Raw genomic sequence first — 144,179 nt, forward strand, 5'->3', positions numbered from 1 at the left:
CTGACTGACACCGTCCACTGCCCTACTGACACCGTCCACTGCTCTACTGACACCATCCCCTGCCCTACTGACACCATCCCCTGCCCTACTGACACCATCCACTGCTCTACTGACACCATCCACTGCTCTACTGACACCATCCACTGCTCTACTGACACCATCCACTGCTCTACTGACATCGTCCACTGTTCTACTGACACCGTCCACTGCTCTACTGACACCTTCCTCTACTGACACCTTCCTCTACTGACACCTTCCTCTACTGACACCGTCCACTGCTTTATTGACACCATCCACTGCTCTACTGACACCGATCACTGCTCTACTGACACCGATAACTGCTCTACTGACACCATTGCGGCTTCCCTGCCCGGTTCCCTACGGCGCATGCGCGAGTCGCGCTGCGCCGTGCTGACTTGCCGCCGCTGTGTTCTGGGAGCCGTGTTTTTCCCAGAACACAACGGGGGGGACGGGGGACTGATGTTTTGGCCACAGTCTACCCGCAGACTGTATTAGACAGGTATCTGCACCCCCCCTCCCCTGAAAGGTGCCAAATGTGACACCGGAGGGGGGAAGCGGAAGTTTACTTTTTGCTAAAACTTGAAGCAATTTTCCAGAACAGGTGGGACCCCCCCGCAGCTACGGCCAGGAAATTACAATGCGGCCTTCAGAAGAATCCCGTCCTCCCGGCGATTATCGGCTCATTGGCTTTGCTGTGTCTCTTTTTCTCACGTTGAGTGCGATTTACTATACGTTCTCCGAGAGGACGCCTCTGCTTCCGGCTGGCGCTTCGCCTGGACCCCACGCTGGAATCTCACCATCGCTTCCGAAAGGAACGGGAATATTTTATTTACTTTGGGCCGATGTATGGAGAAGATGAAGCGGTCACAGCGGGGGGCTCATTCACAGGATGGGGAACAAAGGGCAGGATGCAGGATGGGGGGGGCGGGTGTCTCTCACATGCAGGCCGGAAACGCACAATGGCGTCCGCTACGGGGGAAACGGGAGCTGAGAAAGGTGGAGCGATAGGAAGACGCTTCACAAGGAAATCATGTCTTCTTCTTGCTATTTCCTCAACATTCCTATCCTGTTACATTGTATCTATTTCTTCCAGAGTGTTTCCTCTGTGTCTTTAAGGACTCGATCACACCTGAGCGATCGATGCGACTTTCCAGAAGTGACACCCGACATTTACATTTCCATCTTATCCTGTGGTGATCAATATTTAGAAAAAGTCAGTGGCGGCTGGTGCTCAAAGTTTTTGGGGGGGCGCAAACGGAAAAAATAAAAAAAATTGCAGCCTCACTGTGCCCATCAAATGCAGCCACTGTGCCATCAATTGTCACCACTGTGCCATCAAATGCAGTCACTGTGCCAGGCCATCAAACGCAGCCACTGTTCCATGCCATCAAACGCAGCCACTGTGCCATGCCATCAAATGCAGTCGCTGTGCCAGGCCATCAAACACAGCCACTGTGCCATGCCATCAAACGCAGTCGCTGTGCCAGGCCATCAAACACAGCCACTGTGCCATGCCATCAAACGCAGCCACTGTGCCATCAATTGTCACCACTGTTCCATGCCATCAAACGCAATCACCGTGCCAGGCCAAACGCAGCCACTGTGCCATGCCATCAAACGCAGCCACTGTGCCATGCCATCAAATGCAGTCGCTGTGCCATGCCATCAAATGCAGTCACTGTGCCAGGCCATCAAACACAGCCACTGTGCCATGCCATCAAACGCAGCCACTGTGCCATCAATTGTCACCACTGTTCCATGCCATCAAATGCAGTCACTGTGCCAGGCCATCAAACGCAGCCACTGTGCCATGCCATCAAACGCAGCCACTGTGCCATGCCATCAAATGCAGTCGCTGTGCCATGCCATCAAATGCAGTCACTGTGCCAGGTCATCAAACACAGCCACTGTGCCATGCCATCAAACGCAGCCACTGTGCCATCAATTGTCACCACTGTTCCATGCCATCAAACGCAGCCACTATGCCATGCCATCAAACGCAGCCACTGTGCCATCAATTGTCACCACTGTTCCATGCCATCAAATGCAGCCACTGTGCCATCAATTGTCACCACTGTTCCATGCCATCAAATGCAGTCACTATGCCATGCCATCAAACACAGCCACTGTGCCATCAATTCGCACCACTGTGCCATGCCATCAAACGCAGCCACTGTGCCATCAATTGTCACCACTGTGCCATGCCATCAAACGCAGCCACTGTGCCCATCAATTGTCGCCACTGTGCCAATTGTCACCACTGTGCGCTTTAATTGTCGACACTGTGCCCATTGATGTCACTGTGCCCTTTAATTGCCGCCACTGTGCCCAATGTCACCTGTAAAATGCCCCTCCCGGCACTTACCTTTCTGGAAGTCAGCCATCCTCCTAGTCCTTCCATGTCCCTCGATGTCTTCTCCCGCCCACGATGACGCTTCAGCCAATCAGGTTACCGATAACCAGAACCGGTAAACCTGATTAGCTGAGACGCATGTCAGTCTTATCCAAGGAACGCACCCCCCGTACATTCCCTGGATAAGCATCCGGAAGGCTGAGGGGCTTTACCCTCAGTGGCGGTGCGGAGCCAGAGGGGGCGGCGCTCCAGCGCCCTCTATAGACGAACCGCCACTGGAAAAAGTACAGGAACATTTTTTCGGCTTAACCACTTCAGCCCCGAAAGATTTGCCCCCTTAATGGCCAGGCCATTTTTTTTGCCATACGGCACGGCCTCGCTTTAACTGACAATTGCGCGGTCGTGCGACGCTGTACCCAAACAAAAATGTGCGCGATTTCACTCCCGCTGGTCAGTCACGATTTCGGCTGCGATATTAGAGACATCTGTGCAGGTTTCTGTCAATCTATTCTGCCCTCTAATGGGAACATATAACAGGTGCTGCCCTCTAATGGGAACATATAACAGGTGCTGCCCTCTAATGGGAACATATAACCGGTGCTGCTCTCTAATGGGAACATATAACAGGTGCTGCCCTCTAATGGGAACATATAACAGGTGCTGCCCTCTAATGGGAACATATAACAGGTGCTGCCCTCTAATGGGAACATATAACAGGTGCTGCCCTCTAATGGGAACATATAACAAGTGCTGCCCTCTAATGGGAACATATAACAGGTGCTGCCCTCTAATGGGAACACATAACATGTGCTGCCCTCTAATGGGAACATATAACAAGTGCTGCCCTCTAATGGGAACATATAACCGGTGCTGCTCTCTAATGGGAACATATAACCGGTGCTGCCCTCTAATGGGAACATATAACAGGCGCTGCCCTCTAATGGGAACATATAACAGGTGCTGCCCTCTAATGGGAACATATAACAGGTGCTGCCCTCTAATGGGAACATATAACAGGTGATGCCCTCTAATGGTAACATATAACAAGTGCTGCCCTCTAATGGGAACATATAACAGGTGCTGCCCTCTAATGGGAACATATAACAAGTGCTGCCCTCTAATGGTAACCTATAACAGGTGCTGCCCTCTAATGGGAACATATAACCGGTGCTGCCCTCTAATGGGAACATATAACAAGTGCTGCCCTCTAATGGGAACATATAACCGGTGCTGCTCTCTAATGGGAACATATAACAGGTGCTGCCCTCTAATGGGAACATATAACAGGTGCTGCCCTCTAATGGGAACATATAACAGGTGATGCCCTCTAATGGTAACATATAACAAGTGCTGCCCTCTAATGGGAACATATAACAGGTGCTGCCCTCTAATGGGAACATATAACAGGTGCTGCCCTCTAATGGTAACATATAACAGGTGCTGCCCTCTAATGGGAACATATAACAGGTGCTGCCCTCTAATGGGAACATATAACAGGTGCTGCCCTCTAATGGTAACATATAACAGATGCTGCCCTCTAATGGGAACATATAACAGGTGCTGCCCTCTAATGGTAACATATAACAGGTGCTGCCCTCTAATGGGAACATATAACAGGTGCTGCCCTCTAATGGGAACATATGACAGGTGCTGCCCTCTAATGGGAACATATAACAAGTGCTGCCCCCTAATGGAAACATATAACAAGTGCTGCCCTCTAATGGCAAAATATAACAGGTGCTTCCCTCTAATGGGAACATACAACAGGTGCCGGAAGCTGTCTTCAGAGTCTGTGTTGTGACCTCTGAAGATAAATGAGGTCACAGTACATGTAGCTACAGAGGTCAGGGTGACTTTTTTGTAAAGCTCTTTTTATTGCTTGTTTGTGCATTTTATTGTAGCCATTCACTTACTTTAACCATTTGCGATCTCTACACTCTGCATGGTTTTAGATGTAGCCGATCTCCAGGCAAACAAATAAAAACACACAAGTGGAAGTTCTTATACCTGAAAAAGGATTCGTATTTTTTTCCTATCCAGTCCTAGGATTTACACAGCTCTGCGGCACAATGCCACTCCTCCTGTCAGGGCAGGGCACTTGGGCCCAGATTCACATACAATTACGTTGCTCCTGGGCAGCGTAACGTATGTGATTTACGTTACACCGCCGCAGGTTTACAGCGTTAGTGCCTGATTCTCAGAACACTTAACTGTAAACTTGCGGCGGTGTATCGTAAAAGCGCTCGGCGCAAGCCCGCCCAATTCAAATGGGGCGGGCACCATTTAAATTAGGCGCGTTCCCGCGCCGAGCCTACTGCGCATGCTCCGTCGGGTAAATTACCCGACATGCATTGCGCTAAATGACGTCGCACCGACGTCATTTGCTTAGACGTTAACGTAAATGGCGTCCAGCGCCATTCACGGACGTCTTACGCAAACGACGTCGATTTTTTAAATTTCGACGCGGGAACGACGGCCATACTTAACATTGGCTGCGCCTCCATAGACCATGGGGCAACTTTACGCGTCGCAAAGGCTACGGAAACTACGTAAATTCTCTGCGTCGAGCGCGCGTACGTTCGGGAATCGTCGTAATTTGCTAATTTACATAAGCGACGGGGAAAACGACGTAGGCGACACCTAGCGGCGGGAAAAAAAAAATGCATTTAAGATCTGACAGCGTAAGAGCCTTACGCCTGTCGGATCTAATGGGTATCTATGCGTAACTGATTCTAAGAATCAGTCGCATAGATACGCCGGGCCAGATTAGGACTTACGACGGCGCAAATGGTGTTGCGCCGTCGTAACGCCTTTGAGAATCTGGGCCTTGATTTTTACTGCAGTCCAATGACTACAAGGTATTGTCTTTCTCCCAGCCTGTGATTGGACAGTAAAAGGAGAAGCGGAAGACCGATAAGGTCATCTCTGTGTCACTCTGCCCTCTCCTCCTATCAGTATGTTCCTTTGTCAGTGCATGAGCCCTGCACTACAGTCTCCCAGTCTAAGCTCTGCTGTACATGGATTGTAACACCGGGTCAAATTCACATACTGCTTGTATTTAGAAAAGAAATGATGTTGTGATGAATAGAGAGCCAAATTCATTCGTCTTTTCTGTCTGCCGGGAGCTCAGCTGTAAGCCTCTGAGATATAAATATATGTGATGTCAAATCTTCCTCCAGCTGTGCGGCTCCCGCTGAGCCCGACTGTCGCCCCCGATCCGCAAACATTCCGCTCAAAGCTCCTCCCATTCCGTGCTGAGAGAACAGATTGTTCCACTGATCACATACCGATCAACTCCAATCACCGATCATTCATCAATCACATACCGATCAACTCCAATCACTGATCATTCATCAATCACATACCGATCAACTCCAATCACCGATCATTCATCAATCACATACCGATCAACTCCAATCACCGATCATTCATCAATCACATACCGATGAACTCCAATCACCGATCATTCATCAATCACATACCGATCAACTCCAATCACCGATCATTCATCAATCACATACCGATCAACTCCAATCACAATCCAATCACCAATCATTCATCAATCAATCACATACCGATCAACTCCAATCACAATCCAATCACCGATCATTCATCAATCACATACCGATCAACTCCAATCACCGATCATTCATCAATCACATACCGATCAACTCCAATCACTGATCATTCATCAATCACATACCGATCAACTCCAATCACAATCCAATCACCAATCATTCATCAATCAATCACATACCGATCAACTCCAATCACAATCCAATCACCGATCATTCATCAATCACATACCGATCAACTCCAATCACCGATCATTCATCAATCACATACCGATCAACTCCAATCACTGATCATTCATCAATCACATACCGATCAACTCAAATCACAATCCTACCACCGATCATTCATCAATCACATACCGATCAACTCCAATCACAATCCAACCACCGATCATTCATCAATCACATACCGATCAACTCCAATCACCGATCATTCATCAATCACATACCGGTCAACTCCAATCACAATCCTACCACCGATCATTCATCAATCACATACCGATCAACTCCAATCACAATCCAACCACCGATCATTCATCAATCACATACCGATCAACTCCAATCACAATCCAATCACCGATTGTTCATCAATCACATAACCATCAACTCCAATCACAATCCAATCACCTATCATTCATCAATCACATACCGATCATTCATCAATCACATACCGATCAACTCCAATCACAATCCAACCACCGATCATTCATCAATCACATACCGATCAACTCCAATCACAATCCAACCACCGATCATTCATCAATCACGTACCGATCAACTCCAATCACAATCCAACCACCGATCATTGATCAATCACATACCGATCAACTCCAATCATGGTCCAATCACTGATCATCCATCAATCACAATCCAATCACTGATCATTCATCAAGAACATACCGATCAACTCCAATCACAATCCAACCACCGATCATTCATCAATCACATACCGATCAACTCCAATCACCGATCATTCATCAATCACATACCGATCAACTCCAATCACAATCCAACCACCGATCATTCATCAATCACATACCGATCAACTCCAATCACCGATCATTCATCAATCACATACCGATCAACTCCAATCACCAATCATTCATCAATCACATACCGATCAACTCAAATCACAATCCAATCACCGATCATTCATCAATCACATACCGATCAACTCCAATCATGATCCAATTACTGATCATCCATCAATAACATACCGATCAACTCCAATCACAATCCAACCACCGATCATTCATCAATCACATACCGATCAACTCCAATCACAATCCAACCACCGATCATTCATCAATCATTAACCGATCAACTCCAATCACAATCCAACCACCGATCATTCATCAATCACATACCGATCAACTCCAATCATGGTCCAATCACTGATCATCCATCAATAACATACTGATCATCTCCAATCACAATCCAACCACCGATCATTCATCAATAACATACCGATCAACTCCAATCACAATCCAACCACCGATCATTCATCAATCACATACCGATCAACTCCAATCACTGATCATTCATCAATCACATACCGATAAACTCCAATCACAATCCAACCACCCATCATTCATCAATCACATACCGATCAACTCCAATCACCGATCATTCATCAATCACATACCGATCAACTCCAATCACAATCCAACCACCGATCATTCATCAATCACATACCGATCAACTCCAATCACCGATCATTCATCAATCACATACCGATCAACTCCAATCACAATCCAACCACCGATCATTCATCAATAACATACTGATCAACTCCAATCACAATCCAACCACCGATCATTCTTCAATCACATACCGATCAACTCCAATCACAATCCAACCACCGATCATTCATCAATCACATACCGATCAACTCCAATCACAATCCAACCACCGATCATTCATCAATCACATACCGATCAACTCCAATCATGATCCAATCACTGATCATCCATCAATAACATACCGATCATTCATCAATCACAATTCAATCACTGATCATCCATCAATAACATACCAATCATACATTGATCATAAATTGACGATTTATCAATCACACACTGATCACCACCAATCACAATCCAATCACTGATCATCCATCAATCACATACCGATCATAAATTGAGCACAAGCCGATGATCTATTGATCATCCATCAATCACACACCAACCATACAATGATCGCAAATTGACGATTCATCGATCACACACTGAACATCAATCAATCACACCTTGAGCAACACCAAACACCATCCAATCACTGATTATCCATCAATAACATGTCGATCATCAATTCACGATCATTGTATGGTTGGTGTGTGATTAATGGATTATCAATGGATCATTGGTTTGCGATCAATGTATGATTGGTGATCATTGATCACACACTGATCATCCATCGATCACGTCCTGATCAACACCAATCGCAATCCAATCACTGATCATCCATCAATAACATACGCATACCAATCATACATTGATCGCAATCCCCCTGCTGCGTTTTATTTACATTTTCTTTATGTTATAGATCAGTGAGGGTGAACCTTGGCACCCCAGCCGCAAAGGGCGGGGCCAACTCAATATTGAACCCTACAGACTAAAACTGGGGATGTCATTGAAGTTCATGTGCGTGTAAAGGCAGGCGTCCCAATACTTTTGACAATATGGTGTGTGTTGGAAGCTCAGCCCGCTCATACGGTGTGCTCTGGGGGGGGGGGGGGGGGTAGAGTTTCCGGGGGCTGAACAGATCTACCCCTGAGCTTTGGCTGCTGTTCAGCCCGAGGGGCACCACCAGGGACGGCTTGTTACACCAACGTGGCGTGTAAATTGGCGGCATTGGTCGCGGCTCTCCGGAACGCTTTCATCCGTCCCCCGAGCCGAGAGCTAATAGTCTGCAGATGGTCCTTTGTTACGGGATAATGAGAGTAATCCGCGTTTCCGCATTACTGAGCGCCGGACATTTATTTCTGCCTCGCCAGAGCGCAACACGCGGGGCACAGAGGGCGACCGGAATACACAACGAGTTCAACTCCACAGAGCTCCAACGTATAGAGAGCCCTGAGCCAACCGCATTGGTCTTTTCACCAGAGGAGCTGACACTCTAATGCCCCCCCCCCCCCCAGTCACACACTATTATTATTATACCTGTATATAGCTCTGACATATACCGCAGCGCTGTACAGAGAACACTGAGTCAGCCCCATCAGTCTCTGCACCAGAGGAGCTTACACTCTAATGTCCCCCCACACAGTCACACACTATTATTATTATACATCCCCTCCTAGCACAAATCTCCTCCCCCCCCACTCCAAATTCCCCCCTCCCAGCACAAACTCCCCTCCCCTTACCCCTATCATAGCACAAATCCCCCCCATTTCAAATTCCCCCCTTCCAGCACAAATCCCTCCCCCCCCACACTCCAATTCCCTCCTCCCAGCACAAACTCCCCTCCCCAATCCCCTATCATAACACAAATTCCCCCCCCCCCACTCCAAATTCCCCCATTCCAGCACAAATTCTCTTCCTCCAATACCCCATCATAGCACCAATCCACCCCCCCCCCAAATTTCCCCTTCTAGCACAAATCCCCCCCACTCCAAATTCCCCCCTTCCAGCACAAATCCCTCCCCCCCACACACACTCCAATTCCCTCCTCCCAGCACAAATTCCCCTCCCCAATCCCCTATCATAACACATATCTCCCCCCCCCCCCTCAAATTTCCCCTCCTAGCACAAATCCCCCCACTCCAAATGCCCCCCTCCCAGCACAAATTCCCCTCCCCAATCCCCTATCATAGCACATATTCCCCCCCCCCCCCACTCCAAATTCCCCCCTCCCAGCACAAATTTTCTTCCCCCAATACCTCATCATAGCACCAATCCTCCCCTCTTCAAATTTCCCCTTCTAGCACAAATCTCTCCCCCCCACTCCAAATTCCCCCCTCCCAGCACAAATTCCCCTCCCCTCCCCTTACCCCTATCATAGCACAAATCCCCCCCCCCCATTTCAACTTCCCCCCTCCCAGCACAAATCCCCCCCCACACTCCAAATCCTCCCTTCCAGCACAAATTCCCTTCCCCCAATCCCCTATCATAACACAAATTCCCCTCTCCCAGCACAAACTCCCCTCCCCAATCCTTTATCATAGCACATATCCCCCCCCCACTCCAAATTCCCCCCTCCCAGCACAAATTCTCTTCCCCCAATACCCCATCATAGCACCAATCCACCCCCCCTCAAATCTCCCCTCCTAGCACAAATCCCCCCACTCCAAATGCCCCCCTCCCAGCACAAATTCCCCTCCCCTTACCCCTATCATGGCACAAATCCCCCCCATTTGGGCACAGTGGTGACAATGGACACAGTGGCAACAATTAAAGGGCACAGTGACATGCACATTGGCAACAATGAGCACAGTGGCGACAATTAAAGGGCACAGTGGTGACAATTGGCACAGTGGCGACAATTGAGGGGCACAGTGGCTGCGTTTGATGGCATGGCACAGTAACTGCGTTTGATGGCATGGCACAGTACCTGCGTTTGATGGCATGGCACAGTGGTGCGAATTGATGGCACAGTGGCTGCGTTGCATGGCACAGTGGTGACAATTGATGGCACAGTGGCTGCATTTGATGGGCACAGTGAGGCTGCAATTTTTTTTTTTTTTTTTTTTTTTTAGTTTACGCCCCCCCAAAAAATGTTGAGCACCAGCCGCCACTGCCCGCAGTGGGTTACATTTCATAAGCCCATTGGACAATAATTTGGCTCCGCCTCTCTTCTAATATTTCTGGAGATAAGAGATGTGATCAGCGAGTTCCACAGAGCTTTTAAAATGTATTTTCATAGAATAATAATTGTATTATTCCCCTAAAGAGACAAATCCAGATCGGCGGAGAACAGTGTGATTGGTCCCCCTGATCGATCGATTCTATAAGGATTGGGAAAAATCAGGATTAATTGATTATTCAAGAATCGCCCAAAAGTGGCGTCTCTCTTCGCAGCGTGATCGTCATGAGTAACATTCGTCACTCATCAAAGTTCTGAGGCCACCAGTCAATGAACGATTCACTAACGGGCGGATAATCCCAAGTGACACGCTTCCCTCCTGCAGCCAATCACCTTCCAGCCGCAATAAACAATCATTTCCACCAGCAGCGTGCCGCGTCCCATGTGACTTCCACTTTCCAGAATTAGCGTTTCCTGGAGAGGAGGTCGGGCCGGCGCCGTCTACATTGCGTACGCAAGGAAAATCAGGAAAATACAAACGTAACCAAATTATTTCCCATCACTGTTCCTGATCAGTCACTCTATTGTGACCTAACACCGGGGGGCGCCGAGTTTGTATTGGGAGGATATAAAATATATGAAGCTGATCCTGAAAATCTCTACTATTATTTTTTTTTTTTTAACAGATTTTATCAGTCTATAAAGTTTTCCTAATTAAATTCTGTGGGGTAGATTCACGTAGAATGGCGTTTCTTTGTGCGGAGCGTAACGTATCCTATTTACGTTACGCCTCCGCAACTTTTACAGGCAAGTAACGTATTCTTAAAAGAAAGTTGCAGCGGCGTAGCGTAAATAGGCCGGCGTAAGCCCGCCTAATTCAAATTGTGAAGAGGTGGGCGTGTGTTATGTAAATTAACCCTGACCCGACGTGATTGACGTTTTACACGAACGGGGCATGCGCCGTCCGTGGACATATCCCAGTGTGCATTGCTCCAAAGTACGCCGCAAGGACGTCATTGGTTTCGACGTGAACGTAAACGACGTCCAGCCCCATTCACAGGCGACTTACATAAACAACGTACATTTTTCAAATTTCGTCGCGGGAACGACGGCCATACTTAACATTGGTGCGCCGCATACACGCCTCATATAGCAGGGGTAACTTTACGCCGGGAAAAGCCTAATGTAAACGGCGTAAATGTACTGCGTCGGCCGGGCAAACGTTCGTGAATTCGCGTATCTAGCTGATTTACATATTCTAGGCGTAAACCAGCGTACACGCCCCTAGCGGCCAGCGTAAATATGCAGTTAAGATCCGACGGCGTAAGAGACTTACGCCGGTCGGATCTAATAGAAATCTATGCGTAACTGATTCTATGAATCAGGCGCATAGATACGACCGGCCGGACTCAGAGATACGACGGTGTATCTGGAGTTCTTGGATCCTTCTGTAATCAAGGGGAGCAGTGATCGTTTGTTCTGGTCTGTTCAGGGTCCCACAGGCTGGGAGTCACAAAAAAAATTGCTGATCGCCGCCATTAGTAGTAAAAAAATAATAATAATAAAAACGCAATAAAACTATCCCCTATTTTGTAAACACTATGGGTCAGATTTACAACCGAGATACGACGGCGTATCTCCAGATACGCCATCGTATCTCTGAGTTGCGTAGTCGTATCTATGCGCCTGATTCTTAGAATCAGTTACGCATAGATTTCCCTTAGATCCGACAGGCGTAACTGTGTTACACCGTCTTATCGTAAATGCATATTTACGCTGGCCGCTAGGTGGCGCTTCCATCGAATTCCGCGTTGAATATGCAAATTAGCTAGATACGCAAGTTCACGAACGTACGCCCGGCTGACGCAGTACATTTACGCCGTTTACGTTAGGCTTTTCCCGGCGTATAGTTACCCCTGCTATATGGTGGCGTAAGTGCGGCGTACCAATGTTAAGTATGGCCGTCGTTCCCGTGACGAAATTTGAAAATTTTACGTTGTTTGCGTAACTCGTCCGTGAATGGGGCTGGACGTAATTTACGTTCACGTCAAAACCAATACGTCCTTGCGCATCGGCATGCGCCGTTCGTGAAAAACGTCAAACACGTCGGGTCACACAACATTTGCATAAAACACGCCCCCCTGTTCAAAATTTGAATTAGGCTGGGTTAACGCCGGCCGATTTACGCTACGCCGCCGCAACTTACGGAGCAAGTGCTTTGAGAATACAGCACCTGCCCGTCTAAGTTGCGGAGGCGTAACGTAAATCGGATACGTTACGCCGCCGCAAAGATACGCGGATGTACCAGAATCTAGCCCTATAACTTTGCGCAAACCAATCGATAAACGCTTATTGAGATTTTTTTTACCAAAAATAGGTAGAAGAATACGTATCGGCCTAAACTGAGAAAAAATTATTATTTTTTATATATTTTTTGGGGATATTATAGCAAAAACTAAAAATTATATAATTTTTTTCAAAATTGTCGCTCTATTTTTGTTTATAGCGCAACAAATAAAAAACGCAGAGGTGATCAAATACCAACAAAAGAAAGCTCTATTTGTGGGATAAAAAGGACGCCAATTTTGTTTGGGAGCCACGTCGCACGACCGCGCAATTGTCAGTTAAAGCGACGCACTGCCGAATCGCAAAAACTGGCCAGGTCCTTTAGCTGCCTAAAGGTCCGGGTCTTAAGTGGTTAAGCTGCAAAAAAAAACTCAAAGACGCCGTGTGTATATGAGGCCTAAAAGTCGGCGAAACCCTCAAATCGTTGCACGGCTTTCTCATTCAGGGGAGCGGCCATTCCAGCAGCGCAGCGGCTTTCTGCCGGTGCATTGCGATGTGAATGTACAATATACTGTATATGTAAAGCGCTACGTAAATTGACGGCGCTATAAAAGTACCTGTAATAAATAAATAAATTCCGTCGGTGGACATAACAAGTCCCGAAAAAAAAAAAAGTTTGTTAGGGAGCGTTTGATTGACCGTCCGGTAGAGGACAGGATGGGTGGAATTTTGCTGGAAGTTGGCGACGCTGCGCTGATTGAGCGATAATCGCTGTGCTGGGAGATATGAGGGCGAAGTGCAGAGGGCAGCCTGACAGGACAGATCTTCAGGAATAACACAAAAGCGCAGAGTCAGGGTTTTCTGAAGAATAGATCTCTCTCTCGCCCATGTGCCGGAACTGAAAAGGACGAGGGGCTCCCCAGCAGCTGAGAGACCAACTGATTGAAACCTAACTCCAGGCACAAACTTCTCAGTTCTTCAATGGAGAAGCTGCAGAAAAGCTTTTTTTTTTTGCCGTGATTTTACTGTAATTTTGCTGCGTTTTGCATTTTTTTTTAATCCTCCCAACAACAAATTTGACCAAAATTTCGAAGAAAGCATAAAAGAAATGCAAAATGCATTACAAATGTGCAAAAAAATCATAAAAAAACACTTGTGCAAAAATGCAAAATGAACCAAGCCTTAGAAAGTGTGTGTCTGGGGGGTGGGGTGGGGTGAGGAGGGGTGGGGGGTTATGTAGGATCAAAGTGCATTGTGTGTAATGGCTGTAGGTTATCGGCAGAAGCAGTAAGTGGTTGTAAAAAAAAAGAATTTTATTTTTTAAAACCAAACTCCAGGTTGATATTGAAGACTCGGATTAATGCGGCTCTCTATTTATCAATACATTGTTAACCACTTAAAACCCGGACCTCTATGCAGGTAAAGGACCCGGCCAGTTTTTGCGATTCGGCACTGCGTCGCTTTAACTGACAATTGCGCGGTCGTGCGACGTGGCTCCCAAAGAAAATTGGCGTCCTTTTTTCCCCACAAATAGAGCTTTATTTTGGTGGTATTTGATCACCTCTGCGGTTTTTATTTTTTGCGCTATAAACAAAAATAGAGCGACAATTTTGAAAAAAAAAAATCAATATGTTTTACTTTTTGCTATAATAAATATCCCCAAAAAAAGATATAAAAAAACTTTTTTTCTCCTCAGTTTAGGTCGATACGTATTCTTCTACCTATTTTTGGTAAAAAAAATAAGCGTTTATCGCAATAAGCGTTTATCGATTGTTTTGCGCAAAATTTATAGCTTTTACAAAATAGGGGATAGTTTTATTGCATTTTTATTAATATATATTGTTTTACTACTAATGGCAGCGATTTTTTTCGTGACTGCAACATTATGGCGGACATTTCGGACAATTTTGATACATTTTTGGGACCATTGTCATTTTCACAGCAAAAAATGCTATAAAAAAGCATTGTTTACTGTGGAAATGACAATTGCAGTTTGGGAGTTAACTACTAGGGGGCGCTGAAGGGGTTAAGTGTGACCTCATATGTGTTTCTAACTGTAGGGGGGCGGGGCTGGACGTGTGACGTCATTGATCGTGTTTCCCTATAACAGGGAACACACGATCAATGACAGCGCCACAGTGAAGAACGGGGAAGGTGTGTTTACACACAGCTCTCCTCGTTCTTCAGCTACGGAGGACCGATCGTGGGACACCGGCGGCGATCGGGTCCCGCGGCCATGGTCACGGAGCTTCGGACCAGGTCACGTGCACGCGCCGGCGGCGCGAGGGCGCGACCCCACGGCTGGGCTTAAAGGGCAACGTACAGGTACGTGGATGTGCCCAGCCGTGCCATTCTGCCGACGTATATCGGCGTGAAGGGGTCCTTAAGTGGTTACATTAATTTTTAAAGTAAGTACCTGAATGGGACCTGATATCAGATTGGTAGCGGGAGAAGCAGCAGAAGGATAGATAGAGTGATAGAGAGATCAGCTGATAGAGAGATCAGCTCATTACTATGCTGCTTCTCCTTCATTGTCCAATCACAGATTGGGGGCAGGCTCGGGACAACCTGGGCGTAAAGGGATTGGGTTGAATGATGCTGGCCATCAGACTGAGGACATCTAGGGGCAGAAATAAAATACAGCAGGGAAAGCTCTGAATTGAAAGCTGGTTTCGTTTTTTTATCTTCTAAAGCAGGGGTCTCCAAACATTCTAAACAAAGGGCCGGTTTATTGTCCTTCAGACTCTTGGAGGGCCGTACTTTGGCCAGCGGGAGTGAAAACTTTCCTGGCATCAGTGGGAGTAAACATCTGGTATTAGGGGGAGGAATGGTGCCCCATTGCTGGTATCATAGGGAGGCCCCATTAGTGGTGTCAGTGGGAGAAATGGTGCTCCATTGTCATTGTCAGATGGCAGAATAGTGTCTTGTATCATTGGGAGGGATAAGGCTCCAAGGGCCGGATAAAGGCAAGCAAAGGGTCGCATCCGGCCCTCGGGCCGCAGTTTGGAGACCACTGTTCAAAAGGACTATTCATTAGATTATCATTATCATTAGGATGAGACGTAAGATGGTGGTCTGTGTATACAATACTCGTTGGGGGAAAACACACTCAAATTATTATTGTAACATTGTATTCCTTCTAATAGCCCTTCCCCGTCCTAATCAATATCCTAAATATGGCATTCATATGATGAGCGCCCCAAGGACAGTGGTCAGATTGTGCCTGTGTGTCCAACCACTGTCTGCTGTCTGTGACTGCCCCCCCAAGATTTGATGCCTCTGAGCAGTTGGTCTTCTCTGTGCCGGATCTGGATGGATCTTCTGGTGGCCATCATTTCCAACATTTCACCTTTGGTGGCCAATATGGCTCCAGTAGCTCTTCCTGGGTGTGACCTTTTATTTATTTGTTGGGCAACATATCTGGGAACTTGACTTTCCAGGTGCTTTAACCATTTATTATTTCAAATACCGACACCATACAGGTCAGAACAGCCAAAACAGAGAGGGACAGATGCGAGAACAGCCGCAACAGAGAGGGACAGATGCGAGAACAGCCGCGACGGAGAGGGACAGATGTGAGAACAGCCGCAATGGAGAGGGACAGATGTGAGAACAGCTGCAACGGAGAGGGACAGATGCGAGAACAGCTGCAACGGAGAGGGGCAGATGTGAGAACATCCGCAAAGGAGAGGGACAGATACGAGAATAGCCACAACGGAGAAGGACAGATGCGAAAACAGCCGCAACAGAGAGGGACAGATGCAAGAATAGCCAGAACGGAGAAGGACAGATTCGAAAACAGCCGCAACAGAGAGGGACAGATGCGAGAACAGCCGCAAAGGAGAGAGACAGATGTGAGAATAGCCACAAAGGATAGAGACAAATGCGAGAACTGTCGCAAAGGAGAGAGACAAATGCGAGAACAGTTGCAAAGGAGAGAGACAAATGCGAGAACAGCCGCAAAGGAGAGAGACAGATGCGAGAACAGCCACAAAGGATAGAGACAAATGCGAGAACTGTCGCAAAGGAGAGAGACAAATGCGAGAACAGTTGCAAAGGAGAGAGACAAATGCGAGAACAGCCGCAAAGGAGAGAGACAAATGCGAGAACAGTCGCAACAGAGAGGGACAGATGTGAGAACAGCCGCGACGGAGAGGGACAGATGTGAGAACAGCCGCAACAGAGTGGGACAGATGCGAGAACAGCCGCAAAGGAGAGAGACAGATGCGAGAACAGCCGCAAAGGAGAGAGACAAATGCGAGAACAGCCGCAACAGAGAGGGACAGATGCGAGAACAGCCGCGATGGAGAGGGACAGATGCGAGAACAGCCGCAAAGGAGAGAGACAAATGCGAGAACAGTCGCAACGGAGAGGGACAGATGTGAGAACAGCCGTGACGGAGAGGGACACATGTGAGAACAGATGCAACGGAGAGGGACAGATGTGAAAACAGCCGCAACGGAGAGGCACAGATGCGAGATCAGTGGCAAGGGAGAGGGACAGATGTGAGAACAGTCGCAACGAAGAGGGACAGATGAGAGAACAACCGCAACGAAGAGGGACAGATGCGAGAACAACCGCAACAGAGAGGGACAGATGCAAGAACAGCTGCAAAGGAGAGAGACAAATGCAAAAACAGCCACAACAGAGAGTGACAGATGCGAGAACAGCCACAACGGAGAGTGACAGATGTGAGAACAGCCGCAACGGAGAGAGACAGATGCGAGAACAGCTGCAACAGAGAGGGACAGATGTGAGAACAGCCGCAACGGAGAGAGACAGATGTAAGAACAGCCACAACAGAGAGGGACAGATGCAAGAACAGTCGCAACAGAGAGGGACAGATGTGAGAACAGCCACAACAGAGAGGGACAGATGCAAGAACAGTCGCAACAGAGAGGGACAGATGCGAGAACAGCCGCAACAGAGAGGGACAGATGCGAGAACAGCCGCAACAGAGAGGGACAGATGCATGAACAGTCGCAACAGAGAGGGACAGATGCGAGAACAGCCGCAAAGAAGAGAGACAGATGCGAGAATAGCCACAACAGAGAGGGACAGATGCAAGAACAGTCGCAACAGAGAGGGACAGATGAGAGAACAGCCGCAACAGAGAGGGACGGATGCGAGAACAGCCGCAACAGAGAGGGACAGATGCAAGAACAGCCGCAACAGAGAGGGACAGATGCAAGAACAGTCGCAACAGAGAGGGACAGATGCGAGAACAGCCACAACAGAGAGGGACAGATGCAAGAACAGCTGCAAAGGAGAGAGACAAATGCGAGAACAGCCAAAACAGAGAGGGACAGAAATGCAAGAACAGCCGCAAAGGAGAGAGACCACTACCCCCACCATCCTTCTTCATCATTCTTCAATCTTCATTGACTGCTCTCGCTCCCCTATTTCATCATGCACCCACCTTCATCTACAACCACCCCCCTTCTTTATCATCCACCTACCTTCGTTACTCACCAATGACCACCCCCACCCATCATCCACCCACCTCTATCTCTCACCAGCCCCACCCCACTTCTTTTTCATAATTGATCCATCTTTGATCACCCACACCCCTCATCTTCTTCATGCACACACCTTCATCAGCTTCCACTTTCCTTGTTCACCATCCACCCAACTTCATCGATCACCACTGACGACCCCCCTTCCATCATCCATCTTCATCAGCCATCACCCCCATCCACCTTCCTTCATCGGCCACCAACCGCACCCCGTCTTCATTTCTTCATCATCCTTCCACCTTCATCGACCAATCTTACCTATCTTCTTCATCATGAACCCACCTTCATTGGGCTGCACTCCCCTTTTTCATCATCCATCCACTTTTATCAGTCACCAGCCCCTCAAACTGTATGGCTGAATTTGCATTGCACGGACATCGCATGTGATCTACACAGCAATGCGGGTGCAAATCACATGCGATGTCTGTGTTCTCAATAGTTGTTGCTATGTGCACTCCTACACGTGTTACTGGAATGTGGTAGGTATTCGTATTATTTTCATCACTTTGTACAGCACCACGGGGAATGTTGGAGCCATGTAAATCATTAATAGTGTGTCGGCCCGGTAGTGATTATTTTCCTGCTGCTGATTAGAAATTGGCCATGCACATAGCAATATGTGATCAATGAGTCATGATCAATTTAAATATCAAATGACGCATGCGGTATTGTTTTGCAATTTACTGAAAACGGCGACAAGTCATGAAGGTTAATTAACTATACCCTGAATCTAAACCGATCGTATGATTGTTTTCCGTATAGTTGTATTTCTCCTTGGATATAGTAGAGATGGCGAGCTTCATCAAGGGGGATCCAACCGGACCCCCCGAGAGGTGACTTTTCTTATACAGTGGAACCGTGGATTACGAGCATAATCCGTTCCAGGAGAACGCTCGTAATCCAAAGCACTTGCATATCAAAGCGAGTTTCCCCATAGAAGTCAAGGGATACAAAAATAATTTGTTCAGCATTGACTTCTATGACATGCAATACCACTTGTGGCCAGAGGAGAGCCTCGGAAATACTTGGGGACCGCTGATCTCGGAAAGGCTTGGGAACGGAGCATTTCTGTGTTTTACTGAGTACCGTATTTATCGGCGTATACCGCGCACTTTTTTGCCCTGAAATTCGGGGGAAAAATCATGGGTGCGCGATATACGCCGATACCCGCTTCCCGCGCCAAGTTTTTGAACTACTGCGCCGGCATATACCGAGCGCAATACACTCGTGTATAGTCGGGCAGGCTCGGCTCCTCTCGCAGTCACGTCCTGGACGTACAGGACTCACAGGACGTGACCGCGAGAGGAGACAAGCCTGCCCGATTATACACAAGTGTACTGCGCTCGGTATATGCCGGCGCAGTAGTTCAAACTCAGCGCGGGAAGCGGAGATCGAGCGGGGAGGACACCGCAGAAGGACGCCGGACCCGACGAGGACACCACCGCAGCCGCAGACGGACGCCGGACCCGACGAGGCCGCCGGTGGACGCCGCGCAAGACACCAAAACTGTAAGTACTAAAATCTTTTTTTCACAGGAATGCGGGTCCACTTTAGGGGTGCGTGCTATACGCCGGAGAGCGCAATACCACGATAAATACGGTATTTCCAAATGGCTCCGGCGCCCCCGCACCTATGGCCAAATGCGGTACTGCACACCGTTGTGGCTTAAATCCTGCTCGTTTTACGAGACAACACTCGCAAACTGAGTCAGGATTTTTTTTTAAATGCTCGTATTGCGAAACGCTCGTTACTCGCAATCCGAGGTTTCACTGTACTGATTATATATATCTATATATATCTATATATATATATATGTGTGCTCCAATCTCCTCTCCAGCCTTATACAGTGCATTCCTTTACATACGTTGTATCACTTTAAATATATTAGATCCCTTTAAAGCGGAGTTCCACCCCAAAGTGGAACTTCTGCTCAATGCACTCTTCCCCCCTCTGGCGCCACATTTGCCACCTTTCGGGAGGGGGGGGACAGCATACCTGTCTTTCACGGGTATGCTTTCCCCACTTCCGGGAGCCTCAGTCGCACGTATTGACGTCACGGCTGGGGCTCCCTCCTCCTCCCCCTGTCGCCGGGCCAGTAGGAGAGAGGAGTCTTGCGCATGCGCAGTAGGGTTCCCGGCGTTAAGCCGAGAAAGGCTACACTGCTGGGTTCCCTTACTTGCAATGGAGGCAGCATGCACCCAGCAGGTGACGGACTCCAGGACAGTGTCCAATTATTAAAAGTCAGCAGCTGCTGGCTTTAAAAAAAAATTTGCAGCGGTGGGCGGACCTGCGCTTTATATACATTGTATCCAGGGGCGGACTGACAACTCATGGGGCCCCCGGGCAATAGAAGATTATGGGGCCACTGGGCTTACAGATGGCCACCACGCCAGGAGGCAGTACAGAGGCGGGGCAGCTAAAATCTCGGGATTTTCACATCAAAAGCATGTCGGTTTCGGACATATCAGGGACAGATGTAAAAAAAACACTGATCTTTACATACTGTCCCTGGTTTTACTGAGCCTGGCAACCCTGATGGGGCCCCCTGGTGGCATGGGGCCCTCGGGCATTGCCCAAGTGACTCAATGGTCAGTCCGCCCTTGATTGTATCCCTTTAAATATTTTGTACCCTTTACATACACTGTATCACTTTAACCACTTGCTTACTGGGCACTTAAACCCCCTTCCTGCCCAGACCAATTTTCAGCGCTGTCACTCTTGAATGACAATTGCGCGGTCATGCAACACTGTACTCAAATGACATTTTTATCATTTTTTTCACACAGATAGAGCTTTCTTTTGGTGGTATTTAATTGCTGCTGTTTTTTTTTTGCTAAATAAAACAAAAAAAGGACAGAAAATTTTGAAAAAAAACAACAAAACTGTTTCATAGTTTATTATAAAATTTTGAAAACAGGTAATTTTTCTCCTTCGCTGATGTGCCCTAATAGGCTGCGCTGATGGACACTGATTGGTGGCATTGATGGGCACTGATAGGCACTGATAAGGCAGCACTAATGGGCACTGATAGGTGGCACTGATGAGGCGGCACTGAGAGATGCCACTGATGGATAGCACTGAAGGGGCACTGATAGGTGGCACTGAAGGGCAGTGATAGGTGGCACTGATAGGTGGCACTGATGGGTACTGGTAGGTGACACTGATAGGCAGCACTGATCTGTGGCACTGATTATGAGACACTGATGGGCATTGATGGGTGGCATTGGTGGGCATTGATGAGAGGCACTGTGGGCACTGGTAGATGGTACTGGTCGGTACTGATAGGTGGCACTGGTATGTGGCCCAGTGGGCACTGGAAGCTGACACTGGTGGGCACAGAATATGCAGTCGTGGCTTTTGGTGATCACAGAGCGCGCCGCGTGCGACCCGCAGAGACGCACAGACAGCGCTTGCTCAGGAGGACGTCCATGACGCTCTCCCGGCAATTAAGGCAGGCGGCAAGTAGCTAAATGCATTGGGGTTGATTTACTAAAGCCAGGGAGAGTGCAACATCTGGTGCAGTTCTGCAAAGAAACCAATCAGCGTCCAGGTTTTATTTTCAAAGCTTAATTGGACAATCTGAAGTTAGATGCCGATTGGCTCCCATGCACAGCTGCACCAAATTCTGGGTGCACCAGTTTTAGTAAATCTCCCTCATTGTGTTACATTTGGTTCTGCAACACACACAGATAGTTATTTTAGTGGTCATATACGCTCCAATAAATGATCAATTTATTTTCCGATCAATCTCTCACAATAGGAATATCACTTTTTGTGTCTCACTTTTTGGTGTGCACTTTTTATTTGCACCGGGTGGAGTTTTTGGAGTGTGTTCACACATCACGGGCTTTAAAAAATAACAAAAAAAAACTCTCTCAATAGGAATATTTAACTTATAGTCAACAGCCCATTCGATCGATAGGACACACGCGGGGAAGTGGGTTTGATCGATGGTTGCAAGATACGATCGGAAGTTATTTATCTGTCTCCTAATCTCATCGTTCAAAATACGATCAAATTCATGAACAAAAGCATCTTGGTGCTGTCGATCAATGCAACAGGGTCGATCATCTTTCATCTTGGCCGATCGTCTCAGTTTGATTAAATCTGATCTAAATCAAATCAAAATTGAGAAGGGAAGTTATGGCTAAGGCCCCTTTCACACGGGGAGGATTCGTCCCAGCAGAATCGGCCTGCTCAGCGGGGAGGGGGATCTCTCCGCTGATCCCCGCTAAGCAGGCAGATGAGAGGTCTGTGTCCAGGGCCGGTGCTACCACTAGGCAAATTAGGCAGCCACCTAGGGCGCCCTGCTGCCTGGCCACTGGTGTTCCTACTCTCTTCTCTCTGCAGCAAGCAACCAAGTCTCAGCATCAGCCGGCAGCCGCCGCTCAATTCACACATAGTGTCAGAGGCGTAGTGGCAGCGGAGGACTGTGTCCCAACTCCTGAATGAATGGAAGCAAGCAAACATTCATTGATGGGTGCTGGTGAGGCTGCATTTGATGGGCACTGGTGAGGCTGCATTTGATGGGTGCTGGTGAGGCTGCATTTGATGGGCGCTGGTGAGGTGGCATTTGATGGGCGCTGGTGAGGCGGCATTTGATGGGCGCTGGTGAGGCTGCATTTGATGGGCGCTGGTGAGGCTGCATTTGATGGGCGCTGGTGAGGCTGCATTTGATGGGCGCTGGTGAGGCAGCATTTGATGGGCGCTGGTGAGGCTGCATTTGATGGGCGCTGGTGAGGCAGCATTTGATGGGCGCTGGTGAGGCTGCATTTGATGGTCGCTGGTGAGGCTGCATTTGATGGGCGCTGGTAAGGCTGCATTTGATGGGTGCTGGTGAGACTGCATTTGATGGGCGCTGGTGAGGCGGCATTTGATGGGCGCTGGTGAGACTGCATTTGATGGGCGCTGGTGAGGCGGCATTTGATGGGCGCTGGTGAGGCTGCATTTGATGGGTGCTGGTGAGGTTGCATTTGATGGGCGCTGGTGAGGCAGCATTTGATGGGCGCTGGTGAGGCTGTATTTGATGAGCGCTGGTAAAGCTGCATTTGATGGGCGCTGGTGAGGCTGCATTTAATGGGCGCTGGTGAGGCTGCATTTGATGGGCGCTGGTGAGGCAGCATTTGATGGGCGCTGGTGAGGCTACATTGATGGGCGCTGGTGAGGCTACATTGATGGGTGCTGGTGAGGTTGCATTTGATGGGCGCTGGTTAGGCAGCATTTGATGGGCGCTGGTTAGGCAGCATTTGATGGGCGCTGGTGAGGCTGCATTTGATGGGCGTTTCATTAAAAAAGGTGGGGTTTACATGGGCAGGCAAAATTGGATGGAGTCAGGGGCGGAAAAAATTAGGTTTTGCCCAGGGTGTCAAAAATCCTTGCACCAGCTCTGTCTGACAGTGTCTGTGTCTGCTCCGCTATGCAGAGCGGACACGGACTGAGCCCGCTCTCCTCTATGGGAAGGTCGATGGAAACGGACTGCATGTCCATTTCCATCTGATTGTCATCCGCTCCGACCCGCTGGACCCAACTGTCCCTGATTTTGCGGGACTGTCCCTGATTTGGAGCAATGTCCCTCTGTCCCTCATTCCTCCTCATTTCTCCCTGATATTGATCTGATCTATACAGATGTATATAAAATGCACGTTTTATCTATCAAAAAGTGTTTCCCAGCGCTAAACGTTTCATCTGATTTCTAAATCGCTGCATTTGCAAATTCCAAGAGCCAATATAAAGGAATAGTAGTGGTAAAGAAAAGCACTTGTGGGTTTAACCAATCTTGTTTTTTTGTACAATTCTCCTTTAAGGGGGCGTGGCAAGGGGTGTGTCCTACGCTTGCATTACTTTTGCTGATAGGTGTCCCTCATTCTCATCTCAGAAAGTTGTGTGGTACGTGGACGGATGGCGGACGTATCACTATACGGTGGGTTTTGTCGGATCGGATGCCTGGCGGGTCTCAGCGGACTCATGACAACGGGTACTGAACTGGCAGACCCAATTGGTGCGCTGGTGTGAAAGGGGTCTAATCGTTCAGTTGCAGATTTGAACGTTTTAATGAAATCGCACATCATAATAAAAAATAATAAAAAAAAGGCCCGGATTCACAGACACTGGCGCATATTTATGCCGCCGTAGCGCATCTCCTTTACGCTATGCCGACGCAGCGCAGAGAGGCAAGCACTGAATTCACAAAGCCAGTGCTTCCAAATCTGCGCTGGGTTTCCAAGGCGCAAGTCTGCGTAAGTGGAAGTGGGCGTGAGCCATGCTAATGAGGTGTGACCCCATGCAAATGATGGGCCGAGCGCCAGACAGATACGTATCGCCAACTACGCATGCGCCGTCCCGTGGGCACATCTTAGTGCGCATGCTCACAATCACGTCAAAACAACTGCCTATGATACGTCGGATCACTGCCTACGGCGTGAAAGCAACCTACGCCTAGTCATATTCACGTACAACGTAAAATACGATGGCTTGTGTTCCCTGGTGCAGCCCTTTGCATGGATGCTGCTGAGTTACACCTCCTTTATGGGGCATAACTTTACGCCGGACGTATGACTTTACGCGCACTGCGTCGGACGGACGGACGGACGTTCGTGAAACGGCGTTTCTCTCTCATTTGCATATGTGAATAGAAAATCAATAGGAGCGCCAAATACGTCCAGCCTAAATATGCGCCCACTCTACGCCGGCGTAGGCAAGTTACGTCGGGCAGATGAAGCCTATTTTCAGGCGTATCTTAGTTTGTGGGCACGGCGCACAGACACAACGGCGCATATTTGCACTTACGCAGCGTAATTCGAGATACGTCTGCGCAAATGCTTTGTGAATCCGGGCCAATATGTGTATGGGCACCATCTGAGCGTTGAGAAGCGATCGCCGAAATTCCGCCGCGACTGATTAACGCAACTGATCGAGGGCTCTCTAGATGGTTCAAGCACATGGTCTCAGGTTTTACGATTTTATCCCCTTCGGTTTGGTTGCATCACAAGATCGATCGATCGTATGGATATTTGTATGGGGAGGAGCGCAGTTCGAAAAAAACAGGTGGCTGTGGTGCGTAAAGCGTGTAACAATCCTTCTGGCGGGTAATATTTTGGCGCCTTGAGAGTGAAGTTTCTCCAAGAGAGAAAGCACGCTTTTCATTAAGAAGGGGGGGTGGAGGGGGGAGGGGAGGGGTGGATGGGCCGCCTGTCCTAACCATTCAGCACTCTGTGGGAGGAGACAAGGCAGACATTCATTGAAGGATGGGACGAGCCAGTCACACAACTCAGACAGAGCTGGGACAGCGTGCTGCATCCAGGGGACTCCGAACCGGACACCCCCCGAGAGGTGAGAGGCGACTTTTCTTATACTGATTGTATAGATGAGCCCCCCAATCCCCCCTCCAGCCTTATACAATGTATCCCTTTAAAGTCAATGTATTTATTTACATACATTGTATCGCTTTAAAGATTGGGGTTGGTTTATTAAAGCAGGTGCGGAGCGTAGTCTGCGTAATTGCGGGGAATAAAACGCGACGGTATTACTTTAAATTTATTGTATAACTTTGTATACATTGTATTACTTGAAATACATTTTAACCTTTCATATACATTGTATTCCTTTAAATACTTTGTATTCTTTTAAGTATATTGTATCCCTTTACATACAATGTATCACTTTATATATACACAATTGTATTACTTTATATACATTGTATCCTTTTAAATATATTGTATCACTCCTAATACATTGTATTACTTTAAACACATTTGATCCCTTTTATATATGTTACTACTTTATATACTATGTACACTTTGTATGTACATTCAATTACTTTAAATACATTTGATCCTTTATATATATATTTTACTACTTTATATACTATGTACACTTTTTATATACATTATATTACTTTAAATACATTGCACCCCTTTAGATATGTTTATTACTTTATATACATTGTATTCTTTTATATGCATTTTATTCTTTTAAATATATTGTATCCTTTTAGATACAATGTATGACTTCATATAGATATATATACACAATGTATTACTTTATATACATTGTATTCTTTTAGGTATATTGTATCCCTTTACATATAATGTATCACTATATATATACAAAATTTAAATTACTTTATATACATTGGCCCAGATTCACAGAGAGCATGGCGCACATTACGCCGCCGTAGAGTAAACACCGTACGCCACGCCAACGTAGCGCGGAGAGGCAAGCATTGCATTCAGCAAGCCAGTGCTCCCAACGCTGCGCCAGCGTGGCGTGGGTTTTCGAAGGCGCACGCCGGCGTAGGTGGAAGTGGGCGTGAACCCATGCAAATGAGGCGTGACCCCATGCAAATGATGGGCCGAGCGCCAGACAGGTATGTATCACGAACTGCGCATGCGCCGTGACGTGGACGCATGCACAGCACCCCCTTGCGTCTGCTCACGACCACGCCAGCACAACAGCCTAAGCTACGCCGGATCACCGCGTACGCCGTGAACATAACGTAACGCCCAGCCAGACACACGTCCAACGTAAAATACGCCGGCTTGTGTTCCCTGGTGCAGACCTGTGCATGTCTGTTGCCGGGTTGAACCTCATTTATGGGGAATAACTTTACGCGGACGTACAACTTACGCGCACCTCGCATGCTCACGTTCGTGAATCGGCGTATTTTCCTCATTTGCATGTTTGAATGGCTAATCAATGGGAGCAGCACCATGCGCACAGCATGTGCAAGCTATGTCGGCGGGGTGTAGCTTGTTTTTAGGTGCATGTTGGTTCGTGGGTCTGCCGCACACATACGCCGGCGCACATTGGCACTTATGTCGGCGTAACGTGTTATACGTCGGCGTAAGTGCTTTGTGAATCTGGGCCATTGTATCCTTTTAAATATATCGTATCACTCTTAATACATTGTATTACTTTAAATACATTTGATCCCTTTTCTATATATTTTGCTACTTTATATACTATGTACCCTTTTTATATACATACTTTATATACATTGCATACTTTAATACATATTGTATTATTTTATATACATTGTACTTTTAAGTATAGTGTATCCCTTTACATACAATGTATCACTTTACATATACACAATTTTGTATTGCTTTATATACATTGTATCCTTTTAAATATATCGTATCACTCTTAATACATTGTATTACTTTAAATACATTTGATCCCTTTTTAAAATTGTACTACTTTATATACTATGTATACTTTTTTAAATACATGTTATTACTTAAAATACATTGCACCCCGGCCTTTATATACATTTATTACTTTATATACATTGTATACTTTAATATATATTGTATTCTTATAAATATATTGTATCCTTTTACATACAATGTATGACTTCATACACACACATTGTATTACTTTATATGCATTGGGGGTTATTTACTAAAACTTCACGGTGCAAAATCTGGTGCAGCTCTGCCCACAAACCAATCAGCTTCCAGGTTTTACTGTCAAAACTTAATTGAACAAGCTGATTGGCTCCCACAGACAGCTTCACCAGATTCTGAGTGCTCCAGTTTCAGTAAATCTCCCCCATTGCATCAGTTTATATACACTGGCCCAGATTCAAGAAGCAATTGCGCCTGCATAACCATAGGTTACACAGCGCAATTGCTTACTTGCTCCGGCGTTACGAATGCTCCTGATTCAGGAACATCGTAACAGCCTAAAATCTGCATGGCATAAGGCTCTTATGCCACGCATATCTTAGGCTGCATTCTTGCGATGGCCGCTAGGGGGCGCTCCCATTGTGCTCAGTGTATAGTATGCAAATTGCATACTAACACCAATTCACAATGTTGCGCGAGCCCGTTTCCGTATGGCGTGTTTAGCGTAAGGCTGCCCCTTCTAATAGCAGGGGCAGCCAATGCTAAAGTATACCCGACGTTCCCGCGTCGTGACGTTCGATTTTTACGTCATTTACGTAAGTGATTCGTGAATGGCGCTGGACGCCATTCACGTTCACTTTGAAGCAAATGACGTCCTTGCGACGTCATTTGCCGCAATGCACATCGGGAAAGTTTCCCGACGGAGCATGCGCTCTACGCTCGGGGCGGGAGCGCGCCTAATTTAAATGATTCCCGCCCCTACTGGATCATTTACATTAGGCGCCCTTACGCAGGGCAAATTTACACAGCACACACGCAATTTACGGAGCTACTGCTCCGTGAATCGCGGGTAGCGCAGTAAATTTGCGGGGGCGCAGGGCAAAAACGTTGCCCTGCGCCTCCACAAGAAAGGGGCAAAGCTACCTGAATCCGGGCCACTGTAGCCATGTGCCGTCACTCGGGGGGGGGGGCATCTTGCCTTGGCATGGAAGGCAAGGCAGACACGCTACGGGGGCATGTGCCAAAGATCCCCCTCCTCACCCTCACAGCAGATTCTACTTTTCATCCACAAAACTGCTCACGTGACGCACGATGCCGGATTCCGTGTCACGGTTGGCGATGGTCACTCAAGGGGCACCTCGTGGCATCACGCCGTGAGAAAGAAAAGATTTTATGACCGGCCGTCGTTGGCTCCTCCATACAACATTTCCCAGCGTGGAGGGGGGAAGGGAACTTGGATGCACCTTCCTGGGTTCTCTGAGATGGCATCAATGGCCCTGGTTTTGCACTGGCATGGCACCAACATTCATGTAACATGGCAACGGTCTGATAACTTTGCCAGCAAAGTGTTGATCTTGTTTCTGATGAAACCATGACATTGATATAACACAAAGCCTGAGAGCTCAGAACAAAAGTTGGGGTGTCATAAGGCAGTTTTTTTTTTGATTGGCGCGCTCTGCTAGGTTGGGTGGTAGTAAAGATGTGTGTTTGATGGTGTGTACGTGCCGTCCTCGGGACGCTCTGTCTCAGGACTTGTGTGCTGGAGACATCTGTAGAATGTCATTTGTATCTCCAGGGGACGTGTGGTGTGATAGCAGAGCTGGGGGTGAAAGGGTTAACTTTGCCCAGAGAGGGTGTGCAATGCCATGTGGGTGAAGGGTCGGAGGGGGCACACTGATTAGTACTGTGAGATATAGAGGGGGAAGCACACCGATTAATGCTGTGATGTATGGTTGGGGGGCATTGTGATATGTGGAGGGGTACACTGGTTGGTACTATGATTTAGGTTGGGGTACACTGGCTGGCACTGTGATATATGGAAGGGGTGGCACGGCGGTTGCTCCTGTGATTTGTGGAGGGGGTTAACTGGTTGGTACTGTGAAATGTGTAGAGTGGGGGGGTGGCACAATGGTCTATAATGCGTTGTGCTATGTGGGGGAGTGGAGCATGCCAGTTTGTAATCGGCTGTGCCATGTGGCGTGGCGGGGGGCCACTAGTTTCTAATATGCTGTGCCATTTGGAGGGGGGGCATACTAGTCTGTAATGTGCTGTGCCACATGGACGAGGAAACATTGTTTTGTAATGCACTGTCTTATGTAATGGGGGGGCACACTGGTTTGTAATGAGCTGTGCAAAGTGGAAGGGGGCAACCTGGCTTGTAATGCACTATGTCAGGTGGAGGGGGGCACATTGGTTTGTCTGTCATGAGCCATGCTGTGTGGAGGGGGGCACACTGGTTTTTAATGTGCTGTGCCATGTGGAGGGGGGGACATTCTGTTTTGTAATGAGCTGTGCCATGTAGAGGGGGCACACTAGTTTGTAATGTGCTGTGCCATGTGGAGGGGGAAACATGCTGTTTTGTAATGAGCTGTGCCATGTAGAGGGGGCACACTGGTTTGTAATGTGCTGTGCCATGTGGAGGGGGGGACATGCTGGTTTGTAATGTGCTGTGCCATGTAGAGGGGGCACACTGGTTTGTAATATGCTGTGCCATGTGGAGGGGGCACACTGGTTTGTAATGAACTGTGCCATGTGGAGGGGGCACACTGGTTTGTAATATGCTGTGCCATGTGGAGGGGGCACACTGGTTTGTAATGAACTGTGCCATGTGGAGGGGGGAACATGCTGTTTTGTAATGAACTGTGCCATGTGGAGGGGGCACACTGGTTTGTAATGAACTGTGCCATGTGGAGGGGGCACACTGGTTTGTAATACGCTATGCCATGTAGAGGGGGGGGGGGCACATTGTTTTTTTAATGGACTGTGCCATGTGAAGGAAATGGGCATACTGGTTTGCACTGTGCTGTGCTGTAGGTTTCCAGTGTCTTCCTGTCATCTCTGACCTAATACCTTCCTCTATGTAAGCACAAAGATCAGAATTTCCTTCACACCCTCCACAGAGTACAACGTGATAGAGAACCGCGGAGCCATCTGTGAATGATTCCATTGCTGTACTCCATAATGTGTTCTGCTGGTGCCACCAGAGGCAGTGGGAGAGGAATGGGAAATATTTCCTATACACCACCAATAGCCACCCGTGTCCTGGAAGACCTGACATCACCGTCTCCACCATGTCCACATCTCCTCCATCATCCCTGTCCACACCATCTCCACCATGTCCACATCTCCTCCATCATCCCTGTCCACACCATTATCATCATGTCCACATCTCCTCCATCATCCCTGTCCACACCATTATCATCATACCCACATCTCCTCCATCATCCCTATCCACACCATTATCATCATGTCCACATCTCCTCCATCATCCCTGTCCACATCATTATCATTATGTCCACATCTCCTCCATCATCCCTGACCACACCATTATCATCATGTCCACATCTCCTCCATCATCCCTGTCCACATCATTATCATTATGTCCACATCTCCTCCATCATCCCTGTCCACACCATTATCATCATGTCCACATCTCCTCCATCATCCCTGTCCACACCATTATCATCATGTCCACATCTCCTCCATCATCCCTATCCACACCATTATCATGATGTCCACATCTCCTCCATCATCCCTGACCACACCATTATCATGATGTCCACATCTCCTCCATCATCCCTATCCACATCATTATCATTATGTCCACATCTCCTCCATCATCCTCCATCATCATCCCTATCCACACCATTATCATGATGTCCACATCTCCTCCATCATCCCTGTCCACACCATTATCATCATGTCCACATCTCCTCCATCATCCCTGTCCACACCATTATCATCATGTCCACATCTCCTCCATCATCCCTATCCACACCATTATCATCATGTCCACATCTCCTCCATCATCCCTGACCACACCATTATCATGATGTCCACATCTCCTCCATCATCCCTATCCACATCATTATCATTATGTCCACATCTCCTCCATCATCCTCCCTATCCACACCATTATCATGATGTCCACATCTCCTCCATCATCCCTGTCCACACCATTATCATCATGTCCACATCTCCTCCATCATCCCTGTCCACACCATTATCATCATGTCCACATCTCCTCCATCATCCCTGTCCACACCATTATCATCATGTCCACATCTCCTCCATCATCCCTATCCACACCATTATCATCATGTCCACATCTCCTCCATCATCCCTGTCCACACCATTATCATCATGTCCACATCTCCTCCATCATCCCTATCCACACCATTATCATGATGTCCACATCTCCTCCATCATCCCTATCCACATCATTATCATTATGTCCACATCTCCTCCATCATCCTCCATCATCCCTATCCACACCATTATCATGATGTCCACATCTCCTCCATCATCCCTGTCCACACCATTATCATTATGTCCACATCTCCTCCATCATCCCTATCCACACCATTATCATCATGTCCACATCTCCTCTATCATCCCTGTCCACACCATTATCAGCATGTCCACATCTCCTCCATCATCCCTGTCCACACCATTATCATGATGTCCACATCTTCTCCAGCATCCCTGTCCACACCATTATCATCATGTCCACATCTCCTCCATCATCCCTGTCCACAACTCCTCTATCATCCCTATCCACACCATTATCAACACTTTGTACACATCTACTCCATCAACCCTATCCATACTATCATCATCATCATTATCCATACCATTATCATCGCCAACTTGTCCACACCCATTCGTCAACCCTATCTATGCCATTGTCATCACCACCCTGTCCACATCTCCTCTATCATCTCTATCCAGGGCCGGCCCTACCATGGGACCCAATGGTACCATTGTACCAGGCAGCACTTTCAGGGGGGCAGCAAATTTCCTGCCCGCACGCCATCCCATTCCACCAGCTCCGCTCTCCACTCCACTGTGGGGCTAATTGCATGTATAGAGCCATAACAGGTCCTTTTTATACTCCTATATACATGTATAGAGCCATGATAGGTCCACTTTAGTTATCATGATATAAAATAATGGATGTGGGGGCATTTTGGTGGGCGTAAATTTTTTTGGGGTGGGCAGCATTTCATTCTTGGTACCAGGCAGCACAATGTCTTGGGCCGGCATTGTCTCTATCCATACCGTTATCATAAAGACCTTGTCTACTTCTCCTTTATTATCCTTATCCATACCATTATCATCACCATCTTGGCCACATCTCCTCTATCAAGCCTATCCATACCATGGTCATCATCATCCTGTTCACTTTGTCTTTTCTGTCCTCCATCTACGCTTGCCTTTTGCTTTTCTTCACCATTTCAATCATCTTGTCTATTGATGCTTAAACTTTCCCTGTCCAGGCCTGTCCTCCCCATCACCCTCACTGTCCTGTCCACTGATTGATCTTCCCATCTGAGCTCTCATTGTTCTGACTATCTCCTTCATCTGCACTGCCCAAACCCCCATCTCCTCCATCCACCCCATTGACCCCATCCACCTCCGGTACTGCCCTGACTTGTCATAAACCATGATGTATACAGCAGGGTGACGGGGGTAATAGAGGTTAACAAACTTTTTACAGGTATGAGATGCCTAGAGGTATTGCTGGGACCTTGTACTGGAGACCTGGACCCAACCTAAGAGCATAAGTTCTCATACCCCTACAGTGGGGATCGAAAGTTTGGGCACCCCAGGTAAAAAATTGTATTAATGTGCATAACGAAGCCACGGAAAGATGGAAAAATCTCCAAAAGGCATCAAATTACAGATGAGACATTCTTATAATATGTCAAAAAAAGTAAAATTGTATTTCCATCATTTACACTTTCAAAATTACAGAAAAAAAAAATGGCGTCTGTAAAAGTTTGGGCACCCTGCAGAGTTAATATCTTGTACTGCCCCCTTTGGCAAGTATCACAGCTTGTAAACGTTTTTTGTAGCCAGCCAAGAGTCTTTCCATTCTTGTTTGAGGGATCTTTGCCCATTCTTCCTTACAAAAGTCTTCCAGTTCTTTGAGATTTCTGGGCGGTCTGTCACGCACTGCTCTTTTAAGGTCTATACATAGATTTTAAATTATGTTGTGGTCAGGAGATTGTGAAGGCCATGGCAAAACCTTCAGTTTACGCCTCTTGATGTAATCCCCCGTGGATTTTGCGGTGTGTTTAGGATCATTATCCATTTGTAGAAGCCATCCTCTCTTTAACTTCAGCTTTTTCACAGATGCCATCAAGTTACCATCCAGAATTTGCTGAAATTTTATTGAATCCATTTTTCCTTCTACTCGTGAAATGTTCCCTGTGCCACTGGCTGCAATACAACCCCAAAGCATGATTGATCCACCCCCATGCTTCACAGTTGGACAGAGGTTCTTTTCATTAAATTCTGTGCCCTTTCTTCTCCAAACGTACCTTTGCTCATTCCGACCAAAAAGTTCTATTTTAACCTCATCGGTCCACAGAACTTGTTTCCAAAATGCATCAGGCTTGTCTATATGTTCATTTGCAAAGTTCAAACGCTGATTTTTGTGGTTAGGACGTAGAAGAGGTTTTCTTCTGATGACTCTTCCATGAAGACCATATTTGTACAAGTATCTCTTTATAGTGGAATAGTGTACCACAACTCCAGTGTCTGCCAGATCTTTCTGGAGGGATCGTGCAGTCAGACGTGGGTTTTGAATTGCTTTTCTCACAATCCTGCGAGCTGTTCTGTCTGATATTTTTCTTGGTCTTCCAGATCTTGCTTTAACTTCCACTGTTCCTGATGACTGCCATTTCTTAATTACATTCCGAACAGAGGATATTGACATCTGAAAACGCTTTGCTATCTTCTTATAGCCTTCTCCAGCTTTGTGAGCGACAACTATTTTCACTTTCACTTTTCTAGACAACTGCTTAGAAGAAGCCATGGTGCTGATTGTTGGGGCAAGGTCAGATGAGTCTGGGCATTTAAAACCTTTGAGATTGACATCACCTGGTCTTCCCAGACGATGATTGAGAACAATCCATGACACTGGCAGCTCTCAGCTTTGCAAAGGGGGGCAGTGCATGCTAGAAATTCTGCAGGGTGCCCAAACTTTTCCAGACGCAATTTTTTTGTTTTCTGTAATTTTGAAAGTGTAAATGATGGAAATAAAATCTAACTTTATTTGACATATTATAAGAATGTCTAATCTGTAATTTGATGCCTTTTGGAGATTTTTCCATATTTTCTTGGCTTCGTTATGCACATTAATACAAATTTTTACCTGGGGTGCCCAAACTTTCCATCCCCACTGTATAATTACTGAGAGAATTCCAAACCCAGCTGACTGTGTTCCTGCATGTCAGGAGTGGTCCATACTTACATGAATCCCCTTTACAACATCATCCTATGCAGCCCTATAAGGCTAAATGTGTCTAGCGTGTTCTGGAAATGATCATTTATACCGGTCACATCTCCATTATCGGCTCCATCCAATTCTTCTCGGATCACTCCACCAACATTCTCCATGTCTGCACCCTATCATAACTCATACAACCCCCATCATCTCACACCTCATACAATCCCCATCATCTTACACCTCATACAACCCCCATCATCTCACATCTCATACACCCCCATCATCTCACATCTCCTACAATCCCCATCATCTCACACCTCATACAACCCCCATCATCTCACACCTCATACAATCCCCATCATCTCACACCTCATACAACCCCCATCATCTGACGCCTCATACAACCCCCATCATCTCACACCTCATACAACCCCCATCATCTCACATCTCATACAACCCCCATCATCTCACATCTCATACAATCCTCATCATCTCACACCTCATACAACTCCCATCATCTCACACCTCATACAACCCCCATCATCTCACATCTCATACAATCCCCATCATCTCACATCTCATACAATCCCCATCATCTTACACCTCATACAACCCCCATCATCTCACACCTCATACAACCCCCATCATCTCACACTTCACAACCCCTATCATCTCACACCTCATACAACCCCCCATCATCTTACACCTCATACAACCCCCATCATCCCACACTTCACAACCCCTATCATCTCACACCTCATACAATCCCCATCATCTCACACCTCATACAACCCCCATCATCTTACACCTCATACAACCCCCATCATCTCACACCTCATACAACCCCCATCATCTCACACCTCATACAACCCCCATCATCTCACACCTCATACAACCCCCATCATCTCACATCTCATACAATCCCCATCATCTCACGCCTCATACAACCCCCATCATCTCACATCTCATACAATCCCCATCATCTCACGCCTCATACAACCCCCATCATCTCACGCCTCATACAACCCCCATCATCATACACCTCATACAATCCCCATCATCTCACACCTCATACAACCCCCATCATCTCACATCTCATACACCCCCATCATCTCACACCTCATACAACCCCCATCATCTCACACCTCACAACCCCCATCATCTCACACCTCATACAATCCCCATCATCTCACACCTCATACAACCCCCATCATCTCACGCCTCATACCATCCTATCATCTCACACCTCATAAAAAACATCATCTCACATCTCATATAGCCCCCATCATCTCATACCTTATACCCTCCTATCATCTCATACAATCCCCATATTCTCACATCTCATACAACCCCCATCATCTCACACTTCATACAACCTCTATCATCTCACACCTCATACAACCCTCATCATCTCATACCTCATACCATCCTATCATCTCACACCTCATAAAAAAACATCATCTCACACCTCATATAGCCCCCATCATCTCATACCTTATACCCTCCTATCATCTCATACAATCCCCATCATCCCAAACCTCATACAACCCCCATCTTATCACCCCAAACACCCCCTTCAGCTCAAACAAACTCCTTTTATCTCATACCTTATACACCCCCTTATCATCTCCTACTTCCATACCTCATACACTGGACATCATCCCATACAGTCCCTATCATCTCACATCCCATACAACCTTCATCATCTAATACATCAAACACCCCCATCATCTAATACCTAATGCACCCCCATCATCTAATACCTAATGCACCCCCATCATCTAATACACCATACACCCCCATCATCTAATGCCTAATGCACCCCCATCATCTAATACCTAATGCACCCCCATCATCTAATACCTAATGCACCCCCATCATCTAATACCTAATGCACCCCCATCATCTAATACCTAATGCACTCCCATCATCTCACACCTCCTATCATCTCACACCTCCTATCATCTCACACTCACACACCCCCATCTCTTTCTTCTAGGAATGTACTTCGGAATATAACTTGTTATCAATGTACTCTACACAATGTTCCTTGCAGTTCATGTATTGAAGGTCACCCTGTAAATTGTTTTTTTTATTATTCTGTTATAAAGTAAAAATGATGACATTCTTGGTATTATCTAAAAAAACGCTGTCGTCGTTGGGAGTGAGGAATTTGTGTTTAGGGGTGCGGCCAGGATCATCGTTTATGTGAAAACTGGGACTAAATTATCTTGCCTAACAAAGTAGAGACGTCATCGCTCATCCTTTGTCTTGTCCTAAGATTAATCTTTGTGGGTGACAAGTATACTGTAAATATGGCGCATGTAATCTGCGCTCCACCCTCGTGTCCTCTCTGAGTGCAGATCTGGACTCTCTCGTAGAATTATGTCACTTATCATTGTATTTGCCAGACGCTGGAGCCAAAACAAAGCTTTAAGCAGTGAAAACATCTCGTATTGTTGTGTGAGTCAGGAGCGCTGAATCTCGTGTGAGTGCGGAAATATATTCGGCCCAGTGCCCAACACGTGGCTCTTCCCTCCAAATTCCAGCTTTATCCCCCCCCCCCCCCATCTCAACAGGTCTGAGCTTACCCTTTTATACCAGCCTGTGCCTTCATTCCCAGAGGCGTCCCCTCCCCACTCCTTACTGGTGCCCCTTCCTGCTTCCAGTCATTACCAGTGGCACCTCTTTCACCCAGTCCTTACTGGTTCCCCTTTCTCCATCCAATTCCTACCAGTAACCCCTCCTCCATCCACTATTTACCAGTGTCCCCCTCTTATTCCAGTTCTCCTCGGTGCCCCCTCTGGATCCAACTCTTCTCAGTGCCCCATCTTCATCCAGTTCTTCTGGTGCCCCCTCTTTGTCTAGTTCTTCTGGTGCCCCCTCTTCATCCAGTTATTCTCAGTTCCCCCTCTTCATCCATTTCTTCTGATTGCCCCCTCTTCATCCATTTCTTCTCAGTGCCCTCTCTTCATCCAGTTCTTCTCAGTGCCCCCTCTTCATCCAGTTCTTCTCGGTGCCCCTTCTTCTTCCAGTTATTCTCAGTGCCCCTTCCTTATCCAGTTATTCTCAGTGCCCCCTCTTCATCCAGTTCTTCTCAGTGCCCCCTCTTCATCCAGTTCTTCTCAGTGCCCCCTCTTCATCCAGATCTTCTCGGTACCCCCTCCCACCCATTCTTTCCCAGTGCCCCTTCCTCCCGCTAGCCCTTATCTTTGTATCCATCCTCCATCCAATCCTTACCTGTGCCACCCCCCTCCATCCAATCCTTACCATTGACACTCCCCTCCATCCAATCCTTACCGGTGCTACCCCCTTCATCCAATTCTTACCTGTGCCACCCCCCTCCATCCAATCCTTACCATTGACACCCCCCTCTATCCAATTCTTACCATTGACACCCCCTCCATCCAATCATTACCAGTGCCACCCCCTCCATTCAATCCTTACCATTGACACCCCCCTCCATCCAATCCTTACCAGGTCCCCCCCTCCTGCGTTCCAATCCAATTATTGCACCCCTCCTCCATCCAGATCTTACCAGGTCCCCTTTCCTGCATTCAAATTCATTCATGACTTACAGGTGCTGTTTTTCTGGTCTCTGAGTGTTGCAGCCCCCCCCCCCCCCCCCCTGGCCCATTTTCCATCCCTTTCCTGCCCAGGGTTAAAAATTAGGATTTACAAGTCTGATCGCCTCTTTGATCTCCATTACCTCTCCCCCTCTACAGCCTGGAATGGGGAGGAAAGGCGGGAAATGTCATCCAGCATTCTGGTAAATGTACGCCATTATTTTTTCCGTTACAATAAAGCTGGCCATATACGCCGGTAGAAATGGCATTGAAAAAAATTGTTTTCGGACGTTCAATTGATTTTCTAATGCCCCGTACACACGATCGGATTTTCCGTCGGAAAAACCTTGGATGTTTTTTCCGACGGATCTCCGCTCAAGCTTGGCTTGCATACACACGGTCACACAAATGTTCTCTGAACTTTCGACCGTCAAAGAACGCGGTGACGTACAACGCTACGACGAGGTGAGAAAATGACGTTCAATGCTTCTGAGCATGCGTCAAATTGTTTCTGAGCATGCATCGGAATTTTGCGCATCGGAATTGCTACAGACGATCGGAATTTCCGATTGGAATTTTTTCTGTCTGAAAATTTGAGAACCTGCTCTCAAATTTTTGTTGGCGGAAATTCCGACAGGAAAAGTATACACACGGAATTTCCGACCAAAAGCTCACATCGTACTTTTCTTGTCGGAAATTCCGACCATGTGTATGAGCCATAATAGGTAATGGGGACAAATAAACACCATCGAGCGCTCTGGCGAAGGATTTTTTTTTTTTCGAATTTCATACAAACGTTCAGTGGCGGTTCGTCTATAGAGGGCGCTGGAGCGCCGCCCCCTCTGGCTCCGCACCGCCACTGAAATAACATACATTCATGCATTGCATGAATGTATGTTATTGTTGCCAGCTGCCGCTGGTCTATTCAGATCGCTGGACCTTGAGCGCCGACCACCTGAATAACGGCAGCTGGTTGGCTGTGCGGAAGTGTCTATCAGAGCCAGCGGCTTTCCGAGTACAGCCCTCGTCTCCCGGATGCTTATCCTCGGGACGTACGGGGGGTGCGTTCCTTGGATTAGACTGACGGCCGTCTCAGCCAATCAGGTTCACCAATTCCGGCTATCGGTAACCTGATTGGCTGAATCGTCACCAAGGCGGGAGAAGACATTAAGGGACGTGGAAGGAGAAAGGTAAGTGCATTTTACAGGGCACAGCGGCGACAATGGGCACAGAGGTGACAAAGGGCACACAGGCATCAATGGACACAGTGGCGACAAAGAGCACAGTGGGACAAAGGGCACAGTGGCATCAATGGGCACAGTGGTGACAATGGGCACAGTGGCAACAATTAAAGGGCACAGTGACATGCACAATGGCGACAATTAAAGGGCACAGTAGTGACAATTGGCACAGTGGCGACAATTGAGGGGCACAGTGGCTGTGTTTGATGGCATGGCACAGTGGTGACAATTGATGGCACAGACACAGTGGCTGTGTTTGATGGCATGGCACAGTGGTGACAATTGATGGCACAGACACAGTGGCTGCGTTTGATGGCATGGCACAGTGGTGCGAATTGATGGCACAGTGACTGCATTTGATGACATGGCACAGTGGTGCGAATTGATGGCATAGTGACTGCATTTGATGGCACAGTGGTGACAATTGATGCCATAGTGGCTGCGTTTGATGGTATGGCAAAGTGGTGACAATTGATAGCACAGTGGCTGCGTTTGATTGCATGGCACAGTGGTGACAATTGATGGCACAGTTGCTGCGTTTGATGGCACAGTAGCAGCATTTGATGGGCACAGTGAGGCTGCAAATTTTGAGCACCAGCCGCCACTGCAAACGTTTGAACTAAAATGTCACCGTGTATGGCCAGCTTCGTATCAGAGATCTGACAGCATGCAAGGGCAACCTAGGATGGGAGGAATAGACATCTGCACAGGGCAGGGCCCCAGGGGTAGGCATAAGAGGCCTTGGGTGGGGGAGGGGAGGGGCGCAAAAAAGGTCAGGACCTGCAATCTATACTCCTGAAGTCGCTCACAGCTTGTGTAGGGGCCCGCACTTTGTTGCATTCGCCTTGGGGGGGGGGGGCTGAAGAACCCCCCCATCCCATCGCTCCATCTGCCTGTTTGGTGTGCTGTCAGCTGATTTGGAAACTTGATCAATTCTGGAACTTCGACCGCCACCTGCTACACCGCAGGTCCCGTGCCCCCTCCACATGTCACTATCCCCTCCCCCGCATTCACTTTCCCCTCCTCCAGTCCCCCTTCACATGTCACTATCCCTTCCCCCCCTCCTCCATTCCCCCCCCCTCACATGACTGTCACCCCCCCCCCCCTTACACCTTTTCCCCCTCCCCCTCTCTGATCTGAGTTTAGGACTCTGCAGCCTTTCAGCGGAAGGTTATCCGAGGTCGCCCTTGTCACCTATGATCAGAGTATCTCACAAAAGTCAGTACACCCCTCACATTTTTTGTAAATCTTTTCTTGTATCTTTTCATGTGACAACACTGAGGAAATGACACTTTGGGCCAGATTCTCGTATCCTGGCGTAAAACTATGCGGGCGTAACGTATCTCGTTTACGCTACGCGGCCGCAAGTTTTACGGGCAAGTGCTCGATTCACAAAGCACTTGCCTGTAAAGTTGCGGCGGCGTAGCGTAAATCCTCCGGCGCAAGCCCGACCTAATTCAAATGATCCAGGTAGGGAGCGTGGATCATTTAAATTAGGCGCGTTCCTCAAACTGCGCATGCGCCGTCCCTATAATTTCCCGACGTGCATTGCGCTAAATGACGTCGCAAGGACGTCATTGGTTTCGACGTTGACGTAAATGGCGTCCAGCGCCATTCACGGACGACTTACGCAAACGGCGTACATTTTTAAATTTCGACGCGGGAACGACAGCCATACTTAACGTTGGTTGCCCCTCATATAGCAGGGGCAACTTTACGCGTCGCAAATGCTAAGGAAACGTCGTAAATTCACTGCGTCGACCGCGCGTACGTTCGGGAATCTCGCGTAAATAGCTAATTTGCATTGACGACGGGGAAAACGACGTTGGCGACACCTAGCGGCGGGAAAAAAAATTGCATCTAAGATCTGACAGCGTAAGAGCCTTAAGCGTGTCGTATCTAATGGATATCTATGCGTAACTGATTCTAAGAATCAGTCGCATAGATACGCCGGGCCAGATTAGGACTTACGACGGCGCAAATGGCGTTGCGCCGTCGTAAGCCCTTTGAGAATCTGCCCCTTTGTATCTACAATGTTGTGTAGTGAGTGTACAGCTTGTATAACATGTAAATTTGCTGTCCCCTCAAAATAACTCAACACACAGCCATTAATGTCTAAACCGCTAGCAACAAAAGTGAGTACACCCCCTAAGTGAAAATGTCCAAATTGGGCCCAAAGTGTCAATATTTTGTGTGGCCGCCATTATTTTCCAGCACCGCCTTAATCCTCTTGGACATGGAAGTCACCAAAGCTTCACAGGTTGCCCCTGGTGTCCTCTTCCCCTCCTCCATGACGACATCACAGAGCTGGTGGATGTTGGAGACCTTGCGCTCCTCCACCTTCCGTTTGAGGATGTCCCACAGATGCTCAATAGGGTTTAGGTCTGGAGACATGCTTGGCCAGTCCATCGCCTTTACCCTCAGCTTCTTTAGCAAGGCAGTGGTGGTCTTGGAGGTGTGTTTGGGGTCGTTATCATGTTGGAATACTGCCCTGCGGCCCAGTCTCTGAAGGGAGGGGATCATGCTCTGCTTCAGTATGTCACAGTACATGTCGGCATTCATGGTCCCCTCAATGATCTGTAGCCCCCCAGTGCCGGCAGCACTCATGCAGCCCCAGACCATGACACTCCCACCACCATGCCTGACTGTAGGGAAGACACACTTGTCTTTGTCCTCCTCACTTGTTCCCCCCCCCCCCCCCCCCACACACGCCTGACACCATCTGACACCAAATACGTTTATCTTGGTCTCATCAGACAACAGGACACGGTTCCAGTAATCCATGTCCTTAGTCTGCTTCTCTTCAGAAAACTGTTTGTGGGCTTTCTTGTGCATCATCTTTAGAAGAGGCTTCCTTCTGGGACGACAGCCATGCAGACCAATTTGATGCAGTGTGCGGCGTATGGTCTGAGCACTGACAGGCTGCCCCCCTCCAACCTTTGCAGCAATGCTGGCAGCACTCATACGTCTATTTCCCAAAGACAACCTCTGTATATGACGCTGAGCACGTGACCTCAACTTCTCTGGTGGACCATGGCGAGGCCTGTTCTGAGGGGAACCCGTCCTGTTATACCGCTGGATGGTCTTGGCCACCGTGGTGCAGATCAGTTTCAGGGTCTTGGCAATCTTCTTATAGCCTAGGCCATCTTTATGTAGAGACACAGGCCCAGATTCTCAAAGGGCTTACGACGGCGCAGCGCCATGTACGCCGTCGTAAGTCCTAATCTGGGCCGTCGTATCTATACGACTGATTCTTAGAATCAGTTACACATAGATAACCATTAGATCCGACAGGTGTTAGGCTCTTACGCTGTCGGATCTTAAATGCAATTTCTTTTTTGGCCGCTAGGTGTCGCCTCCGTCGTTTTCCCCGTCGAGTATGCAAATTAGCAAAATACGCGATTTCCCGAACATACGCACGGTCGACGCAGTGAAGATACGACGTTTACGTTAGTTTTGCGACGCGTAAAGTTGCCCCTGCTATATGAGGGGCAACCAATGTTAAGTATGGCCGTCGTTCCCGCGTCGCAATTTAAAAATTCACGTAGTTTGCGTAAGTCGTCCGTGAATGGGGCTGGACGCCATTTACGTTCACATCGAAACCAATGACGTCCTTGCGACGTCATTTAGCGCAATGCACGTCGAGAAATTTTAGGGACGGCGCATGCGCAGTACGTTCGGCGCGGGAACGCGCCTAATTTAAATGCTCCACGCCCTCTACCCGGCTCATTTGAATTAGGCGGGCTTGCGCTGGGGGATTTGCGCTACGCCGCCGCAACTTTACAGGCAAGTTGTTTGTGAATAAAGCACTTGCCTGTAAAACTTGCGGCGGCGTAACGTAAATGACATACGTTACGCCGCCGCAGTTTTACGCCCATCTACGAGAATCTGGGCCACAATTCTTTTCTTTCAGATCCTCAGAGAGTTCTTTGCCATGAGGCGCCATGTTGTTCTTCCAGTGACCAGTATGAGAGAGTGAGAGCGATAACACCACATTTATCACACCTGCTCCCCATTCACACCTGAGACCTTGTAACACTAACGAGTCACATGACACCGGGGGAGGGGAAAATGGCTAATTGGGGCCAATTTTGACATTTTTACGTAGGGGTGTCCTCACTTTTGTTGCCAGCGGTTTAGACATTAATAGCTGTGTGTTGAGTTATTTTGAGGGGAGAGGAAATGTACACTGTTATACAAGCTGCACACTCACTACACAACATTGTAGATACAAAGGCCCAGATTCTCAGAGACTTACGTCGGCGTATCAGTAGATACGCCGTCGTAAGATCCGAATCTGCGCCGTCGTATATTTAAGCGTATTCTGGAAACCAGGGCCCAGATTCACAACCGAGATACGACGGCGTATCTCTGAGTTGCGCCGTCGTATCTATGCGCCTGATTCTTAGAATCAGTTACGCAAAGATATCCATTAGATCCGACAGGCGTAAGTCTCTTACGCCGTCGGATCTTAACTGCATTTTTTTTTTGGACCGCTAGGTGGCGCTTCCGTCGAATTCCGAGTCTAGTATGCAAATTTGCTAGATACGCGAATTCCCGAACGTACGCGCGGCCGACGCAGTAAAGTTACGACGTTTACGTTAGGTTTTTCCCGGCGTATAGTTGCCCCTGCTATATGAGGCATAAGTGCGGCGTAACAATGTTAAGTATGGCCGTCGTTCCCGCGTCGAAATTTGAAAAAGTTACGTCGTTTGCGTGAGTCGTCCGTGAATGGGGCTGGACGTCATTTACGTTCACGTCGAAACCAATGACGTCCTTGCGGCGTACTTTGGAGCAATGCACACTGGGAAATTCCACGGACGGCGCGTGCGCTGTTCCGAAAAACGTCAATCACGTCAGGTCACATTAGTTTTGCATAAAACACGCCCCCCTGATTTACGCTACGCCGCAGCAACTTACGGAGCAAGTGCTTTGAGAATACAGCACTTGCCTGTGTAAGTTGCGGAGGCGTAACGTAAATCAGATACGTTCCGCCCGCACAATTTTACGCGGCTCTACGTGAATCTGCCCCCAGATACGCCTAAATTTGGCTAAGATACGAGCGGCGTAAGTCTCCTACGCCGTCGTATCTTAGGGTGCATATTTACGCTGGCCGCTAGGTGGCGCTTCCGTTGAGTTCGGCGTCAAATATGCAAATGACTAGATACACCGATTCACTAACGTACGTGCGCCCGTCGCAATTAGTTACGCCGTTTACGTTAGAGATACGCCGGCGTAAAGATAAAGCTGCTCCCTAGGTGGCGCATCCCATGCAAGGTATGGACGTCGGAACAAGCGTATCTTTTTACGTCGTTTGCGTAAGTCGTACGCGAATCGGGCTTGACGTAATTTACGTTCACGTCGAAACCAATATGTCCTTGCGGCGTACTTTGGAGCAATGCACACTGGGATATGTCCACGGACGGCGCATGCGCCGTTCATTAAAAACGTCAATCACGTCGGGTAACCAGTCATTTACATAAAACACACCCCAACTGTTCCACATTTGAATTAGGCGCGCTTAGGCCGGCCCATTTACGCTACGCCGCCGTAACTTAGGATGCAAGTGCTTTGTGAATACAGCACTTGCCTCTCTAACTTACGGCGGCGTAGCGTATATGCCATACGCTACGCCTGCCTAACGTTGCGCCCGCCTACGTGAATCTAGGCAAAAGTGTAATTTCTTCAGTGTTGTCACGTGAAAAGATAGAAGAAAAGATTTACATAAAATGTGAGGGGTGTACTTACTTTTGTGAGATACTGTATGTACATGAGCCACATCTTCTATAGGCAGATGTATAACCAGGGAATGTTTTTTACGGATTGCCATGTCAGAAGTGACGGGGGGAGGGGGGAGTTCCTCATTGGAAGTGATGAGTCTGCAGAGTGTGGAGAGAGGAGATAACCACAAGTCCGGAGTCACGTGACGTAAGCGCGTATCTATACCCAAGGACAGAAACGTAATATATTGCAGATCAGCAGTCCTTCCCGATCACTCGCTGTTCTGTGCCTTCGGAGGAGCAGCGTCGTCACCCCCCCCCCCCGGAACTCTGTCCTGATCTGGACTACAAACACCCCCCCAACCTCCCCATCCTCCTCATCTCCATCACATAGGGAGTCGGTGTTTAACAATTCACAGAAGAAGATCACTGAGATGACCGATCGCGTCGTTTGAGATATCAAGAGCGCCGGATTTCTGGCAGGATCGACAGGTATTTTATTTTCTGCGCTTGCTGAAAATGGCCCAGATTCAAGAAGCAATTGCGCCCGCGTAACCATAAGTTACACGGCGCAATTGCTTACTTGCCCTGGCGTAACGAATGCTCCTGATTCAGGAACCTCGTTACACCGACTGCAGCCTAAAATCTGCGCGGCATAAGGCACTTATGCCTCGCAGATTTTAGGCTGCATTCTTGCGTGTGCCGCTAGGGGGCGCTCCCATTGTGATCAGCGTGTAGTATGCAAATTGCATACTACCAACTGATTCACAAACTTGCGCGGGCCCCGCGCAAGCTAGGTACGGAGTTTCCGTACGGCAACTTTAGCGCAAGGCTGCCCTTTCTAATAGCAGGGGCAGCCAATGCTAAAGTATAGCCGCCGCTCCCGCGCCGTGAAATTTGAATTTCACGGCGTTTGCGTAAGTGCTTCGTGAATGGCGCTGGACGCCATTCACGTTCACTTTGAAGCAAATGACGTCCTTGCGACGTCATTTGCCGCAATGCACGTCGGGAAAGTTTCCCGACGGAGCATGCGCTGTAGGCTCGGCGTGGGAGCGCGCCTAATTTAAATGATTCCCGCCCCCGGCGGGATCATTTAACTTGCGCGCGCTTACGCCGGGCAAATTTGCCGGCGCGCCCTCGCAGTTCACGGAGCTACTGCTCTGTGAATCGATGGCAGCGCAAAATATTTGCGGGGGCGCAGGGCAAAATTGTTGCCCTGTGCCCGCGCAAATATAGAATCTGAATCTGGGCCAATGTTCTTAGCCGGGGGAAAAAGGGAAAACGATTGCAGCCACCACATCCGAGGATTGGACGCATTCCATAAATATTTCTTTTTTTATTTCTTGGGTTTAGATCCACTTTGAAGTGTTACGCTGGAGCGACTTGTCATGCGATTCGGCAGTAAGAAGAGCCGGTGACTTGTCGTTAAGGTTCCCCTATCGAGATGGTTCCTGTAAGGACTGCGCAGGCGCAATCCTTGCCGACGGAAAATCTCCGAACCTCGGCCGGCATCCAGGCTCATTCCTTAACATCCCTTGGGGTGGATTCAGGTAGGGGCGCGCACTACTACGGAGGCGCAGCGTAACCGTTTTTTTACGCTACGCCTCCGTAAATTACCTGCGCTACGCTTCATTCACGAAGCAGTAGGTCCGTAATTTGCGTGTGCGCTCCGGAAAACTGCCCGGCGTAAGCGCGCGTCATTTAAATGATCCCGTAGGGGGGCGTGGATCATTTAAATTAGGCGCGTTCCCGCGCCGAACGTAGTGCGCATGCTCCGTCGGGAAACTTTCCCGACGTGCATTGCGGTAAATGACGTCGCAAGGACGTCATTTGCTTCAACGTGAACGTAAATGGCATCCAGCGCCATTCACGATTCACTTACGCAAACGACGTAATTTTTAAAAATCGACGACGGGTATACTTAGCATTGGCTGCCCCGGCTAATAGCATGGGCAGCCTTACTCAGAAACCGACGAACGCAAACGACGTAAAATGCGTACACAGGGCGCGCGTACGGTTGTGAATCGGCGTTAGTATGCAATTTGCATACTCTACGCTGACCACTACGGGAACGCCACCTAGCGGCCAACGTAAGAATGCAGCCTACGATACGACGGCATAAGAGCCTTATGCCACGCATATCTTAGGCTGCAGTCGGCATATCGACCTTTCTGAATCAGGAGCAGTCGATACGCCGGCGCAACTAAGCAATTGCGCTGCGTATCTATGGATACGCAGACGCAATTGCTTACTCAATCTACCCCCCTGTGGATTGGAGGATGTTAAAAAAAGAGCCAGGAGGCCGACTGGCCACTTTCCTCAAATTCCACGTCGCCCTGGATGCCGGCCGAGGTTCGGAGATTTCCGTTCGGCAAGGACTGCGCCTGCGCAGTCCTTACAGGAACCATCTCGATAGCCAGAACCATATCGTCAGATCACCGGCAAAACTGCGATCCTTGAGTTGTCGTTTATTGGTACATCAGACTGACAATAAAACAAGCACCCGACGCGTTTCGGCAATAGCCTTAGTGGTAAAAGCCCGGGCAAGAATCTCGTCAGGAAAAAAACGTTGTTTTCCCTGACGAGATTCTTGGCAAGAATCTCTTGCCGCCTGAGTGTACAGACTCTCGTTTCAAAAGAACCGCGGTTCTCTTGAAAGGAAAGAACGCGGTGACGTCATTGTGTCACATTCGATGCCGTCACCGCCATCTTGCTTCACCCTACCTAGGCCCGTGGAAGCTACCGCACATGCGCCAAAGTCATTTCGAGCATGCACGGGTTTCCACAGCGACAGGTAAGTATACACACGCTCAGGTTTCTCGTCGGGAAAACAGGTCGACAAGAATCTCGACAGTTTCAGATCCTGTGTCCGGGTTTCAGTGTCCGACTGAAACACGGACACAGGATCTAAAACCCGGACTGTCCGGGTGAATCCCGGACAGGTGGCAACCCTAGTCCAATCTCTGGCCTAGCAGCCTGGGGCGCATGACACATGTCCACCCAGACAGCCGTCCGGGTGGGACAGAACCCCGATCACCTGACTCCACCCAAATATATAGGCTCTCCCAGCAGGCCAAGGGATTCAAGAAAACCCCTGCCCATTGGCTGAGATACCCCATATACCCATAACCTGTCCCAGCATGCCGTTAGGAAATGCAGCCATTGGTGAACCATGACTCCCAGCATCACCTGTCTGCCACAGCTGATAGAGAACGCTGCTTGTTTGTGGCAGTTGGGGCATGCTGGGACTTGTAGTATCGCCCAACCTCCAGGAGAGGGGGCGGGGCATCTAAAATCAGTTTCATTGTTAGGTTGTCATATCATTCCTGAAGTGTTTGTACACACGTTGCTGTTTACACGTGGCGCCCTCAGGTGACCTTCGCTGCCACACCCCTGTTGGACATTGGACCCAACGTCGTGTTTTTGAGGACGGAAGGTGCAGTGATTATTCTGTGCAGAATTCTTGGAGGTCTTCTCGCTACCGCAGACGGGCCGTTCATCCTCGTGTCTTCCTAAAGCCATGTAACCTGTAAGTGCAAGAAGTGTGAGCTCTTGTGTCAGTGCTCTGGTATAAGGTGGAGTGATGGAGGGAGCATTGTGCGCTCTAAGATCAGCGCCACCTTAAATGTGACTCGCTCTGTTCATCGATCGTCTTCAGAAAACGCTACGTGTAGGACTGGAGGTTTCTCGCTGTGAAATCGGGACTTTGCTCTTTCGGGTGATTGAGCGTCTTGTGCTCCAGAAATGTTTGGAGGATCGTGCGTCCGGGTCTCCGGATCCTTAGAGGCCGACGCCATTCTTCCGCACCTGACGCATTGGTCACCCTCTCTGGGACGTATTGTTCCTCCGCCGCGTTGGTCTGTTTCACACAGGTCACAGCACACCATGCATGTGGCCCCCCCCCCCCCCCCCCATGGCTGCACCGGGACCCTATCAGGCCTTAGAATAGTGAAATTTGTTTTGTTCCGAATGAGCATTTTAAGGAATTTCGACAAATTAGTTAATTTGGAAATAATCCAAATAAACGAAAACCCATTTAACCAATTTTTTCGATTATTCGTAAATTCAAATATTTGGAAATTCTAAAATTTGGAAATTCTAAAATTCATAAGTTCCAAAATTCGGAAGTTCGAATATTCGGAAGTTCCAAAATCCTGAAGTTCCAATATTCGGAAGTTCCAAGATTCAGAAGTTCAAAAATTCGCAAGTTCCAAAATTCATAAGTCCAAAAATTCAGACATTCAGAAGTTCCAAAATTCGGACGTTCCGAAATTCATAAGTTCCGAAATTCATAAGTTCCAAAATTCATAAGTTCCAAAATCCTGAAGTTCCAATATTCGGAAGTTCTAAAATTCAGAAGTTCAAAAATTCGCAAGTTCCAAATTCGGAAGTTCCAAAATTCGGAAGTTCCAAAATTCGGACGTTCCGAAATTCATAAGTTCCGAAATTCATAAGTTCCAAAATTCATAAGTTCCAAAATCCTGAAGTTCCAAAATCCTGAAGTTCCAATATTCTGAAGTTCCAAAATTCAGAAGTTCCAAAATTTGCAAGTTCCAAATTTGGAAGTTCCAAAATTCAGACGTTCCAAAATTCGGAAGTTCCAAAATTCATAAGTTCCAAAATTCATAAGTTCCAAAATTCATAAGTTCCAAAATTCATAAGTTCTAAAATTCATAAGTTCCAAAATTCGGAAGTTCCAAAATTCGGAAGTTCCAAAATTCAGAAGTTCCAAAATTCAGAAGTTCCAAAATTCGCAAGTTCCAAATTCGGAAGTTCCAAAATTCAGAAGTTCCAAAATTCGGACGTTCCAAAATTCGGAAGTTCCAAAATTCGGAAGTTCCAAAATTCGGACGTTCCAACATTCGGACGTTCCAACATTCGGACGTTCCAAAATTCGGAAGTTCCAAAATTCGGACGTTCCAACATTCGGACGTTCCAACATTCGGACGTTCCAAAATTCGGAAAATTAAACTTCAGAAGTTCTAAACCTCGGAAATTCAAAAATTCAGAAAATCTAAAATTCGGAAAATCAGAAAACCCGAAAATTTCAAAATCTGAAATAATAACCAGCTAATAATAACTAACTATTAAATTATAGGTATTGGAATGTCCTTTCAACTTTGGCTCTTAGTGAACGTAACTAATACGAATTTATCCAAAGTTATGAATTATCCAAAATAACGAATGCCGCATCTAAACAAATATAACGTAACAAATTATTAATAATAAATAATAATAAAAACATTTTATTATTATTATTTATTATTAATTTGTTTAGAATATTCATAAATTCCAAAATTCGGAAATTCTAAAATTCCAAATTCGTAAAACCAAAAAACCCGAAAATTCGAAAATCTGAAATAATAACTAACTAATAATAACTTAACTATTACTAACTATTACATTATTGGAATTGGAATTGGTATTGGAATTTAATTTCAAATTTGGCTGTTAGTGAACGTAACAAATACGAATTTATCCGAAGTTATGAATTATCCGAAATAACGAATGCCGCATCTAAACGAATGGAACGTAACGAATTAATAATAATAAATAACAATAATAACTTTTTATTATTATATATTGTTAATTAGTTTGGTTCCACATTGGCCGCACTCGGTATGAAGTCATTGTCGGGCCATTGTCAGGGAGGAATCTGTAGTCCACTACGATGTTTCTATGGTTTCCACCCAACACAAACAAATATAACGAGATCCTCCTAAATCGCCATTGCCGCTGTGCCGGGGTAATTAGAGGGAGCTTATCCGGGATTATATTCAGTCTCACTAATGACTCGTTATCTTTACATTTTTTGTGAATAATCTGCTTATTAATCTTTTTTATCTGATAATCCTGAGGGGAAAACTCAGACTCACCATGAGACGCAGGTGACGTCATGTGATGTTTTGTCACATGACATCTGCACCCAATCCAGAGTCCCTGGAGACCACAACAGCTGCGGCTATCCATCAGTGCAAAAGAACTAAGACGTTCTTTATAGTACTTTATATTATGATGTCATTAGCTGGCTGCTTTCTCAGTGATGTCACCGCTCTCTAGTAATTGGATAGGCTGCATTCTCAGTAATGTCACCGGTCTCTAGTGAATGGATAGGCTGCGCTCTCAGTGATGTCACTGGTCTCTAGTGAATGGATAGGCTGCATTCTCAGTGATGTCACCGCTCTCTAGTGAATGGATAGGCTGCATTCTCAGTGATGTCACCGCTCTCTAGTGATTGGATAGGCTGCATCCTCAGTGATGTCACCGCTCTCTAGTGAACGGATAGGCTGCATTCTCAGTGATGTCACTGGTCTCTAGTGAATGGATAGGCTGCGCCCTCAGTGATGTCACCACTCTCTAGTGATTGGATAGGCTGCATTCTCAGTGATGTCATCAATCTCTAGTGAACAGATAGGCTGCGCCCTCAGTGATGTCACCGCTCTCTAGTGATTGGATAGGCTGCATTCTCAGTGATGTCACCGGTCTATAGTGAATGGATAGGCTGCATTCTCAGTGATGTCACCGCTCTCTAGTGATTGGATAGGCTGCATCCTCAGTGATGTCACCGCTCTCTAGTGAACGGATAGGCTGCATTCTCAGTGATGTCACCGGTCTCTAGTAAATGGATAGGCTGCATTCTCAGTGATGTCACCAGTCTCTAGTGATTGGATAGGCTGTATTCTCAGTGATGTCACCGGTCTCTAGTGATTGGATAGGCTACATTCTCAGTGATGTCACCGGTCTCTAGTGATTGGATAGGCTGCATTCTCAGTGATGTCACCGTTCTCTAGTGATTGAATAGGCTGCATTCTCAGGGATGTCACTGGTCTCTAGTGATTGGATAGGCTGCATTCTCAGTGATGTCACTGGTCTCTAGTGAATGGATAGGCTGCGCCCTCAGTGATGTCACCGCTCTCTAGTGATTGAATAGGCTGCATTCTCAGGGATGTCACTGGTCTCTAGTGATTGGATAGGCTGCATTCTCAGTGATGTCACTGGTCTCTAGTGAATGGATAGGCTGCGCCCTCAGTGATGTCACCGCTCTCTAGTGATTGGATAGGCTGCATTCTCAGTGATGTCACCGTTCTCTAGTGATTGAATAGGCTGCATTCTCAGGGATGTCACTGGTCTCTAGTGATTGGATAGGCTGCATTCTCAGTGATGTCACCGGTCTCTAGTGAACAGATAGGCTGCGCCCTCAGTGATGTCACCGCTCTCTAGTGATTGGATAGGCTGCATTCTCAGTGATGTCACCGGTCTCTAGTGAACGGATAGGCTGCATTCTCAGTGATGTCACCGCTCTCTAGTGATTGGATAGGCTGCATTCATAGTGATGTCATCAGTCTCTAGTAAATGGATAGGCTGCATTCTCAGTGATGTCACCGGTCTCTAGTGAATGGATAGGCTGCATTCTCAGTGATGTCACCGGTCTCTAGTGATTGGATAGGCTGTATTCTCAGTGATGTCACCGGTCTGTAGTGATTGGATAGGCTGCATTCTCAGTGATGTCACCGGTCTCTAGTGATTGGATAGGCTGCATTCTCAGTGATGTCACCGATCTCTAGTGATTGGATAGGCTGTATTCTCAGTGATGTCGCCGGTCTCTAGTTAATGGATAGGCTGCGCTCTCAGTGATGTCATCGGTCTCTAGTGAATGGATAGGCTGCGCTCTCAGTGATGTCACCGATCTCTAGTTATTAATTGTTGGACAGATTTTGGGAACATTTCCTGTTGTATTTTCTTTTTTCTGGGAATTCGGTGAAGATTCAGGTTTGGTTGAGCTCGGATTGTGAGGAAAGTGGGGTGCTGGGTCCCCTTATACCTTCCTGGTGACCCCATGTGACCCACACACCCCTCACATTGTATAGGATTCTGCTGTGATGGAGAGATCGCAGTGAAAGTGGCACATAGAGAGAATCTGTGATTGGAGATACAATGCCAACTTCACCCCCTCAGCCGCCCCCCTGCCTGAGCCGCTGCAGATGCCCCACCGCCTGTTACAGCTATAAGCATCCCCACCCACATATTAACCCCCGATAGGGCTTTTCATATGTGTCTATGTACAAATTCAGATCTGACATGGATTCCTTGTATAAAGGGCCCTCGTGGTTGGAGGCAGGGCTGTCTTAATGAGAGGGCACACCTGGGCACTGCCCAGGGGCCCCAGCTGCATGGGGGGCCCCTGCCCTTTTCCCCAAAGCAGCTGGTCCGGGCTACCCCTCTACATCCCAAAAATCCCCCCAGCACTCTGACCCCTCTACACCCCAGATATCCCCCCAGCACTCTGACCCCTCTACACCCCAGATATCCCCCCAGCACTCTGACCCCTCTACATCCCAGATATCCCCCCAGCACTCTGACCCCTCTACACCCCAGATATCCCCCCAGCACTCTGACCCCTCTACACCCCAGATATCCCCCCAGCACTCTGACCTCTCTACATCCCAAATATCCCCCCAGCACTCTGACCCCTCTACACCCCAGATATCCCCCCAGCACTCTGACCCCTCTACACCCCAGATATCCCCCCAGCACTCTGACCCCTCTACACCCCAGATATCCCCCCAGCACTCTGACCCCTCTACACCCTAGATATCCCCCCAGCACTCTGACCCCTCTACACCCCAGATATCCCCCCAGCACTCTGACCCCTTTACACCCCAGATACCCCCCCAGCACTCTGACCCTTCGACACCCCAGATATCCCCCCAGTACTCTGACCCCTCTACATCCCAGATATCCCCCCAGCACTCTGACCCCTCTACACCCCAGATATCCCCCCAGCACTCTGACCTCTCTACACCCCAGATATCCCCCCAGCACCCTGACCTCTCTACACCCCAGATATCCCCCCAGCACTCTGACCTCTCTACACCCCAGATATCCCCCCAGCACTCTGACCCCTCTACGCCCCAGATATCCCCCCAGCACTCTGACCCCTCTACACCCCAGATATCCCCCCAGCACTCTGACCCCTTTACACCCCAGATACCCCCCCAGCACTCTGACCCTTCGACACCCCAGATATCCCCCCAGTACTCTGACCCCTCTACATCCCAGATATCCCCCCAGCACTCTGACCCCTCTACACCCCAGATATCCCCCCAGCACTCTGACCTCTCTACACCCCAGATATCCCCCCAGCACTCTGACCCCTCTACACCCCAGATATCCCCCCAGCAGTCTGACCCCTCTACACCCCAGATATCCCCCCATCAATCTGATCCCTCTACACCCCAGATATCCCCCCAGCACTCTGACCCCTCTACACCCCAGATATCCCCCCAGCACTCTGACCCCTCTACGCCCCAGATATCCCCCCAGCACTCTGACCCCTCTACATCCCAGATAGCTCCCCAGCACTCTGACCCCTCTACACCCCAGATATCCTCCCAGCACTCTGACCCCTCTACACCCCAGATATCCCCCCAGCACTCTGACCCCTCTACATGCCAGATATCCCCCCAGCACTCTGACCCCTCTACATCCCAGATATCCCCCCCAGCACTCTGACCCCTCTACACCCTAGATATCCCCCCAGCACTCTGACCCCTCTACACCCCAGATATCCCCCCAGCACTCTGACCTCTCTACACCCCAGATATGCCCCCAGCACTCTGACCCCTCTACTCACCATATATCCCCCCAGCACTCTGACCCCTCTACACTCCAGATATCCCCCCAGCACTCTGACCCCTCTACACTCCAGATATCCCCCCAGCACTCTGACCCCTCTACATCCCAGATATACCCCCAGCACTCTGACCCCTCTACTCACCAGATATCCCCCCAGCACTCTGACCCCTCTACACCCCAGATATCCCCCCCAGCACTCTGATCCCTCTACACCCCAGATATCCCCCCAGCACTCTGACCCCTCTACATCCCAAATATCCCCCCAGCATTCTGGCCCTGGTTGGGGGTGTGGGGATCAGGAGCCAATCATGGTCTCCGATCTCTTGCATATCTACATGTGATACAATACAAAGGTCTGGGGGGATGGGCTTTAATACCCCCCCCCCTGGCCTCTGATGAGCTTAAAGAGACCCTATCAATGTGCAATGTGCCTTTAAAAATTGACTTGTTCAGGAGCAGTCAGTTCCCTAGCCCAGCCCCCTCCCCTCATGCATATCATTGCCCCTAGTTACTGCCTGTGCTGACCCAGCTCCTCTTCTCTCACCTTCCTATAAACCTCCTATAAGGAGCCAAGAGACAGGACAGTTGAGTCTGGTGACATCATATCCAAGATGGCAGCACCCAGCGGCAATCTCAGGGATGTCTACAAAAGGAAAGCTTTTACCGGTAAATAACCTACAAAAATACATATATTAAATGCACAAATAATCTCATGGGTAGATTTTTATTAAAATGAATGATTTGGTGATTTATGATTGCACCCCCTGCTGGCTGACACAAGAGAAGATTGCACTAAAGGCACATGAAAATCCGGCGCTTCTCCGAGTGTGCCGGTATACCTTACAGGGGCGTATCTACCACGAGGCAAACAAGGCATTTGTCCCCCTCTAGCTCTCACCCTTCTCGCTCTCACACCCTCTCTCTCTCACCCCCTCTCTCCCACCACCTCTTTCTCTCACCCCCCTCTCGCTCTCACCCTCTCTCTCGTCCCCCTCTCTCTCATCCCCCTTTCTCTCACCCCCTTTCTCTCACCCCCTCTCTCTTACACCCTCCTCGCTGGAGCCCCCCTCTCGCTCGCACCCCTCTCTCTCTCACCCCCCTCTCGCTCTCACCCCCCTCTCGCTCTCACCCTCTCTCTCTCGTCCCCCTCTCTCTCTTCCCCCATTCTCTCGTTCCCCTTTCTCTCGACCCCTCTCTCACCTCTCTCTCTCACCCCCTCTCTCTCTCACCTCTCTCTCTCTCTCTCATTCCCTCTCTCTCTCTCTTACCCCCTTTCTCTCACCCCCTCCTCTCTCTCACCTCCCCTCTCTTTCTCTCACCCCTCTCTCTCTCACCCCCCTCTCGCTCTCACCCCCCTCCCGCTCTCACCCTCTCTCTCTCGTCCCCCTCTCTCTCTTCCCCCATTCTCTCGTTCCCCTTTCTCTCGACCCCTCTCTCACCTCTCTCTCTCACCCCCTCTCTCTCTCACCTCTCTCTCTCTCTCTCATTCCCTCTCTCTCTCTTACCCCCTTTCTCTCACCCCCTCCTCTCTCTCACCTCCCCTCTCTTTCTCTCACCCCTCTCCCACTTACCTCCCCTCTCTTTCTCTCACCCCTCTCTCTCTCACCCCCCTCTCTTTCTCTCACCCCTCTCTCTCTCCCACCCCTCTCTCTCCCCCCTCACCCCTCTTTCTCACCCCCCTCCTCTCTCTCACCCCTCTCTCCCACCGCACTCTCTCGCCCCCTCCTCTATCTCCTCCTCTCTTTCTCACCCGCTCTATCTCTCTCATCCACTCTCTCTCTCACCCCCTTTCTCCCTCACCCCCTTTCGCTCTCTCTCTCCCCCATCCCTGAAGAGGTGAAGCTCTAATGGGAAGGGGTGGAGCCTAAAGGGGAAGGGGTGGAGTTTACAAATGAAGGGGTGGGAATTTTAGTCTTGCCTAGGGCAGCACAAAACCAAAATACACCACTAATACCTTATATATAGCTTTTAATAATAAAACCGGTCATTACATAACTTAATTTAGACCCGGTGATGTCCTCCAGACTGGAAATGTTTGACTTGTTGCAGCTTATAATACACATTGTGGGAAGCTCACAGTGTGCAGTGAAATCGGAATGAGCCGTGTCAGTCCGGGAGAAGAGCTGTACCCGGATGGGACGTGAGCTGTGATCTTATCTCAGTCACAAGTTCAGGTGAACAAACTGAACAGCAATGGAAATCTTTGCTGAATGGCGCGCAGCATGTGTGGGACATGTGACCTCCACAGACACGGATTGTCAGCTGGCTCCGGCGTATGGGGCCCCGGGCAATGCTGCATCACAGGATATTGCAGGACGGGGAGCGTCACCGAGCGTGCGCGGGCGGGGGGGGGGACATGAGAGTCCTGCATTTCACATTCAGGTATGTCACACAACGACCGCACAACTCACAGTCTGCCAGCGCAGGAAGAGCCGTCATCTGGGGCCCCCGAGAGACAGAGGGAGATAGAAAAGACAGAGATGGGCCCCTGAGGGGCCACACTGGAAGATGTCTAAATTATCTACAACCAACATCACTCTCCCTGTATAATATATCTTATATCTGGAGAGCGGTGATGTCACTCCTGTATAATATATCTTATATCTGGAGAGCGGTGATGTCACTCCTGTATAATATATCTTATATCTGGAGAGCGGTGATGTCACTCCTGTATAATATATCTTATATCTGGAGAGCGGTGATGTCACTCCTGTATAATATATCTTATATCTGGAGAGCTGTGATGTCACTCCTGTATAATATATCTTATATCTGGAGAGCGGTGATGTCACTCCTGTATAATATATCTTATATCTGGAGAGCGGTGATGTCACTCCTGTATAGTATATCTTATATCTGGAGAGCGGTGATGTCACTCCTGTATAGTATATCTTATATCTGGAGAGCGGTGATGTCACTCCTGTATAATATATCTTATATCTGGAGAGCGGTGATGTCACTCCTGTATAATATATCTTATATCTGGAGAGCGGTGATGTCACTCCTGTATAATATATCTTATATCTGGAGAGCTGTGATGTCACTCCTGTATAATATATCTTATATCTGGAGAGCGGTGATGTCACTCCTGTATGATATATCTTATATCTGGAGAGCGGTGATGTCACTCCTGTATGATATATCTTATATCTGGAGAGCGGTGATGTCACTCCTGTATGATATATCTTATATCTGGAGAGCGGTGATGTCACTCCTGTATGATATATCTTATATCTGGAGAGCGGTGATGTCACTCCTGTATAATATATCTTATATCTGGAGAGCGGTGATGTCACTCCTGTATAATATATCTTATATCTGGAGAGCGGTGATGTCACTCCTGTATAATATATCTGGAGAGCGGTGATGTCACTCCTGTATAGTATATCTTATATCTGGAGAGCGGTGATGTCACTCCTGTATAATATATCTTATATCTGGAGAGCGGTGATGTCACTCCTGTATAATATATCTGGAGAGCGGTGATGTCACTCCTGTATAGTATATCTTATATCTGGAGAGCGGTGATGTCACTCCTGTATAATATATCTTATATCTGGAGAGCGGTGATGTCACTCCTGTATAGTATATCTTATATCTGGAGAGCGGTGATGTCACTCCTGTATAATATATCTGGAGAGCGGTGATGTCACTCCTGTATAATATATCTTATATCTGGAGAGCGGTGATGTCACTCCTGTATGATATATCTTATATCTGGAGAGCGGTGATGTCACTCCTGTATAATATATCTTATATCTGGAGAGCGGTGATGTCACTCCTGTATAATATATCTTATATCTGGAGAGCAGTGATGTCACTCTGTATAATATATCTTATATCTGGAGAGCGGTGATGTCACTCCTGTATAGTATATCTTATATCTGGAGAGCGGTGATGTCACTCCTGTATAATATATCTTATATCTGGAGAGCGGTGATGTCACTCCTGTATAATATATCTGGAGAGCGGTGATGTCACTCCTGTATAATATATCTGGAGAGCGGTGATGTCACTCCTGTATAATATATCTGGAGAGCGGTGATGTCACTCCTGTATAATATATCTGGAGAGCGGTGATGTCACTCCTGTATAATATATCTTATATCTGGAGAGTGGTGATGTCACTCCTGTATAATATATCTGGAGAGCGGTGATGTCACTCCTGTATAATATATCTGGAGAGCGGTGATGTCACTCCTGTATAATATATCTTATATCTGGAGAGCGGTGATGTCACTCCTGTATGATATATCTTATATCTGGAGAGCGGTGATGTCACTCCTGTATAATATATCTTATATCTGGAGAGCGGTGATGTCACTCCTGTATAATATATCTTATATCTGGAGAGCAGTGATGTCACTCTGTATAATATATCTTATATCTGGAGAGCGGTGATGTCACTCCTGTATAGTATATCTTATATCTGGAGAGCGGTGATGTCACTCCTGTATAATATATCTTATATCTGGAGAGCGGTGATGTCACTCCTGTATAATATATCTGTAGAGCGGTGATGTCACTCCTGTATAATATATCTGTAGAGCGGTGATGTCACAGTGTAGATCTGTAGAGCGGTGATGTCACTCCTGTATAATATATCTGGAGAGCGGTGATGTCACTCCTGTATAATATATCTGGAGAGCGGTGATGTCACTCCTGTATAGTATATCTGGAGAGCGGTGATGTCACTCCTGTATAGTATATCTGGAGAGCGGTGATGTCACTCTTTAATAACGTATTTCCTGACTTTGGAACGCTCCACCTGCACTTGGCGGCTCTGACTGTATATAATGAGATTTTCTCCTCAGTTCCTCTCACGAGATGCAGACAGTACAGAAGCCTTATCCCCGTCACATGATCGCCCATGGAAACCACACAACCAACGTTCTGCATATTTTAGCCAGACAAGGACAAATCACCGGCACTCCCCTCACCCGATTCCTGAGATTGTACCCAACATTACCACAAATACAATCATCCCGACACACCCAGAGTCATCCATTCCCAATACTTCCAATCGTATAAACCAGGGAGATGATCGATAAACCTTCATTTCCCTGCAATTACAGTCTTTTTGGGGATGTCTCTACCAGCTTTGCACATCTAGAGAGGGACATTTCTGCCCATTCTTCTTCTTTGTAAAATTTCTCAAGTTCTGTCAGATTGGATGGAGAGCGTCTGTGATCAGCAATTTTCATGTCTTGCCACAGATTCTCAATGGGATTTAGGTCTGGACTGTGACTGGGCCATTCTAACACATTAATAGGCTTTGATCTAAACCATTCCATTGTAGCTCTGGCTGTACTTTAGGGTCGTTGTCCTGCTGGAAGGTGAACCTCCCCCCTCCCCCCGGTCTCAAGTCTTTTGCAGACTCTAACAGGTTTTCTTCTAAGATTGTCCTGTATTTGTCTCCATCCATCTTCCCATCAACTCTGACCAGCTTCCTTGTAGCTGCTAAAGAAAAGCATCCCCACCAAATGATGCTGCCACCACCATGTTTCACAGTGGGGATGGTGTGTCCAGGGTGATGTGCAGTGTTAGTTTTCCCCCACACATAGCGTTTTGGTTCACTTTTGGTGTCATGTGACCAGAGCACCTTCTTCCACATGTTTGCTGTGTCCCCTCCCCCACATGGCTTCTCACAAACTGCAAACAGGACTTCTTATGCCCATCAATTGTCGCCACTGTGCCATGCCAAACACAGCCACTGTGCCATTACACTGTGCCCATCTAATGTCGCCACTGTGCCATGCCTTTAAACGCAGCCACTGTGCCCATCAATTGTCATCACTGTGCATATCAATTGTCACAACTGTGCCATGCCATCAATTGTCGCCACTGTTCCCATCAATTGTCACCACTGTGCCATGCCAAACGCAGCCACTGTGCCATGTCACTGTGCCCATCAATTGTCGTCACTGTGCCCATCAATTTTCGCCACTGCGCCATGCCATCAATTGTCGCCACTGTGCCATGCCATTGTCGCCACTGTGCCCATCAATTGTCGTCCCTGTGCCATGCCAAATGCAGCCACTGTGCCATGCCACTGTGCCCATCAATTGTCGCCACTGTGCCATGCTATCAAGTGTCGCCACTGTGCCTATTAATTGTTGCCACTGTGCCATGCCAAACACAGCCACTGTGCCATGCCACTGTGCCCATCTAATGTCACCACTGTGCCATGCCATCAAACGCAGCCACTGTGCCCATCGATTGTCACCACTGTGCCCATCAATTGTCACAACTGTGCCATGCCATCAATTGTCGCCAGTGTGCCCATCAATTGTCGCCACTGTGCCATGCCATCAAACGCAGCCACTGTGCAAAAGCCAAAGTTCAGGGTTATAATTTTATTATACTATATTGTTGTACTTATTCTTTGATTGTTTTGTTTAAAGGAGGGATGATTGTATTGGGAGCACTGAAGTGTTAGGTGTAGCTGTGTGGCAAATAGCTCATGGCATCACGGGTCAGGTAGAGGGCACCTTAGCAGAATTGTGCTTAGGGCCCCAGAGAGGTCAGGATCGGCACTGAGTTGGATAAATGGTTCTATATTTAGGATGTATCTGGTCTATAAAGCAGAGGCTCTGGATGGACAGTGGAAGGCTTGGAGGACATTCTGGCAGGTCTGGACTTACCATTGGGCTTAACTGGGCTGAAGCCCATGGGCCTCGCCCAATAGGGGGCCCCCAGGCCCAATCGCGGTAACCCTCTCGTTCACGGCAATCGCGGCAACCCCCTCCCGCAATTTAGCGACAAATCCCCTCCCGCAATTTTGTGGCCATTGCGGAAATCTCCTCCCGCAATTTCGCAGCAATCCCCTGTTCCCGGCAATCGCGGCAACCCCCTCCCGCAATTTCGCAGCAATCCCCTCCCGCAATTTCGCAGCAACCCCCTCCCGCAATTTCGCTGCAATCCCCTGTTCCCGGCAATTGCGGCAACCCCCTCACGCAATTGCGGCAACCCCCTCCCGCAATTTCGCAGCAATCCCCTCCCGCAATTTCGCAGCAATCCCCTCCCGCAATTTCGCAGCAATCCTCTCCCGCAATTTTGCGGCAATTGTGGCAACAATTATGATCTGTCGGTGGTAACAACCCTAAGTCCTGCCCTGCATTCTGGTACTTGTGTTGATGGGGGCCCCAGACATTCGCACCCCCCCCCCCCCCCAGCTCTCTCTGATCCTGCATTGCCGTCTTCTCTCCTCACAACAATTATAAAATACCACAAACTGTTTTTCCAGATGTGATCACAGGAGGGTGTTTTTTTTTTTTTTTTTAATATCGGGTAATAAATTATCATTTCTTTAGGAAACGTGACCGCACATCGCCCAGTTCACAATCTGTTTTCTGTTTTCTTGAAGTTTTTGGCATGCGAGGCTCATCACGACGGCCCCGGAGAGCCCCCCGGGGGCCCAGAAATATGCACGTGAGGAAAAGAACGATTGTTTTGGGGGAAGTTGAGGGGGATTGAGATTTCCACATTTAGCTCAGGAAAAAAGGGCCAGGTAGAGGCGCTGGGAAATGGGCGTCCGGATACGGGCGATCATCCATTGATCGAGACGACACCGCTAATTGTATCTGGCAATTAATATGTGACCGGAGGGGATCGGCGGACCCGGGAATGTCGTGTGGGAATGCGAACGTCTGAGCTCTGGAATTCGCAGGTCTTCCCAGGTCACCGGGGGGGGGGGGGGAGGGGGGGACTGCGGTTCAGATGGGCATGAGGCGGGCCCAGATAGGGGGTCGTAATCTGGCCGAGATACGGATACAAGATTCGCAACGCGTGATACAATCTACAGCCGGGATGAAGAGACGATGAGGGTTTTAACTGCTTCAGCCCCGGACCATTTTACAGCTAAAGGACCAGGCCCCTTTTTGCGGGCACTGCGTCGCTTTAACTGACAATTGCGCGGTCGTGCGACGTGGCTCCCAAACAAAATTGGCGTCCTTTTTTTCCCCACATATAGAGCTTTCTTTTGGTGGTATTTGATCGCATCTGCGTTTTTTGGCCCAGATTCTCAAAGGACTTACGACGGCGCAGCGCCATGTACGCCATTGTAAGTCCTAATCTGGCCCGTCGTATCAATGCGACTGATTCTTAGAATCAGTTACGCATAGATATCGATTAGATCCGACAGGCGTAAGTCTCTTACGCCGTCGGATCTAAACTGCAATTTTTTTTCCCGCTAGGTGGCGCTTCCGTCGTTTTCCGCGTCGAGTATGCAAATTAGCTAGATACGCGAATTCCCTAACGTACGCACGGCCGACGCAGTAAAGTTACGACGTTTACTTTAGGCTTTTCCCGGCGTAAAGTTGCCCCTGGGTCTATGAGGCGCAGCCAATGTTAAGTATGGCTGTCGTTCCCGCGCCAAGTTTTAGAAATTTTACGTTGTTTGCGTAAGTCGTTCGCGAATACGGCTGGACGTAATTTACGTTCACGTCGAAAGCATGACTATTTGCCGATGTCATTTGGAGCATTGTGCACTTGGATTCAGTTGCGGCCGGCGCATGCGCAGTTCGTTCGACGCGGGGACGCGCATCATTTAAATGATACACGCCCCCTACCCGCCGAATTTGAATTCCGCCGGGTGATTTACGCTACGCCGCCGCAACTTTACAGGTAAGTGCTTTGTGAAATAAAGCACTTGCCTGAAAAACTTGCGGCGGCGTAACGTAAATGAGATACGTTACGCCCGCACAGTTTTGCACGGATATACGTGAATCTGGGCCATAATTTTTTGCGCTATAAACAAAAATAGAGCGACAATTTTGAAAAAATTCTATATTTTTTACTTTTTGCTATAATAAATATCCTCCAAAAAATATATAAAAAACATTTGTTTTCCTCAGTTTAGGCCGATACGTATTCTTCTACCTATTTTTGGTAAAAAAAAAATCGCAATAAGCGTTTTTTGATTGGTTTGCGTAAAAGTTATCGCGTCTACAAAATAAGGGATAGTTTTATGGCAATTTTATTAATATTTTTTTTTTACTAGTAATGGCGGCGATCAGCGATTTTTTTCATGACTGCGACATTGTGGCGGACACATCGGACACTTTTGGCACATTTTTGGGACCATTGTCATTTATACAGCGATCGGTGCTATATAAATGCACCGGTTACTGTGAAAATGACACTGGCAGTGAAGGGGTTAACCACTAGGTGCCGCTGTAGGGGTTAAGTATTGAGTGTTTCTTACTGTAGGGGGGATGGGCTGTGTGTCACATGACACTGATCTCCGCTCCGAGTGCACGGAGCGGAGATCAGTGTCATTGTTACTAGGCAGAGCAAGGAGATGCTAGTCTCCATACCTCCGTGAGGCGATCGCGGGAATCCCTGTGGCCATCGAGTCCACGGGACCCGTGGCCCGACTCACCGGGAAGGCAGCAGGGTCACGAGCACGCTACCACATTTGTTTATAGCCGCCCCCTCGCGATCGGTCCCCGTAGCTGGAGAACGGGGAGAGCTGCATCGATCGAGTGATCCCTTTTATAGGGAGACTCGATCGATAACGTCAGTCCTACAGCCACACCCCCCTACAGTTGTAAACACACACTAGGTGAAACATAACTCCTACAGCGCCCCCTGTGGTTAACTCCCAAACTGCAACTGTCATTTTCACAATAAACAATGCAATTTAAATGCATTTTTTTGCTGTGAAAATGACAATGGTCCCAAAAATGTGTCAAAATTGTCCGAAGTGTCCGCCATAATGTCGCAGTCACGAAAAAAATCGCTGATCGCCGCCATTAGTAGTAAAAAAATAAAAATAATAATAAAACTATCCCCTATTTTGTAAACGCTATAAATTTTGCGCAAACCAATCGATAAACGCTTATTGCGATTTTTTTTACCAAAAATAGGTAGAAGAATACGTATCGGCCTAAACTGAGGGGAAAAAAAAATGTTATATATGTTTTTGGGGGATATTTATTATAGCAAAAAGTAAAAAATATTGCATTTTTTTCAAAATTGTCACTCTATTTTTGTTTATAGCGCAAAAAATAAAAGCCGCAGAGGTGATCAAATACCACCAAAAGAAAGCTCTATTTGTGGGGAAAAAAGGACGCCAATTTTGTTTAGGAGCCATGTCGCACGACCGCGCAATTGTCTGTTAAAGCGACACAGTGCCGAATTGTAAAAACCCCTTGGGTCATTTAGCAGCATATTGGTCCGGTCCTTAAGTGGTTAAGTGGTTAAAAAAAAAAACACAGTGGCAACCAACCAGATTTCAATTTACAGCGGAACCTCGGATTACGAGGATAATCCGTTCCAGGAGAATGCTCGTAATCCAAAGTACTCGCATATCAAAGCGAGTTTCCCCATTGAAGTCAGTGGAAATTGAAATAATTTGTTCCGCATTGACTTCAATGGGATGCAATTCGCCGGAGAGCCTCGGAAACGGACGAAAAGGCCGGAGGACACGTCTTCTGACCTCGGCAAACCTTGGAAAGACTTTCTACCCAAGATTTGCCCAGGTCAGCTGTGCTGTCCTCGGGCCTTTCCGTGCATTTCCGAACCGTGCCGATCGCCTGGGCTCCGGCGCCCCCCTCCCCTCAGGCCAAAAGCGGTACTGCACACCGCTTTGGCCCGAATCCTGTTTGTTTTGCGAGACAACACTGGCAAACCGAGTTATGATTTTTTTTAAATACAGCGCTCGTATTACGAAACGTTCGTTAACCGCGTTACTCGCAATCCGAGGTTCCACTGTACTATAAAGTGGTTGTAAACCCTCGCAAGTGACTGGCCTCGGGTGATCCACGGAGATGAAACAAAGCCTCCTAAGTCCAGAATTTATAAAGCTGTGTGATCTCTTCTCTTCTCCTGACGCAAGATAATAAGCGGGGAGTGGGGGTTGGCCCTGGAGACTATCGGGCCCCTTACAGGTGTAATGCAAAAAAGAAAACGGGGGGGGGGATCGGCCCCTTACAGGTGTAATGCAAAAAAAAAAACGGGAGGGGGGCCAGCCGGGCCTGTATGGGGCCCTGGGGACTATCGGGCCCCTTACGGGTGTAATGCAAAAAAATAAATAAAAACAAGAAAAACGGGAGGGGCGCCAGCCGGGCCTGTAAGGGGCCCTGGGGACCATCGGGCCCCTTATAGGTGTAATGCAAAATAAATGGGAGGGGGATCGGCCCCTTACAGGTGTAATGCAAAAAAAAAAACGGGAAGGGGACCAGCCGGGCCTGTAAGGGGCCCTGGGGACCATCGGGCCCCTTACGGGTGTAATGCAAAAAAAAAAAAAAAAAAACAGGAGGGGGTCCAGCCGGGCCTGTAAGGGGCCCTGGGGACCATCGTGCAATGCAAAAAAAATTATAAAAAAATATATAATTTAGAAAAAATTAAATAAAAAAAAAACAGGGGGGGCCAGCCAGGTCCCTGGGGATCATCGGGCCCCTTACAGGTGTAATGCCTGTACCACCCTGATGGCGGCCCTGGATGCATGCAGCTGCATATCACCCCGGTATAACCCCCTAAAGCCGAGGCCGCATACACTCGGCGCCAAGGAGCATTTTCCCGGGAGGGGCGGGGCAAGTCAGGATGACGTCGCCCGGAAATCGATTTTTCCGGTCGCATGCCGCATCGGGGACACCCAAATCGCGATGCATTGATGCAGCGTTTAGTTTCAGCACCCCTAGAGACAATAGCGAATATGTATTCGCTATTGTCACACAACCGGGTGGTCTCAGGGCACAGTGCCCTGCGCCCCTTGCCCACCCTTTTTTAAGCCAATTAGAGCCTTAAAAAAACCAATTAGAGCCTTAAAAAAAAACAAAAAAAACATTGGAATCCATGTGTCCGGTGCCCTGCATGTAGATTAGGGGGCCGGACGCATGGATTAGGAGGGTGGCCCGTACGGACGGGTGGTCATTGATAATGAATGCTTGCTTTTGGGTTTAATTTGGGCTTTATTGAGGAAATTCAAATGGAGGAAACATTGTAGCGACTTAACTTAATCATTCCATGCAAGGTGCACAAAAGGGAGGACTTGCAGCAGTTTCCAGACACAGTCCAGCTGCCAGGAAATGTCTGTAGTTTTGCTGTTACTTTCTCTTCATACCCAGCAGGTGAAGGGTGATATATTCTATATGGTATATATAGGGGGGCCAGCATACCCCTATATAGGAAGGTCCGAGAGAAATACATTTATTGCAAAACACGCATGCAGGAAATCAGGGCAGATCTGCAGGCAGGGAACACGTGGAAAACCCATAACGGGTATTTAAAGAGCTCTCGTCATCGATGCCCACCGGCCCCACCCGCCGCTGTGCCACACCGCTATCACATGATCAGATGGACAAATATAGCTCAGCAGCCGTGTCTATTAATATGTCTCTGTGTGTGATGGGGAAATAATTAACCCCTTTTCTGCCCAGAGGAAGCCGACAGACAAAGGGACCTGGGGATCCACTCTGGGGAAGTTAAAGAGCCAATTGTATCCAGAGGCTCTGCTTTCATTGGTTGCAGTTGCTGGCAAAAAGGTGATAGGGGCCCCTGTTTCTAGCAACTTGGCTTCATGGGACCCCCGCCCCTCTCTTCGCTCTATGATAGAGTGAAGGAACCTGTATGACAGGTTGTCAGGAACTCCTTTTTTATGTCTAACAGGGTGTCAGGGGCCCCTCTTATCTGTAACAGGGGCCCATCTTATCTGTAACAGGGTGTCAGAGGCCCCTCGTATATATAACAGGTTGTCAGGGGCCCGTCTTATCTTTACCAGGGGCCCATCTTATCAGTAACAGGGTGTCAAGGGCCCCTCATATCTGTAACAAGGTGTCAGGGGCTCCTCGTATCTGCAACAGGGTGTCAGGGGCCCCTCGTATCTGCAACAGGGTGTCAGGGGCCCCTCGTATCTACAACAGGGTGTCAGGGGCCCCTTGTATCTGCAACAGGGTGTCAGGGGCCCCTCTTATTTGTAACAGGGTGTCTGGGAATCCTCTTATCTCTAACAGGGTATCCACAGAACTCTTGTCTTCAACAAGGTGTCAGGGGCTCTTCTTGACTATAACAAGGAGTCAGGGGCCCCTCTTATCTATAACAGGGTGTCAAGGGCCCGTCTAATCTATATGAAGATTGCCAGGGCCCTTTATCTATGGTATAACAGGATGTTTGGGCACCCTTAACTACACCAGGATGTCAGGGTTATCTGTCCAAAGCCTTCTTATCTGTAACAGGGTGTCAAGGGCCATTCTTACCTATAACACGGATCAGGGGCCCCTCTTACTTATAACAGGGTGTCAGGGGGCCCTCATTTCTGTAACAGCATGTCCAGGGCCATCTTATCCACAACATGATGTACAGGGGGGGGGGGGATCCTCTTCATCAATAATCGGTTGTCAGACGCCCCTCTTCTCTGCTGCAGGGTGTCAGAGGGCCATTTTCTCTGTTAGAGGGTGTCAGATGCCCCTTCATCTCTGTTACGGGGTGTCAGATACCCCTTATTCTCTGTCATGTGGTGTCAGACGCCCCTTCTCTGTAAGGGGGTGTCAGACGCCCTTCTTCTCTGTCAGGGGGTGTCAGACGCCATTCTTCTCTGTCAGGGGGTGTCAGACACCCTTCTTCTCTGTCATGGGGTGTCAGACGCCCCTTCTTCCCTATCATGGGGTGTCAGACGCCCTTCTTCCCTGACATGGGGTGTCAGACGCCCTTCTACTCTGTCACAGGGTGTCAGTGGCCCCTCTTCTATGTAACAGGATGCAAGGGGCCCCTTCTTTTAGTAGGGTGTTAGGGGCCCCTTTTCCCTGTCACAGGTTTCAGGGGCTCATCAGGTTGTCAAGGTCCTTCTTACCTATTACAGGGGCCCCTTTTATCTGTTATAGGGTGTTATAAGGCCCATCTTACCTATAACTGGGAGTCAGGCGCCCTTCTTTACTGTTGCAGGGTGTCAGTGGCCCCTCTTCTCTGTAACAGGATGCAAGGGGCCCCTTCTTTTAGTAGGGTGTTAGGGGCCCCTTTTCCCTGTCACAGGTTTCAGGGGCTCATCAGGTTGTCAAGGTCCTTCTTACCTATTACAGGGGCCCCTTTTATCTGTAACAAGGGTGCGGGGGCCCTGGCAGGCTGTATTTTTTTTTTTTGATGAATGCACAGAAACTATCAGGCATGTGGTGAAATCTCTCAGTGGAAAGTTACTGATTATGTGCAGATGTTTTGAAGGAGAGATCGCTGCCAAAGAGCGATATTTCTATCTCGCTGCCCAGGGGAAAAGAGCGTTCTTTTTCCACACTCTGTGGTTTCCCCCCCTCCTACCAGCAGGGGGAGCTCTTCCTTCCTTTGGTCACTCATACAGAGCTGGTACTCTCTGTAACGCCATCGGCTCAGTCTTTCTTGCTCTCTAGAGACTATTAGCTAGATTCACGTACCTGTGCCTAACGTTAGGCAGGCGTAGCGTATCACATATACGCTACGCCGCCGTAAGTTAGAGAGGCAAGTAGCCAGATTCAGATAGCCAGATTCAGAGAGGTTTACGCCGGCGTATCAGTAGAAACGCAGTCGTAACTCTAAATCTGCGCCGTGGTAAATTTAAGTGTATTCTCAAATTGAGATACACTTAAATCTAGCTAAGATACGACGGCCTGCGCCATCGTATCTTAGCTTTCTATTTAGGCCGGCCGCTAGGGGCGTGAACGCTGATTTACGCCTAGAATGCGTAAATCAGTGAGATACGCCTATTCACGAACGTACGCTTGCCCGTCGCAGTAAAGATACGCCGTTTACGTAAGGCGTTTTCAGGCGTAAAGTTAGTCCAACAAAAATCTGGCCTAGCCAATGTTAAGTATGGACGTCGGTCCCGCGTCGAATTTTGAAATGTTTACGTCGTTTGCGTAAGTCGTCCGTGAATGGGGCTGGGCGTCATTTACGTTCACGTCGAAACCAGTAAGTCTTTGCGGCGTAATTTGGAGCATGCGCACTGGGATACGTCCACGGACGGCGCATGCGCCGTTCGTAAAAAACGTCAATCACGTCGGGTCACGATTCATTAGCATAAAACACGCCCACCTCTTCACAATTTGAATTAGGCGCGCTTACGCCGGCACATATACGCTACGCCGCCGTAACTTAGGACGCAAGTGCTTTGTGAATACAGCACTTGCCTCTCTAACTTACGGCGGCGTAGCGTATATGTGATACGCTACGCCGGAACAAAGAAGCGCGGCTCTACCTGAATCCGGCTAAGAGACTGCAAAGAAGACGCACAGTACAGTTTGCATCAGAGCAGAGGTCTCCAAATTTTCTAGACAAAAGGGCCGGTTTGTTGTCCTTCAGACTTTAGTGGGGGGCCAGACTGTGGCCATTTGGAGTAAAAAATGTCCCGGCATCAGTGTGAGTAAACAATGCCCCATCTTTTGTGTCGTTGGGAGGAATCGTGCCCCATTATTGGTGTCTTTAGGAGGAATAGTGCCCCATAATTGGGAGGAATTGTGCCCCATCATTGTGAGGAATGTGCCCCATCATTGGGAGGAATTGTGCCCCATCATTGGGAGGAATTGTGCCCCATCATTGTGAGCAATTGTGCCCCATCATTGGTGTCTTTGGGAGGAATTGTGTTCCATCATTGGTGTCATTGGGCCCCACTGTTAGTGTCATTGGGAGGAACTGTACCACATCATTGGTGTTAGTGGGGGAAATCACCCTGAGGGCCCACTTTTTTAGGAGCCCAATGCTGGGCTGTGATGGGCTTCTAACAACTTTGGTTTTTCGTTTTTTCGTTATCTCTCTATCGTATATATCTGTCTATATCTATTGTATCTATCTGTCTATCTATTGTATCTATCTCTATATATATATATCTTATGCATAATGCCCTTTAACCCTTCTTTTATATTAAAACAGAACACGCAGATATAAAAGGCACAAATAGCTGGATTCATGTAGAGCGCCAGATCTTTACGGCGGCGTAGCGTATCGTATTTACGCTACGCCGCCTTAAGTCAGAGAGGCCAGTACTGTATTCACAAAGCACTTGCCTCCTAACTTACGGCGGCGTAGCGTAAATGGGGCCGGCGTAAGCGCGCCTAATTCAAATGAGGATGGGGGGGCGTGTTTTATGTTAATGTTTGGTGACCCGACGTGATTGACGTTTTTTACGAACGGCGCATGCGCCGTCCGTGTACCTATCCCAGTGTGCATTGCGCCAAAGTACGCCGCAAGGACGTATTGGTTTCGACGTGAACGTAAATTACGTCCAGCCCCATTCGCGGACGACTTACGCAAACGACGTAAAATTTTCAAATTTCAACGCGGGAACGACGGCCATACTTAACATTGACTTGGCCAGCTAGGGGGCAGCTTTATCTTTACGCGGCGTATCTCTTACGTAAACGGCGTATCTTTACTGCGACGGCGTATCTAGGCATTTACATATTCTACGCCAAACTCAACGGAAGCGCCACCTAGCGGCCAGCGGAAAAATTGCACCCTAAGATACGACGGCGCAGGCTGTCATATCTTAGCTAGGTTTAGGTGTATCTCAGTTTGAGAATACACTTAAACTTACGACGGCGCAGATTCTGAGTTACGTCGGCGTATCTACTGATACGCCGGCGTAACTCTATATGAATACAGCTAAAACAGTTCATGTGCTGACAATAAGGAGGAGAGAGCAGAGTGACAGAGAGATGAGCTCATCACTGTGCTGCTTCTCCTTTCATGGTTTAGTTACAGGCTGGGGACAGGTCCAGGGTGACCTGGGCACAGAGGAAGTGGGTTGCAGGATGCTGGCTCTCAGACTGAGGACATCTAGTGGGACATGTAAAGCACTTTGGGAGGGAAATCTCAGGATCATAGAGGAATATTGCAGCAATATTTGTTTTGCTATTTTATTTTATCCCCTGTAAACCTGAAAGAGGGTATAAAAAAACCAAAAAAAACAGATGAAGTTTCAAATCAGGCTGACAAAAGCGGTGCCTGTCTGTGCAGAGCAGGGGTGAATGCCACAATGTGTCCCTTTCTGCAGCTCTGTTAGTCTCATATTTCATTCCCCTAGTAGGGGAGATGTTTACGTAGCCCACAGAGTTCAGGAATGAGTCCTGTTTAGCTCTGTTTGGGGCTTTATATCCTCAAATAATCTCACTCCAGATTTACTAAACCGAGTGCCTTTTCTTTTTCAGGTTCCATTTCCTGCCCATTGTAGAGACCCCCCCCGGCAATAACCACCATGACGGCTCCTCCCAAGGACAGGTAGGTGCACGCAAGGGGTGCGGGTGGGTCCTGTGTGTAAAGAGTAGGGTATTTCCTGTTCTGGTTGAATGTTTTTCCATTGATTTAAAACACAGATTTCCACATTTGGCCACTAGATGGTGCTAATGATCATTGGGTGTTAGGTAGGTGTGTGTGTGGATGGGGTGGGCTCCAGGCTCTGTGTAACCTCCTCCTCCTCCCCCTCTCCCCAGGTACAATGCGGTCTGGTTAATATTCTTCACCCTCGGACTCGGCACTCTGCTGCCCTGGAACTTCTTCATGACGGCCACCATGGTAAGTCTGCGGTAACTGACAGCTAAACCCCTTGGGATTGGAGGGGGCTAAACCACTAATAACTGCATGAGACAGCAAAGGTTTGACTGGGGCCAGCGGTTATCATGTTGGGTGACTAGTACACTGGGTAACTAGTAGGCTGATAAATGAGTATACTGGGTAACCAGTAAATTTGATTTCTATTTGGATGCATAGCAGTGGCGGTTGGTGCTCAACATTTTTGGGGGGCGCAAGCAACAGAAAAAAATCTGAAAAATACAAAAAAAAAACATCAATTGCAGCCACTGTGCCCATCAATTTCCGCCACTGTGCCCATCAATTGTAGCCACTGTGTCCCTCATATGCAGCCTCTGTGCTCATCATATGCAGCCACTGTGCCCATCAAATGCAGCCTCTGTGCCTATCAATTGCAGCCTCTGTGCCCATCAATTGTAGCCACTGTGCCCCTCATATGCAGCCTCTGTGCTCATCATATGCAGCCACTGTGCCCATCAATTGCAGCCTCTGTGTCCATCATATGCAGTCTATGTGTCCATCATATGCAGCCTCTGTGCCCATCATATGCAGCCACTGTGCCCATCATATGCAGCCTCTGTGTCCATCATATGCAGCCTCTGTGTCCATCATATGCAGCCACTGTGCCCATTATATGCAGCCTCTGTGCCCCTCATATGCAGCCTCTGTGCCCATCAATTGCAGCCTCTGTGCCCCTCATATGCAGCCTCTTTGCCCATCATAAGCAGCCACTGTGCCCATCATATGCAGCCTCTGTGTCCATCATATGCAGCCTCTGTGTCCATCATATGCAGCCTCTGTGTCCATCATATGCAGCCTCTGTGCCCATCATATGCAGCCTCTGTGTCCATCATATGCAGCCTCTGTGCCCATCATATGCAGCCACTATGCCCATCATATGCAGCCTCTGTGTCCATCATATGCAGCCTCTGTGCCCATCAATTGCAGCCTCTGTGCCCCTCATATGCAGCCTCTGTGCCCATCATATGCAGCCACTGTGCCCATCATATGCAGCCTCTGTGTCCATCATATGCAGCCTCTGTGTCCATCATATGCAGCCTTTGTGTCCATCATATGCAGCCTCTGTGTCCATCATATGCAGCCTCTGTGTCCATCATATGCAGCCTCTGTGTCCATCATATGCAGCCACTGTGCCCATCATATGCAGCCTCTGTGCGCATCATATGCAGCCTCTGTGTCCATCATATACAGCCTCTGTGTCCATCATATGCAGCCTCTGTTACCCCCCCCAGCTCGCCGTCTGACCGCCACCATCCTGGTGGCGGGTGACGGCGGCAAGCTGTGGGACCAGGGCCCTGTCACTGTTGGGGGCCCAAAGCAAAGCCGCCCGTTAAGCCCATGTGCTGCCCACAAATCAGCGCTGAAAATCATCAGCGGCACACTACTGCTTCCCTTCCCAGTGTTTTAAAATGTACAGCACCCCTGGCTTCCCTTTAGACGTGCACTTCTCCCTTCCTGCCACTGGGTGCTGCTTGTATATAAAAGTGAATTAGAATGTGATTTTATAGCATCCCCAGTTTGCTCTTCCCGAGGCTGAATCCTTCTTCATGTCCTGCTCTTCAAGGTATGTCACTGTTTGCTAATCTATATTGTAAATAGAAGTTTTCTGTAGAGTGTGCCCAAAGTCTTTATAATATTTGATGATTCACTGCAGGTCTGGTCAGTGTTTTAAAAGGTTCCTCTATTTTACACATGGCATGGCATGGGGTCGCAGCACCGTCTGTCCATTCTGCTTTAGCACCATGGGACCCCATGCCATGCCATGTGTAAAATAGAGGAACACTTTAAATCACAGACCAGACCTGCAGTCCAGGCTGAGTAAGGCCTCAGAGCACATGGCATTACTGTCTGTATTTAACTGCTTGATGGGCTTATTTTGGGCCTGGCTGGTTCACATGTATGTGTTTTGGCGGCCCACATTTGCGCAGGCACAGAAGCCTATTCATTTGAGTGGGCCGCCATGCCTGCGTTTCCTGCAAAGAAAAGCGCATGCCTCATGTAATAGGCTGCGCACACGGCACACCTATGCCCATCAAGCACTGAAATACAGCACTGTCTGTCCATTCTGCTGTCTGCTGTGACTTATCTGCAGTTCCCGCACTGTCAAACTTGCTGCATTTTTAGAGGTTTAGGTCACGCTTTTAAAAACACAGTGGCCCAGATTCAAAAAGCAATTGCGCCTGCGTAACCATAGTTATGCAGCGCAATTGCTTACTTGCCCCGGCGTAACGAGTTCTCCTGATTCAGAGAGCTCGTTACGCCGACTACAGCCTAAGATATGCGTGGCATAAGGCTCTTATGCCCTCATATCTTAGGCTGCATTCTTACGTTGGCCGCTAGGTGGCGTTCCCGTTGTGCTCAGTGTATAGTATGCAAATTGCATACTAACGCCGATTCACAACGGTACGCGAGCCCTGCGTACGCAGTTAAGTCGTTTGCGTACGTCGGGTTTCGCGTAAGGCTGCACATGCTAAAAGCAGGGGCAGCCAATGCTAAGGATACCCGTCGTTCCCGCGTCGCGAGGTTTGAAATTTACGTAGTTTGCGTAAGTGAATCGTGAATGGCGCTGGACGCCATTCACGTTCACTTTGAAGCAAATGACGTCCTTGCGACGTCATTTACCGCAATGCACGTCGGGAAAGTTTCCCGACGGAGCATGCGCTCTACGCTCGGCACGGGAACGCGCCTAATTTAAATGATTCCCGCCCCCTACAGGATCATTTACATTAGGCGCCCTTACGCAGGGCATTTTTGAAGAGCGCCCACGCAAATTACGTGGCTACTGCTTCATGAATGAAGCGTAGCGCAAATAATTTGCGTAGGCGCAGGGTAAAAAGGGTACACTGCGCCTCCGTAAGGAGCGCGCAGCTGTACCTGAATCTACCCCAGTGCGTTTGTGTGTGCAAGAACTGCAGGTAAGTAGCATGGTGCAAAAGCAGAATGGATTTCAAGGCAACTGTATTTTTAAAATGCTGAATGCACCTTTTTTCTGCAGGAAACGAAGGCATGGCAGCCCATTCAAATCAATGGGCTGCTGTGCCTGCACAAATGAGGGCCGCCAAAACATACATGTGAACAAGCCAGGCCCAAAACAAGCTGGAGGGGGGCCCAAAAAAAATGTTTGCCCAGGGCCCAAACCATATTAAAGACGTCCCTGTGTGGGACATGCAGCAGGTGACAGCGGCGAGCTCCTGTGTCCTCCCATTCCGTTAGGCATCCAATCAGGGCGCCTGTGCCTTCAGCCAATCAGGTGACGGGCATTAGATCCGCACCTCTTGATTGGCTGAGAAGCGGTTCAGTGTTAGCAAAGCAAATATTAATTTGCTTTGCTAACCCACCTGGGTGGACTGTGAGCGCAATGCTCTGTGCTTGCAGTTCACCTTTTTTGAAGCCTGTGGCTCTAATCAGGTGCTTCAAAAACACCCCCCACCCCTGTAATTCAGGTGCCTGGCATCCGAAAAGGGGACAGTCGTCTGAATAGGGGGTGGCTACACGGCCATGAATAGCTTTATGCAATGCCCTTAATGGACGCACCACCACTGCGGGATAGTGAGTATTCTGAGGAACTAGTAGCCTGGATAATTTGTATACTGGATAACTAGTAGACTGGATAATGAGTAAACTGGATAATTAGAATACTGGATAACTAGTAGACTAGGTAATTAGTATACAGGATAACTAGTAGACTAGGTAATTAGTATACAGGATAACTAGTAGACTGGGTAATGAGTAAACTGGATAATTAGAATACTGGATAACTAGTAGACTTGGGCCCAGATTCTCAGAAGAGATACGACGGCGTATCTCCAGATACGTCGTCGTATCTCTGCGTTGCGCGGTCGTATCTATGCACCTGATTCTTAGAATCAGTTACGCATAGATTTCCCGTAGATCCGACTGGCGTAACTGTGTTACACCGTCGGATCGTAACTGCATATCTACGCTGGCCGCTCGGTGGCACTTCCGGCGAATTCCGCGTCGAGTATGCAAATTAGCTAGATACGCGAATTCCCGAACGTACGCCCAGCCGACGCAGTAAAGTTACGCCATTTACGTTAGGCTTTTCCCGGCGTATAGTTGCCCCTGCTATATGGTGCCATAAGTGCGGCGTAACAATGTTAAGTATGGCCGTCGTTCCCGCGTCGAAATTTGAAAAAGTTATGTCGTTTGCGTAAGTCGTCCGTGAATGGGGCTGGACGTCATTTACGTTCACGTCGAAACCAATGACGTCCTTGCGGCGTACTTTGGAGCAATGCACACTGGGAAATTCCACGGACGGCACATGCGCCGTTCGGGAAAAACGTCAATCACGTCGGGTCACAGCACATTTACATAAAACAAGCCCCACCGATCCAAATTTGAATTAGGCGGGCTTACGCCGGCCGAGTTACGCTACGCCGCCGCAACTTACGGAGCAAGTGCTTTGAGAATACAGCACTTGCCCGTCTAAGTTGCGGCGGCGTAACGTAAATCGGATACGCAGAGATACGCCGCTGGACGAGAATCTGGCCCTAGGTAATTAGTATACAGGAAAACTAGTAGACTGGGTAATGAGTAAACTGGATAATTAGAATACTGGATAACTAGTAGACTGAGTAATTAGTATACTGGATAACTAGTAGACTATGTAATTGGTATACTGGATAACTAGTAGACTGGGTAATTTGTTTACTGGATAAGTAGACTGGGTAATTGGTATACTGTATGTAGCACTACCCCCGAAGGAGCTGCTGGTTTGTTTTGGGTGGCCCGTTACCTCTGTATCTCCCCCGTCTAGGGTACTTGATGAGAGTTGTAGTAAATGGAATGTCCACACAACAGGTGTCTTTTCTGTGCTTTTATTACCCAGCCGGGTAAAAACAGTAGAACTTGGTGAAGAGTGAAAAATAGTAGAAATGGAGAACAGCAGATTCAGGTGTACGTAGATAGGAAACAGTCCTGCTTCCAACGACAACTTCTACCTCACCACTCCAGCCAGAGTGGGCACAGCGCATCCGGACAGGCCTCTCTCACCAGCCTGGCAGCCAGAATGTCACTCGAACTTGGGGTTAAGTCTCTGCCACAGACCCTCCCAGGTCTCTTCAGGTAGTTTTGGTTGGGTTACCGACTGATAGGCGACCAACGTCCAGACTCTGTACCTGGTTTCCCTGGTCCCCGGTGGATGGTCAGGCCCCTCTTGGAACACCAGCCTCTCTTGGCACTCCTCAAGCAGACTCTCCACCGAACAGCTTCCTCCAACAGGACGGACAGCTCAGGACCTCCTCAGATTAAGGACCCAGTCAGATGTTCCGGGCCAACGTGGTCCCAAAACCAGGATCACTGCAAAGCACACACACCCTGGCCCGGAAGACCATTTGCCGGGTTGCCGTGGAATGGCTACCCTGAAGGTGGGCGCCACACGGGAAGAATACCCAAGAAAATGGCGAGTGCCCCTTAAAAACCCCTCCCCAGCATGCACAGCTAGGAAAACCTCCTCCTGATAGGCTGCCAGAAAAAAGCATCCAAACCCTTGACTCCGCTGCTGCCACCTGTCGGCCTAGGGTGTGATCAGCACCCCAGAACGATAGCATGAACCCACAGCACAGCCAAAGCTGGGACAGAGGCTCCAAATTTGAACAGATTAACCTGGTCAGAGTCACTTAACTCTCTGACCCCCTCTAAATTTACACTAGTTCTGAAAAGTAACCAGGCGCTACATGTATAACTAGTAGACGGGGTAATTGGTATACTGGATAACTAGTAGACTGGATAATTAGTATACTGGATAACTAGTAGAATGGGTAATTAGTATATTGGATAACGAGTATACTGGATAACCAGTAGACTGGGTAATTAGAATACTGGATAACTAGTAGACTGGGTAATGAGTATACTGGATAACTAGTAGACTGGGTAATTAGAATACTGGATAACTAGTAGACTGGGTAATGAGTATACTAGATAACTAGTAGGCTGGGTAATTAGTAAACTGGATAATTACTATACTGGATAACGAGTAGACTGGGTAATTAGTATACTGTAAGACTAGTATACTGGACAACTAGTAGACTGGGTAATAAGTAGGGTTGTCCCGATACCGATACTACTGTAGTATCGGTATCGGGACCGATTCCGAGTATTTGCGGGAGTAATTGTACTCCCGCAAATACCCCAGATGCCTCATCCGATAATGAAAGCTGTAATGTTCCCCGCCCGTATTAACCAAGCGGCGGTGCGGCAGCATGCAGGTAAGGGGGACATGGCTGCATATGGGGGACATGGCTGGATATGGGGGGGACATGGCTGCATATGGGGGACATGGCTGGATATGGGGGGAGACATGGCTGCATATGGGGGGACATGGCTGGATATGGGGGGACATGGCTGCATATGGGGGGACATGGCTGCATATGGGGGGACATGGCTGGATATGGGGGGAATCATGGCTGCATATGGGGGGACATGGCTGGATATGGGGGGGAGGACATGGCTGGATATGGGGGGGGGACATGGCTGGATATGGGGAGAGACATGGCTGCATATGGGGGGACATGGCTGGATATGGGGGGGACATGGCTGCATATGGGGGGACATGGCTGCATATGGGGGGACATGGCTGCATATGGGGGGACATGGCTGAATATGGGGGGGACATGGCTGCATATGGGGGGGACATGGCTGCATATGGGGGGACATGGCTGCATATGGGGGGATATGGGGGGGACATGGCTGGATATGGGGGGACATGGCTGGATATGGGGGAGGGCATGGCTGCATATGGGGGGGACATGGCTGGATATGGGGGGACATGGCTGGATATGGGGGGGACATGGCTGCATATGGGGGGACATGGCTGCATATGGGGGGCATGGCTGCATCTGTGGGGGGACATGGCTGCATTTGGGGACACATTTAAAAAAAAGTATCGGTATTCGGTATCGGTGAGTACTTGAAAAAAAGTATCGGTACTTGTACTCAGTCCTAAAAAAGTGGTATCGGGACAACCCTAGTAATAAGTATACTGGATAACTAGTAGACTGGATAACTAGTAGGTTGAGTAATGAGTATAGTGGACAACTAGTAGACTGGGTAATGAGTACACTGGATAACTAGTAGACTGGATAACTAGTAGGTTGAGTAATGAGTATAGTGGACAACTAGTAGACTGGGTAATGAGTATACTGGATAACTAATGGGTGGGTAACTAGATTACTAGTAGTCAGGAGTGTTTGTGAGAAGCTCACAGTATGTCCTCTCCTCCTCTCTTCCAGTATTTCACCAGCCGTCTGGGAGATCCGGCCATTTCTCGGATGGCGTCCGATGTCGACGATGGAAACGACTCTCTTATCAATGACCTGAACAGCACGGAGGCCAGAGCGCTGGCACCAGAGAGGACCCAACTACAGAGCAAGTTCAACAACGTCATGACCCTGTGCGCCATGCTGCCCCTCCTCATCTTCACCTGTCTGAACTCCATCCTGCACAGCAGGTCAGTCCCCCGCCACCGATACTCCATAATCTGCCTGGGGGGTGACTACAGGGTGATGTAGGAGATCAGGGGGGCCCCAGAATACCCGCCCACTTTCCATTACCTGTACACCAAGCCCCAAGCTATGCTGCTGACTTCTAGGTGATTGGAAGCTGTGGATGCCATGTGACCCTGACTCCCCAACCATGGTAGCTGGTAGTAATGGGTATGTCTGGGCAAAATGGGGGAAAAAAGCCTTCAGTACATCTCTTCCCTACACACACATTTCCACATGTTTGTTTCTTTAAAAACACTGCAAGTTCAGAAAAAATTCATTGACCTGCCAGAGATCCGTTGAATTTCTGCTCTTCTTGGTATTGCTCCTGCTCCTGGATCTTCCCTCCACCTGGCTTTGCTGTTCTTGGCGTTGCTCCTGCTCCTGGCTCTTCTCGTACTCCTGGCTCTAACTTGCACCTGGCTGTGCTTTTCTTCTTGGTATTGCTCCAGCCCCTGGCTCTTCCCTCCCTCCTCGCTTCAACTTGCACCCGGATCCTTAAACCATCCATAGTTAGTCAGGTTGAAAAGATACAAGTCCATCCAGTTCAACCATAAAATATATATATATATAATATTGTACAATCCCATATACCCAATTCTATAATTCCGCAGGAGAGAAATAAGAAAGGGTTCCATCCACAGGTTCTACACCGGGGTCCTTCACCCACCAGTCACAATAGCAATGGAGAACACCCTGAGCACTGACTTTTCTCTCTCTCTCTCTCTCTCTCTCTCTCCAGGATCCCTCAGAAAATACGTATTGCTGGCAGTCTGGCTGCCATTTTCGTGGTCTTTTTGCTGACGGCCGTCTTTGTGAAGATCGAGTTCTCCCCCGGCACTTTCTTCACTGTAACGATGATCAAAATCGTCTTTATCAACTGTGAGTACAGAGAAAATCCACTGTCCGTCTGACCATCGCTATGGGGTGTCTGTCATTATTGAGATGTGTGTCTGTCACGATGGGGTTGTCTGTCCATCTAGTACTATGGAGGTATCTGTCCACCAGTCACTATGGAGGTGTCTGTTAAAATGTCAATATGGGGTTGCTCATTTAACCTTCACTATGGGGGTGTCTACCTGTCAATTACCATAGGGGTCTCTGTCCAATCGTCAATATGGAGGTGTCTGTTCAGCCCTCACTATGGGGTTGCTTGTTTAACCTTCACTATGGGGATTTCTGGCTGTCAATTACCATGGGGTATCTCTCCCATGGTCTTTGTGAAGATCAAGTTCTCCCGACACGTTTTTCACTGTAACGATGATCAAAATCGTATTTATCAACTGTACAGAGAAAATCCACTGCCTATCCAACCATCGCTATGGGGTGTCTGTCTGTCATTATTGAGATGTTTGTCTGTCACGATGGGGGTGTCTGTCCATCTAGTACTATGGAGGTGTCTGGTCATCTAGTACTATGAGGGTGTCTGTCCATCTAGTACTATGGGGGTGTCTGTCCATCTAGTACTATGGGGGTGTCTGTCCATCTAGTACTATGGGGGTGTCTGTCCATCTAGTACTATGGGGGTGTCTGTCCATCTAGTACTATGGGGGTGTCTGTCCATCTAGTACTATGGGGGTGTCTGGTCATCTAGTACTATGGGGGTGTCTGGTCATCTAGTACTATGAGGGTGTCTGTCCAGTTAGTACTATGGGGGTGTCTGTCCATCTAGTACTATGGAGGTGTCTGGTCATCTAGTACTATGGGGGTGTCTGTCCATTTAGTACTATGGAGGTGTTTGGTCATCAAGTACTATGAGGGTGTCTGTCCGTCTAGTACTATGGAGGTGTCTGGTCATCTAGTAGTATGGGGGTGTCTGTCCCTCTAGTACTATGGAGGTGTTTGGTCATCTAGTACTATGAGAGTGTCTGTCCATCTAAAACTATGGAGATATCTGTCCATCTAATACTATGGGGGAGTCTGTCCATCTAGTACTATGTAGGTGTCTGTCCATCTAGTACTATGGGGGTGTCTGTCCATCTAGTATTATGGGGGTGTCTGTCCATCTAGTACTATGTAGGTGTCTGTCCATCTAGTACTATGGGGGTGTTTGTCCATCTAGTACTATTGAGGTGTCTGGTCATCTAGTACTATGGGGGAGTCTGTCCATCTAGTACTATGGGGATGTTTGTCCATCTAGTACTATGGAGGTGTTTGTCCACCTAGTACTATGGAGGTGTTTGTCCACCTAGTACTATGGAGGTGTCTGTTCACCTGTCAATATGGGGCTGCTTGTTTAACCTTCACTAAGGGGGTGTCTATCTTTCAATTACCATGGGGGTAGCTGTCCAACCGCCAATATGGAGGTGTTTGTCCAGCCCTCACTATGGGGTTTCTTGTTTAACCTTCACTATGGGGGTTTCTGTCTGTCAATTACCATGGGGGTATCTGTTCCATCGTCACTATGGAGGTGTCTGTGCCATTGCCACTATGAAGGTGTCTGTCCAACCATCACTATGGGGGTTCTTGTTTAACCTCTACTATAGTGGAGTCTATCTGTCTGTAACTATGGGGGTATCTGTCCAACCTTTACAATGGGGGTGCCTATCCATCTGTCATGATGGAGATGTCTGTCCAATTCCACTATTGGGGTGTCTGTCCACCTGTCAACATGGGAGTGTCTGTCAATCTGGTACTATGAATGTGTCCGTCCCATCGTCACTATGGAGGTGTCTGTTCAGCCCTCACTGGGGGTGCTTGTTTATCCTTTACTATGGGGGTATCTGTCTATTATTATAAGGGTGTCTGTCCATCTATCACTATAGGGGTGTCTATCCAATTATCAAAATGGCGGTTTCTGTCACTATTGGCATGTACCGTATGTCTTTCCTTCACTTTGGGGGTGTCTGTACATCCATTACTTTGGGGGTGTTCATCTGTTAGTGTGGTATAGTCTGTCAGACCTTGACAGACCTTCACTATAGCTGTCCAACCATCTCTACGGGCTGGTCTGTCCGACCCTCACTATAGCGGTTTCTGTCCAACCAGCACTGTGGGGTGGTCTGTCTGGCCATAACTATAGGGTTGTCTGTCCAACGTTCACTATGAGGGTGTCTGTCCATCACTGTGGGGGTGTCTATTTGTCTATTACTATGCGGTTGTCTGTCTGACCTTCACTATGAGGGTGTCTGCCCATCACCTGGGGGGTGTTTGTCCGTCTGTTACTTCAGGGTATTTGTCAATGACTTTGGGGTGTCTGTCTATCACTATAGGGTTGTCTGTCCCCTTGGGGGGTCTCTATCCTTCCATCACTATAGGGGTGTCTGTCAGTCTGTCACCATGGGACTGATTGTTCGTCTATAACTATGGCGGTGTCTATCCATCCATAACTATGGGGGTGTTCATCTGTTAGTGTGGTATAGTCTGTAAGACCTTCACAAACTTTCACTATAGGGTGTTTCTGTCCAACCATCACTACGGATTGGTCTGTCCGACCCTCATTATATCGGTTTCTGTCCAACCGGCACTGTGGGGTGGTCTGTCTGGCCATAACTATAGGTTGGTATGTCTGACCTTCACTTTGAGGGTGTCTGTCCATCTATCACTATAGGGGTGTCTATCCAATTATCAAAATGGCGACGTCTGTCACTATTGGCATATACTGTATGTCTGTCCTTCACTATGGGGGTATCTGTCACTATTGGGGTGTCTGTACATCCATTTCTTTGTGGATGTTCATCTGTTAGTGTGGTATAGTCTGTCAGACCTTCACTATAGCGGTTTCTGTCCAACTGGGGGGTGGTCTGTCTGGCCATAACTATAGAGTGGTATGTCTGACCTTCACTATGAGGGTGTCTGTCCATCACTATGGGGGTATTTGTTTGTCTATCGCTGTGGGGTGGTCTGTCCAACCTTCACTATGAGGGTGTCTGTCCTTCACCATGGGGGTGTCTGTCCCTCTGTTACTATGGGGTGGCCTCTCCAACCTTCACTATGAGGGTGTCTATCCGTCACTATGGGGGTGTCTATTTGTCTGTTACTATGGGGTGGCCTGTCCGACCTTCACTATGAGGGTGTCTGTCCATCACTATGAGGGTGTCTGTCCATCACTATGGGGGTATCTGTTTGTCTATCGCTATGGGGTGGTCTGTCCAACCTTCACTTTGAGAGTGTCTGTCCATCACTATGAGGGTGTCTGTCCATCACTATGGGGGTATCTGTTTGTCTATCGCTATGGGGTGGTCTGTCCAACCTTCACTATGAGGGTGTCTGTCCATCACCATGGGGGTGTCTGTCCCTCTGTTACAATGGGGTGGTCTATCCAACCTTCACTATGAGGGTGTCTGTCCGTCACTATGGGGGTGTCTATTTGTCTGTTACTATGGAGTGGCCTCTCCGACCTTCACTATGAGGGTGTCTGTCCGTCACTGTGGGGGTGTCTATTTGTCTATTACTATGCGGTTGTCTGTCCGACCTTCACTATGAGGGTGTCTGTCCATCACCATGGGGGTGTCTGTCCATCTGTTACTTCAGGATATTTGTCAATGACTTTGGGGTGTCTGTCTATCACTATAGGGTTGTCTGTCACCTTGGAGGGTCTCTATCCTTCCATCAATATAGGGGTGTCTGTCAGTCCGTCACCATGGGACTGACTGTTCCTCTATAACTGTGGAGGTGTCTATCCATCCATAACTATAGGGGTGTTCATCTGTTAGTGTGGTATAGTCTGTCAGACCATCACAAACTTTCACTATAGGGGGTTTCTGTCCAACCATCACTACGGACTGGTCTGTCTGACCCTCATTATATCGGTTTCTGTCCAACCGGCACTGTGGGGTGGCCTGTCTGGCCATAACTATAGGGTGGTATGTCTAACCTTCACTTTGAGGGTGTCTGTCCATCTATCACTATAGGGGTGTCTATCCAATTATCAAAATGGCGACGTCTGTCACTATTGGCATATACTGTATGTCTGTCCTTCACTATGGGGGTATCTGTCACTATTGGGGTGTCTGTACATCCATTACTTTGGGGTGTTCATTTGCTAGCGTGGTATAGTCTGTCAGACCTTCACTATAGTGGTTTCTGTCCAACCGGCACTGTGGGGTGGTCTGTCTGGCCATAACTATAGAGTGGTATGTCTGACCTTCACTATGAGGGTGTCTGTCCGTCACTATGGGGGTATCTGTTTGTCTATCGCTATGGGGTGGTCTGTCCAACCTTCACTATGAGGGTGTCTGTCCTTCACCATGGGGGTGTCTGTCCCTCTGTTACTATGGGGTGGTCTATCCAACCTTCACTATGAGGGTGTCTGTCCGTCACTATGGGGGTATCTGTTTGTCTATCGCTATGGGGTGGTCTGTCCAACCTTCACTATGAGGGTGTCTGTCCTTCACCATGGGGGTGTCTGTCCCTCTGTTACTATGGGGAGGTCTATCCAACCTTCACTATGAGGGTGTCTGTCCGTCACTATGGGGGTGTCTATTTGTCTGTTACTATGGGGTGGCATCTCCGACCTTCACTATGAGGGTGTCTGTCCATCACTATGAGGGTGTCTGTCCATCACTATAGGGGTGTCTTTTTGTCTATCACTATGGGGTTGTCTTTTTGTTTATCCTTTACTATGGGGGTATCTGTCTATTATTATAAGGGTGTCTGTCCATCTATCACTATAGGGGTGTCTATCCAATTATCAAAATGGCGGTTTCTGTCACTATTGGCATGTACCGTATGTCTTTCCTTCACTTTGGGGGTGTCTGTACATCCATTACTTTGGGGGTGTTCATCTGTTAGTGTGGTATAGTCTGTCAGACCTTGACAGACCTTCACTATAGCTGTCCAACCATCTCTACGGGCTGGTCTGTCCGACCCTCACTATAGCGGTTTCTGTCCAACCAGCACTGTGGGGTGGTCTGTCTGGCCATAACTATAGGGTTGTCTGTCCAACGTTCACTATGAGGGTGTCTGTCCATCACTGTGGGGGTGTCTATTTGTCTATTACTATGCGGTTGTCTGTCTGACCTTCACTATGAGGGTGTCTGCCCATCACCTGGGGGGTGTTTGTCCGTCTGTTACTTCAGGGTATTTGTCAATGACTTTGGGGTGTCTGTCTATCACTATAGGGTTGTCTGTCCCCTTGGGGGGTCTCTATCCTTCCATCACTATAGGGGTGTCTGTCAGTCTGTCACCATGGGACTGATTGTTCGTCTATAACTATGGCGGTGTCTATCCATCCATAACTATGGGGGTGTTCATCTGTTAGTGTGGTATAGTCTGTAAGACCTTCACAAACTTTCACTATAGGGTGTTTCTGTCCAACCATCACTACGGATTGGTCTGTCCGACCCTCATTATATCGGTTTCTGTCCAACCGGCACTGTGGGGTGGTCTGTCTGGCCATAACTATAGGTTGGTATGTCTGACCTTCACTTTGAGGGTGTCTGTCCATCTATCACTATAGGGGTGTCTATCCAATTATCAAAATGGCGACGTCTGTCACTATTGGCATATACTGTATGTCTGTCCTTCACTATGGGGGTATCTGTCACTATTGGGGTGTCTGTACATCCATTTCTTTGTGGATGTTCATCTGTTAGTGTGGTATAGTCTGTCAGACCTTCACTATAGCGGTTTCTGTCCAACTGGGGGGTGGTCTGTCTGGCCATAACTATAGAGTGGTATGTCTGACCTTCACTATGAGGGTGTCTGTCCATCACTATGGGGGTATTTGTTTGTCTATCGCTGTGGGGTGGTCTGTCCAACCTTCACTATGAGGGTGTCTGTCCTTCACCATGGGGGTGTCTGTCCCTCTGTTACTATGGGGTGGCCTCTCCAACCTTCACTATGAGGGTGTCTATCCGTCACTATGGGGGTGTCTATTTGTCTGTTACTATGGGGTGGCCTGTCCGACCTTCACTATGAGGGTGTCTGTCCATCACTATGAGGGTGTCTGTCCATCACTATGGGGGTATCTGTTTGTCTATCGCTATGGGGTGGTCTGTCCAACCTTCACTTTGAGAGTGTCTGTCCATCACTATGAGGGTGTCTGTCCATCACTATGGGGGTATCTGTTTGTCTATCGCTATGGGGTGGTCTGTCCAACCTTCACTATGAGGGTGTCTGTCCATCACCATGGGGGTGTCTGTCCCTCTGTTACAATGGGGTGGTCTATCCAACCTTCACTATGAGGGTGTCTGTCCGTCACTATGGGGGTGTCTATTTGTCTGTTACTATGGAGTGGCCTCTCCGACCTTCACTATGAGGGTGTCTGTCCGTCACTGTGGGGGTGTCTATTTGTCTATTACTATGCGGTTGTCTGTCCGACCTTCACTATGAGGGTGTCTGTCCATCACCATGGGGGTGTCTGTCCATCTGTTACTTCAGGATATTTGTCAATGACTTTGGGGTGTCTGTCTATCACTATAGGGTTGTCTGTCACCTTGGAGGGTCTCTATCCTTCCATCAATATAGGGGTGTCTGTCAGTCCGTCACCATGGGACTGACTGTTCCTCTATAACTGTGGAGGTGTCTATCCATCCATAACTATAGGGGTGTTCATCTGTTAGTGTGGTATAGTCTGTCAGACCATCACAAACTTTCACTATAGGGGGTTTCTGTCCAACCATCACTACGGACTGGTCTGTCTGACCCTCATTATATCGGTTTCTGTCCAACCGGCACTGTGGGGTGGCCTGTCTGGCCATAACTATAGGGTGGTATGTCTAACCTTCACTTTGAGGGTGTCTGTCCATCTATCACTATAGGGGTGTCTATCCAATTATCAAAATGGCGACGTCTGTCACTATTGGCATATACTGTATGTCTGTCCTTCACTATGGGGGTATCTGTCACTATTGGGGTGTCTGTACATCCATTACTTTGGGGTGTTCATTTGCTAGCGTGGTATAGTCTGTCAGACCTTCACTATAGTGGTTTCTGTCCAACCGGCACTGTGGGGTGGTCTGTCTGGCCATAACTATAGAGTGGTATGTCTGACCTTCACTATGAGGGTGTCTGTCCGTCACTATGGGGGTATCTGTTTGTCTATCGCTATGGGGTGGTCTGTCCAACCTTCACTATGAGGGTGTCTGTCCTTCACCATGGGGGTGTCTGTCCCTCTGTTACTATGGGGTGGTCTATCCAACCTTCACTATGAGGGTGTCTGTCCGTCACTATGGGGGTATCTGTTTGTCTATCGCTATGGGGTGGTCTGTCCAACCTTCACTATGAGGGTGTCTGTCCTTCACCATGGGGGTGTCTGTCCCTCTGTTACTATGGGGAGGTCTATCCAACCTTCACTATGAGGGTGTCTGTCCGTCACTATGGGGGTGTCTATTTGTCTGTTACTATGGGGTGGCATCTCCGACCTTCACTATGAGGGTGTCTGTCCATCACTATGAGGGTGTCTGTCCATCACTATAGGGGTGTCTTTTTGTCTATCACTATGGGGTTGTCTTTTTGTCTATCACTATGGAGTGGTTTGTCCGACCTTCACTATGAGGGTGTCTGTCCATCACCATGGGGGTGTCTGTCCATCTGTTACTTCAGGGTATTTGTCAATGACTTTGGGGTGTCTGTCTATCACTATAGGGTTGTCTGTCACCTTAGAGGGTCTCTATCCTTCCATCACTATAGGGGTGTCGGTCAGTCCGTCACCATGGGACTGACTGTTCCTCTATAACTATGGAGGTGTCTATCCATCCATAACTATAGGGGTGTTCATCTGTTAGTGTGGTATAGTCTGTCAGACCATCACAAACTTTCACTATAGGGAGTGTCTGTCCAACCATCACTAAGGACTGGTCTGTCTGACCCTCACTATAGCGGTTTCTGTCCAGCCGCCACTTTGGGGTGGTCTGTCTGGCTATAACTAAATGGTGGTATGTCTGACCTTCACTTTGAGGGTGTCTGTCCATCTATCACTATAGGGGTGTCTATCCAATTATCAAAATGGTGACGTCTGTCACTATTGGCATATACTGTATGTCCGTCCTTCACTATGGGGGTATCTGTCACTATTGGGGTGTCTGTACATCCATTACTTTGGGGTGTTCATTTGCTAGCGTGGTATAGTCTGTCAGACCTTCACTATAGTGGTGTCTGTCCAACTGGCACTGTGAGGTGGTCTGTCTGGCCATAACTATGGGGGTGTCTATTTTTCTATTACTATAGGGTGGTCTGTCTGACCTTCACTATGAAGGTGTCTGTCTGTCACTATGGGGGTGTCTATTACTATTGGGTGGTCTGTCTGACCTTCACTATGAGGGCATCTGTCCATTACCATGGGGGTGTCTGTCCGTCTGTTACTTCAGGGTACTTGTCAATGACTTTGGGGTGTCTGTCTATCACTATAGAGTTGTCTGCCACCTTGGGGGGTTTCTATCCTTCCATCACTATAGGGGTGTCTGTCGGCCCGTCACCATGGGACTGACTGTTCGTCTATAACTATGGCGGTGTCTATCCATCCATAACTATGGGGGTGTCTATCCATCCATAACTATGGCGGTGTCTATCCATCCATAACTATGGGGGTGTCCATCCTTTACAAACAAGGTAGTGTGTCTGGGGGGGTTGGGGATGGTAGACCCTGACAGTGCCGCTTATGGCAACAATGGGGATACGGCTTAAGGTGGCCACACTCATTACAATCTGATTATACAATTGTCTTCCAACAACAATGTAGTGCTAAGGACCCTCACAACCTAAAGCCCAATCAGATGGGCCCTCAAACTGCATAATGAGTAAACCAGATTGTACAATCCAGTTGTAACATGTATGGCCAGCTTGTTCTGCGGGAACTGATTGTGCGCCCCATCAATGGCCATGGGTTGGGTCCAACACATGAATGATAAAGTCATTGCAGTGATGGAAAATGTAGTTTAAGCTGCTGCAATTTGTGCGCCATGAGGATTACGTCGTATTTGTGTCTGTTCTGTGTAATTCCTAACAATATAATAAATGTGACGTTTCCCATGGGGGGGTCAGCGGGGTTTATTAACCGTGTGCAGATGCTGAATTACACAGACGGGTTGGCTGAGTCGCCCCATTATGGTATCCCGGCCCCCGGCAGTCTCAGCAATGTGAGAATGAAGCGTGAGATTGCGCTCAGCGAAGCGGGAAGGACGGCGACCGACGGGCCGGATCTTCATTCACATTTATCTTGGTTGTTGGTGGATTTGGTTGTGATACGGTAATAACCGATTGCCTCTCTCTCTCTGTCTCTTCCACAGCATTTGGCGCTCTCCTCCAGGGAAGTCTCTTTGGATTGGCTGCCCTCTTCCCAGCCAGTTATACGGCACCCATAATGAGCGGTCAGGGGCTCGCAGGGACGTTTGCCGCTTTCGCCATGATCTGCGCCATTGCCAGTAAGTGCCCATCGCTATCGGTGATTCATAATTGTGATATCTATAGGGAACACATTTCCCTTCTTTATGACTGCAATGTCTTCTATTCCCCCATCCCAGTCCATATAACCCCCTCCTCGCCCAATATACTCCAGTCACTATCCTCCCTCCTTTCCCAGTATGCCTAGTCCACATCCCCTCAACTCCCAGTAATACCAGTCCATATGCCCCAAAACAGCCAATGAAACCAGTCCATATCCCCTCAACTCCCAGTAACACCAGTCCATATGCCCCAAAACAGCCAATGACACCAGTCCACATCCCCAACACTGTCAATGACACCAGTCCATATCCCCAACACTGTCAATGACACCAGTCCACATCCCCTTGACTCCCAGTAACACCAGTCCATATCCCCCCAACACTGCCAATGACACCAGTCCATATCCCCAACACTGCCAATGACACCAGTCCATATCCCCAACACTGCCAATGACACCAGTCCATATCCCCCAACACTGCCAATGACACCAGTCCATATCCCCAACACTGCCAATGACACCAGTCCATATCCCCCAACAATGTCAATGACACCAGTCCATATCCCCAACACTGCCAATGACACCAGTCCATATCCCCAACACTGCCAATGACACCAGTCCATATCCCCAACACTGTCAATGACACCAGTCCATGTCCCCAACACTGTCAATGACACCAGTCCATATCCCCAACACTGTCAATGACACCAATCCATATCCCCAACACTGTCAATGACACCAGTCCATATCCTCCAACACTGCCAATGACACCAGTCCATATCACCAAAACTGCCAATGACACCAGTCCATAATCCCCAACACTGCCAATGACACCAGTCCATAACCCACAACACTGCCAATGACACCAGTCCATAACCCACAACACTGCCAATGACACCAGTCCATATCCCCCAACACTGCCAATGACACCAGTCCATATCCCCTCTCTCCCATTAACCCCAATCCATATACCCCTCCTCACTCAGTATAGCACAGTCCACATGCCCCAGTCGTTCCCAGTAACCCCAGTTCATATCCCTCACGTCTCCTAGTTACCCCAGTATTTATCCCCCTCCTCTGCCAGTATCACCAGTCCATATTTCCTCCTCTCATATTAGCCTCAGTCCCTATACCCCCTGCTGTCTCTGTAACCCTTTGCTTGTCTTGTATACCCAAGCTTATATCCCCCCCCCCCCATCCAGTATTTGCCAGTCTATATTTGTGTACTTTCCCTGCAACTCTGCTCCATATCCTCTTCTACTATTACCCCCCTATTCATATCTTGTCTAGTCCATTTTCCTTTCTTTCCCCAGTAACCCCAGTCCTTACCTCCCTTCTCCTATTGAAACCCCAGTCCATATCCCTCTTTCTTCCAGTAATCCCAGTCCATATTCTTCACCTCTTCTACTCACACCAGTCCATATGCCCCTCCTCTCCTAATTTCCCCAATTCATATGCCTTTCCTTGCCCAGTAATGCCAACTTATTTTTCCCGCCTCCCATTAACACCAGTCCATTTCATGATCTTTTCCCATTAATCACAGTTTCTATTGCCCTTTTCTTCTGTTAATACCAGTCCACACCATCCTCTTCTCCCATTAACACCAATACTTATCACCCTCCTCTCCCATTAACACCAGTTTATATAACCCTACAATCTCATTTACACCAGTCCATACTGCCCTTCTTTCCCATCATCTCCAATCCCTGTCACTCTTATCTCCCATCAGCACCAGTCCCTATCACCCCCTTCTCCCATCAACACCAGTTCCTTTCTCCCTCTTCTCCCATTAACACCAGTCCATCTTCCCCTTCTCTCCCATTAACCCTAGTTCATATCACCCTATTCTCCCATTAACACCAGTTCCTTTCTCCCTCTTCTCCCATTAACACCAGTCCCTTTCATCCTCCTCTCCCATTAGCACCAGTACATTTTATCCTTCACTCCCATTAGCACCCGTCCCTATAGCCCTCTTCTCCCATTAGCACCAGTCCCTATCACCCTCTTCTCCATTTTACACCAGTCCCTATCACCCTCCTCTCCCATTAGCACCAGTCCCTATCACCCTCCTCTCCCATTAGCACCAGTCCCTATCACCCTCCTCTCCCATTAGCACCAGTCCCTATCACCCTCCTCTCACATTAACACCAGCCCCTATCACCCTCCTCTTCCATTACAGTACCAGTCCCTATTACCCTCCTCTCCCATTAACACCAGTCCCTATTGTAGTGACATTTACCCTCTTCTCCCATCATCCCCCTCGTTCCCCAGTAACCCCGGTCTTTCTTTCTGCAGGTGGCTCAGAACTGGAGGACAGCGCCTTCGGCTATTTCATCACAGCCTGTGTGGTCGTCTTATTGGCTCTCGTGTCATACTTGGTGCTCCCCAAGCTGGTGAGTGAGAACCGCCCTCCAGACAGCGAGCGGACGCCCGGGATTGGTGGAGCCGGGACGTCGCAGCGTTTGCTGCATCTCTGAGCTCAGGGTCAAAAGTCATAAACATTTTGGGGTTTTTAAATGTAATGATCTGTTTTATTATAAATCCCATCTATGGAATATTCCTGCCAGGGTTCTAATCCAAGGCTGCAGAACACAGCAATTCTTCAGCCTACAGAGGGCCTGAGGGGAAAACAATCATTCCCAATGTGACCTGAAAATAACGATCGTATGTGTTACATAGGGATCGAGTCTGATATCCCAGCTGGGATCCCCAAACTAGGAACAGAGTGAAGGAATAAAATGCTGTGTCATCCACATTCCAGAACATTCTTCTGTGGTCACTGTGAGGAGCGGGCTCTAGATAACGTGCTGCAGCTTTCATCGCTCACAGTGTGCAGTGAAATCAATGTTAGCCATTTCAGTACAGGGGAGGAGTGCTGTAAAGGCTCCTAGGATGGACTACATCAGATGCATCTTACTTTGGGGCCCCCGATCAGAGTCCCCCCTTACCTTACTTCAGCGCTCCAATCAGAGCCCTCCTTACATCAGGGTGCCATTCAGAGTCCCCCCTTACATCAGGGTGCCATTCAGAGTCCCCCCTTACATCAGGGTGCCATTCAGAGTCCCCCCTTACATCAGGGTGTCATTCAGAGTCCCCCTTACATCAGGGTGCCATTCAGAGTCCCCCCTTACATCAGGGTGCCATTCAGAGTCCCCCCTTACATCAGGGTGCCATTCAGAGTCCCCCCTTACATCAGGGTGCCATTCAGAGTCCCCCCTTACATCAGGGTGTCATTCAGAGTCCCCCTTACATCAGGGTGCCATTCAGAGTCCCCCCTTACATCAGGGTCCCATTCATAGCCCCCTTACATCAGGGTGCCATTCAGAGTCCCCCCTTACATCAGGGTGCCATTTAGAGTCCCCCTTACATCAGGGTGCCATTTAGAGTCCCCCCTTACATCAGGGTGCCATTTAGAGTCCCCCCTTACATCAGGGTCCCATTCAGAGCCCCCCTTACATTAGGGTCCCATTCAGGGCCCCCTTACTTTAGGGTGCCATTCAGAGTCCCCCCTTACATCAGGGTGCCATTCAGAGCCCCCCTTACATTAGGGTCCCATTCAGAGCCCCCTTACTTTAGGGTCCCATTCAGAGTCCCCTCTTACATCAGGGTCCCATTCAGAGTCCCCCCTTACATCAGGCTCCCATTCAGAGCCCCCCTTACATCAGGGTGCCATTCAGAGTCCTCCCTTACATCAGGGTCCCATTCAGAGCCCCCCTTACATTAGGGTCCCATTCAGAGCCCCCATACTCTAGGGTCCCATTCAGAGCCCCCTTTACATCAGGGTCCCATTCAGAGCCCCCTTACTTTAGGGTCCCATTCAGAGTCCCCTCTTACATCAGGGTCCCCCCTTACATCAGGCTCCAATTCAGAGCCCCCCCTTACATCAGGGTCCCATTCAGAGACCCCATTTACATCAGGGTCTTATTCAGAGCCCCCCTTACATCAGGTTCCCATTCAGAGCCCCCTTACATCAGGGTCCCATTCAGAGCCCCCCTTACATCAGGGTCCTATTCAGAGCCCCCTTACTTTAGGGTCCCATTCAGAGTCCCCCCTTACATCAGGGTCTCATTCAGAATCCCTTCTTACATCGGAGTCCCATTCAGAGTCCCCCCTTACATCGGGTCCCATTCAGAGCCCCCCTTACATCAGGGTCCCATTCAGCGTCCCCCCTTACATCAGGGTCCCATTCAGCGTCCCCCCTTACATCAGGGTCCATTCAGCATCCCCCCCTTACATCAGGGTGCCATTCAGAGCCCCCCTTACATTAGGGTCCCATTCAGAGCCCCCTTACTTTAGGGTCCCATTCAGAGTCCCCTCTTACATCAGGGTCCCATTCAGAGTCCCCCCTTACATCAGGGTGCCATTCAGAGTCCCCCCTTACATCAGGCTCCCATTCAGAGCCCCCCTTACATCAGGGTGCCATTCAGAGTCCTCCCTTACATCAGGGTCCCATTCAGAGCCCCCCTTACATTAGGGTCCCATTCAGAGCCCCCATACTCTAGGGTCCCATTCAGAGCCCCCTTTACATCAGGGTCCCATTCAGAGCCCCCTTACTTTAGGGTCCCATTCAGAGTCCCCTCTTACATCAGGGTCCCCCCTTACATCAGGCTCCCATTCAGAGCCCCCCTTATATCAGGCTCCAATTCAGAGCCCCCCCTTACATCAGGGTCCCATTCAGAGACCCCATTTACATCAGGGTCTTATTCAGAGCCCCCCTTACATCAGGTTCCCATTCAGTGCCCCCTTACATCAGGGTCCCATTCAGAGCCCCCCTTACATCAGGGTCCTATTCAGAGCCCCCTTACTTTAGGGTCCCATTCAGAATCCCTTCTTACATCGGAGTCCCATTCAGAGTCCCCCCTTACATCGGGTCCCATTCAGAGCCCCCCTTACATCAGGGTCCCATTCAGCGTCCCCCCTTACATCAGGGTCCCATTCAGCGTCCCCCCTTACATCAGGGTCCCATTCAGCGTCCCCCCTTACATCAGGGTCCCATTCAGCGTCCCCCCTTACATCAGGGTCCATTCAGCATCCCCCCCTTACATTAGGGTCCCATTCAGAATCCTTACATCGGGGTCTGTATCTGAGCCCCCTCTTACAGCAGTGTCCAAATCAGCAAAGACCAGCTGATCTGGATTCCCTATCTGTACACATTAGTTGTGGACTAGATACAATCTTGTAGCGGAAAGAAACTTGCATGTGAGCCATAATCTGGAGACCCCCCCCCCGGGGCCCCCCTGTAAATGAACAGACAGCGATCAGTTTCAGCAGACTGCAGCATTAGGATGTGTTCTATATCAGATTCATCCTGGGCTCACTGCGCCATCTGCTGGCCATACAAGGTAAAGATTATCCTAGCGGAAATACATGGCAGAAAATCCCATATAAACTTTCACACACCGCCGGGGTCCTTTCATAAGGAAGGTTTTCAGATCTGCAGCTTTCATTAAATCAATCCCTGGTGATCCTGCCATGAAGACACTCGTTCAGCCCCTTCCTATTATAGGGTGACAATGCTCTGCCCCATCTCCAAAAATAAAAAAAGGATCAACTTTAATACGTCCCCTAAATCAAGCAAGTGTGTAGATAGAAATCGTTCCTTCCTATTGCTGTACTTGGGGTTGTCAAATGTCTATGGCGGTGCTCTCCAAACTGTGGCCCGGGGGGCCAGATGTGGCCCTTTTGATTGCCTTTGTCTAGCCCTTGGGGTAATATTCATTTCACTGATAGGAGACACTATTCTGCCCACTGACACTAACAATGGGGCACAATTCCTGCCACTGATGCCAACAATGGAGCATCATTCCTGCCACTGATGCCAACAATGGGGCATTATTCCTGCCACTGACACCAACAATGGGGCACTATTTCCCACCCTAATACCGAAGATAGGACATTGTTTACTCCCACTAATGCCTAAAATAAATTGGGCATAATTCCTGCCACTGACACCAACAATGGGGAACAATTCCTGCCACTGACACCAATAATGGGCACAATTCCTGCCACTGACACCAACAATGGGGCACTATTCCTGCCACTGACGCCAACAATGGGGAACAATTCCTGCCACTGACGCCAACAATGGGGAACAATTCCTGCCACTGACACCAATAATGGGCACAATTCCTGCCACTGACACCAACAATGGGGCACTATTCCTGCCACTGACACCAACAATGGGGCACAATTCCTGCCACTGACGCCAACAATGGGGAACAATTCCTGCCACTGACACCAATAATGGGCACAATTCCTGCCACTGACACCAACAATGGGGCACTATTCCTGCCACTGACGCCAACAATGGGGAACAATTCCTGCCACTGACACCAACAATGGAGCATAATTCCTACCACTGACACGTTATGATCGGATTGGTATTAATCGATCTCTGTGATTTCAGGAGTTCTATCGCTACTACACCAGTGAGAACCTGAACAACACGGCCAGTAATGGCACTGATATGGAGCTAAAGAAGGATTTGCTAAAAGGTGAGTGCCATCCATTTCTCTGCGTCTATCTACGATTGATTGTATTTGTGTAGATGTCGGGTGTTTATATATATACAGTATATACAGTGGTGTATTTTGGTTTTGTGCTGCCCCAGGCAAGACTAAAATTGGGCACCCCCCATCTTAACTTGTCCCACCCTTCCTATTTCTGGTGGCAATAGTAGGGGTCTCTGGTGGACTGTGGGGTAGTAAACCCCCCCGCTAGTGTGTCACACTGCTCCCCCAAATCCCTCACTAGCCAGCCACAGTGCCCACACCCCTGCTAGGAGAAGAGGGCCATGGAAAAGGAGAGACATGGAAGAAGGGGAGAGAGGAGGGGTGAAAGAGGTGGGGGTGAGAGACACCCTAAGTGTCCACACACTCACCATACACCCTTCCCCCCCCACACACACACTCTCAGTGTCCACACACTTACCATACACCCTGGCCCCCCACACACACCCCCAGTGTCCACACTCACCATACACCCTGCCCCCCCCCCCACACCCCCCAGTGTCCACACACTCACCATACACCCTCCCCCCCCACACACACTCCCAGTGTCCACACACTCACCATACACCCTGGCCCCCCACACACACACACCCAGTGTCCACACACTCACATACACCCTGCCCCCCCCCCCCAGTGTCCACGCTCACCATACACCCTGCCCCCCCACACACTCCCCAGTGTCCACACTCACCGCACACCCTGGCCCCCACACACCCCCCATTGCCCACACTCACCATACACCCTGGCCCTCCCAGTGTCCACACTCACCATACACCCTGGCCCCCACACACCCCCAGTGTCCACACTGACCCCCAGTGTCCACACTCACCATACACCCTGCCCCCCCCCCCACACTCCCAGTGTCCACACACTCACCATACACGCTGGACCCCCCACACACACACCCACAGTGTCCACACACTCACATACACCCTGCCCCCCCCCCCAGTGTCCACGCTCACCATACACCCTGCCCCCCCACACACTCCCCAGTGTCCACACTCACCGCACACCCTGGCCCCCACACACCCCCCATTGCCCACACTCACCATACACCCTGGCTCCCACACACCCCCAGTGTCCACACTGACCCCCAGTGTCCACACTCACCATACACCCTGGCCCCCACACAATACCAGTGTCCACACTGACCCCCAGTGTCCACACTCACTATACACTCTGACCCCCACACACCCCCAGTGTCCACACTCACCATACACCCTGGCCCCCACACACCCCCAGTGTCCACACTCACCATACACCCTGGCCCCCACACACCCCCAGTGTCCACACTGACCCCCAGTGTTCACACTCACCATACACCCTGGCCCCCACACAATACCAGTGTCCACACTGACCCCCAGTGTCCACACTCACTATACACCCTGGCCCCCACACACCCCCAGTGTCCACACTCACCACACACCCTGGCCCCCACACACCCCCCATTGCCCACACTCACCATACACCCTGGCCCTCCCAGTGTCCACACTCACCATACACCCTGGCCCCCACACACCCCCAGTGTCCACACTGACCCCCAGTGTCCATACTCACCATACACCCTGGCCCCCACACAATCCCAGTGTCCACACTGACCCCCAGTGTCCATACTCACTATACACCCTGGCCCCCACACACCCCCAGTGTCCACACTCACCATACACCCTGGCCCCCACACACCCCCAGTGACCACACTGACCCCCAATGTCCACACTCATCATACACCCTGGCCCCCACACACCCCCAGTGTCCACACTCGCCATACACCCTGCCCCCCACACACCCCCAGTGTCCACACCCACACCCACCATACACCCTGCCCCCCCCCCCCCACACACACCCCCAGTGACCACACTCACCATACACCCTGGCACCAATGATGGAGAACTATTCCTCCCAATGATACCAATAAAGGAGCACTATTCCTCCCCATGACACCAACAATGAGGCACTATTCCTCTCAATGATGCCAGCAAAGGGACACTATTCCTCCCACTGACACCAATGATGAGGCACTCATCCGCCCACTGACACCAATGATGGGGCAGTATTCTTCCCACTGACACCAATGATGAGGCATAATTTCTCCCACTGACACCAACAATGTGGCAATGTTTACTCCTACTTATGTTGGGGAATTTTCAAATACCACTGAGCACAGTTTGGCCCCGGCTGAAATGTGAAAAACAGTAAACTGGCTCTTTTCTGGAAAGTTTGGAGACCCCTTTGGATTTGGAGACCCCTTTGGTTTGGAGACCCCTTTGGTTTGGAGACGTCTTTGGTTTGGAGACCCTTTTGGTTTGGAGACCCCTTTGGTTTGGAGACCCCTTTGGTTTGGTGACCCCTATGGTTTGGAGACCCTTTTGGTTTGGAGACCCCTTTGATTTGGAGACCCTTTTGGTTTGGAGACCCTTTTGGTTTGGAGACCCCTTTGGTTTGGAGACCCTTTGGTTTGGAGACCCCTTTGGTTTGGAGACGTCTTTGGTTTGGAGACCCCATGCCTTAGAGAGTGAATAGAAGGCTCTGGTTGTTGTATGAAACACAGATCCTCTTCCGTCATCCAGCATGTAGAGCTGGTACTCCTCGACCCCTCGTAGAGAAAATCTGCCTCTGGGGGGCGCTCAGGTTTACCCTTTATAGGAATCTGTAATGTGATTGGTTTGTATCCTCTGTAGGTGGCCCGCTAACAGAAGCTGGAGGGAAAGCTGAACACGGGAAACCATCCATCATCAACATCCTGAAGAAGGTTTGTCCTTGTGTTGTGTTCACCAACTTGACCCCGACTATAAATTCCTATCACAATGAGCCACAGTAGGGGGGTCTCTACACATGAGGGCCCGGATTCACGTAGGGTTGCTTTACGTTGCGCGGGCGAAGCGTATCGTATTTACACTACGCCACCGCAACTTAGAGAGGCAAGTGCCGTATTCACAAAGCACTTGCGTCCTAAGTTACGGCGGCGTATCGTAAATGGGCCGGCGTAAGCGCGCGTAATTCAAAGAAGGCTGGTCGTGGGCGTGTTGTATTTAAATTAAGCGTGACCCCATGTAGATGCATGGCCGAACAAACGGCGCATGCGCGCGCATGCTCAGTATCACATCGTATTTACGTCCAAAGATGTTCCGACGTTCATACTTTGCATGGGCTGCGCCACCTACAGACCAGCTTTAACTTTACGCCGGCGTATGTCTTACGTAAACGGCGTAACTAATTGCGACGGGCGTACGTACGTTCGTGAATCGGCGTATCTTGCTCATTTACATATTTGATTGGGAAATCAAGGAAGCGCCACCAAGCGGCCAGCGTAATTATTGCGCCCCAAGATACGACAGCGTAGGAGACTAACGCCGCTTGTATTTTGGCCAAATCTATGCGGAACTGATTCTATGAATCAGGCGCATAGATACAACGGCGGCCATTCAGACTTACGACGGTGTATCTGGAGATACGCCGTCGTAAGTCTTTGTGAATCCGGGCCGAGGTTTGTAGCTGAAAAAATTACGTTTTTTTTTATGTCATTAAAAACGATGGTGTGTGGGCTCCAGAGCATTATTCACAAAGCACTTGCCTGTAAAGTTGCGGCGGCGTAGCGTACATCACCCGGCGCAAGCCCGCCTAATTCAAATTAGGCGGGTAGGGGCGTATAGCATTTAAATTAAGCGCGTTCCCGCGCCGAACGTAATGCGCATGCGCCGTCCCTAAAATTTCCCGACGTGCATTGCGCCAAATGACGTCGCAAGGACGTCATTGGTTTCGACGTGAACGTAAATGGCGTCCAGCCCCATTCACGGACGACTTCTTACGCAAACTACGTAAATTTTTAAATTTCGACGCGGGAACGACGGCCATACTTAAAATTGGTTGCCCCTCATATAGCAGGGGCAACTTTACGCTGCGCAAACCTAACGTAAACATCGTAACTTCACTGCGTCGACCGCGCGTACGTTCGGGAATTCGCGTATTTTGCTAATTTGCATACTCGACGGGGAAAACGACGGAGGTGACACCTAGCGGCGAAAAAAAAAATTGCATTTAAGATCCGACAGCGTAAGAGCCTTACGCCTGTCGGATCTAATGGTTATCTATGCGTAACTGATTCTAAGAATCAGTCGCATACATACGATGGCCCAGATTAGGACTTACGACGGCGTACATTGCGTTGCGCCGTCGTAAGCCCTTTGAGAATCTGGGCCCTGGTATTTAATGTCAAGAACATGGCGTATATTTACAGTTCGGTGGTGGACAAGTGGTTAAAATTCAATCTCGATTATTATTCATATCAGCAGCTTCTCCAGCACCAACTCTGGAGGCTTTACATGGACTCCACCGGACTGGACAGTTGCGGGGCGAGCCTGGAATGTGACCTTCACTGGGCACTGCATTGTGGCGCTTTCCAGTTTACTGGGCTAGTTACCCACAGACGGAGCACTGTCAGTTTTTATTCCATTAATACATCATTAAATGTATTCTTTAAATACAAGCAATGTCTATACCTGAATGTGACTTGGCATCAGCCTCTTTCAGTCCCTGTATAGCAGAGCTCCTATGCTAAAAAGTGGCACACTGATAGGAGGATAGAGCAGAGTGACAGAAAGGGAGCTCATCAGTCTGCTGCTTCTTCTTTCACTGGACAATCATAGGCTGTGGGAGGGATAAGATAACATACAGGCCATTAGAGAACATTAAACACCTTCCTCTTAGTATATAATGTGTCTTGTATCTCACTGTAGATCTGGGTGTTGGCTCTGTCCGTCTGTCTGGTGTTCGCAGTCACTATTGGGATCTTCCCCGCTGTCACTGCCGATGTGAAGTCCACCATTGCTGGCGATTCTTCCTGGGGTGAGTACTGAAATATGACCGGGCACAGTAGAGATAACGACAGGAAGGTGAGCTCATCTAAGGAACGTTGAGTAGCGGGACACAAGGGTTCTTGTGTTTTTCAATGGCCAAGATCTTCTCTGGAAGGGCTCTGCTGTCCCATTTGCAGGTTTTCATGTTATCGTTCATTCACTGTAATTTTACCCCTCATCACCCATTCATGTTGGAGCCCCTCATCACTGGCCAGGTCAGAGCCCCTTCATCACCCCCATGTTGTAGTCCCTCATTGCCCCACTCCATGTTGTGGCACCTTATCTCTCATGTTGTAGCCCCTCATCACCCCTCATGTTGGAGCCCCTTACATCTCATGTTAGAGCCCCTCATTGCCCCCACCATGTTGGAGCATTTATCTCTCATATTGGAGCCCTTTATCTCTCATATTGGAGCCTCTTATCTCTCATGTTGGAGCCCCTCATTGCCCCCACATGTTATAGCACCTTATCTCTCATTTTGTAGCCCCTCATTGCCCCCACCATTGTTGGAGACCCTTATCTCTCATGTTGGAGCCCCTCATCGCCCCTCATTTTGGAGCCCCTCATTGTCCCCCACCATGTTGGAGCCCCTTATCTCTCATATTGGAGCCCCTCATTGCCCCCCCCCCCCACATGTTGTAGCACCTTATCTCTCATGTTGGAGCCCCTCATTACCCCTCATGTTGAGCTCCTTATCTCTCATTTTGTAGCCCCTCATTGCCCCTGTCATGTTGGAGCCCCTTATCTCTCATGTTGGAGCCCCTCATCGCCCCTCATGTTGGAGCCCCTCATTGTCCCCCACCATGTGGGAGCCCCTTATCTCTCATGTTGGAGCCCCTTATCTTTCATGTTGGAGCCCCTTATCTCTCATGTTGGAGCCCCTCATCGCCCCTCATGTTGGAGCCCCTCATTGTCCCCCACCATGTGGGAGCCCATTATCTCTCATGTTGGAGCCCCTTATCTCTCATGTTGGAGCCCCTTATCTTTCATGTTGGAGCCCCTTATCTCTCATGTTGGAGCCCCTCATCGCCCCTCATTTTGTGGCCCCTCATTGTCCCCCACCATGTTGGAGTCCCTTATCTTTCATGTTGGAGCCCCTTATCTCTCATGTTGGAGCCCCTCATCGCCCCTCATTTTGGAGCCCCTCATTGTCCCCCACCATGTTGGAGCCCCTTATCTCTCATGTTGGAGCCCCTTATCTCTCATGTTGGAGCCCCTCATTGCCCCCCCCACATGTTGTAGCACCTTATCTCTCATGTTGGAGCCCCTCATTACCCCTCATGTTGAGCCCCTTATCTCTCATTTTGTAGCCCCTCATTGCCCCCACCATGTTGGAGCCTCTTATCTCTCATGTAGGAGCCCCTTATCTCTCATGTAGGAGCCCCTTATCTCTCATGTTGGAGCCCCTTATCTCTCATGTTGGAGCCGCTTATATCTCATGTTGGAGCCCCTTAACTCTCATGTTGGAGCCCCTCATCGTCCCTCATGTTGGAGCCCCTTATCTCTCATGTTGGAGCCCCTCATTGCCCCCCCCCCCATGTCATAGCCCTTTATCACCTCTCATGTTGAAATTCCTAATCGCCCCTCTTTTTGTAGCCACTCATTGCCCCGCCATGTTGAAGCCCCCCATCACCCCTGATGGCAGAGCCCATTATCACCTAAATAGACATATAATATATATATACACATTGTAAAAGCCATAACAAAAGAAAAACAACCCTATCTTAGATCCCCTTATCGCCCCCCCATGCCGTATCCCTTCATCAGCCCCCATGTCTGGAGCACCTCATAGCCCACCATGTTGGAGCCTCTTAACACCCCCATGTCAGAGCCTGAGGACCTCCTCTCCCACCACGTGAAAGCAATTTTTCTGAGAACACAAATATATGTGTAAAAAGTCATAACAAAACAAAATGTCGGAGCTTCTTACTGTCTTCCATGTTGTATTCCGTCATCATCATCGTATTTATCAAAACCCCTCCTCACCCCCAATGTCAGAGAATTTCACGGCATCCATGTGATAGCCCCTCACCTCTCCTCATGTTGGAGCCATTTATCTCCTCAATTCTGAGCACCTCATCGCCCCCTATGTCAGAGGCCCCCCATTGCCCCTCCATATCGGGACCCCTTATCACCCCCTATGTCAGAGACCCTCATTGCCCCCCCCCCATGTCAGAGCTCCTTATCACCCTCCATGTCACGGCCCCTCATTTCTTCCCCATATCAGAGTCCCTCATCATCCCACATATCAGAGCCCCCCATTGCCCCTCCATATCGAGACCCCTTATCACCCCCTATGTCAGAGACCCCCATGTCAGAGCTCCTCATCACCCTCCATGTCACGGCCCTTCATTTCTTCCCCATATCAGAGTCCCTCATCATCCTACATATCAGAGCCCCTCATTGCCCCCCCCCCCATGTCAGAGCCTCTTATCATCCCCTATGTCAGAGCCCTTAATTACTCCCCCATGTCAGGGTTCTTCATCATCCTACATGTCAGAGCTCCTCATCGCTCCCCATGTCAGTGCCCCTTATCTCCCCCAATGTCAGACAATTGCACCAAATTCATGTGAGAACCCCCCCCCCCCATGTTGGACCCCCTTCTGAGCACCTCATCACCCCCTATGTCAAATCCCCTCATTGCTCCCCATTTCAGAGCCTCGCCCCCCCCCCCCCCCCCAGGGCTGGACTGGGACAAAAATTTGGCCCTGGACTTCATCCAGACTGGCCCACTTTGACAGGTCTCTCCCATGGCGGCCAGACAACACACGCACCCCCCCGGCCACCCAAGCCACCTCTCCCCCTTCACTAGCCACTAGCCGTTTTACTTTATTAGAGTAGAATGGCTGGTACTGGTACTCTTATAGGCAGTACCAGTGGGGAAGCTAGACATTATTTCACCCGGGGCAAAGAATCAGTTTGGTGCCCCCCCCTCATGGGACAAGATTAGGCAGGAGTGAGAAACTCCCAGGCCGCTGTCACTGAAGCCGGCCCACTGAGCCATCGGCCCACCGGGAAACTCCCTGTAGTCCCAATGGCCAGTCCATCCCTGCCCCCCCCCCGCATGTTAGAGCCCCTCATCACCCTACATGTCAGAGCCCCTAATCACTCCCCATGTTGGAGCCACTTGTGTCCTGCATCCATATTAGAGCCCCTCACCTCCGCACCTTGTGGGAGCCCCTTAGCTCCCAAATTCGGAACCCATCATCATCCCTCTATGTCAGAGCCCCTCATTACCCTACATGTCAGAGCCCCTCATTTCCCCCCATTTGGGAGCCCCTTATCTCCCCAAGTCTGAGCCTATCATCACCACTGATGTCAGAGCCCCACATTGCTCTCCCATGTCATAGCCCCTCATCACCCTACATGTAAGAGCCCCCCATTGCTCTCCCATGTCATAGCCCCTCATCACCCTACGTGTCAGAGCCCCTCATTGCTCCCCATGTTGGAGCCCCTCATCACCCCCAATGCCAAAGAATTTCCCTGTATCCATGTTACAGCCCATAAACTCCTCTCATGCGGGAGCCCCTTACCCCCCCCAACTCTGAGCTCCTCATCACCCCCTATGTCAGAGCCCCTCACTGCCCCCCCCCCCGATGTCAGAACCCCTCATCACCCTACATGTCAGAGCCCCTCGTCGTCCCCGATGTCAGAGCTCCTCATCATCTCCCCACCCATGTTGGAGCCCCTCATCACCCCCTAGGCCAGAAGCCCTCTCTTTGTGTCAGAGCCCTCATCACCTGAGAACACAGAATATATATAAGTTATGATGTGAATTTCCGTATAGTTACACTGTGTGGGCTAGATTCAGAAAGATCAGCGGATCTTTAGATCCGCGTGATCTATCTGTTTTAAGATCCGCTGGCGCAAGTTTGAGAGGCAAGTGGGTAATTCACAAACCACTTACCTCCAAACTTGCGGCAGCGGATCGTAAAACCCCAGGCGGAATTCAAATTCCGCGGCTAGGGGGAGTGTACTATTTAAATCAGGCGCGTCCCTGCGCCGATTTAAATGAGCATGCGCAGTCCGAGAATTTTCCCGTCGTGCATTGCTCCCACTGACGTCGCTAGGACGTCAGTGGTTTCGACGCTTACGTAAACGACGTCCATCCGTATTACAGAACGATTTACGCAAACGACGTAAAAAAAATTAAAATCGACGCGGGAACGACGGCTATACTTAACATTGGCTGCGTCTCATAGAAGCAGGGGTAAGTATACGCCGGGAAAGCCGCTACGGAAACGTCGTAACAACACTGCGTCGGGTCCGCGTACGTTCGTGAATTTGCGTATCTCGCTGATTTACATATTATTCAGCGTAAATCAGCGGGAACGCCCCCCGCGCCATTTTTAAATTACAAATAAGATCCGACGGTGTAACACAGTTACACCTGTCGGATCTTAGCCATATCTATGCGTATCTGATTCTATGAATCAGGCGCTTAGATACGACCAGTGTAAGTCAGAGATACGATGGTGTATCTGTAGATACACCGTCGTATCTCTTTGTGAATCTGGCCCTGTGACTCCACCTTAAATAATACATCTGGCAGTATGATGTCATTCGTGGAGGCAGGAAGGTAGGTGTGTCCTGTGCAGGCAATACTCTGTATCATGATATCATTCTTTATGTCCCATCTATAGGAATGTACTTCATCCCCGTCTCCTGTTTTCTGATGTTTAATATGTTTGATTGGGCCGGACGAAGCATCACAGCGAGGTTCATGTGGGTGAGTACAATGCCAACCTACAGCCAATTCCATAGGTGTGCGCAGCCTATTGTATAAGGGTGTGCGCCCCAAAGCTCAAACACACACGCATGTGTCTATATGTATGTGCGTGTCAGTAGAGCAGTGGACGGTGTCAGTAGGACAATGGATGGTGTCAGTAGAGCAGTGGATGGTGTCAGTAGAGCAGTGGATGATATCAGTAGGGCAGTGGATGGTGTCAGTAGGACAGTGGATGGTGTCAGTAGAGCAGTGGATAGTGTCAGTAGAGCAGTGGACGGTGTCAGTAGAGCAGTGGACGGTGTCAGTAGAGCAGTGGACAGTGTCAGTAGAGCAGTGGACGGTGTCAGTAGAGCAGTGGATGGTGTCAGTAGGGAATGGGTGGTGTCAGTAGAGCAGTGGACGGTGTCAGTAGAGCAGTGGACGGTGTCAGTAGAGCAGTGGATGGTGTCAGTAGAGCAGTGGATGGTGTCAGTAGAGCAGTGGATGGTGTCAGTGGAGCAGTGGATGGTGTCAGTGGATGGTGTCAGTAGAGCAGTGGATGGTGTCAGTAGAGCAGTGGACGGTGTCAGTAGAGCAGTGGACGGTGTCAGTAGAGCAGTGGATGGTGTCAGTAGAGCAGTGGATGGTGTCAGTAGGGCAGTGGACGGTGTCAGTAGAGCAGTGGACGGTGTCAGCAGAGCAGTGGACGGTGTCAGTAGAGCAGTGGACGGTGTCAGTAGAGCAGTGGACGGTGTCAGTAGAGCAGAGGACGGTGTCAGTAGGGCAGTGGACGGTGTCAGTAGAGCAGTGGACGGTGTCAGTAGGGCAGTGGACGGTGTCAGTAGGGCAGTGGACGGTGTCAGTAGAGCAGAGGACGGTATCAGTAGAGCAGTGGACGGTGTCAGTAGAGCAGTGGACGGTGTCAGTAGGGCAGTGGACGGTGTCAGTAGAGCAGTGGAAGGTGTCAGTAGAGCAGTGGATGGTGTCAGTAGAGCAGTGGATGGTGTCAGTAGGGAATGGGTGGTGTCAGTAGAGCAGTGGACGGTGTCAGTAGAGCAGTGGATGGTGTCAGTAGAGCAGTGGACGGTGTCAGTAGGGCAGAGGATGGTGTCAGTAGAGCAGAGGATGGTGTCAGTAGAGCAGTGGACGGTGTCAGTAGAGCAGTGGACGGTGTCAGTAGAGCAGTAGAACGGTGTCAGTAGGGCAGAGGATGGTGTCAGTAGGGCAGAGGATGGTGTCAGTAGGACAATGGACGGTGGCAGTAGCTTTTTATTTTTATTATTTTTTAATTGTTTTTTTTTTAGGAGCCCCATTGGGGATCTTTGATGAAAAAAATCAGGGGTCTAAATAGAAAGGGATTGAGGACAGAGATTTCCCAGTCACTTTCTCTGCAGCCTCAGCTGCACTGGACAGTGAATGACTGGCAAGTGCTCTCTGCTTAGCAGTTTCCTGTTCACCCCCCCGGCAGCAGGGGGGATCTGCGGCACACTGGGTGATTAGGGTGTGCCCAGGCACACCTGGCACACCTTGTGCGCACACGCCTATGGCCAATTCCATAACACAGCGTGTTTTTTTAAACAAAACCTTTTCCCGTTTTCATTACATATCTTATTTTAGAGCCAATGACATCATCCCTGGGTTTATTTTGCTTCTCTATGCAATGCGAGCAGATCATGGCTGGTGGGAGGTGTCGGCAGAGTGCTGTACATAGCTTCCTGAAAACAAAAATGATATCTATTACAGTGGAACCTCGGATTGCGAGTAACATGGTTAAAGAGCGTTTAAAAACACAAGCACTGTGTTTTTAAAAATCCTAACTCGGTTTGCGATTGTTGTCTCGCAGGATTCAGGCTAAATCGGTGTGCAGTACCATGTTTGGCCTGAGATGGGGGGGGGGGCGCCGGAGCCGATCGGTGCTGTTCAGGGACGTTCGTAAAGACTCAGAAATACTCCGTTCCCGAGCCTTTCCGAGGTTTGCCAAGGTCAGCCGAGCTGGCCTCAGGCCTTTCTGTGTGTTTCCGAGGCTCTCCGGCGCCCCCCCACCACCTCTGGCCACACGCGGTATTGCATGCCATTGAAGTCAATGCGGAAAACTAATTATTTTCGTTTCCATTGACTTCAATGGGGAAACTCGCTTTGATATGCGAGTACTTTACGAGCATTCTCCTGGAATGGATTATGCTTGTAATCCGAGGTTCCACTGTACCTTTATTAGCCAGCAAACTCATATAGTGCGCTCCTCTGTTTTAGTGATGCTTTATTTTGGGGGGGGGGGCTCACTTCTAGGCCAATCCCCCCCCCCCCCCCCCAGCTGTCGTTGTCCTACCCAATGAGAGCACTTCACTGTCTTAATTAGAGTGCTGTAATTGGACAGGCTTTGGCACCAAAACAAAATCAGGGGGGGGCACAAAAAAAGTATCAGCTTGAAACCCGCTGACAGGTTCTCTTTAGCTGATCACATTGACACACAGATACAGCACACATGCCTATGATATCCAGTGATAATGGTGTGCTCCTCTCTCTCTCTCTCTACAGCCCGGGAAGGACAGTAAATTGCTCCCCATCATGGTGGCGGCCCGGTTCATCTTCTGGCCTCTCTTCATGCTGTGTAACGTCATGCCTCGCCATTATCTGCCCACACTACTGGCACACGACGCCTGGTACATTGGCATCATGATCGTCTTTGCCCTGTCCAACGGATACCTGGCCAGTCTCTGCATGTGCTTTGGACCCAAGTGAGTACCGATCTCCACCGCGCCCGAGCCTGTTACCCCCTCTTTGTATCCCTTATCAGTGCTGCCAGGGCCATCTTAATGGCATCATGGGCCCCTGAGCAAAGTAATGCACTGGGGGGCCCCTACCTGCTTGTACCAATTTACACACCTACTTTCCAGAAATAATGTATAAATAGTTGATAGAATTAAACATATTTTCATTAGTACTTTCTATAAAATCTATTGTACAGGGGGGAATGCAGAAGGGCACAGTACAGGGGGCAGTGGCGGCTGGTGCTCAATTTTTTTTGGGGGGGGGGGCAAACGGAAAAAAACAAAAAACTGCAGCCTCACTGTGCCCATCAAATGCAACCTCTGTGCCATCAATTGTCACCACTGTGCCATGCCATCAAACGCAGCCACTGTGCCATGCCATCAAACGCAGCCACTGTGCCCATCAATTGTCACCACTGTGCCATGCCATCAAACGCAGCCACTGTGCCATCAATTATCACCACTGTGCCATGCCATCAAATGCAGTCACTATGCCATCAATTCGCACCACTGTGCCATGCCATCAAACTCAGCCACTGTGCCATGCCATCAAACGCAGCCACTGTGCCCATCAATTGTCACCACTGTGCCATGCCATCAAACGCAGCCACTGTGCCATCAATTATCACCACTGTGCCATGCCATCAAATGCAGTCACTATGCCATCAATTCGCACCACTGTGCCATGCCATCAAACTCAGCCACTGTGCCAGGCCATCAAACGCAGCCACTGTGCCATGCCATCAAACACAGCCACTGTGCCATCAATTGTCACCACAGTGCCATGCCGTCAAACGCAGCCACTGTGCCCCTCAATTGTCGCCACTGTGCCAATTGTCACCACTGTGCCCCTTAATTGTCGGCACTGTGCCCATTGTTGCCACTCTGCATGTCACTGTGCCCTTTAATTGTTGCCACTGTGCCCATTGTCACCGCTGTGCCCTTTGTCACCACTGTGCCCATTGATGCCACTGTGCCCTTTGTCACCTCTGTGCCCATTGTCGCCGCTGTGCCCTGTAAAATGCACTTACCTTACTCCTTTCACATCCCTCGATGTCTTCTCCCGCCTCGGTGACGCTTCAGCCAATCAGGTTACCGATAACCAGAATCGGGGAACCTGATTGGCTGAGATGGCCGTCAGTCTTATCCAAGGAACGCATCCCCCGTACGTCCCGAGGATAAGACATCCGGGAGCCGAGGGCTGTACTCGGAAAGCCTATCAGAGCCGCTGGCAAATCCGGGACAGTTGGCAAGTATGATGTAATGCAAGATTATTGTGGAGCCCCCCATGTACCTGGGGCCCCTGGGCAGTGCCCAGGAGTGCCCTTGCTTTAAGATGGCCCTGAGTGCCGTCCCCTAATACTCAGTCATATCCCTGCTCTAGGGGCTGATGACAATACAAAGGAGCCTCACAATCAGGCTCAGGCAGATATTCAACCAAAATCACATTTCAAAGCCCATCGTCACCGGGTTACTGTACGCAAACGATGGGCTGCAAAGATTGGTAAACCATGCCTTGAAAAAGTATTCATACCCCCTTGAAATTTTCCACATTTTGTCATGTCACAACCAAAAAACGTAAATGTATTTCATTGGGATTTTATGTGAGAGACCAACACAAAGTGTCACATAATTGTGAAGTGGAAGAAAAATTATAAAAGGTTTTCAACATTTTTTACAAATAAATATGTGAAAAGTGGGGGGGGGGGGCATTTGTATTCAGCCCCCTTCCCTAACTAAAATCTAGTGGAACCAATTGCCTTCAGAAGTCACCTAAAATAGTAAATAGAGTCCACCTGTGTGTCATTTAATCTCAGTATAAATACAGCTGTTCTGTGAAGCCCTCAGGGGTTTGTTAGAGAACCTTAGTGAACAAACAGCATCATGAAGGCCAAGGAACACACCAGACAGGTCAGGGATAAAGTTGTGGAGAAGTCACATTTATGGCACATGTGAGGCTGCATTTATGGCACATGTGAGGCTGCATTTATGGCACATGTGAGGCTGCATTTATGGCACATGTGAGGCTGCATTGGTTGCAATGGTGAGGTTGCAATGGTAAGGCTGCATTGGTTGCAATGGTAAGGCTGCATTCATGGCAATGGTAAGGCTGCATTCATGGCAATGGTAAGCCTGTGCGTGTTAAACGCCGATAAATACTGTATATCCAAATAACACGCCCAAGCTCATCTCTTCAACACACACAGCCACAAAGGCAAGATTATTCTTGTTGGGCCATGTATTAGTGCTCAGACGAACACACTTATAGCTAGATTCACAGAGAGTTACGGCGGCGTATCAGTAGATACGCCGTCGTAACTCTGAATCTGCGCCGTCGTAAATTTAAGCGTATTCTGGAAACCAGATACGCTTAAATTAGGCTAAGATACGAGCGGCGTAGGAGTCTCCTATGCCGTCGTATCTTAGGGTGTATATTTACGCTGGCCGCTAGGTGGCGCTTCCGTTGTTTGCAGCGTCGAATATGCAAATGAGCTGGATACGCCGATTCACGAACGTACGTGCGGACGTCGCAATTAGTTACGCCGTTTACGTTAGAGATACGCCGGTGTAAAGATAAAGCTGCTCCCTAGGCGGCGCAGCCCATGCAAGGTATGGACGTCGGAACAGGCCTATCTTGCGCCGTTCGTAAAAAAACGTCAATCACGTCGGGTCACTAGTCATTAACATAAAACACGCCCCCCTGTTCATCATTTAAATTACGCGCGCTTACGCCGGCCCATTGATGCTACGCCGCCGTAACTTAGGAGGCAAGTGCTTTGTGAATACAGCACTTGCCTCTCTGACTTACGGCGGCGTAGCGTATATGCGATACGCTACGCCGCCTCAAAATTAAGCCAGTCTGTCTGAATCTGGCTATTAGACCGAATTTTAATGGTCCAAAGAATGTCAGGCAAAATAGTCGGCCCTCACGCATGTTCACTTCATCAAATCTGGCCCTCTTTGAAAAAAGTTTGGACACCCCTGTTCTAATGCAAACAGATCTTATTATGGCAACAATCTACCAATAACATTCTTAGCCCACGGAGGTGCCACATCAGCAGAGGGTTGTATTTACTAAGCAGAAAGTCCATTATGTGCCGGTAAATAATTGGATTCCAAGCAGAAGCCGCATGATATCATTCTTAATGAAGGAGGGGGTGCACATAGGGTGACCACATTTCCATACAGCCATTCAGGGACACCCCCCCCAGCAAGCAGCGGTCGGTGACATCACAAGGAGACAGTGCCGCCATATGACGTGGCCGAGAGGCCCCGCCCCTTACCTATTTAAGCATTTGTTTCATGTATGGAAGACCAACATTGCAGCTGCAGGCAGCCACTTAGATTCACAGAGTGTAATTGTTCTTGCGATGTTGGGCTAACATACATGAAACAAATGCAGTTTATCTCTAAGGAACTAAAGTTGTATATAAAACCCTGTACTTTATACCACAAATGAAATACAAATGACACAAGGGATCTGGGGTAAAAACTGCACATACACTGACCTACCCGACTACTACACTGACCTACTGTACCTGATCCCTACACTGACCTACCTGACCACTACACTGACCTTCCTGATCCCTACACTGACCTAATTGATTGCTCCATTGAAATACCTGACCACTACACTAACCTGATTCCTACACTGACCTACCTGATCATTACACTGACCTACCCGATCCCTACCCCATCCATTGGGGGAGCATGTCAGATCCCTGAGCTCTAAGGGACTAATGCTGGGACCTGTAGTCAGTGAGGGTGAGAGAAGGGGTGGGATAGAGAGAGAGAAGGGGTGAAAGAGAGAGAGAAGGGGTGGGAGAGAGAGAGAGAGAAGGGGTGAGAGAGAGAGAGAGAGAAGGGGTGGGGGTGAGAGAGAGAGAGAGAGAGAGAAGGGGTGGGGGAGAGAGAGAGAGAGAGAGAAGGGGTGGGGGAGAGAGAGAGGGGGTGGGAGAGAGAGAGAGAGAGAAGGGGTGGGAGAGAGAAGGGGTGGGAGAGAGAGAGAGAGAAGGGGTGGGGGAGAGAGAGAGAGAAGGGGTGCGAGAGAGAGAGAGAAGGGGTGGGAGAGAGAGAGAGAGAAGGGGTGAGGGAGAGAGAGAAGGGGTGGGAGAGAGAAGGGGTGGGAGAGAGAGAGAGAGAGGGGGTGAGAGAGAGAGAGAAAGGGTGAGGGAGAGAGAGAAGGGGTGCGGGAGAGAGAGAGAGAAGGGGTGCGGGAGAGAGAGAGAGAGAAGGGGTGCGAGAGAGAGAGAGAAGGGGTGGGAGAGAGAGAGAGAGAGAGAGAGAAGGGGTGGGAGGGAGAGAGAGAGAGAGAGAGAGAGAGAGAGAGAGAGAGAAGGGGTGGGAGAGAGAAGGGGTGGGAGAGAGAGAGAGAGAGAGAGAGAAGGGGTGAGGGAGAGAGAGAAGGGGTGGGAGAGAGAGAGAGAGAAGGGGTGAGGGAGAGAGAGAGAGAGAAGGGGTGCGGGAGAGAGAGAAGGGGTGCGAGAGAGAGAGAAGGGGGAGGGAGAGAGAGAAGGGGGGAGGGAGAGAGAGAAGGGGTGGGTGAGGGAGAGAGAGAAGGGGTGGGAGAGAGAGAGAGAGAAGGGGTGGGAGAGAGAGAGAAAAAGGGTGAGGGAGAGCGAGAAGGGGTGCGGGAGAGAGAGAGAGAAGGGGTGCGAGAGAGAGAGAGAAGGGGTGGGAGAGAGAGAGAGAAGGGGTGAGGGAGAGAGAGAAGGGGTGGGAGAGAGAAGGGGTGCGAGAGAGAGAGAGAGAGAGAGAGAAGGGGTGGGAGAGAGAGAAAGGGTGAGGGAGAGAGAGAAGGGGTGGGAGAGAGAGAAGGGGTGGGAGAGAGAGAAGGGGTGGGAGAGAGAGAGAAGGGATGGGAGAGAGAGAGAGAAGGGGTGGGGAGAGAGAGAGAGAGAGAGAGAGAGAGAGAAGGGGTGGGAGAGAGAGAGAGAGAGAGATAGAGGGGGTGGGAGAGAGAGAGAGAGAAGGGGTGGGAGAGAGAGAGAGAGAGGGGGGGGGAGAGAGATAGAGAGAGAAGGGGTGGGGGAGAGAGAGAGAGAGAAGGGGTGAGGGAGAGAAGGGGTGCGAGAGAGAGAGAGAGAGAGAGAGAGAGGGGGGGGGAGAGAGAGAAAGGGTGAGGGAGAGAGAGAAGGGGTGCGGGAGAGAGAGAAGGGGTGGGAGAGAGAGAAGGGGTGGGAGAGAGAGAGAAGGGATGGGAGAGAGAGAGAGAAGGGGTGGGGAGAGAGAGAGAGAAGGGGTGGGAGAGAGAGAGAGAGAGAGAGAGGGGGTGGGAGAGAGAGAGAGAGAAGGGGTGGGAGAGAGAGAGAGAGAGAGAGAGAGAGGGGGTGGGAGAGAGAGAGAGAGAAGGGGTGGGAGAGAGAGAGAGAAGGGGTGAGGGAGAGAAGGGGTGCGAGAGAGAGAGAGAGAGAGAGAGAGAAGGGGTGGGAGAGAGAGAAAGGGTGAGGGAGAGAGAGAAGGGGTGCGGGAGAGAGAGAAGGGGTGGGAGAGAGAGAAGGGGTGGGAGAGAGAGAGAAGGGATGGGAGAGAGAGAGAGAGAAGGGGTGGGGAGAGAGAGAGAGAGAGAGAGAGAGAGAGAAGGGGTGGGAGAGAGAGAGAGGGGGTGGGAGAGAGAGAGAGAGAGAAGGGGTGAGAGAGAGAGAAGGGGTGGGAGAGAGAGAGAAGGGGTGGGAGAGAGAGAGAAGGGGTAAGAGAGAGAGAGAGAGAGAGAAGGGGTGGGAGAGAGAGAGAGAAGGGGTGGGAGAGAGAGAGAGAAGGGATGGGAGAGAGAGAGAAGGGGGGGAGAGAGAGAGAAGGGGGAGAGAGAGAGGGGTGGATGAGAGAGAGAGAGGGGGATGGAAGATGAGAGAGAGAGAGGGGTAGATGAGAGAGAGAGGGGTAGATGAGAGAGAGAGGGATGAGAGAGAGAGGGGGATGGAAGAGAGAGAGGGGTAGATGAGAGAGAGAGGGGGATGGAAGAGAGAGAGGGGGATGGGAGAGAGAGAGAGGTGGATGAGAGAGGGGGATGGGAGAGAGAGGGGGGGTGGTGGTGAGTGAAATTGACCCCCTAAGCTGGCCTGCAGTCCTTCCTGTACACCCTGTCCCAGCCCCTGTCTGTGGGTAGGTGTGTGTGATGCACCTACCTGCAGACTGTCCTCTGTCAGCCTGTGTTTCTTGTTGATGATAGGCACAGCTGGAGCAGACGTTGGGGGAAGGTGTGCAGGCTCTGGGAGGATGTCACTGCTGGAGCAGACGTTGGGGGAAGGTGTGCAGGCTCTGGGAGGATGTCACTGCTGGAGCAGACGTTGGGGGAAGGTGTGCAGGCTCTGGGAGGATGTCACTGCTGCTCAGGTCTTCTCTCACTCCCTCTGGCGCTGTTCCTTCCAGTCAGCCTCCTGCTTCTCCCCGGGGCCCCCACTCTCTGTTCTTCTCAGATGATGCTGCTGCTCTCCCTCTCAGATCAGAAGCTGTGTCCCTCTCTGGTATGTCAGGGGGCAGCCTCGGAGCTCAGCTGCTTTGGGTCCCAGGAGACAGACAGAGCAGAAGCGCGGAGGTTGGAGGAGGAAGTGAAATCCTCCCGCGCTTTCAGCTCTGAACCAGGGGGTGCACTGCAGCCTGTGATGTCACTGGTTGCCACACGCCAAGCGGCTCTAGCAACCAGTGAGCACAATTAAAATCAGGTGGAAGTGGTTTTGCATGCTGCAGACAGCGCTACCGCGGCTCAGACTCTGCCGAATTCATAATGACTTTACCCAGTGCTTCATTCCGGGACATTGTATTGTCCCGCAATGAAGGCATCCGGGACCAGGGACACAGATGCCAATTAAGGGACAGTCCCGGGCAATCCGGGACACGTGGGCACCCTAGGTGCACATCCACAGAAAGCTACACAATGGGGGTTATTTACAAAAGGCAAATCCACTTTGCACTACAAGTGGACTTGAAATTGCACTTAAAGTGCCCTTGGAAGTTCAGTCACTGAAAAGATCTGAGGGGGACATGCAAGCAAAGTAAAAAACAGCATTTTATCTTGCACATGATTGGATGATAAGATCAGCAGAGCTTCCCCTCATTTCAGATCTACCCCTCAGATTTACAGCGACTGCACTTCCAAGTGCACTTTCGGTGCAATTTCAAGTGCACTTTTATAGCTGGATTCAGAGACGTTTACGCCGGCGTATCAGTAGATACGCCGTCGTAACTCTGAATCTAAGCCGTCGTAAATTTAAGCGTATTCTGGAAACCAGATACGCTTAAATTGGGCTAAGATACGAGCGGCGTAAGTCTCCTACGCCGTCGTATCTTAGGGTGCAATATTTACGCTGGCCGCTAGGTGGCGCTTCCGTTGAGTACGGCGTATAATATGCAAATGAGCTAGATACGCCGATTCAGAAACTTACGTGCGCCCGGCGCTTTTTTTTTTACGTCGTTTTCGTAAGGCTTTTTCTAGGGTAAAGTTAGTCGAATAAATAGCTGGCCTAGCCAATGTTAAGTATGGCCGTCGTTCCTGCGTCGAAATTTGAAAATTTTACGTCATTTGCGTAAGTCATCCGTGAATGGGGCTGGACGTAATTTACGTTCACATCGAAAAACCAATACATCCTTGCGGCGTACTTTGGAGCAATGCACACTGGGATGTGTCCACGGACGGCGCGTGCGCCGTTCGTTAAAAACGTCAATCATGTCGGGTCACGAGTCATTTACATAAAACACACCCCCCTGTTCCTCATTTGAATTAGGCGCGCTTAGGTCGGCCCATTTACGCTATGCCGCCGTAACTCAGGAGGCAAGTGCTTTGTGAATACAGCACTTGCCTCTCTGACTTACGGCGGCGTAGCGTATATGCCATACGCTACGCCGCCTCACGAATAAGCCAGTGTATCTGAATCTGGCTATTAGTTTGCACTTGTAGTGCAAAGTGGAGTTGCCTTTAGCAAATAACCCCCAATGTGTATGAAGATGACACCATTGACAAGAGCAGTCAGGACGCTCTCTACATTGCAGATAGAGAAAGGAGCTGTGTGTTAGTGGGCATCCTGACTCTCCTGCTCGCCCCCTCAAGAGGCTTTCTCCACACCAGGGAGAAAGCCTCGCATTACTGTGTGGAGTTACAGACAGAAGAACAGGAAGTGAGGATTTCTCAGAAGAAATAAGGACATTTAAAAGCAAAATGGAAGGATGAGGTAAGTGAAGCAGGATTGCACTAAGGTACAGGAAGATATTTAGGGAAAACATTTTTTTCCTTTACAACCCCTTTAACCACTTAAGGACCGCCTCCTGCACATATACGTCGGCAGAATAGCACGGCTGGGCACAAGCACGTACATGTATGTCCTCTATAAGTGCGCAGCTGGCGGGCGCGCGTCCGAAGCTCCATGACCGTGGCCGCGGGACCCGCGGACCCGATCGCCGCTGGAGTCCCGCGATCGGTCCCCGGAGCTGAAGAACGAGGAGAGCTGTGTGTAAATATATGTTCCCTAATATAGGGAAACACGATCAATGATGTCACACGTCCAGCCCCGCCCCCCTACAGTTAGAAACACGTATGAGGTCACACTTAACCCCTTCAGCGCCCCCTAGTGGTTAACTCCCAAACGGCAAATGTCATTTTCACAGTAATCAGTGCATTTTTATAGAATTTTTTGCTGTGAAAATGACAATTGTCCCAAAAATGTGTCAAAATTGTCCGAAGTGTCCGCCATAATGTCGCGGTCATGAAAAAAATCGCTCATCTCCGCCATTAGTAGTAAAAAAAAAATTATTAATAAAAATGCAATAAAACTATCCCCTATTTTGTAAACACTATACATTTTGCGCAAAACAATCGATAAACGCTTATTGCGATTTTTTTTACCAAAAATAGGTAGAAGAATACGTATCGGCCTAAACTGAGGAAAAATGTTTTATATATTTTTGGGGGATATTTATTATAGCAAAACGTAAAAAATATTGAATTTTTTTCAAAATTGTAACTTTATTTTTGCTTAAAGCGCAAAAAATAAAAACCGCAGAGGTGATCAAATACCACCAAAAGAAAGCTCTATTTGTGGGAAAAAAAGGACGCCAATTTTGTTTGGGAGCCACGTCGCACGACCGCGCAATTGTCAGTTAAAGCGACGCAGTGCCGAATCGCAAAAACTGTCCGGGTCCTTTACCTGCATTTTGGTCTGGGGTCTTAAGTGGTTAAGTGTGTCCTAGGAAGTGATTATAACTGTGTGGGGGCGGGGCTACCTGTGACACAACAGTGATCCCTGCTCCCGATGAGAGGGAGCAGTAGATCAGAATAGGGAAAACCCAATCACTGGAGTGAATAAAGGTCGGACTTTGCGGCAAGGCAGAAGTATATATAAAAATAATTATTTATTACAAAAATAGAAAAATACAGAAATACAAAAATATAGCAATGAAAAAATAATAAATAAAATAGAACCATCTAGATTAATGGATCTTATTTTGGAGCAGTAGATCAGTGTCCTGTCACAAGGCAGAACAGGGAAATGCCTTGTTTACACAGGCATCTCCCCGTTCTGCAGCTCCGTGACACGATCGCGGGACACCGGCGGACATCGAGTCCGCGGGGTCCCGCGGTCCCAGAGCTCGCGGCAGGGGCGCGTCGCGATATTCAAAGCGACGTATATATACGTTGCTTTGCGCAGCCGTGCCATTCCGCCGACGTATAAGTGCGTGAGCCAGTCAGCAAGCGGTTAAGTATTTTTTTTTATCACAGTATCAGAGCCTGTTGTATGCTGCATTTCCCCCCCTGACGCCTCTGACTTCTCTTTGCAGGAAGGTGGATGGATACGAGGCAGAGACAGCCGGGGCCATCATGGCGTTCTTCCTGTCGCTGGGCTTGGCGCTTGGAGCCGGTTTCTCCTTCCCTCTGAGGATTTTGGTCTGAAGCGCCCCACCGATGCCTCTCTGACACCCAGCGGAGTCCAGTGCTACCTCGTGTGCGTTCAATGCACTTACTAAGCAAAGTTATCCTATCGCATTACTTACCACGGCGCGGAGTGTGGCCCCCGCTCTCCACAGTGAGGTGGAGCCGCTAACTCTACCACCACCTTTTCTGTTTACCTCTATAGACCTCCTACGCCCTCTTCTCCTGGGCCTCACCCCGCTGGGACAAATAAGAGAGAAAAGATCACCGCTCAAGGATGCCAATGAAGAATCTCCTCACCAAATCCGAAGCCACGGGTGCTGGCGATGCCGAGGATAATCCAAAATGAAGGAAGGTCTTCTGGACAGCCGCACTCCGAAACCCGATGCTTTTATTGTAAAATGAAAAACACAGGATACGTGCCAAAGCCAGCGGGGTACCAACTGACGCATTTCACACTAAACTTTAGTGCTTAATCATGATTAAGCACTAAAGTTTAGTGTGAAACGCGTCACAGCAAGCGGGGCACACGTTGACGCGTTTCACACTAAACTTTAGTGCTTAACCACTTCAGGACCGCCTCCTGCAGATATACGTCGGCAGAATGGCACGGCTGGGCACAGGCACGTACAGGTACGTCCTCTTTAAGTGCCCAGCCGTGGGTCGCGAGCGTGCGCCCGCGACCCGGTCCGAAGCTCCGTGACCGCGGCACCCGATCGCCGCTGGAGTCCCGCGATCGGTCCCCGGAGCTGAAGAACGGGGAGAGTCGTGTGTAAACACAGCTTCCCCGTTCTGCACTGTGGCGCCGTCATCGATCGTGTGTTCCCTTATATAGGGAACCACAATCAATGACGTCACACCTACAGCCACACCCCCTACAGTTAGAAACACAGATGAGGTCACACATAACCCCATCAGCGCCCCCCTTGTGGTTAACTCCCAAACTGCAATTGTAATTTTCACAGTAAACAATGGGGTAGATTCAGAGAGCAATTACGCCGGCGTATCCATAGATACGCCGCGTAATTGCTAAGTAGCGCCGGCGTATCTACTTTCTGTATTCAGAAAGCTAGATACGCCGACTTTAGCCTAAGATACGACTGGCATAAGTCTCTTACGCCGTCGTATCCTAGGGTGCATTCTGACGCAGGCCGCTAGGTGGCGCTCCCGTAGATGTCAGCGTAGAGTATGCAAATTGCATACTTACGCCGATTCACGAACGTACGTGCGCCCGGCGGTAGTTTTTTACGTCGTTTGCGTACGTCGTTTTCGTCGTAAGGCTGCTCCTGCTATTAGGAGGCGCAGCCAATGTTAAGTATGGACGTCATTCCCGCGTCGCGATTTGAAAATTTTACGTTGTTTGCGTAAGTCGTCCGTGAATGGCGCTGGACGCCATTTATGTTCACGTCGATACCAATGACGTCCTTGCGACGTCAATTACTGCAATGCACGTCGGGAAATTTTAGGGACGGCGCATGCGCAGTACGTTCGGCGCGAGAACGCGCCTAATTTAAATGATCCACGCCCCCTACGGGATCATTTGAATTACGCGCGCTTACGCCGGCCCCTTTTACGCTACGCTGCCGCAACTTTACAGGCAAGTGCTTTGTGAATCAAGCACTTGCCCGTAAAACTTGCGGAGGTGTAACGTAAATGTCATTCGTTACGCTGCCGCAGTTTTGCGCGCCCCTACCTGAATCCACCCCAATGCATTTTAAATGCATTTTTTGCTGTGAAAATGCCAATGGTCCCAAAAATGTGTCAAAATTGTCCGAAGTGTCCGCCATAATGTCGCAGTCATGAAAAAAATCGCTGATCGCGAAAAAAAAAAATATTTAATAAAAATGCAATAAAACTATCCCCTATTTTGTAAACGCTATAAATTTTGCGCAAAACCAACCTGATAAACGCTTATTGCGATTTTTTTTTTTACCAAAAATATGTAGAAGAATACGTATCGGCCTAAACTGAGGAAAAAACATTTTTTGTTTATATATTTTTGGGGGAAATTTATGATAGCAAAAAGTAAAAAATATAGAATTTTTTTCAAAATTGTCGCTCTATTTTTGTTTATAGCGCAAAAAATAAAAACCGCAGAGGTGATCAAATACCACCAAAAGAAATCTCTATTTGTGGGAAAAAAAAGGACGTCAATTTTGTTTGGTAGCCACGTCGCGCGACCGCGCAATTGTCAGTTAAAGCGACGCAGTGCCGAATCGCAAAAACTTGGCCGGGTCCTTTAGCTGCCTAAAGGTCCGGGTCTTAAGTGGTTAACCTATGATTAAGCACTAAAGTTTAGTGTGAAACGCGTTGGATTGTACCACGCTTGCTTGCGGCATGTATCCTGTGTTTTTCAGGTTTTGGAGTGCGGCTGTCCAGAAATCCTTCCTTCATCCTGCTGGGACAAATGGAACGGGCACGTGCTGTCAGCGCTGATATGTGCACACAGAGCGGCCGTGAAACACGTCACTGACCATAAACATGATTCCGTTATTTCTGGAAGGCCGCGTGATTTCCCGCGCCGCAAACCACGAAGAAGAGCGCCACTCTGATGCCATGAGAACTTCCTCCAACCGAGATCGTGCGATCTTTATATGTATCGTCGTAGAATTCTTTTCACTAACGACTCTCCTTAGCGAGCAGCTCGGCTGGGAATTTGTGTGTAGATTCCTCACTAGGACAATTTGCTGCATTTTATATTATTTAGTGTAATATTCTTTTTATTTTTTATTTTTTTTTAATACCATTCAGCGACTGGAGGAAAAAGGAGATTCGTTTTTGTTTTTTGTTTTTTACAGAATTTTTGTCATTTGCAGAATGTGAAATGATTTACATTTATTGGGGCAGATCCACGTACCTTTGCGCCTGGCGCAGCGTATCTAAGATACACTACGCCGCCGTGACTTTATTATTTTTTTTCGAATCCTGAAAGAATTTGCGGCGTAGTGTATCTTTGGCGGCGCAATGGCGCGGAATTCAAATGGATGTAATGGGGGCGTGTTTTATGTTAATACGTCGTGACCCGACGTAAACAACGTTTCTTTTTTAACTGCGCATGCGTCGTCCGTGGGGGTATCCCAGTGCGCATGCTCGAAATTAACCCGCAACAAGCCAATGCTCACGACGGTGACGTCACTCTACGCAAATCCCTATTCGCGAACGACTTACGAAAACAACGTAAAAAATTCAAAAATTGTACGCGGTAACGACGGCCATACTTAACATTGAGTACGCCTCATAACAGTAGCTTTAACTATACGCCGGAAAAAGCCGAACGCAAACGATGTAAACAAAATGCGCCGGTCGTACGTTCGTGGATCGCCGTAAATAGCTAATTTGCATATTCGATGGAAACGCCACCTAGAGGCCGCCGAAAAATTTCAGCTTAGATCCGACGGCGTACTAAGACGTACGCCTGTCGGGTCTAGCCGAGATGCCGTCGTATCTTGTTTTGAGGATACAAAACAAAGATACGACGCGCAAAATTTGAAATTACGCGGCGTATCAATTGATACGCCGGCGTAATTTCTTTGTGGATCTGCCCCAATTGGCTTTTGTGTGGAATTAATTTATTTGTAAAGCTGCTGGTCCCAAAATGTTATCTTTTGTACATATAAGATGCCCTGAGATGTATTTCATTTGGTTTATATTATAAAAAAACAAAAAAATTAGGGGAATTTTTTTTTCTTAAGGGGGGGGGGGGCTTAAAGGGATAATCCAGTTGCGATTAGCCTTTTATTCTCAGAGGTCATTGATGTCTAGATGCCCAGGACAGATTTAACAGTGTGCTTTTAACTTAACAATAACTCTAACTAATTTGCATACCAAAATAACATTGAAATATTTCTTTACAAAAACATATAAGGCTTTATTTGATACAATGTTTTAATAAAAAAAAATGCTGTTTATTTATTATTATAGGCTGACAAATTTGCAAACCTGTATTTTTTTTTTTTTTACATTTTTATTATGTTTTAATTTGAATACTGTAATTGTATCTGAAAATTACAGTATTAAACCGATAAACACTGCAAGCTTTATCCTCGTACACACTGACTGTTGTCATAGGTTAACCGATGAAGCTGACTGATGGTCCGTCGCGCCTACACACCATTGGTTAAAAACGATCGTGTCAGAACGCGGTGACGTAAATTTTTAACTGATGGTTGTGCCTACTAACGATCATCGGTTTTGACCTATCGGTTAGGAATCCATCGGTTAAATTTAAAGCAAGTTGGCTTTTTTTTTTAACCAATGGTTAAATAACTGATGGGGCCCACACACGATCGGTTTTGACCGATGAAAACGGTCCATCAGACCGTTGTCCTCTGGTTAACCTATCGTGTGTACGAGGCCTTAGGCTGCTATGCCACCAATAGGCTGATGCCTTTCTTTGTCAATGAAGCCTCCAATCTGCATGTGTTTACTATCTCATTACGGACATACAGTGGCGAAAAATAAATATTTGATCTCCTGCAGATTGCGTAAGTTTGCCCACTTACAAAGAAATGAAGGGTCTATCATTTTTATCATAGGTGTAATTTAACCACTTGCCAACCGCCGCCTGTATATATATATATATACGCCGGCAGAATGGCACGGCTGCGCAAAGGGACATACCCGTACGTCACTTTGAATTTGCGGCTGTGCTGACGCGCGCACCCCTGCCGCAAGCTCTGTGACCGGCCACGGGGACTGGATGTCTGCCGGTGTCCCGCAATCGTGTCACGGAGCTGCAGAACAGGGAGATGCTTATGTAAACAAGGCATTTCCCTGTTCTGCCTAGTGACAGGACACTGATCTACTGCTTACGGTCATCGGGAGGAGTGATCACTGTCATGTCACTCGCATATCACTCGCATAGGTGTGCGCAGCCTATGGCATTTGGGTGTGCACCTCAAAGCTCAAACACACGTGCGTGTGTATATAAATATATATATATATATATATATATATATATATATATGGCAGGTATATATTCCCAATTACGGGATGGGGTGTGGGACTGTATGAATGCAAATTGGGTGTGACACTGGAACAAAATAATAATAGTAATAGCTCTGAAACCACAGAGATCATTCAGGAGACAAAATTTATAGAAAAATATATCATTTTAATTGTACATACTATTAATACAAAAAAGGCTAAAAACCATGATCACATGAGAGATTGCAATTCAACATTGATTGACTTATATAGTATCATATACTGTGGGTCCTACATGTTTCGCCCATTGGGGCTTCCTCAGGGACACGTAATAGATAGATGAAAACTTTTCGCGGGAGTCACCAGTAACGGCACACTCACTGAAGCAACTTGTCTCAGGGGTTCTCCTTGAAGAGTTGTCCATAAGAAATGTCGGCACTAAATATGACGTCTCTTTCAAGGTTTTTATTGAACAAAGTTCTCCAACAGAGGGGTAGAGGGATGGAGGGAGACTCGGGTACCTTTGCGGATCACGGGTACAAACTTAGAACCAGAGGATTAATTTGGTTCCACGCTGGATTCCAGCAACCACCAGATAGGCCTACTCTCACTGGTCTAGCAGCTGGTGCGAAGCTCGTTAAAGTCTCTGCCACAGACTCGATAAGTTCGTCGGGCCGTCCCACGATCTTCTGCCACAAGATCGTGCGACCACTCACGCAATTTGTAGAAATTTCAATAGAGTACACGACTCTCGGTGCCAACAATCTTTCAGCCAACCCGGCAGCACAGTGAGGTAAAACAGACAGGATAAGTCCTTCAATTGAATCCCAGTGGTTCAGCTCCCTTGGCGTAGGTGAAGCAGTGAAGGACCATCCCTGGACTAGTAGGCCCCAGCAACCTCCGGGCCTACTCTGAGTTACGAAGCCTCGGGCCAGCCGGCCCGGAGACCATAAACAGCTCACACGTCACCTGAGACCAGGAGGGCCATCAGGTCAGGATCGGAAGACCCCCGCCAAGCGGCGTCCGTTCCTTAAGTACCCTCTCCGAGAATGCACAGCGGGTTGACCACGCCCCCCTGAGCCACTTCTGGAAAGAAATACCCAATGCGTCCAGCCTGTTGCCTTTCCAACCTTGACCACGCGGGTTGACCACGCCCCCCTGAGCCACTTCTGGAAAGAAATACCCAATGTGTCCAGCCTGTTGCCTTTCCAACCTTGACCACGCGGGTTGACCACGCCCCCCTGAGCCACTTCTGGAAAGAAATACCCAATGTGTCCAGCCTGTTGCCTTTCCAACCTTGACCACGCCCCCCTGAGCCACTTCTGGAAAGAAATACCCAATGCGTCCAGCCTGTTGCCTTTCCAACCTTGACCCTCGGTGACAGCGGCATCCAGCTGATATGAAACAGAAGCGTCAATTTAACATAATCCTTCTGAGCCAAACTACCGCTCAGACAACTATAGTTTAACACGTAGCGCCCCCTCAATGGGAGCAAGGTGCTACAGGTACAAGCCGACTTTGCCACATTAAGGGGCCAATGGACGGGGCCATGTGTAGTGATGTAGTAATGTAGTAATGGGATGATAATTAACCTCTTCCCATCCCGCGTATAGTCAAATGACGGGATGGGAAGACCTGTGGCCCTCATCTTCATAGAGAATAAAAAGACTGCCTGCCAGCTTGAATCGTCCCCCTGAAATAATAGTCTTGACACGGGGGGGGGGGAGGGGGGTTCTGCTAGGAAAAACTCAAAATACTTTTTGATCTTATTGTTAATTAAGGTGAAAAGACTCTACTTGTAATGTACCTTTTGAAATGTTCAATTCGATTAACAGGCCATTCCTCACATTCCTAGGTAGACTTGCATAAGATTAACATATCAAAGGGTCATCAGCTGTCCTTTTGATATGTTAAAATTGATTTGGCTTGGACAACTCAACCATTATCAACTGAATTCTGGCCTGGTCAATAGTGTACAGTATGTGTACATAATTATATATATATATATATATATACCTTATATACTTGAGTATAAGCCGACCCGAGTATAAGCCGAGGCACCTAATTTTACCACAAAAAACTGGGAAAACGTATTGACTTGAGTATAAGCCTGGGGGGGCCAATGTGCATGCCCCACTGTGTGCATGCCCCACTGTGCCCATGCCTCACTGTGCCCATGCTTCACTGTGTCCAAGATCAGACTGACGTTTAAAAGCGGAGGTTCACCCAAAAAACAAGTATATAATATTACATTCAGTATACCTCAAACATTTACAGTATGCCGTTTTTTTTTGGGGGGGGGGGGTGTACATACGGTATTATTGGTATTTTCCTCCCGGCTTCCGGGGGAACTCGTTACCGCGGGAGTGGGCGTTCCTGTGCAGTACCGCAATGTTATCAGGGACTTCGCCCATATGATTGACGTGCCTGAGAAAAACTCCCCCCCCCCCCGGCGGATAAGGCGCGTCACGACTTTACGAAAGTAGCCGAACCGCGAGTCGGCTCTATACGGCGCCTGCGCACCGACTACGAGCCGTGTAGAGCTGACTGCGTAGGCGCCGTATAGAGCCGACTCGTGGTTGGGCTACTTTCGGAAAGTCGCGACACGCCTTATCCGCCGGGGGGAGTTTTTCTCAGGCACGTCTGGGCAGATGGGCGTACAGGAACGTCCCCTTTAAGATGCAGCATTGTGGGCGCACCCGTTCTTCCTCTTAGTGAGACGATCGCAGGGACTCGATGTCCACTGGACCTGCGGTTGGACTCACGGAGCTCGCGCCGTGCGGGCTCCGTGAGTCCAACCGCAGGTCCTGTGGCCATCGAGTCCCTGCGATCGTCTCACTAAGAGGAAGAACGGGGAAATGCTGATGTAAACAAGGCATTTCCCCATTCTTCCTATTGACAGGACACTGATCACAGATCCCTGTGATCGGGAGCGGTGATTAGTGTCGTGTCATACGTAACCCATCCCCCCTACAGTTAGAACACATCCCTAGGACACACTTATCCCCTTCAGCACCCCCTACTGGTTAACCCCTTCACTGCCAGTGTCATTTTTACAGTAATCAGTGCACTGATCGCTGTATCAATGACAATGGTCCCAAAATGGCGTCAAAAGTGTCCGATGTGTCCGCCATAATGTCGCAGTCATAATTACCTCTGTCCCAAAGGCAAATGCCCCACCAGCATGGGCGTCCGCTGACATTTTTTTTTAGGAGGGGGCGCTTCCACAGCGGAGATACACATTTAACCCTTCTTCAAACGCTAGCAGGGGTTAAAAGCGCTCCGCTAGCGGCCGAATAGCGCAGCTAAAATTATGGTAAAGCGGCACTTTTTAGCAACGCTTTACCAATAACGCGGCCAGTTGGCAGTGTGAAATAGCTCTTGAGATCATTCAGCTTCACTCCATGCCCATATAATTATAGCCTAGAGAATGTGCAGACCCCCCCTTCAGCACAGACCCCCCCATTCAGCACAGACCCCCCATTCTGCACAGACCCTTCATTCAGAACATATGGACCCCCCCTTCAGCACAGCCCCCAATTCCACACAGACCCCTCCATTCAGCACAAACTCCCACTTCAGCACAGATGGACCACCATTCAGCACAAACCCCCCCTTCAGCACAGACGGACCTCCCCTCCCCCCATCCCATTCAGTACCTCAGATCAACCATCCGCACGGCCGGGGTCACAGCAGGTTCCCTCCCCCTGTGTACACATAAACACTGGAGGGGGAGGCGGCTTCACTCTGCTCGCTGTGTTTGTGTGACATCCGGCCCGGGACCGCTCAGACAGCCCGTGGCCGCGAGACTCTTCGACTCCTTCTCGATTTTTCAGGGGGGGTCAATTTCCCCCCCTTGGCCTATGGAGCGGACGCCCATGCCCACCAGTAAAGATCACCCCCCCCCCCCCAACTAGAACAGCACTCCCTCCAACTCTCCCGACCCCATGAAATCCACTCATTGGACCAGACAGTTTGGCGTAAGGGGAAGTCTTGGTTCTGTCCCGTGACAAAGCTGAGGAGTAGCTAAGGAGATTCTCCTCCACTCGGAACTGCCACTACCTGATTTCGAAAGTCTGACCAGCAGAAGGAGCAATGACTTCATTGCTTCAGGTGTGTGGCCAATCACGACCCGCTTCCAGATTGGCTGGAAGGAATCGGTGAGATAATAGCAATTAAAATTAATTTGCTATTGTCACCCAACTGGGTGGGCTCGGAGCTTACTGCTCTTCACCGGAGGCCCATGCTTTTTTGAAGCCTATTAGAATAGAAACCCACCCTTTGGAATTCATGGTCCGGCGCCCTGTATATAAATCAGGGGGCTGGACGCAATGGATGGGGGGGGTGGCGCCAGTGCACCCCTAATAGACGGGCTGCCACTGTTCTGCTCTTACCTGTTATCCCAACCTCGGCCCTCCAGCTGTGGTGAAACTACAAGTCCCATGAGACATTGCAAGACCCCGACAATCACAGGCACGACTCCTAGAGGCAGAGGCATGATGGGATTTGTAGTTTTACCACAACTGGAGTGCCGAGGTTGCCTAGCCCTGCCATAAGACTTGTGTGCAGGTTATCCATCTGCTGTTAGGATCCAACTAGGTACACATCCATTTCAGTCAGGCTATCTCCCTTTTCATTTGCTCAGCCATTCCCTGAGCAATGGCTAGTTTTATTGAGTGCCAGGTCCCCCAGTGATTTCCCAGAAGATTCCAAGTGACCCCCGGTGCTTCCATGTGTTCCTGGGAAGATTCCAAGTGACCCCCGGTGCTTCCATGTGTTCCTGGGAAGATTCCAAGTGACCCCCGGTGCTTCCTTGTGTTCCTGGGAAGATTCCAAGTGACCCCCAGTGCTTCCTTGTGTTGCTGGGAAGATTCCAAGTGACCCCCAGTGCTTCCTTGTGTTCCTGAGAAGATTCCAAGTGACTCCCAGTGCTTCCTTGTGTTCCTGAGAAGATTCCAAGTGACTCCCAGTGCTTCCTTCTGTTCCTGGGAAGGGTCAAAGTGACCACCAGTGCTTCCTCGTGTTCTTGGGAAGATTCCAAGTGACCCCCAGTGCATTCTTGTGTTCCTGGAAAGATTCCAAGTGACAACCAGTGCTTCCTTATGTTCTTGGAAAGGGTCAAAGTGACCCCCAGTGCGTCCTTGTGTTCCTAGGAAGGGTCCAAGTGACCCCCAGTGCATCCTTGTGTCCTAGGAAGGGTCCAAGTGACCCCCAGTGCTTCCTTGTGTTCCTGGGAAGGGTCCAAGTGACCCCCAGTGCTTCCCTGTGTTCCTGGGAAGGGTCCAAGTGACCCCCAGTGCTTCCTTGTGTTCCTGAGAAAATTCCAAGTGACACTCAGTGCTTCCTTTTGTTCCTGGAAAGGGTCAAAGTGACCACCAGTGCTTCTTTGTGTTCCTAGGAAGGGTCCAAGTGACCCCCAGTGCTTTCTTGTGTTCCTGGAAAGGGTCAAAGTGACCACCAGTGCTTCCTTGTTTTCCTGGAAAGATTCCAAGTGACCCCCAGTGCTTCCTTGTGTTCCTAGGAAGGGTCCAAGTGACCTCCAGTGCTTCCTTGTGTTCCTAGGAAGGGTCCAAGTGACCCCCAGTGCTTCCTTGAGTTCTTGAGAAGATTCCAAGTGACCCCCCATTGCTTTCTTGTGTTCCTGGGAAGGGTCCAAGTGACCCCCAGTGCTTCCTTGAGTTCTTGAGAAGATTCCAAGTGACCCCCCATTGCTTTCTTGTGTTCCTGGGAAGGGTCCAAGTGACCCCCAGTGCTTCCTTGTATTCCTGGGAAAATTCCTAGTGACCCCCTATGCTCCTAGTGTTCTGAGAGACTCCTAGTAATCCAATAGTGCCTCATAAGTTAGTATTGTAGTGTCAATGGTACTATAGTGTCACAGTGACTGTGCTGGAGAGCGCAGTGCAATTTATATGTGAGATCGAATTTCCAGTTTGCTGCCCCCTAGTGTCATTTGTTATGAAGATAATTTTTGGAGCTATAATACATCAGTTTTGATAACCTTACATTTTGCTACAAACTTTGATTTACTAAAGTAGAACTAAGGCTCGGTTCACACTGCAGTGTGACTTTTCCAGGTGACTTCAGTGCGACTTAATGCGACTTTGAAGCAACTTCAGGGAACCCCTGTAATTTGGGATCCAAATCACATCAATATAGCTGAGGATTTGACTTGGAGGCGACTTCCATTAAAGTCTATGGGCACAAGTCGGATAGAAGTCGACTTGAAGTAGTATAGGACCCAGTGGCGGCCGGTGTTTTTTTGTTTGGGGGGGCGGAAAACAACCCTCCCGCTGCACTCAGACCCATCTAGGCGGCAGGCATCGGCGGGAACCCGAGGAGCAGCAGGAATCGGGTATCCGAGGTGCGGCAGGGATAGGGGCACCAAGCAGCTGCGGGGATCTGGCATCCGAGGGGTGGCGGGGATAGGGGCCTCAAGCAGCGGCGGGGATCTGGAAACCGAGGAGCGGCGGGGATTGGGGCCTCATGCAGCAGCGGGGATCTGGCATCCGAGGAGCGGCGGAGATCAGGGCACCAGACAGCGGTGGGGATCTGGCATCCGAGGAGCGGCGGAGATCAGGGCACCAGACAGCGGTGGGGATCTGGCATCCGAGGGGTGGCAGGGATAGGGGCACTAAGCAGCGGCGGGGATCTGGCATCCGAGGAGCGGCGGAGATCAGGGCACCAGGCAGGGGTGGGGATCTGGCATCCGAGGGGCGGCAGGGATAGGGGCACCAAGCATCGGCGGGGATCTGGCATCCGAGGAGCGGCGGAGATCAGGGCACCAGGCAGCGGTGGGGATCTGGCATCCGAGGGGTGGCAGGGATAGGGGCACCAAGCAGCAGCACGGATCGGTCATCAGAGGGGCGGCGGGGATAGGGGCACCAAGCAGCGGCGGGGATCTGGCATCCGAGGAGCGGCGGAGATCAGGGCACCAGGCAGCGGTGGGGATCTGTCATCCGAGGGGTGGCAGGGATATTGGCACCAAGCAGCAGCAGGGATCGGGCATCCGAGGAGTGGCGGGGATAGGGGCACCAAGCAGCGGCGGGGATCTGGCATCCGAGGAGCGGCGGAGATCAGGGCACCAGGCAGCAGCACGGATCGGGCATCCGAGGGGTGGCAGGGATAGGGGCACCAAACAGCGGCGAGGATCTGGCATCCGAGGAGCAGTGGAGATCAAGGCACCAAGCAGCAGTGGGGATCTGGCATCCGAGGGGTGGCGGTAATAGAGACACCAAGCAGCGGTGGGGATAGGGGCACCAAGCAGCGGCGTGGATCTGGCATCCGAGGGTCGGCGGTAATAGGGGCACCAAGCAGCGGCGGGGATAGGGGCACCAAGCAGCGGCGGGGAAAAACGGCATCCGAAAAACGGCGGAGATCAGGGCACCAGGCAGCAGCACAGATCGGGCATCACAGTGGTGGTGGGGATAGGAGCACCAAGCAGCGGTGGGAATCGGGCATCTGAGGGGCGGCAGGAATCAGGGCACCAGACAGTGGCGGGGATTGGGCATCGGTGGGCATCCAGGCAGAGGCTCGTCTCCTCCTCGCTTCCACCGTGCGTCTCCTCCATTCCTCCTAGGCATCCAATAGGAGCGCCTGTTCTTTCAGCCAATCTGGACACGGGTATCAGACCCGCTCCCGATTGGCCAGGAGGAGGATCAGTGTTGCAACAGCAAACACCTGGGGGGGCTCCGGATGCAATGCTTTGCGCCACACGCTATTTTGAAGCCTATTGGAGCCCCTGGCTCTAATCAGTACTTTAAAAAACACCCCTGCCGTAGGAATTCATGCGCCTGGCCTCCTGAAAGGGGCCGGGCATGGATAGAAGGGGCGCCGGTGCACGCACAATGGACGGGCCGCCTCTGATAGGACCCTTTTTTTAAAGTCAGAGCGACTTCAGCAGTGCTAATTATGACGGCTCTCATTGACCAACATAGGATTTCACACGTCATGTGACCTGGGGGTCTCACAAGTCGGATCTCAAAGTCACGACAGCGTCAACCGCGCCTTAAGGCAAAACTTTTCTCCCCGTTTTTGGATAATCGTCAGGTTTTTTTTACATCACGAGGGAATCCCTTTGCTGTCATTAGAACTAGAGTCCCCATTGGAAGATTTCCCCCCTATTCCTGTTCTGGGGGCAACCCCAAATTTGTGATTTTTTTTCATTTTTGATGAGGCAGGAATAGGGGTACAGGGCAACAGAAATAGGGGGAGGGGGGGCAGGCATAGGGATACAGAAAGGCAGGAATAGAAGTAGGGGGGCAGGAATAGGGGTACAGAAAGACAGGAATAGAAGTAGGGGGGGCAGGAATAGGGGTACAGAAAGGCAGGAATAGAAGTAGAGGGGGCAGGAACAGGGGTACAGGAATACATGTACAGGGGGCAGGAACAGGGGTACATGGGGAAAGGGAAGGCATACAGGTACAGTAATGAGGGTATAGGGGAGCAGGAACAGGGGTATGGGAACAGGGGTACATGAAGGCAGAAATAGAGGTACGGGGGGGGGGGGTAGGAATGGAGTACAGGAATAGACGTACAGGGGGTAGAAAGAGGGGTACATGGGTGAAGGGCAGGAATAAAGGTATAGGAATAAGGGTACATGGGGAAGAAATAGGGGTATGGGGGGTGGCAGAAATAGAGGTATAGGGGGCAGGAACAGGGGTAAAGGAATAAAGGTATGGGGGTAGAAATATATGGACGGGACGGAAGTAAAAGAAGCAAAGAAAGGGGGGGGGGTAGTAGTACAGGGATAGAGATACAGTGGGGCAGGAATAGCGGTACAGGGGGAGAAAGAGCAGAAATATAAGTATAGGGGAGCAGGAATAGAGGTATAGGAATAGGGGTATGGGGAGAAGGCAGGAATAGAGGTATATAAAAAGGGGTATGGGGGGGGGGGGCAGGCACAGAAATAAATATACAGGGGGCATAAATAAGTGTACTGGGGGGGGGCAAGAATAGAAGTATGGGGGGAAGGAATAGTAGTACAGGGTAGAGATACAGTGGAGAAGGAATAGGGGTACAGGGTGGCAGGAATAGAGGTATAGGAATAGGGGTACAGGGGAGGAAGGACAGGAAAAGAGGTATGGGGGGCAGGAATAGAGGTATAGGAGTACAGGGGGAAGGGCAGGAATAGAGGTATAGGGGTACACGGGGGGGGGCAGGAATAGAGGTATAGCAATAGGGGTACATGGGAAAAGGGCATGAATAGGGGTACAGGGGGGCAGGAATAGAGGTATCAAAATTAAGGTACGTGGGGGGTAGTAATAGAAGTATGGGGGGCATAGAGGTATAGGAATAGGGGTACAGAAATAGAGGTATAGGAATAGGGGTACAGGGGGAAAGGGCAGGAATAGGGGTACAGGGGGGGGCAGGAATAGAGGTATAAAAATTGAGGTACGTGGGGGCAGTAATAGAAGTATGGGGGCATAAATAAAGGTATAGGAATAGGGGTATAGGGGGAAAGGGCAAGAATAGAGGTACAGGGAGCAGGAATAGAGGTATAGGGGCATGGGGGGGGGGCAGGGATAGAGGTACGGGGGGCAGAAATAGAGGTATAGGAATAAGGGCATAGGAGCAAAGGGTGGGAATAGAGGTACGGGGGCAGGAACAGAGGTATAGGGATAGGGGCACAGGGGGGAAGGGCAGGAATATCCGACTCCGGAATAGGGGTACATGGGGGGTGTGGATAGAGGTATAGGAATAGGGGCACAGGGGGGGGGGTGGATAGAGGAATAGGAATAGGGGCACGGGGGGGGGGGATAGGCAGGAATAGAGGTATAGGAATAGGGGCACAGGGGGGGGTAGGAATAGAGGTATAGGGGCACAGGGGGGGGGGGTAGGAATAGAGGTATAGGAATAGGGGCACAGGGGGGGGTGGATAGAGGTATAGGTACAGGGGGAGGGCAGGAAAATCCGACTCCGGAATAGGGGTACGGGGGGAGGGGAGGAATAGGGGTACAGGGGGAAGGAATAGGGGTACAGGGGGAAGGGCAGGAATAGAGGTATAGGGGTACAGGGGAGGGCAGGAATATCAGACTCCGGAATAGGGGTACATGGGGGAGGAATAGAGGTATAGGAATAGGGGTACGGGGGGAGGGGAGGAATAGAGGTATAGGGGGAAGGGATAGGGGTACAGGGGGAAGGGAGGAATAGAGGTACAAGGGGGAGGGGAGGAATAGGGGTACATGGGGAAGTGGAGGAATAGAGGTATAGGAATAGGGGTACATGGGGAATGGGATAGAGGCATGGGGGGCAGGAGACGATTACAAGGAAGTGGGATTAGGAGAAACTCGTAGAATGATCTGGAACAATAAGGAAACAGAAACTGCAGCAGAGGGGCGGGGAAGGAAGGCACATAGACCAATGAGGAAGCAGAAATGAAAGCACAGGAGGTGGAGGGAGAGGAGGACAGAGATCTAGGGGGAGGGATTAGGGGAGGGGAAAGGGGTGGGGATGGGGAGGGGTCAGGATGGAAGGCACTAGAAGGAAAGCCCCAGCACTGCCATGTGCTTCCGCCCCAGCAAATCAACAAATAGTCCCTCTGCTCCCCTCCCCCTCCAAATCTATTGTCTCCTTTAACCCTGCGAGTGCCGGAGGCAGCAGTTCTCTATTTCCAGACTCTCTCTGCAGCCTCAGCATCTCCCCCAATCCCTCCATCGGCACACACAGACCTATGACGTCATAGATGGCGGGAATGATGGGACTTGTAGTTCCCCAGGATCTGTCCAATCCTGATCTGACCGTGTATGGTGACATGATTGGAATAGGGGGTTTTCGTCTCCTGTCCTCACTAACAGGCCAGGTTTGCAAGATAACTGAAATACAACGCAGGCGATGTCATTTGCTGCTCAGTGATTGGAGGATTCTAGTCTGCGTCTCTCCAAGGTAATACTTAAAGTCTGGCCTGTTAGTGGGTCCCGGAGACGGGGAAGATATCCGACTCCGGATTATTTTACACCCGTGTCGGTGTACGGGAGATGTTGGCGCGGTGGAGAGATCACTCATCTCCTAAGAAACAAAAATGGAGGACAGATCGTTCCTGGAAATAACCGTCATTATCGATACATTTTCACAAGCCACGCCCCCCTAGTCCCCACCCACACACGTGTAACCCTTCCCCCCCCCCCCCCTGAAAACAGAATTCATCAAATTCTAAAGCTCCCCATACACCATGCAATCTGATTGTAACATCTCCTTTAGATCTACCATCAACTATGGGCTAGATTCAGTAAGCAATTGCGTCTGCGTATCCATAGATACGCAGCGCAATTGCTTAGTTGCGCCGGCGTATCGACTGCTCCTGATTTAGGAAGCTCGATACGCCGACTGCAGCCTAAGATATGCGTGGCATAAGGTTCTTATGCCGTCGTATCGTAGGCTGCATTCTTACGCAGGCCGCTAGGTGGCGTTCCCGTAGTGGTCAGCGTAGAGTATGCAAATTGCATACTCACGCCGATTCACAACCGTACGCGCGCCCGGCGTTCGCATTTTACGTCGTTTGCGTTCGTCGCTTTCTGCGTAAGGCTGACCCTTGCTATTAGCAGGGGCAGCCAATGCTACGTATACCCCTCGTTCCCGCGTCGCGATTTTTAAAAATTACGTCGTTTGCGTAAGTGAATCGTGAATGGCGCTGGACGCCGTTCACGTTGAAGCAAATGACGTCCTTGCGACGTCATTTACCGCAACGCACGTCGGGAAAGTTTCCCGACGGAGCATGCGCACTACGTTCGGCGCGGGAACGCGCCTAATTTAAATGATCCACGCCCCCTACGGGATCATTTAAATTACGCGCGCTTACGCCGGACACTTTTACGGAACGCCCCCGCAAATTACGGAGCTACTGCTTCCTGAATCAAGCGTAGCGCAAGTAATTTACGGAGGCGTAGCGTAAAAACGTAACGCTGCGCCTCTCCGTAAGAGTGCGCAGCAGTACCTGATTCTACCCCTATGTATGTAGTGCTCGTTCAACCGTCTTCAATCGGGGGGGGGGGGGGGGCGTTGGGTTGACTTCTTACCTCTTTTCCCATTCAAGCCAGCAAGTTGAGAAGCGGGGTGAGGGGCCGAAAATGACTTCTCACCAGGCGGGGCCTCTAGTAATTTGGGGGGCCCTCCGCAGCTTTGCGGGGCCCTAAGCGGCTTGCATAGTGAGCCTATAGGGCGGATCGGCCCTGCCCGGCCCCCTAATCTACATGCAGGGACTCGGACGCATGGATTCCAATGGTTATTTTTATTATTTTTGAAGCACATGATTAGAGCCTGACTCTTTAATTGGCTTAAAAAAAAGGTGGGGTCGGGGCGCAGAGCACTGTGCCCCCCTGAGCCCACCCAGTTGTGTGACAATAGCAAATTAATATTCGCTATTGTCTTCCTGATTCTCCTCCTGGCCAATCAGGAAGCGGGTCCTGAGACCCGATTGGCCAGGGAGTTTTAGGACTCTGGTGCGGAGAGCGGGAAGACGGTACGGACGAGCAGGAGCTGATGTGGACAAGCAGGAGCCGGTGCGGAGAGCAGGAAGCCGGTGCAGACGAGCAGGAGCCAGTGCTTAGAGCAGGAAGCCGGTGAGAGCGGAAAGCCGGTGCAGAGAGTGTGCAGATGAGCAGGAGCCGATGCAGAGAGCGGGAAGCCGGTGCAGACGAGCAGGAGTCGGTGCGGAGAGCAGGAAGCAGGTGCGGAGAGCAGGAAGCTGGTGCGGTTGAGCGGAAAGCCAGTGCGGATGAGCAGGAGCTGGTGCGGAGAGCGGGAAAATGGTGTGGAAAGCGGGAAGCCGATGCAGACGAGCAGGAGCCAGTGCTTAGAGCAGGAGCCAGTGTGGAGAGTGGGAGCTGGTGCGGAGAGCGGGAAGCCAGTGCGGAGAGCGGGAAGCCAGTGCGGAGAGCGGGAAGATGGTGCGGAGAGCGGGAAGTCGGTGCAGACCAGCAGGAGCCAGTGTGGAGAGTGGGAGCCGGTGCAGAGAGCGGGAAGCTGGTGGGGATGAGCAGGGACCGGTGCTTAGAGCGGGAAGCTGGTGCGGAGAGTGGAAAGCCAGTGCAGACAAGCAGGAGTAGGTGCGGAGAGCGGGAAGCTGGCTGAAGACCACCTCTGACCGACCCTCCAATCAGATTCCACCCCGACACTGACCACCTCTGACCGATCCTCCAATCAGATTCCACCCCGACACTGACCACCTCTGACCGATCCTCCAATCAGATTCCACCCCGACACTAACCACCTCTGACCGATCCTCCAATCAGATTCCACCCCGACACTGACCACCTCTGACCGATCCTCCAATCAGATTCCACCCCGACACTGACCACCTCTGACCGATCCTCCAATCAGATTCCACCCCGACACTGACCACCTCTGACCGATCCTCCAATCAGATTCCACCCCGACACTAACCACCTCTGACCGATCCTCCAATCAGATTCCACCTCGACACTGACCACCTCTGACCGATCCTCCAATCAGATTCCACCCCGACACTGACCACCTCTGACCCACCCTCCAATCAGATTCCACACTGACCACCTCTGACCGATCCTCCAGTCAGATTCCACACTGACCACCTCTGACCGACCCTCCAATCAGATTCCACCCCGACACTGACCACCTCTGACCGATCCTCCAATCAGATTCCACACTGACCACCTCTGACCGATCCTCCAATCAGATTCCACACTGACCACCTCTGACCGACCCTCCAATCAGATTCCACCCCGACACTGACCACCTCTGACCGATCCTCCAATCAGACTCCCCCCGACACTGACCACCTCTGACCGATCCTCCAATCAGATTCCACCCTGACACTGACCACCTCTGACCGACCCTCCAATCAGATTCCACCCCGACACTGACCACCTCTGACCGACCCTCCAATCAGATTCCACCCTGACACTGACCACCTCTGACCGATCCTCCAATCAGATTCCACCCCGACACTGACCACCTCTGACTGATCCTCCAATCAGATTCCATCCCTGCATATGACAGACAGTTGGCAAGGAGTTTGTACAATCAGATTGTATAGTGTATGGTGAGATTACACTCCTGCCCCCAACCCGCTGGGTCTCGGTCTCCAGTAATAAAGGGCGGGACCAGCTCCTGATCATGTGACCAATGCGACAGCCAAGCACAATGTTAAAGGGACGCCAGGACTGGATGAGAAGGTTAAAGGGGATTAAAGGAGTTCATACAATCAGATTGTAACATGTGTGGTGAGCTGGAGGGGAACGATTACCTTTTCCCCCCCCCCATTCTTTCCTCCTTTGTTGAATGTCCGAGCCGCGGATCTCCTGCAGCCTATTTGCAGCCACTTCCCGGCCCCCCCAGCGGTTGCCGCATGGCATTTCTCGGGGCTCATCTCCTGATTGGTGACAACGGTGGACCATGTGGGATGAAACTGACACTTGTAGTCGCCATCAGAAGCCCATATGAGCGGGTGACAACGCAGGAGGAGAGTTTAGAGACGGGGACAAAGCGTTGTCACCCTGAAGCAGGAAGTGCCAGAACAAGGCCCTCCATGGCAGGATCACCAGGGGATAATTATAACGTAAGCGGAAAATTTATAAAGAATGAAAATGATTTTTTTCTGAAAATGCCAACTGCCTGGTGCTCATTGGGCAGGTTCAGGACTCCGCCCATAACAGGATGTTTGGGTGGAGGACGGCTGGGGGGGTCACCGGAGACTATAATTGGGGGGGGTCACCGGAAACTATAATTGGGGTCACCGGACCTATAATGGGGGAATCACCGCAAACTATAATGGGGGGGTCACCGAAAACTATAATTGGGGGGTCCCTGGAAACAATAATTGGGGAGGTCACCGGAAACTATAATGGGGGGGGGTCACCGGAAACTTTAATTGGGGGGTCACCGGAAACTATAATTTGGGAGGTCACCGGAAACTTTAATTGGGGGGTCACCGGAAACTATAATTGGGGAGGTCACCGGAAACTTTAATTGGGGGGTCACCGGAAACTATAATTGGGGGGGCGGGTCACCGGAAACTTTAATTGGGGAGGTCACCGGAAACTATAATTGGGGAGGTCACCGGAAACTTTAATTGGGGGGGTCACCGGAAACTATAATTGGGGGGGGTCACCAGAAACTATAATTGGGGAGGTCACCGGAAACTTTAATTGGGGAGGTCACCGGAAACTATAATTGGGGGGGTCACCGGAAACTATAATTGGGGGGGGGCGGGTCACCGGAAACTATAATTGGGGGGTCACAGCAAACTATAATTGGGGAGGTCACCGGAAACTATAATTGGGGAGGTCACCGGAAACTATAATTGGGGGGTCACAGCAAACTATAATTGGGGGGTCACCGGAAACTATAATTGGGGGGTCACAGCAAACTATAATTGGGGAGGTCACCGGAAACTATAATTGGGGGGGTCACCGGAAACTATAATTGGGGGTTCACCGGAAACTATAATTGGGGGGTCACCGGAAACTAAAATTGGGGGGGGCGGGTCACCGGAAACTTTAATTGGGGGGGTCACAGCAAACTATAATTGGGGAGGTCACCGGAAACTATAATTGGGGGGGTCACCGGAAACTATAATTGGGGGGGGGCGGGTCACCGGAAACTTTAATTGGGGGGGTCACAGCAAACTATAATTGGGGAGGTCACCGGAAACTATAATTGGGGGGGTCACCGGAAACTATAATTGGGGAGGTCACAGCAAACTATAATTGGGGGGTCACCGGAAACTATAATTGGGGGGTTACAGCAAACTATAATTGGGGGGGTCACCGGAAACTATAATTGGGGGGGTCACTAGAAACTTTAATTGGGGGGGTCACCGGAAACTATAATTGGGGGGTCCCCAGAAACTATAATTGGGGGGTCCCCAGAAACTAAAATTGGGGGTCACCGGAAACTATAATTGGGGAGGTCACCGGAAACTTTAATTGGGGGGGTCACCGGAAACTTTAATTGGGGGGTCCCCAGAAACTATAATTGGGGAGGTCACAGCAAACTATAATTGGGGAGGGTCCCTGGAAACTTCAATTGGGGGGGTCCCTGGAAACTATAATTGGGGGGGGTCACCAGAAACTATAATTGGGGGGTCACCGGAAACTATAATTGGGGAGGTCACCAGAAACTATAATTGGGGGGTCACCGGAAACTATAATTGGGGAGGTCACCAGAAACTATAATTGGGGGGTCACCGGAAACTATAATTGGGGAGGTCACCAGAAACTATAATTGGGGGGGTCACCGGAAACTATAATTGGGGGGTCACCGGAAACTATAATTGGGGGGGTCACCGGAAACTATAATTGGGGGGGTCACCGGAAACTATAATTGGGGGGTCCCCAGAAACTATAATTGGGGGGTCCCCAGAAACTAAAATTGGGGGTCACCGGAAACTATAATTGGGGAGGTCACCGGAAACTTTAATTGGGGGGGTCACCGGAAACTTTAATTGGGGGGTCCCCAGAAACTATAATTGGGGAGGTCACAGCAAACTATAATTGGGGAGGGTCCCTGGAAACTTCAATTGGGGGGGTCCCTGGAAACTATAATTGGGGGGGGTCACCAGAAACTATAATTGGGGGGTCACCGGAAACTATAATTGGGGAGGTCACCAGAAACTATAATTGGGGGGTCACCGGAAACTATAATTGGGGAGGTCACCAGAAACTATAATTGGGGGGGTCACCGGAAACTATAATTGGGGGGTCACCGGAAACTATAATTGGGGGGGTCACCGGAAACTATAATTGGGGAGGTCACCAGAAACTTTAATTGGGGGGGGGGTCACCGGAAACTATAATTGGGGGGGTCCCCAGAAACTATAATTGGGGAGGTCACAGCAAACTATAATTGGGGGGGTCACCGGAAACTATAATTGGGGGGTCACCGGAAACTATAATTGGGGGGTCACCAGAAACTATAATTGGGGGGGGCTCTACATGAGAATGGAGGACAGAGATGACAGCAGAGAACTCCTGCCCCCCCCCCCCCCCCATATCATCATTAAAGGGGATTAGGGGCGGAGTGATCTGAGGTCCGCCCCCTCTGCATTACAGGCAAGGCAAACTTCCGCCCCTTCTGCGTTACAGGCAAGGCAAACTCCGCCCTTTGTTCGTTATTGTGGGGCGGGGTCATCTCTGGCACTGGCCAAGCCTGTAAGGGGCAGAGTAGTCCGTATATGACAAGCAACAATAAGGGCGTAAGGGGGCGGAAGTTGTCCTACTTTTCACAGGGCGTAGGGGCGGAGTTACCCCCCCACACTGAACTCCGCCCCCTAACGCGCTTATTCTTCCCGCTCTGTACAGGAAGTAAAGGGCGCGATTCTCTCAGGAACTGAGTCCCACCCACATGTGTATGACGGGCAGGTAGTATTCTCCGCCCACTTCACTTAATATGGAGTTGGAGGCGGGATCTCGAGGAGCGCCGAGCCCCGCCCCCTGCGCTGTAGAGCCTGTGAGGGGGCGGAGGGATGTAGATCCGGCCGCCGACCCAGTTCCCGCCCCTTCCCTGCGTGTGAGGGAGGGCGGAAGGATACGCTGCGCAGTGATCCGCCCGGGATATATAAGGCGCCGGCACCGTACTGCGGCCTCTTCATTCATTCCATCGGTCTGTCTGTCGGCGACTCGCAGTTTCCAGCCAGCAAGGTACGGGGCCTTAGCGGCCGAGCCATGTGAGACGGGCCTGTGGAGGGAGAAGGGGGACAGACCCGAGAGGAGGGTGTAGGAGAAGGGAGGGAGGACGGGGGTAATGGAAGGTTCTGGAAGCGGGGGAGGAGGAGGGGGGCACGTGCTGGGCGGCCGCCATGTTGTGTAGTGACGTCATTCAGCGTGACTCGGCTTTCTGTGGGGGGCATTGGTGGTCGCCCCTAGCAACCTGTTGGTATCCTCTTCTGGTTGCCAGGGGCAACAGCTATGTGACCCTCCCTTCAGGCAGAAGGGGGGCCATGTCTGGGAGAATTGGCGGTGTATGGGGGTCCTCCCGTGTCTCCCTGAGGGAGGGTTGCACAGCTGTTGCCCCTAGCAACTGGAGGATGCTAACTGGTTGCTAGGAGCAACAGCTATGTGATCCTCTGTAAGATGGGGTGGTTATGGGGGGGCCCCAGCCCCTTCAGCATCTCTTGAGGGAGGGTCACATAGCTGTTGCTCCTAGCAACCAATTAGCATCCTCCACCTCTGGTTGCTAGGGGCAATAGTTATGTGACCCTCCCACAGGGAGATACAGGAGGGCCTGGGGGGCTCCCTATAACCACTGAGCTCACCCTGTTTTACAAAGGGTCACATAGCTGTTGCTCCTAGCAACTGTTAGCATCCTCTGGTTGCTAGGGGCAACAGTTGTGTGACCCTCCCTCAGGGAGACACAGGCTGGCCTGGGGGGCCCCCTATAACCACTGAACCCGCCCTGTCTTCCAGACATGACCCCCGTCTCCTTGAGGGAGGGTCACATATCTGTTGCTCCTAGAAACCAATTAGCTTCCTCCTGGTTGCTAGGTGCAACAGGTATGTGACCCTCCCCCAAGGAGACGGGGGTCATGTCTGGAAGACTGGGTGGGTTCAGTGTTTATGGGGATCCCTGGACCACCCCTCCTTTGCCTTACCTGTAGATGGTGTGATTGCTGGAGGTCTGGAATTGGTGATGGTTTTTCGGGGGACACATTGTGACTAAAGGGGAAGTTAGTGGGTTTGGCTTGTGGGCAGCTTGATGCCAAAGGGTTAAGTGTTTAGCGTGGTGGTACAATGCTGGGGCCAGGAGAACACCACGGGGTGAGCCGTTAGTCACCACAGATGAGAGGGTTGGGGTGAGCAGGACGACGTCTCTGGTTATGTAAGGAGCAGAGCTATGCTGTGGGCCTGAGGTTTGGGGTGAGCAAGAGGGGTGCTTTGGGTGATGTAGGGAGCAGAGGGATGCTGTGGTGAGATGCGAGCATCAGGGGCAGGCAGATCGATGTCATGGACAAGACAGGAGGGTTGGGGTAAACAGGATGTCTCAGGTTATGTAAGGAGCAGAGCGATGCTGTGGGCAATACCTGAGGGTTGGGGTGCGCAGAGGGATGCTTTGGGTGACGTAGGGAGCAGAGGGATGCTGTGGGCAAGACCTGAGGGATGCTGTGGGCAATACCTGAGGGTTGGGGTGCGCAGAGGGATGCTTTGGTGACGTAGGGAGCAGAGGGATGCTGTAGGCAAGACGGGTGGATTGGAGCAAACAGTGTTTTGCCTTGGGGTGGCTGATGTAGGAGCAGAGGGATCCTGTGGGCTAAACCTGCAGTTTAGGAGGGGGGGGCGGGGACCACTGAGTTGCCTTGGGGTGGGTGATGTAAGGAGCAGAGGGATGATTTGGAGAAGATCTGCAGGTTGTGGAGAGCAGAGGGGTGATGTAGGGAGCCCGTGGTCAAGATGAGCAGGTTCTGGTGAGCAGCAGAATGGCTTGGGCAGCCTTGAGAGACTTAGGGAGTAGGATGCGGTGGGCAAGACGCACAAGTTGTTGGTACAGCTTTGAGTTATGTAGGGACGTAGTGGGCAAGACCTGTGGGTTGGGGTGAGCAGAGGGATGCTGTGGGCTAAACCTGCAGTTTTGGGGGGGGGAGTTGGGTTGGGGTGGCTGTGAGTGACGTAAGGAGCGGAGGTATTATTTGGACAAGGTGTGCAGGTTCTGGTGAGCAGTGGGATGCCTTGGGTTGGGGCAGCCGTGAGTGACATGGGGAGTAGAAGGATGCCGTGGGCAAGACCTGTGGGTTTTTGGCGAGCAGAGGGATGACTTGGGTGATGTAGGGAGCAGAGGGATGCTGTGGGCAAGAGATGTGCAGGTTGTGGTGAGCAGTGGGATGCCTTGGGTTGGCATGGCCGTGGCTGATGTAAGAAGCCGAGGGATGGAGTGAGCAGTGGGATGCCTTGGCAGATGTAAGCAGAAGGATGCTGTTGGAAAGGCCTATGGGTTAGGGTTAGCAGAGGGACACCTTGGGTGAAGTAAGAAGCAGAGGGGCAATGTAGGGAGCAGAGGGATGCTGTGGGCAAGA

The 144,179-nt window shown here is 49.5% G+C and overlaps 2 protein-coding genes across 3 annotated transcripts in view; both read left to right on the forward strand.

Moving 5' to 3' along the window:
• Nucleotides 1-25,726: 25,726 nt before the first annotated feature.
• Nucleotides 25,727-119,728, forward strand: SLC29A1 (solute carrier family 29 member 1 (Augustine blood group)). Of its 2 annotated transcripts, none has more exons than XM_040351791.1 (13): nt 25,727-25,823; nt 72,353-72,422; nt 72,635-72,716; nt 80,003-80,220; nt 80,997-81,136; nt 90,424-90,558; nt 92,874-92,971; nt 96,985-97,072; nt 99,766-99,836; nt 101,821-101,929; nt 106,584-106,669; nt 109,184-109,383; nt 119,185-119,728. In XM_040351791.1, exons 2-13 carry the CDS (start codon nt 72,400-72,402, stop codon nt 119,294-119,296), a joined length of 1,362 nt encoding a protein of 453 aa, XP_040207725.1. In that variant the 5' UTR covers nt 25,727-25,823; nt 72,353-72,399; the 3' UTR covers nt 119,297-119,728. The 2 variants fall into 2 exon arrangements, with proteins under 2 accessions (XP_040207725.1, XP_040207726.1); XM_040351792.1 differs by lacking the exon at nt 25,727-25,823 and adding an exon at nt 45,976-46,097.
• Nucleotides 119,729-141,705: 21,977 nt separating this feature from the next.
• The window catches only part of HSP90AB1 (heat shock protein 90 alpha family class B member 1), a 13,644-nt gene continuing 11,170 nt past the window's right edge, over nt 141,706-144,179 (forward strand). The window contains exon 1 of the mRNA XM_040351793.1: nt 141,706-141,813. The gene's annotated coding sequence lies outside the window, so the exon portion shown is untranslated. The remainder of the gene's footprint in view (nt 141,814-144,179) is intronic.

Source organism: Rana temporaria, chromosome 4, assembly GCF_905171775.1.
Source record: "Rana temporaria chromosome 4, aRanTem1.1, whole genome shotgun sequence".
Taxonomy (NCBI): Eukaryota; Metazoa; Chordata; class Amphibia; order Anura; family Ranidae; genus Rana; species Rana temporaria.

Coding starts and splice junctions, on each gene's coding strand:
- SLC29A1 (XM_040351791.1), top strand. CDS start 72,400: ATGACGGCTCCTCCCAAGGACAG. Junction 106,670..109,183: donor TCACAGCGAGGTTCATGTGG/GTGAGTACAATG, acceptor CTCTCTCTACAG/CCCGGGAAGGACAGTAAATT. Junction 109,384..119,184: donor TGCATGTGCTTTGGACCCAA/GTGAGTACCGAT, acceptor TTCTCTTTGCAG/GAAGGTGGATGGATACGAGG.